This window comes from Henckelia pumila, chromosome 3 (genome assembly GCF_033568475.1).
Source record: "Henckelia pumila isolate YLH828 chromosome 3, ASM3356847v2, whole genome shotgun sequence".
Classification (NCBI taxonomy): Eukaryota; Viridiplantae; Streptophyta; class Magnoliopsida; order Lamiales; family Gesneriaceae; genus Henckelia; species Henckelia pumila.
In genome coordinates, this window is record NC_133122.1 from 147,387,172 (window position 1) to 147,531,350 (window position 144,179).

At 35.3% G+C, this 144,179-nt stretch overlaps 6 protein-coding genes, 1 long non-coding RNA gene and 2 pseudogenes across 10 annotated transcripts; 2 read left to right on the plus strand and 7 right to left on the minus strand.

The window, feature by feature from the left end:
• Window positions 1-42,997: 42,997 nt before the first annotated feature.
• Window positions 42,998-46,319, plus strand: LOC140891916 (protein NCA1). The gene is made up of 8 exons (XM_073300608.1): window positions 42,998-43,169; window positions 44,045-44,307; window positions 44,401-44,632; window positions 44,940-45,085; window positions 45,199-45,286; window positions 45,367-45,513; window positions 45,694-45,843; window positions 45,966-46,319. The coding sequence occupies exons 2-8, from the start codon at window positions 44,057-44,059 to the stop codon at window positions 46,011-46,013; spliced, it is 1,062 nt and encodes a 353-aa protein (XP_073156709.1). The 5' UTR covers window positions 42,998-43,169; window positions 44,045-44,056; the 3' UTR covers window positions 46,014-46,319.
• An 843-nt stretch (window positions 46,320-47,162) lies between these two features.
• LOC140893572 (DNA polymerase delta small subunit) lies at window positions 47,163-52,841 on the plus strand. Its single transcript, XM_073302654.1, has 15 exons — window positions 47,163-47,294; window positions 47,428-47,557; window positions 48,497-48,603; window positions 48,707-48,833; window positions 49,148-49,255; window positions 49,894-50,009; window positions 50,107-50,190; window positions 50,621-50,689; window positions 50,762-50,833; window positions 50,930-51,021; window positions 51,100-51,227; window positions 51,536-51,637; window positions 51,727-51,794; window positions 52,320-52,386; window positions 52,551-52,841. The coding sequence occupies exons 1-14, from the start codon at window positions 47,220-47,222 to the stop codon at window positions 52,377-52,379; spliced, it is 1,338 nt and encodes a 445-aa protein (XP_073158755.1). The 5' UTR covers window positions 47,163-47,219; the 3' UTR covers window positions 52,380-52,386; window positions 52,551-52,841.
• Window positions 52,842-53,107: 266 nt separating this feature from the next.
• On the minus strand, window positions 53,108-53,874 carry LOC140893573 (putative germin-like protein 2-1). Of its 2 annotated transcripts, none has more exons than XM_073302655.1 (2): window positions 53,754-53,874; window positions 53,108-53,643 (listed from the first exon to the last, which is right to left on the minus strand). In XM_073302655.1, exons 1-2 carry the CDS (start codon window positions 53,866-53,868, stop codon window positions 53,108-53,110), a joined length of 651 nt encoding a protein of 216 aa, XP_073158756.1. In that variant the 5' UTR covers window positions 53,869-53,874. The 2 variants fall into 2 exon arrangements, with proteins under 2 accessions (XP_073158756.1, XP_073158757.1); XM_073302656.1 differs by having other exon boundaries at window positions 53,751-53,874.
• Window positions 53,875-55,414: 1,540 nt separating this feature from the next.
• On the minus strand, window positions 55,415-57,418 carry LOC140887363 (actin-11-like). The gene is made up of 6 exons (XM_073294577.1): window positions 57,352-57,418; window positions 57,087-57,187; window positions 56,877-56,936; window positions 56,318-56,714; window positions 55,601-56,220; window positions 55,415-55,518 (listed from the first exon to the last, which is right to left on the minus strand). The coding sequence occupies exons 3-6, from the start codon at window positions 56,922-56,924 to the stop codon at window positions 55,426-55,428; spliced, it is 1,158 nt and encodes a 385-aa protein (XP_073150678.1). The 5' UTR covers window positions 56,925-56,936; window positions 57,087-57,187; window positions 57,352-57,418; the 3' UTR covers window positions 55,415-55,425.
• Window positions 57,419-63,420: 6,002 nt separating this feature from the next.
• Window positions 63,421-66,370, minus strand: LOC140887203 (actin-97-like). 2 transcript variants are annotated; one of them, XM_073294297.1, is made up of 5 exons: window positions 66,237-66,370; window positions 65,315-65,386; window positions 65,017-65,152; window positions 64,058-64,662; window positions 63,421-63,566 (listed from the first exon to the last, which is right to left on the minus strand). In XM_073294297.1, exons 1-5 carry the CDS (start codon window positions 66,249-66,251, stop codon window positions 63,474-63,476), a joined length of 921 nt encoding a protein of 306 aa, XP_073150398.1. In that variant the 5' UTR covers window positions 66,252-66,370; the 3' UTR covers window positions 63,421-63,473. The 2 variants fall into 2 exon arrangements, with proteins under 2 accessions (XP_073150398.1, XP_073150397.1); XM_073294296.1 differs by having other exon boundaries at window positions 64,756-65,152.
• Window positions 66,371-72,233: 5,863 nt separating this feature from the next.
• LOC140890629 (putative germin-like protein 2-1) lies at window positions 72,234-72,997 on the minus strand. Of its 2 annotated transcripts, none has more exons than XM_073298547.1 (2): window positions 72,880-72,997; window positions 72,234-72,769 (listed from the first exon to the last, which is right to left on the minus strand). In XM_073298547.1, exons 1-2 carry the CDS (start codon window positions 72,992-72,994, stop codon window positions 72,234-72,236), a joined length of 651 nt encoding a protein of 216 aa, XP_073154648.1. In that variant the 5' UTR covers window positions 72,995-72,997. The 2 variants fall into 2 exon arrangements, with proteins under 2 accessions (XP_073154648.1, XP_073154647.1); XM_073298546.1 differs by having other exon boundaries at window positions 72,877-72,997.
• Window positions 72,998-85,994: 12,997 nt separating this feature from the next.
• On the minus strand, window positions 85,995-87,611 carry LOC140887193 (uncharacterized). Its single transcript, XR_012151755.1, has 3 exons — window positions 87,490-87,611; window positions 86,910-87,093; window positions 85,995-86,115 (listed from the first exon to the last, which is right to left on the minus strand). It is a non-coding gene; the product is annotated as an uncharacterized lncRNA (long non-coding RNA).
• A 1,091-nt stretch (window positions 87,612-88,702) lies between these two features.
• LOC140886851 (actin-97-like) lies at window positions 88,703-90,778 on the minus strand (annotated as a pseudogene).
• Window positions 90,779-122,417: 31,639 nt separating this feature from the next.
• On the minus strand, window positions 122,418-124,114 carry LOC140887789 (actin-1-like; annotated as a pseudogene).
• Between the last annotated feature and the right edge of the window lie 20,065 nt (window positions 124,115-144,179).

Consider the following 144,179-nt stretch of genomic DNA (forward strand, 5'->3'; position numbering starts at 1 on the left):
ATGCGAAGAATTATTGAAAATACGCATGGTCATCCATTGAAAGACCAGAAGATCTTTCAGAATAATAAGAATCAATGTAAATCATGTTCTCTTGGAAAACTTATTATAAGACCATCGCAAGCTAAAATCCAAACAGAATCACCCATATTTCTTGAACGTATTCAGGGTGATATTTGTGGGCCAATTCATCCACCATGTGGACCATTTCGATATTTTATGGTATTGATCGATGCCTCCAGCAGATGGTCACATGTATGCTTATTGTCAACTCGGAATGTGACATTTGCAAAACTAATGGCTCAAATAATAAAATTGCGGAATCAATTTCCCGATTATACAATCAAGAAAATAAGACTTGATAATGCTAGAGAATTTACTTCCCAAACTTTCAATGACTATTGTATGTCAATGAGAATTACTGTTGAACATCCTGTTGCTCATGTTCATACACAGAATGGATTAGCTGAATCATTGATTAAACGTCTACAACTGATTGCTAGACCAATGATTATGAGAACAAAACTCCCTATTTCTATATGGGGACATGCAATTTTACATGCTGCGGCATTAATTTGCATCAGACCAAGTGCATATTATAAATTCTCCCCATTGCAGCTTGCATTTGGTAAAGAACCAAATATTTCTCATCTGAGAATTTTTGGATGTATGGTGTATGTGCCTGTTACACCACTTCAACGATCAAAAATGGGTCCTCAAATAAAAATCGGTATTTATATCGGTTATGATAGCCCATCAATCATTCGATATCTTGAGCCTCAGACAGGCGATGTGTTTACAGCACGTTTTGCTGATTGTCATTTTAATGAAGAAATCTTCCCAATGTTAGGGGGAGAAAAGAAACACATCGAAAAAGAAATCACATGATATGTACCATCATTGTTACATTTGGATCCAAGGACCAAACAATGTGAGAAAGATGTACAGCAAATTGTGCACTTGCAAAGAATTGCAAATCAAATGCCAGATGCATTTGCAGACACAAAAGGGGTAACAAAATCATATATACATGTTGTAAAGGCCCCTGCTCGAATTGAAATTCCAAAGAAACAAATTGAAGACACTCATGATGTCATAAAACGCTTGAAGCGTGGAAGGCCAGTCGGTTCCAAGGATAAAAATCCTCGGAAAAGAAAAGGCATAGAGAAACACGATGATCATAAAATAGAAAATGATGTTCCAGAAAAAACACCTGATGATGAAAATGTTCTGTCAGAACCACAAACTGACGAGAATCGTGAAATCTCTATCAATTATATTAATACTGAAAAAATATGGAACCGAAGAGATATAGAAGATATTGATGAGATATTTTCTTATAATGTGGCATGTGATATCATAAATGAAAACGAGGATCATGAACCAAAATCCTTTGGTGAATGTAAAACTCGTCATGATTGGGCAAAATTGAAAGATGTCATCTAGGTTGAATTGGATTCGCTAAATAAACGCAATGTTTTTGGACCTATAGTCCTCACACATGAAGGTGTAAAACCTGTTGGATACAAATGAGTTTTTTATTCGAAAGCGAAATGAGAAAAATAAAATATTAAGATATAAAGCTAGACTTGTTGCACAAAGTTTTTCTCAAAGGCCTGGAATTGATTATGAAGAAACGTATTCTCCTGTTATGGATGCAATTACGTTTTGATATTTGATTAGTTTGGCAGTGTCTGAAAATTTGGAAATGTGTCTGATGGATGTTGTTACAGCTTACTTATACGGATAACTTGATATTGATATATACATGAAAATCCCTGAAGTATTTAAGATGCCTGAGGCACAAAGTTCAAAACTCAGAGAATTTTATTCTGTAAAATTGCAAAGATCATTATATGGGTTGAAGCAATCCGGCCGAATGTGGTATAATCGGCTAAGTGAGCACTTGATGAAAAAGGGATATGTAAATGATCCAATATGCCCTTGTGTTTTCATCAAGAAAACAACATCCGGATGTGTAATTATTGCTGTATATGTTGATGATTTAAACATCATTGGAACGAATAAAGAAATTCAAGAGGTTATGATGTACTTGAAGGAAGAATTCGAAATGAAGGATCTTGAAAAAACCAAGTACTATCTGGGTTTGCAAATAGAATAAAAAGAATGTGGAATTTTTGTTCACCAGACAAATTATACAGAAAATATCCTTAAACGTCTTAATATGGATAAATCAAATCCATTAAGTACTCCAATGGTTGTAAGATCATTAAACATAGAAAAGGATCCATTTCGTCCATGTGAAGATGATGAAGTTATTCTTGGTCCAGAAGTACCATATCTAAGTGTCATTGGTGCCCTTATGTATCTTGCAAATTGCACTAGACCAGATATATCTTTTGCTGTAAATTTATTGGCAAGATTCAGTTCATATTCAACAAAGAGGTACTGGAACGAAATTAAACATATATTTCGTTATCTACGAAAAACAACAGATTTGGGACTTTTGTACTCAAAAGACACCAATCAAAGTATCATTGGTTATGCTGATGCTGGATATTTATCTGATCCACATAAGGCACGTTCCCAAATCGAATATGTATTTACTCGTGGAGGCACCGCAATTTCTTGGCGTTCACAGAAGCAAACACTCGTAACAACTTCATCAAATCACGCCGAGATTATTGCATTACATGAAGCAAGTCGTAAATGTGTATGGTTAAAGTCAATGACCAAACATATTCAAATATCGTGTGGATTGACAGTAGACAAGAAGCCTGTGACACTATATGAAGATAATGCTGTATGTATTGCTCTCAAATAAAAGAAGGATATATCAAAAGTGACAGAACCAAACATATCCCCCAAAAATTCTTTGCCTACACTCAAGAGTTTGAGAAGAATAAATATATTGATATATGTTACATTCAATCAAGTGAGAACTCATCAGATCTCTTCACAAAGGCACTTCCCACGACGATATTCAGAAAGCATATATACAACATTGGGATGCGCAATCTACGGAATATGTGAAGAATCACTCATGTTAACATGAGGAGGAGTTTACGTGGCTGCACTCTTTTTCCCTTACTATGGTTTTTATCCCACTGGGTTTTTCCTAGTAAGGTTTTTAACGAGGCAGTATAAAACACGTAATGAAGACAAGCATCATATCACGATCATCATCACAAGGGGGAGTGTTGAAAAATATATTATTATTATTAATATTATGTTGAATATTGAATGTTGAATGTTGAATATTGAGTTGTAAAATGTGGAAAATTAGTGTGTGATGATGTCGATGATGATGTATTTATTTTTGGACTAATCTCAAATGTGGATCTATAAATAGGTCTCCATTTGTGATGAAAAATACAATTGAGTTGAGAGAAAAATATTATAAATGTAGAGTTTGATATATTTTGAGTTTTGGAGTATTTACTTTTTACCGTAAATTTTTACTTTTTCACAACACTTACGTTGATTTGTTTACTTTTCTATTTAATTATATAGAAACGAACCCAGCTCCGTTAACGAATGCTTAACTCATACGTCACGACTCATGCATTCATTAAGGCTACTCATCCATCAGAGGCTTGGCCAGACCTGTAGGACTACCTAAGCCACGATGTTGTAAGAGGTCAAGACGACAAAAATACAGTCCCGGGATACCTCATCACCTAGCAAATAGAGTGGGTTCAGGATTTCCCCATGAGACAAAATCTTAGGAACTTGATCCACTCCTAAGTATTCTATGTTAAGCACTACATTATTTCTCCTAGAACACAAAAAAAAGTCATAGTGACTATAAACAATTCAAAAAAGTCATTGTGACTATAAATAATTCAAAAATTCATAGTGATTATAAATAATTCATCAAGTCATAGCGACTATAAAAAAAATTTCAGAAGAAGTTATAGTGACTATAAATAATTCAAAAAGTCATAGTGACTATAAATAATTCATCAAGTCATAACGACTATAAAAAATTTTCAGAAGAAGTTATAGTGACTATAAATAATTCAAAAAGTCATAGTGACTATAAATAATTCATCAAGTCATAGCGACTATAAATTTTTTTTTTCAAAAGAAGTCATAGCGACTATAAATAATTTATCAAGTCATGATGACTATAAAAATTCATGAAGTCATAGCGACTTTACAAAAATAATTTTTCAAAAAAGTGATAGTTACTATAAAGAAAAACTCAAAAAGTCATAGCGACTATAAAAAATTCATGAAGTCATAGCGACTATAAAAAAATATTTTTTTAAAAAAGTCATAGCGACTATAAAAAAAAACCCAAAAAGTCATAGTGACTATAAATAATTCATGAAGTCATAGCGACTATAAAAAATTTCAGAAGAAGTCACAGAGACTATAAATAATTTATCAAATCATGATGACTATAAAAATTCATAAAGTCATAAAGACTATAATTTTTTTTTCAGAAGAAGTCATAATGACTATAAATTTTTTTTCAGAAAAAGTCATAGAGACTATAAAAAATTTATCAAGTCATAGCGACTATAAATTTTATTTCAGAAGAAGTCATAGTGACTATAAATTTTTTTTCAGAAAAAGTCATAACGACTATAAATATTTTTTCAGAAGAAGTCACATCGACTATAAAAAATTTATCAAGTCATAATGACTATAAAAAAATTCACCAAGTCATAATATTTTTACAATATTAGACAAAAGTTATAGAAGTGAGACAATCAAAATTCTCACCGATTTTATGGTGAAGCAGACCATGCATTTAAACACAAATAAAATAATTATTATCAACAACAAATAACATGTGTATATATGCATATGCGTGTATATACATGCATCTATCCATCCCTCTCACGGCCCAAGGAATTCATCATCGCTTCGTCGCCACGCCATTGTCGTCGCACTATCATCGCCGCCATACCACGGCCCCAGTCGCACCGCAACCACCGCGCCCAAGAAATAGAGCATCCACCGGCGGTGGATGTTCCATGCTGAAAGTCGACTTCGGGCACTGTTTTTTCTCCATCTCCTCGTGCGTCCATGTTCCTCGCACAGAAATAACACGAACGATGGCGCCTCCATCGATCCAGATCAGGAAAGCTTGGAAGCCACTCCATGGCTGGAAATCAACGAGAGCCCATCGCCACATTTTAATCGCGCCTCTAACCACCCTCCTCGAGCAGCATCGATCGAGCCAGATCCGTACGCATCCACCGATAATGGATGCTCCGTGGCTGGAAGTCTATCTCCGAGATTTGCCGCATCTCCTTTCTCCTATCACAGCCATAGCCGGTTGATGCCGCCGCCGCCAATTTAGCCGTCAGTCGATGATCCTTGGTGACTAAAAGAGTGAATAAAAAGACAAAGTTTTACGATTGTGAATTACCGACTTTGCCCTTTTATTCTCCTGTCCATGTATTCCTAATAAATATACAAAGAGATATAAAAGTAATATACAACACACATAGTACATTTTGTGTAAGAACATATAAGTAAATTTTTATAGGGCATTAATTAGTGCCTCAATAATGGTTTCATATATATTTTTATTAAGCCTTTATTATTGACATTTAATTGGTTAAAATGGTGTCTTCTACAACTAAAATATGAATAATGTGTGAATAAAATATTAGATCAATTATATAAAATATTTTTTTTCTCAATTCAAAACTGATACATGATTGTAAATTACATGATATAATATACATTGAAAATATATGATAATAGGATCATCAAGGTGAAGAAAAAATAACGAGTACTTGACTACCTAATCATGGAAAAACATATATTTCTTTTCAAGATGGATAAATAATCTAGTGAAAATTAAAGAAAAATTGTCCCTCTAAATTGTCACGGAAGGCTTGCAAATACCATGGCAAAAAATCTTCGAAACTAGCTAAAATGTCAAAAGAGTAAATGATACCGAAGAAGAAAAAAGAAAGATTCACCAAAATCTATAAATAAGAAATAATATGAGAAAATATCGGAACAACCAACACATGAAATCGTTGATATCGAAGATGATGAGAAACTGTTTGCGTTTACTCAAAGAAGAAGACACATAATAAAACAGATGAATGGATCGGATGTCCAAGTGGTTACGATGAAAAAGACAAAATTTGAATATTTAAGTTGTTTATCGTTCGTAGTATGATGTGAACATTCAAATTAATCTGAGATACACAATTAATAATAAAATTAAAATTAAAGTTAAAATTTTTGAGTAGCTTAAAAAAATGAACATGATTTTTGAATTCCAGAAAAGAACTATTTCTCAATCTTAATCCACATTTACAACCATAAAAATGTGTTTTAAAAAATGTCCGAATAGAAAACATCATCATACATATTATTAGGACTAAATTTATGAAATTTAGATAACATCTATATTTTGTAGGAAATTTTAACTCATTTTTAATCAAACTAAAATATTATCATATATATTAAGGAGATGGATTTTAATTTCAGAAAATAAATTTTAAAAAATGATTATAACTCTGAGTGATATGACCCATAAATTATAAATTGATTATGGTTAAATATTAGATCAATTATATTAGTAATTATATATACATTGATATTTTAAATTATTAAATTTTAAAATAATAAACAATGCTATGTTTAAATAATAATACCAATAACCATAAAACGGGTTTAGAGGAAATGATATTTTAATAGTTAAAAAAGTATATATCAATAAAAAAACAAAATTTAGAATAAGACCATATTTACTTAACATGACGATTTCATTTAATTTGTTTTCATAAAAAATTATTCATGATATGCAATTTATGAAGATGATAGTTTTTTGATTGTGTGAATGAAATATTAGATCAATTATATTAGTAATTATATATACAATGATATTTAAATTATTAAATTCCAAAAATAATAAACAATGTTATGTTTAAATAATAATAACAATAACCATAAAACATGTTTAGAATAAATGATATTTTAATAGTAAAAACAAGTATCAATAAAAAATAAAATTTAGGACAAGACCCCCGTTACTTAACATGATCATTTCATTTAATTTGTTTTCATAGAAATTTATTCATGATATGCAATTTATGAAGATGATATTTTTTTTATTGTGTGAATGAAATGTTAGATCAATTATATTAGTAATTATATATACAATGAAATTTTAAATTATTAAATTCTAAAATAATAAACAATGCTATTAGCCAATAAAAAATGAGTAATATTAGGTTGATATAATTATATATTAATTAAGTTTTTATAATTTTTATTTAAAATTTTGTTCTTTCGTATCTATACAAAAATATCAAGGTTTCAAAAATATATTTTTTAATTCTAATCTTTTTTAAATTGTTATCAGAAGTTTTAAATTTTGTTTTTCTTCTTTCAATTTTTTTTTGTTTGAAAGGTTTCTCTTTTCAAAATTAATAAGTCTTGTATTTTGAATTTATTTATATAAAAATTATGTCCTAGCCAATATTTGACTTTTACATTTATATCGTTGTATGTATTTACTTTTATATAAATTTTTTTGTTTTTCTCATTTCAAAATTGATACATGATTGTAAATTACATGATATAAAATATATTGAAAATATATGATAATAAGATCAACAAGACGAAGAAAACATAACGAGTACTTGACTACCCAATCATGAAAGCATACATTTTTTTTCAAGATGGATAAATAACTTAGTAAAAATTAAAGAAGAAGCGCCTCTATGTATTGTCACGGAAGGATTGCAAATATCATAGCAAAAAATCTTCGAAACTATCTGACTTTACTCATGCGGTTCATGAAGTTCCACACGTGAACCACGATATGTTATCTGTAATAATGCAGCAGAACTTGCGTCCTGGAAGGTTCAAGGAATATATAGCAGAAAAATCCCCGAACACCTTGGAGGAGTTGTTGTCTATAGCCGAAAAATACATCCTTATCGAGAAAACTGATGAGTTGCACTCCTCGGAAAAAAGAAAATGAAATGAAAAATACAATGAAATATAACGCAGGAAAGAGAGTTATGTCAATCTAAAAAAACTCTATACTCATAGAGCAAACACCTGCAATCTAAAATAAATTGCTTGCCGCTAATTTATTTGCTCTGCAGATCAAAACTTTTATTTAATTCTCTTTTATTTTAAGTTTAATAATAAACTTACGTATATTTGTTTACTTTTATATTTAATTATATAGGAAGGAACACAACTCCGTCAACGAATGCTTAACACATACGTCACGATACCTGCAATCATTAAGGCTACTCATCTATCAGAGGCTTGGCCAGCCCTGTAGGACTACCTTAGCCACCATGCTTGACCGGCTAAATCGGTGTGATAAAAATCTACTGGCAAGCGTTCCAGGTCAAGTAATAATAAAGTGGACAGAGAGTCCAAGTATCGATCCCATATGAATTGTTGTCAATTCTCAAGATTTAATTATTTTACTTAATCTAGACAAAATAATAAAGAAAGATGCAAATAATTAAATAAAAATTTGATTACTAAAAATAATAAGAAATAAAATAGAAAAAGAATAAATTAAATTAAATAGAGACAACCAAGATACACGCAGGTACCGAACAAATCATGTAACATGTGGCCGATTCAGGACTCAGATTTAATCTTAGATTACGGGAATTATCCTAACTTGTTCAAAGGTCTATTTCTAGAACAATCAAACCTACTCAAATATTGACGGATTAATCTTTTGTAATTCTAATCAAATTTGAATGCATTAAATATTTGTGAAAATTCAGTTTACACCCAAACCGCACACTGAAACCGAATTCTATTTCTAGTCGGTTTTACCATGTGTTAATTATCAGAGTGATCGAAATCAATACCTCCTCTGTCGACGTGGAATCGATTAACATTCAAGCAAACAGTTGATCAGGCTATTCACAAAACAAATATAAATCTGACAATCAATAAAATAAAATCAAGTCTGAAAAATCCCAAACAAACATCCAAGTTTTCTATATGAATTTGTTTGGCCCAATCACACCGTCTTGGTTGAAAACAAACTACTCAATAATTTAAAACAATAATTTAAAACTAAAAATAAGAAGAAAAGAAAAGAGAAATATTCTCTCCCTAGCCTTGTAGCCGCCTCCTTTGCGTTGTTCACGATCTGAAACTTCTGAACCCCCAAAAATATGATATATCTTCTATTTATATGGTCCAGAACCCATATCAATTAATTTCCTTCCAACACAAGTACTTTTCAGAACAGTCTGACGCCGGAACCCGCGCGCGCGCCTGGAAGAAGTCTCGCTCGCGCGCACAACAAAATAATAGATTTCTGAAACTCTGATTCGCACCGGGCGAGCTCAAATCTCGCTCGCGGGCCTCACATTTTCTGCTGCGAGTGACAATTTTGAAAATTTATATCTCGAGTTCTAACCGTCGGATCGAGCTGAAATTTGGACAGCAGCTTTAAAACATCTTGAATTCATTCTAAATGGTAGAGATCGGATTTAGATCTCTATAAAATTAAATATGATATTTTTGACCAAGGCTTCTCCGTAACTCACTCTTCAAAAATCCATTTTCCTACAAAATCAACCCGGAGAGTGAAATACACACATGCACTAAAACACATAAAAACACATAAAAACAATATGAATGGACACAAAATAAACATAAAAAATAACACAAAATAATGCACACAAAATGCACTTATCAACACCCCCACACTTAAACCTTGCTCGCCCTAGAGCAAGACATGCAAAAACAATATGCAAACAACGACATAAGAATGAGTCATGAACAACATAGCCTCCGATAAGTTCCAACTTCAATCAACTAAAAACCACAACAACTTCTGATTGTCCACAATACACTATCAGTTTAACGTAAACGTGTGTGTGTTCCATGTCATTCCAGTTTCGTGCAAGTTAAAAAGAATCCATCCCAAGAATGTTTAGCGACCTATGACAATTCAGTGCAAGTGTCACAATCCAGAACTCTTTCATCCCAACAATCCCAAACAAAACATGCACTTTATTGAGATTAATTACATACCTCCGGATTTTGCACCCAGTATTTTTAAGCCCCAATAATTACCCGCAAACTTAGCTATTACTAAGATAGGATTCTAATTTCAATCCCCTCGTCTATAGCCCGGATGGATCATCAATCCCATTTAACCCGCAAACTTAGCTATGAAAAATTGAATAGAATTTCAATCAATTTCCAAACCCGGATGGAATTTTTATTTTAAAATTTCAATTTTTTTTTTACCCCATGGAATCCGCATAATTAATCAAAAACAAGGGATTAGGATTTCAATCCCTCGCTCGTAACCCGGAAGGAGTTAACTAATGTTTTCAACAAAAAAAAATTCAAAAATTTTAAAGGTACGCCCAAGATCATACATGCAATGTCTAACAACCATCAAGAATTCAAAGACACTATCATGATCAACAAGCATCTATTGTCGTGCAATGGTCAAACAAACACGAACTTCATCAATTACATCGCTACACTACACCAGTCTAACAGGCGTGCTTAACATGATTCACGATTCAACCAACAGCTTCTCATGTTCAATCAAAAGCAACATTTTCACAAAAACAATTTTAAAAACTCTATCATCATAGGCCAAAAATCATCATTCTACTTATTCACACAAGAAAAACACAAAACATAATGATATGCATGATTACGAACTATATGCAATAAACTAGACCAAATGAATGCAAACAACAACACAAACAAAACTAATCTACCCCCCATACTTATCCAAAGCATTGCCCTCAATGCTTTAGATACAATGAACAGAATGCATAAACAAACTCACAAATGCAAGACGAACAAAAACACAATGAAAACAAAAATAACACTCCCTTGGTTATAGATTCGTCCTCTTCCTCCTCGACAGTATCAGTTGGAGCAATAACAGCAGACTGGGATGAGAAAGAAGCAAAAATAAAAAATAAAACTAAAAACAAAAATAAAATAAAATAAAAAAATCAAGGGAAAGAACACTGGGTTGCCTCCCAGTCAGCGCTAAATTTATAGTATACAGCCCGACTATGCAGAAGCAACCATCAAAGAGCGGCTGCCGCCCATAGTAAGAATCATACGACTCTACGTATGAGTCTTGATTTCCTACGCCCTCAAGCTTGGCGTGATATTGACTTTGTAAGCTCGTCGGTACAACAATACTCTTCAAGAACTGATTATTTTGGAAGGAGACTCCGAATCTAGGCTGAAGCTCATCGAGGATGTAATACTGTGGAGTTGACGTCAATGAAAAGAATGGATCTTCAAGTGGTGTGCATGTAAAGTCTATTGACGAGTTTAAGTCCTCCACCTTGAATGTTTCTTCCTCCTCCACTGTCACTTTTAGCTTATCTTCACATGAATATATCTCAAAAAATATATTCTCTTGATCTGGCTCAAGTTCTTCATTCGCTTGATAGATCTCAGAAACTGGTTCTATAAGAAGCGCAATTTGTTCATCCAAGAAACTCAAAGAGTTGATCCGGCTTTCTAAGAACTTATTTATCTCTGTCTGTTGTCGCACGATGTTTTCCAACTGAGCCACATGATCCTCAGAATTCCCTATACACTCTTCTTGATGCTCAGGTGGTTGGTTCGCAAAATTTTTAGAGTTGATATCTGAAGGATATTGGTGACTTCAACCCTGCAGTGAAGGATCACAATGCCAATGGTAGTCAAAATCCGCCATATCATTTAACAAGTGCATCGCACTGTCGTAATCTCTGTTGAACAAGTGACTGCCAGTGGCCAAAGCTCCATAATCTATCCAATGTCTTGTTAGCTCATCCAAACCACCATAAAAATTTGAACTAGAGTGTAGTTTAAAAAATCATGGCATCGAAATCTGTTCGCCAAATCATTGAATCTCCCCCAAGCATCATAGAAAGGCTCCGAGTATTGTTGGTCAAACCTTGTGAACACCTGTTGATGATCCATATCCAAGTACCTCACAAGTAAGAAACAATAAAATTAAAATTAATAAAAATTAATAAATAAATAACAATAATAAAATGTCTAGTCTCAACCAAATAATCTATCATAATATTAACTAAACAGTCCCCGGCAACGGCGCCAAAAACTTGATCGGCTAAATCGGTGTGATAAAAATCTACTGGCAAGCGTACCAGGTCAAATAATAATAAAGTGGACAGAGAGTCCAAATATCGATCCCACGGGGACTGTTGTCAATTCTCAAGATTTAATTATTTTACTTAATCTAAACAAAATAATAAAGAATGATGCAACGAATTAAATAAAAATTTGATTACTAAAAATAATAAGAATTAAAATAGAAAAAGAATAAATTAAATTAAATAGAGACAACCAAGACACACGCAGGTACCGAACAAATCATGTAACATGTAGCCGATTCAGGACTCAGATTTAATCTTAGATTACGGGAATTATTCTAACATGTTCAAATATCTATTTCTAGAACAATCAAACCTAATCAAATATTGACGGATTAATCTTTCGTAATTCTAATCAAATTTGAATGCATTAAATATTTGTGAAAATTCAGTTTACACCCAAACCGCACACTGAAACCAAATTCTATTTCTAGTCGGTTTTACCATGTGTTAATTATCAGAGTGATCGAAATCAATACCTCATCTGTCGACTTGGAATCGATGAACATGCAAGCAAACAGTTGATCAGGCTATTCACAAGACAAATATAAATCTGACAATCAATAAAACAAAATCAAGTCTGAAAAATCTCAAACAAACATCCAAGTTTTCTACATGAATTTGTTCGGCCCAATCACGCCGTCTTGGTTGAAAACAAACTACTCAATAATTGAAAACAATAATTCAAAACTAAAAATAAGAAGAAAAGAAAAGAAAAATCTTCTCTCCCAAACCTTGTAGCCGCCTCCCTTGCGTTGTTCACGATCTGGAACTTCTGAACCCCCAAAAATATGATATATCTTCTATTTATATGGTCCGGAACCCATATCAATTAATTTCCTTCCAACACAAAGACTTTTCGAAAAATTCTGACGCCGGAACCCGCGTGCGCGCCTGGAAGAAGTCTCGCGCGCGCGCACAACAAATTAAAAAATAGATTTCTGGAAATCTGATTCGCGCGCGGGCGACCTCAAAACTCGCTCGCGCGCCTCACATTTTCTGCTCCGAGCGATGATTTTGAAAAATTAATATCTCAAGTGATAACCGTCGGATCGAGCTGAAATTTGGAAAACAACTTTAAAACATATTGAACCTAATTTGGAACGGTGGAGATATGATTTGGATCTTTATAAAAGTAAATATGATTTTTTGACCAAGGATGCTCCGTAACTCACTCTTCAAAAATCCATTTTCCTACAAAATCAACGCGGAGAGTGAAATACACACACATGCATTAAAACACATAAAAACACATAAAAACAATATGAATGAACACAAAAAAAAAACATAAAATATAACACAAAATAATGCACACAAAATGCACTTATCAATGTTGTAAGAGGTCAAGATGACAAAAATACGGTCCCGGGATACCTCACCACCTAGCGAATTGAGTGGGTTAAGGACTTCCCCATGAGACAAAATCTTAGGAACTTGATCCACTCCTAAGTACTTCATGTTAAGCACTACGTTATTTCTCCTAGAGCGCAACAAAAATTCATAGCGACTATAAAAAATTTAAAAAATTCATAGTGACTATAAATAATTCAGAAAGTCATAGCGACTATAAAAAATTTTCAGAAGAAGTCATAGCGACTATAAAAAATTTTCAGAAAGAGTCATATCGACTATAAACAATTCAAAAAAGTCATAGCGACTATAAACAATTCAAAAAAAATCATATCGACTATAAACAATTCAAAAAATTCATAGCGACTATAAATAATCCAAGAAGTCTTAGAGACTATAAACAATTCAAAAAAGTCATAGCGACTATAAACAATTCAGAAAAAGTCATAGCGACTATAAACAATTCAAAAAAGTCATAGCGACTATAAATAATCCAAGAAGTCATAGCTACTATAAAAAAATTTCAGAAGAAGTCATAGCGACTATAAAAAATTTTCAGAAAAAGTCATAGAGACTATAAAAAATTTTTCAGAAAAAGTCATAGTGACTATAAAAAATGTTTAAGTTATAGAGACTATAAAATTATTTTCAGAAGAAGTCATAGTGACTATAAAAAATGTTTAAGTTATAGAGACTATAAAATTATTTTCAGAAGAAGTCATAGTGACTATAAAAATTTTTTCAGGAAAAGTCATAGAGACTATAAATTTTTTTTCAGAAGAAGTCATAGTGACTATAAAAAAGTTATCAAGTCATAGCGACTATAAATTTTTTTTCAGAAGAAGTCATGGTGACTATAAAATTTTTTTCAGAAAAAGTCATAACGACTAGAAATATTTTTTCAAAATAAGTCATAACGACTATAAAAAATTTATTAAGTCATAATGACTATAAAAAAAATTTATCAAGTCATGATAACCATAAAAAATTCACCAAGTCCTAAAGACTATACAGAATCATAGCCCTAAGGGGTTACATCCAATGCACCAACCTAAGAGGTTATGTGAAATACACTAACTCAAGGGTTTTCATCGAAAATACTACTCCAAAGTATTGCAGAAAACGCATTCCCTCAAGAGATTGCTACGAAGACAAAATTCTCCAAGGCGTTCGGAAAACTCTCCGTCTAAAATATTATATGTGGCGGTCCTAACGCATCCACCAGAATAGCAGTTGCGGTCCAAAGCCCATATGTGAGCAAAAGAAATAACCGCCGTTATACCTAGCGGTCCGATTTTTGAAAATAGTGAAAATTCACTTATTACATTCACTATCATCGTTAGGTTCCGCTAGATCAACAAAACAGTTGGTATTTCGGTTCACCCTCAACAAATACAATACCTTATACCAGAACGGACACCCCACCAAATATATATATTTTTAAAATATATATCTAGTACACATTTTCCACTACCACTCAATGCAAATAAAAAATTCATAATATTTTTAAAATATTAGAAAAAAAGTTGTAAAAGTGAGACAATAAAAATTCTCACGATTTTATGGTGAAGTAGATCATGAATTTAAACACAAATAAAATAATTATTATCAACAACAAATAACATGTGTATATATGCATATGCGTGTATATACATTCATCTATCCCATCCCTCTCACGGCCCGAGGAATTGGTCGCCACTTCATCGCCGCGCCATTGTCGTCGCACTATCATCGCTGTCGTACCACGGCCGCCGTCGTGCCGCAACCACCGCGCCCAGTTCGAGCCAGGAAATAGAGCATCTGCCGACGGTGGACGTTCCATGCTGGAAGTCGACTTCGGGCACTGTTTTTTCTCAATCTTCTCGCGCGGCCATGTTTCTTGCACAAAAATGCCACGAACGATGCCGCCTCCATCAAGCCAGATCAAGAAAGCTTGGAAGGTAATCCATGGCTGGAAATCGACATGAGCCGTTGCCAAATCTCCCAGCCGTCATCGTCTTCGCTGCCTCTCCTTCTCTCCGTCGTGCCGCCGCCTCTCAACTTGTCTGCGATGATCCATGGTGATGGTGGAGGATTGCATAGATGGGGATATACACATATTTGCAAGCATAGATACACATATACATACAATACATATTTTATCTTGGGAGAGGAGAAGAAGAGAGGAGAGAGAAAAATAGATTTGATTTGTACCTATCATGATATTATTTTGACTCTCTTTGATCTGTTTTTTCCACCCGCGGCTGCTGCAATAAAAAAATTCAGAAACAATATTGAGTTATTAAGTTGTGATGAAAACACTACGGTGCTGAATTTATAATAGTAATACAACTAGAGTTCTACTGAGTTTCTACAATTATTATTCTGGCAGGACTTTGATTCATATCATATTACACCACAATCCTACTGCAATTTTATGTTCATTATTCAGACAGGACTGTGAATCCAGCAATTTTCAATTCAACTAGGACTTTGTTTCCTACTATCTGCAATTCAATTGCAACACTTCCTATTACAATTACTCTGTCACAGTATCTCCAAATTTTCTACTCTCGGTCATCTCGCTGAAATGACATGCCCGAGAGTGGGGGGCTTATGATGGGTTATTATCCAGTTTGAATTTCTCTCGGGCCCAAGCCCAATGACTCAATCCATTTGGATCTCATATTATTTATTGGGACACTTTATCAAGGCCCAAAAATTCCAAAAATCCCATATGAGGTTCAAACTCATGAAACTCTCCGACTATCTATAAATAGCTCAAGTACTCTCGTTATTAAGGTACGCACTCTATAGTCACATGCTATAGTTTTCTAGAACTTTTATTGGGCAAATACTGACTTGAACGTCGGAGTGTTTTCACCGAGCAACCCCCGGCGCCACTCACTTTGCTTTGTGATGCAGGTAACAACCCACGAAGTTCAGACTTTGGAACAGTTCGAGTATTAATCCGGATATCCAAATCCCTACCAATTACCCAGATTCTCTCCAATCGGGCAATATCAATTTTTTGCTACATCACTTTCCCTTCCCCCTTTTTGACATCACCCTGCTGTAAATGAAGTACAATTTATGCAAATTGAGCACCAAAATTTGATTTCATCTAATTTATCTTGGCCTCAATTATTTTTTATGATCGATGAATCTGAGAAGATAAATCACCAGTAGTGACAACCGTTTGATGTTCAAGATTTGTAATCTGAGCTTTTTGGTCAATTGCCATTTGTAGTAACTTGGATAACTCTCTTTCAACTATGCATCAAAAGTGGGTCATAGAATAAAAGGCTGCGGAATTTCTGGTTTCTGTATCTTTCACCAAAAGTCAAATAGTCTAGTTGAGTGTAGACAGTATCATTTGAAATTGGAATATCTTCTGGTAGAGAGTCAGATTCTCTAAAAAGAAGATGAGAAAGCAATTGTTTTTCTTTTAATAGAGGTACCTGAACCTGTTGGTCTTCTGAATCAAAATCTTCTGATTGGTGAGAAGAAGATACCAACTCTTTACTCATCATTTTAGGTGTTTGAACATGTTGTTCTGATGTCTTTGAGAACTCTGATTGTGAAGACTTAGGAGGAGATGATATTTTTGGAGAAGGATCCCTAGGTTCTTCAATGTCAGGAGAGGGATCTCTGGCAAATTCAGTTATTGAGGATTGAACAATCATGGAATCATCAATTATCTTGGTTGAACTGGATGGAGATATGAAAAGCTCTTTCTCTGTGTTTGTTTCCATGTTGTCAGCATGTTTCTCAGGAAGTTACAGTTAACACAACAATCGAACAACATCATCAACAGAAGTCATTGAAACTTTTGGAATAGAAACTTCAGCAGTTGAAGTACCAACAGTTGACAATTCAGGATGGCAGATGGTTTGGTGGGAGTCTCTACAACTTTTTCATTTCCTTTTCCCTTAAGTTCTGGAAGGCCTTAAGTCATATGAGTGACGTTGGGTTCAACAATCTTAATTCCTAATAGAGTTGTAGTTGCAAAAATTGGAGAAGGTCGAAGAGGAGCTCCAATGTGCTTGACCAGTTTCAACATCTTAAAGGATGAATTCTTGCGTACTAGTTCAGTAGTTAAATCAACAATAGCAGCCTTTGCAAGAACATCAAGAGTTGAGGCAGTCTTGGTAGGAGATTTTTGCTTGGTAAAAACATGAATAAGAGGAGTTTCATCTGCAATTGGCTCATCCTCAGATTCAACAATAACTAATTTCCTTTTGACTGACCCCTTCTGCTTCTTAAGAACTTTGGATTTACCAGTTGAAGTTTTTGATAAATCAGATTGATTTTCACCTTCTTCATTCTTAAATGTTAGAACCTAATTGGGGGGGGGGGGGGGGGAAATTTAGGTTCTATTGGCAACTTTAGCAATTTAAAGCGATTATGCAAATACGCAAGCGGAATACTTAAAGAAATTAATAATAAGTGCAGTAAATAAATGCGTAATGTAAATAATGCAGTAAAAGGGATAAGAGATGTTTATGGAAGTTCGACGATAAATCATCTACGTCTCCCCTTCTTGGTTAAGATCGATTAACCAAGGATCCACTAGCACTTCGAACGACTTGGCTTTGATGGCTCCAAGGATAGCCTTACAACTTTACACGATCACCGCGCCGATACAACTCAACACTTGGCCTTAAGGGCTCCAAGGATAGCCACAATACTCGTAAATACACTTGGCTTCACACACAAGTGTTTACAATAACTGAGCAACCAACTCACGAATGAACTTATACAAACAACCCTCGATTTTGAATATATATCTCACAAATATTTTTTTTAACTCTTGTAGGAGATGAACTTGCTTGCAAAGAGAATTGAGAGTGAATTGGTGAGTTGAGAAGGCTTGAAATGGCATGTATTTATAGGTGCCAATCCGAATGGGTTCGGGTCGTTCGAACGGGCCTTCGGGTCGTCCGAACCCTCTCTGATTGAAGTTCAAATTCTTACGGCTGGTGAACTGTTCGGGTGGTCCGAAGTCATCTTCGGGTCGTTCGAACGGCGGCATTAAATTCATTCCGGCAAATTTTCTTCCGACAAAATCTTCATGGTTGTAAAGGAGTTCGGGTCGTCCGAACCTGTCTTTGGGTCGTCCGAAGTACTCATTTCGTGGCCTCCGAAAGTGCCTTCGATCTTTATTTAATTTCTGGAAAATCTTCGGGTCGTCCGAACTCACTTCGGATCGTCCGAAGTAGTCTTTTCGTGGCCTCCGAGAGTGCCTCCGATCTTTATTTAATTCCTGGAAAATCTTCGGGTCGTCCGAACTCACTTTGGATCATCTGAAGTAGTCTTCGAAGTCTTCGAACTTGTCCTCCAATCTTTATTTAATTCTGAAATACTTCGGAGCATCCGAAGTTGTCTTCGGGTCGTCCGAACCTGGACAGATTTGAACTTTTGAATTTTTATTCCCAATTTTTTTGTTATCGGTTCTTGCTTCCAATATTATCTATTCTCAAAAATATTATTACCTGCAAATTTCTCACTTTAAACTGTTAGTAACAATTAACTGAGTTTTGTAATCATCAAAACAATTTAATTATGAGAATTGTTAATGCATTAAAAACATTAATCTCATTACACGAGATTTGTATGCGTTTAAGGCGTAACAATCTCCCCCTTTTTGATGATCACAAAACTTGGTTAAATAGGAGAAATAAAATAAGGCAATAATATATTTAAACAAATTTACTCAAATATTGTTTAAGCTTTTAAAACTCCCCCTCAATTTAATAAATAATTATTCAACCAAATTAATTCTCCCCCTTTTTGCGATAATCAAAAAGCAATTAAAAGACAAGAAAATTAAATTACACAATAATTTCATTAAACTAATTTAGAAATTTTTACATTAAAAGCATAAACAAGTACAACTTAAAATGCAAAAATAAAATCTAAGAGTCATCATCGTGCTGCGGCGGAGGATAGCAAGAGAAAAAGTCATCGAAGCGAGTCTCCAGCGAGGCAACTCTCATAGTCAATGCATCCATAGAGGCAGTAGAAGATGCAAAGTGGCTGGCTAGATTCCCTTCAATGCGCTGAAGAGTCTCGAAAAGACGATCAGTCTGAGGAGCGGGGGTCGCAGGAACTTCGGGTAACTCAAATGGAAGCTCGCCAAGATTTGTAAAAGTATGAAAACCAAAAGAAGAAGGTCCTCCTTCTTCGGCAGGCGGCCCATTGGGAAAACCCTTAGCTTGAGAAGTGGGTGAAAGACTCGAATAAGGAAGTGAAAAATGTTTATTTGGAAGATATTTTTTAAAGGCACGAGTTGGGTCATTAACCCAACAAGAAAGGACAGGATTCCAAGATAGTTCCATCTTGGTAATCGAAGAATGGTTGAAAGTGTGGAAATCAAAGATGGGAAGAGCATTTGGGTTATCAAAAGATATGTCAAAATGAGTCAAAATGCGGTTGATGACACGAGCAAAAGGTAAAGAAACTTTCCTCGTGGCTTTAGCCGCATTATGCATAGCCTACATAATGAATCGAGAAAGGTTGAAAGGACGGGAAGAGACAATATGGTAGAGAACATAAAGATCAAGATATTTGCAGGTGGATGAGTCTCCACTGCACGGAATGATGGAAGTAGTGATCAATTTCTGAATGATTTGGTAGTCGGGACGGAGTTGTTTCAAATAAAGACGATCGTCTGCAACAGTGGCTGGACGACCAAAAATGGTAGAAAGAACCTCATCTCGATCAAAAGTAGGATCATCAGTGGGCCATCCCTGACCGAAATAGTTGCTGGGTCCCAGCAAAGGAAGGTCAAACCACTCGGCAAAGTTGGAGACAGAAAAGCGAACATGCCGACCCTGGACAATCGTGGCGATATGAAGCTCCTCGCCAAGTTCGAGTTCCAGGTTGGCGTAGAACTCGTAAAGTAGCTCTGGAAAGATGGCATCCGGAATGGAAGGCTGGAAAAAGGATTCCCAATGTTGGGCAGCAATGAGAGGCAATAAAAGCAGATGTGATGTCGCAAGATAGGTGACATAAAAAATACGATCGGGTAAAATCGGTCGAGTGGGATAATCCTCAGGGATAGGACGAGAAATAGCCGATAAATTTGGATCATGGATAGGGATTGGGCGGCTAGAGCTGGCTTGATCACGACGACGTTTGGTAGGCATTTTTTAGGCTAAAGAAAATTTTTAGGGGTGAAGAAATCGGATGGCCCGAGGGGGTATATATAGCAAATGGTTCGGACAATCCGAACTGAGTTCGGACGGTCCAAACCTGATTACCGAGGGATAAGATTGACAGTCTATAATTCAAGTTCAGAGGACCCGAAGTACATTCAGATGGTCCGAACAGTTCATTTTTAAGTTCGGGTGGTCCGAAGTGTTTCAAAGGGCCCGAAGCTGAGGCGGTCAAAATTCAATGTTTTACCGCCCATAGTTCAGACGATCCGAAGCTTGTTCGGAGGGCCCGAACTGGCTAATTAGGAGGGAATATTGAAAGTCTTGAATTGAATGGGCGCGAGGCCGTTCGGACGATCCGAACTATGGTTCGGGTGGTCCGAACTAGCCGAAGTTTCAAAAAATCAAAAAAAATGACCCTTAAATTAAAATTTGCAATTTTAAGTATTAAATCAAATAATTCACATAAAATGTGAGCTTTTTAATTTTGAATAAATATAATTGATTTATATTATCCAAAATTAATTTGCTCGATTTTAATATTAAGCTCCCCCTTAATATGACATTAAATTTATTTATGTTCGTAAGTATTTACAACTCAATCATGCCAAGTTCACCACGCAAACGAATAAAATTATTTTCATCTAGTGGTTTTGTAAAAATATCGGCAATTTGATTTGATGTGTCAACATATTGAAGTTCAACTTCATTTCGTTCGATGTGGTCACGAATAAAATGATGACGAATGTCAATATGTTTGGTGCGCGAATGTTGAATCGAATTCTTTGTAAGACAAATGGCGCTAGTGTTGTCACAGAAAATAGGGATTTTTGAAAAAGAGACGCCATAGTCGAGCAATTGATGCTTCATCCAAAGAATTTGCGCACAACAACTACCAGCAGCCATATATTCGGCTTCGGTTGTTGATAACGCAACACAATTTTGCTTTTTCGAAAACCAAGAAACTAAACAGTTTCCTAAAAAAAAACAAGTTCCACTAGTGCTTTTTCTGTCCACCTTATATCCACCAAAGTCGGCATCACAATATACTTTTAAATCAAAGAAAAAATTTTTCGAATACCACAAGCCGAGATTTGGAGTATTTGAAAGATATTTGAAAATGTGTTTTAAGGCGAACAAATGTGATTCCTTTGGACATGATTGAAATCGTGCACACAAGAAAACACTAAACATAATGTCAGGTCTACTAGCAGTAGCATAAAGTAAGGAGCCAATCATACTACGAAAGGAAGATTGATCTACAGATTTACCATTTTCATCCTTGTCGAGTCTGATTGTTGTGCTCATCGGTGTGGATGATGATTTTGTGTTCTCCATCCCAAACTTCTTTAGAATCTCCTTGATGTATTTGCTTTGGTTCACAAAGAACCCATCCTTGCACTGCTTGATTTGCAATCCGAGAAAATAATTAAGTTCCCCCATCATGCTCATCTCGAAGTGATCCTGCATAAGCTTGGAGAAATCTTGACAAAGAGTTTTGTTAGTAGAACCAAAAATTATATCATCAACATAAATTTGAACAATCAAAAGATCATTTTTGACATTCTTGGTGAATAAAGTAATGTCGATCTTTCCTCTTGAAAAACCATTTGAAAGCAAGAAAGTGGAAAATTTATCATACCAAGCTCTAGGAGCTTGTTTCAATCCATACAAAGCTTTGTTTAATCTATACACATGATCAGGCAGTAAAGCATCAACAAAGCCATCAGGTTGTTCAATATGAACTTCTTCTTTCAATTTACCATTCAGAAAAGCACTCTTAACATCCATTTGAAATAACTTAAAATTTCTAGAGCAAGCAAAAGCAAGTAGCATGCGAATGGATTCTAGTCTAGCAACAGGCGCATATGTCTCATCATAATCAATGCCTTCTTCTTGACTATATCCTTTAGCTACTAGCCTAGCTTTATTTCTAGTGATAGTGTCATGCTCATCAAGTTTATTCCTAAACACCCATTTAGTTCCAATAATAGATCTATCATGCGGCCTAGGAACAAGATTCCAAACATCATTACGTTTAAACTCATTCAATTCATCTTGCATAGCAATAATCCAAGAATCATCTAATAAAGCATCATTAATGCACTTAGGTTCAACATGTGAAACAAAAGCAAGATGATTGCAAATATTATTAAGAGAAGAACGAGTGGTTACTCCCTTCGAAGGACTTCCAATGATAAGATCTATAGGATGATCTTTGTGAAGCGTCCAATCCTTCGGAAGTGGTGTTTCCTCAACAGAAACATCTAAATCATTTAGACTTGATGAAGCCATCTCTTCTTCGAGCAATTCTACATCATCGTTAGTATTACAAGAAACTATAGTTTCATCAAAGATAACATGCATGGATTCTTCAATAAGTAAAGTGCGTTTATTAAATACTCGAAAAGCCTTACTTGTGGTAGAATATCCGAGAAAAATACCTTTATCGGATTTGGCATCAAATTTGCCAAGGTTGTCTTTACCGTTATTATGAATATAGCATTTGGAACCGAAAGCTCGAAAGTATGAAATGTTAGGCTTTCTCCCTCTCCATAATTCATATGGAGTTTTCTTGAGAATTGACCTTATTGATACAGGATTAATGATGTACAAGCAGTGTTCATTGCTTCAGCCCAAAAATATTTTGGTAAAGAATGCTCACATATCATGGTCCTCGCAATCTCCACAAGTGTCCTATTTTTCCTCTCAACGACCCTGTTTTGTTGAGGAGTCCTAGGACAAGAAAAATTATGACCGATGCCTTTCTCTTCACAAAAGTTTGAAAAACTCTCATTTTGAAATTAAGTTCCGTGGTCACTACGGATCTGTTTTATAGATATATTTTTCTCATTCTCAACTCGTTTGACAAAAGTTTTAAAATAATCAAAGGCATCATTTTTGTATGCTAAAAACAATGTCCACGTGTAACGTGAGAAATCATCCACAATGATAAATGCATAAAGCTTCCCTCCTAGGCTAGCGTTCCTCGAGGGACCACATAGATCTAGGTGAAAATGTTCAAGGGGCATAGAATTAGATATAAAATTTTTGCTTTTAAAAGATTCTCTTGTATGTTTGCCAAGTTGACACGCATCACAAACAGAATCTAATTTTAAATTGAGTTTTGGCATACCAACAACTAAATCAAGTTTAAAAAGTTTTTCTATGGTACTAGGACCAACATGACCTAGTCGTCTATGCCAAAGAATGTTGTCATCAACATTCAAGGATACAAGGCTTTTAATATTTGATAAAGATAAATTGTTTAAAGAAATCTTGTATACATTTTCACTTCTATATCCTTTGAAATTTATGGATTTGTTAGTCATGAGTGATATAGTGCAGTGTTGGGGAGTGAATTTGACTTCATAACCTCTATCGCACAATTGACTTATGCTTAGTAGATTATGTTTAAGCCCTTTCACTAGGAGTACATCATCAATCAAGCAAGATTTAGATATACCTATTGAGCCGATTCCTTCAATTACTCCTTTGCTGTTGTCTCCAAAGGTGACAGTTCCCTTCTCCTTTGGTTTGATGGATTGGAGTAGATCTTTGTTTCCCGTCATATGTCTAGAACATCCACTGTCTAGATACCATATGCTAGGGAGAACAGTTTTTCTATTTCCCTCATCATCGTCGTCGGAGACGATGTCATCACTTTTAGCCATGAGGCAAATGTTAGCTTCCTCCTCGTCATCGTCGCTATCGCTCCAAGTGGCTAGAAGTGCTTTCTTCTTTCCTTTGTCAGATTTCTTCTTGAGAGGGCACTCATTTGCATAATGCCCTTGTTGTTGACAGTTGTAGCAAGTAACTTCCTTGTCCGTCTTCTTTTTGAAGTTGTTTCCTCGCATAAATCTTTTGAATTTTCTTGCGAAGAGTGCCATATCATCATCATCTTCTTCTTCGACTTGGGTAGATAAGACAATCCCCTTTGCCTTGTTCTTTTCATCCTCTCTCTTTGACTCTTTCCTTGTAGATACTTCTAACTCATGGGTTTTTAGGGTCCCATGGAGTTGATCAAGATCATAGGAAGCGGTGTCGCCTTTGTTGGATTCTATGATAGCCGTCCTCTTGGCATCCCACTCCTTGGGTAATGCGCGTAGAGCTCTCCTCCACACTTGTTTGGTTGGATATTGTTCCCCGAGTTGGGCTAGCTCATTGATAATTTGAGTAAGCCTTCGGAACATAGTATCTACATCTTCACTTGATTCCATCTCGAATGTTTCATATTTGAGTTGGAGTAGATCGATCTTCGTTTCTTTGACTTGATTAGTCCCTTCATGGCATATCTCCAACTTGTCCCATATCTCTTTAGCGGATGAGCACATTGAGATCCGATTGTACTCGTTCATATCTAAGGAACAATGAAGAATATTCATGGCTTTAGCATTTTGAGATATAAGTTTCATATCCTCCTTAGAAAAGTCGTCCATTCCCTTAGGAATTTTGACACCCTCAACCTATTTAGTAGGTATGTAGGGACCTTTCACAGTAACCTTCCAAAGGTCATAATCTACGGATTGGATATATAGGGACATTCGGTTTTTCCAATATCCGTAGTTTATGCCATTGAAAAGAGGAGGACGATTTGTTGATTGCCCTTGAGCATAGTCGCTCGCTAGATTTGCCATAAGAACCTTTTTGAAAATATTTTGAAAAAGATAGCTCTGATACCACTTGTTAGAACCTAATTTGGGGGGGGGGGGGATTTAGGTTCTATTGACAACTTTAGCAATTTAAAGCGATTATGCAAATACGCAAGCGGAAGACTTAAAGCAATTAATAATAAGTGCAGTAAATAAATGCGTACTGTAAATAAAGCAGTAAAAGGGATAAGAGATGTTTATGGAAGTTCGACGATAAATCGTCTACGTCTCCCCTTCTCGGTTAAGATCGATTAACCAAGGATCCACTAGCACTTCGAACGACTTGGCTTTGATGGCTTCAAGGATAGCCTTACAACTTGACACGATCACCGCGCCGATACAACTCAACACTTGGCCTTAAGGGCTCCAAGGATAGCCACAACACTCGTAAATACACTTGGCTTTACACACAAGTGTTTACAATAACCGAGCAACCAACTCACGAATGAACTTATACAAACAACCCTCGATTTTGAATATATATCTCACAAATATTTTTTTTAACTCTTGTAGGAGATGAACTTGCTTGCAAAGAGAATTGAGAGTGAATTGGTGAGTTGAGAAGACTTCAAATGGCATGTATTTATAGATGCCAATCCGAATGGGTTCGGGTCATCCGAACGGGCCTTTGGGTCGTCCGAACCCTGTCTGATTGAAATTCAAATTCTTACGGCTGGTGAACTGTTCGGGTGGTCCGAAGTCATCTTCGGGTCGTCCGAACGGCGGCATTAAATTCATTCCGGCAAATTTTCTTCCGACAAAATCTTCATGGCCGTAAAGGAGTTCGGGTCGTCCGAACCTGTCTTTGGGTCGTCCGAAGTAGTCATTTCGTGGCCTCCGAGAGTGCCTTCGATCTTTATTTAATTTCTGGAAAATCTTCGGGTCGTCCGAACTCACTTCGGATCGTCCGAAGTAGTCTTTTCGTGGCCTCCGAGAGTGCCTCCGATCTTTATTTAATTCCTGGAAAATCTTCGGGTCGTCCGAACTCACTTCGGATCATCCGAAGTAGTCTTCAAAGTCTCCGAACTTGTCCTCCGATCTTTATTTAATTCTGAAATACTTCGGAGCATCCGAAGTTGTCTTCGGGTCGTCCGAACCTGGACAGATTTGAACTTTTGAATATTTATTCCCAATTTTTTTGTTATCGGTTCTTGCTTCCAATATTGTCTATTCTCAAAAATATTATTACCTGCAAATTTTTCACTTTAAACTGTTAGTAACAATTAACAGAGTTTTGTAATCATCAAAACAATTTAATTATGAGAATTGTTAATGCATTAAAAACATTAATCTCATTACACGAGATTTGTATGCGTTTAAGGCGTAACATTAAATTTTTGCAATTCATCATCAGTAAAAGTGTTTTTCTTAATGAAACTAGTTATGAATGCATTATCTATAACTTTGGAGTGAGGAAGCGGATCATCCAAAACGACATTTGCACCCAAAATTTTCAACGTATAACAAATTTGAATAGCAAAGCCCTGAGATTGATGCTTACCTCACACCATTTCAGTAAAAATGTAGAAGAAAATATCTGACCAGTTTACCTTTAGCTTTGAGGCAATGAGCACAATGACTTGAAGTTTTTCCAGAGTAATCTTCTCAAAGGTGCCGGCCTTTTCCAGTAATCATTTGGCCACAATATTTTCCAACCACCCATATTCCATAATCAAATCCATTTTGTAGCCTGGATCTTTGAAAGGAGCACCAGTAATGGAGAAATTTTCCATCCAGATAGCCATGTTACCATAAGAACGTCAGAAAACTTTTGAGCACCAACAGTGAACAATTCAAGAGAATCACCAAAAAATTTCTAAGATATGGAATATTTCTCTCCCATAACATTGCTACAAATACATCCATATTGCATAGATGCGTTCTTGAAAAATTCATTGATCACCTTCGTAGAATAGTTTGGTGCACATGACAGAAAATGACGGAGCCCTGAGGCTTCAAACATATCCAAAATAAAGTTAATAGATTCATTGTTGACATTGTAATATCAACTGGTGTCCCCCTTTCATCTTTGTCTAGTTTAATTGATGCACTCATTGGTGTACTAATAGATGAGAATTTTTTCATTAAAAATGTTTGATACGCTCTTTAGAGTATTTGGACTGGTTAATGAATATTCCTTTGTCTAGTTGCTTTACTTACAGTCATAAGAAGAATGTTAATTCTCTCATCATTCTCATTTCAAACTTATCATGCATGAGGTTGGATAACTTTTGACATAGTTTGGGGTTAGTTGATCCAAAAATGATATCATTAACATATATTTGAACTAGTAGAATATAATCTCCTTTAGCATATTTGAAAAGAGTCTTATCTACAGTACCAATAACAAAATCGTGATCAAGAAGAAATTTAAGAAGAGTATCATACCAAGCTCTAGGAGCTTGCTTTAGTCCGTATAAATCTTTATCTAATTGATAAACAAATGAGGATGAGTTGGATTGACAAAACCTAGTGGTTGTTCGACATAAAATTCTTCTTGAAGAAGATCATTTAGAAATGCTAACTTGACATCCATTTGATAAAAGAAATCCTTGAATGAAGCATAAGCAAGGAATATTCTTATAGCTTCCAGTCGTGCGACTGGTGCAAATGATTCATCAAAGTCAATTCCTTCCTCTTGTTTATAACCTTGAGCAACAAGTCAAACCTTGTTTCTCACCACTGTTCCATTCTCATCCAGTTTGTTTCTGAATACCCATCTAGTACCTATGACATTTTGATTTTCAGGTCGAGGTACTAAATTTCATACTTTACTTCTTTCGAACTGGTTGAGTTCTTCTTGCATTGCATCAATCCAACTTCCATCAGCTAATGCTTCATCAACCTTCTTAAGTTCATTATGAGAGATAAAAGTTGCATGCAAAAATTCATCTATATTTAGTCTTCTTGTTCTAATGGGAGTAGTTGGATCACCTTTGATTAAATCAGGTAGATGATCGTTTCATAGAAGATTTGGTTCAATAGGGTTAGTTAGAACTGGTTCTTCTTGTTGAACTGCTTTTTCTTCAATAATAATAATTGGTTCATTATTTTGTTGTGGTAAATTCTCAACTGTTCTATTTCAAATTCAGCAGTTGGAATATAAGCATTGTTGTACAACTATTCTGAGCAGTTGACTTTGTCATCCTCCTCTATCATAGTATTCTCAAGTCTATGACTTAAATCATTCAAATTTATATCATTGGATGTAGTACAAACAGATGATTAATCAAATACAACATAAATAGTTTCTTCAACAGTTAGAGATTTCTTGTTAAAACTCTATAAGCTCTACTAACTGCTGAATAACCGATAAATATCCCCTCGTCTGATTTAGTATCAAAAGTAGTCAGGTGAGTTTTTTCCATTATTATGAATGTAACAAGTACAACCAAACACCTTAAAATATGAAACATCAGGTTTCTTATCATTCCAGATCTCATAAGGAGTTTTATTGTGTTTCTTGTTAATCATTGACCTATTTTGAGTATAACAAGGAGTATTAACTGCTTCAGCCAAATTTTTTTGAGATATATTAGAGTCTGCAATCATGGTTCGAGCTGCTTCTTTAAGAGTTCAATTTCTTCTTTCTGCTATACCATTTTGTTGTGGAGTTTGAGCTGCTGAAAATTCATGTCTAATTCCATGATTATCTAGATAGGAAGTTAGATTTTTATTTGTAACTTCTGTACCCCTATCACTTCGAATTATATTGATCATATAAGCTTTTTCATTTTGCGGTCGTTTAAAAGTTTGATCAATTGAATACATGTTTGATAATTTGATGGTAGAAAAATCAACCAAATGAATTTTGAATAATCATCTACTACTACTACAAGAATGTACCTCATTTCCCCTAAACTCTTTATAGGAATAGGACCAAAAAGATCCATATGCAACAATCCTAAACATTGTGTGAAACCTCGGTTCTAAACAAATAATCTCGGACTAAACAACAGACCGTGCGCCTCCAGTCCATGCATCCCACTGTTCTTCTCAACAGGGGATGCGCTCGGTCTGCTAAAAACAGCAGACCGAGCGAGTCTGTTAAAAACAGCAGGCCGTGCGCCCCTTGCTGCATAGCCAAAACAGATCAGAAACTCAGAAAACTTGATTCCGACACATTCAAATCATAATCATGCAATACAAAAGCAGTTCTTCCAACTGATACATGAAGTTCTAGAGCTTAACAACAGCTCAAAGTATAGAACATGCAACAACACATTCAATCAAAAAGCTCGCATAAACAATACAACATAATAACGAAGTTCGATATCTAAACATGTTCCAACATCACTAGGTAGACATGCTGACACGACTTCTAAACCGAGTCTCACTTCTATTCCTTGATCCCGAAGCTAACCATGCCTCTTCTGACTTGGTCCTGCCCCACCTGTTTTGCCAAGTGCACATACAAAACAAAGCAACAGCCGGATAAACCTGTGAGAATGGTATTCCCAATAAAAGCAACATAACAAGTAATACATGTAATATCTCAACAACATGCTTACAAGACAACATAATCATTCAAGATAATGATATGCATGTCTTTAAAATAGGGATATCAATTCTGATAAACAAGAGATTGCTGCTGTACTTTTGGGATCCCAAGGATAAGATCACGTAACGACTCACCGACTCTCTCAATCGATGTGGTGCCACACATATTACTCCCCTAGACTTTGGTGCAACTATAAGGAGTATACTGACACTAGGTGAACCTCTACACCCAGGCCACTCAGAGTATAGATCCCAAAACGTCTAAACAAAAAGGGTTGTTCTGCCCGCTGAAATCAAAGTTGGCTCAAGATGAATGCATAACAAAACATAAAACATAAGCCACATAATAAGAGTTCATTCAATCAAAAAAATACAAGTTCCACATGCTAGAACAAGTATTGATGCAATATGTGATTTTAAGGGAAACTCGAGAACCAGCTGTCCCGAATATGCTATCCCGCTAACGATGACTTCTTTTACCTTTCAATGCAGTAGATCCAACTCGGGATAAGCTACAACAAAAGATTGTATCAAAAACTATACAACCTAAACAACAACAACGGCTCAAGGAAATCTCTTTACCGTTCTTCGTCCAACTCTCGACGATCAAATGTTGTTAACACAGGGCTCGACAAACTCCAACGAATCTGTACGAAGACAAGAGATGATCAACAACAACGATCACTCACAAGCCAAAGTTCAAAAATTCAAAAACGGTTCGAAATCCCAAAAACTCAAACCGGCGGCATAACGACTATAAATGAACAAACCGGAAATGCAGACAGCAGTTCAACAACGATACTAACTCATAACAATGCTAAGACAACAACAATAAGGCAAACCCATCAAATCTCAAAACTAGATTTTCGAAAATGGGCTTCCAAAAATCATAACAAATCCGAATGTCGCTCTATTTCAAAACCGACAGATAATAAACGATCAGAACTCTGCCAAGAACAACATACTCGAATCTCGAACGATTCTAACAACATCCGAAAATTAGAATGTATCTGATCGTAGAAAAACTTACGATATAACAAAGCTCTCGCTGCAGTGATCGCTAATCTGCCTTCATAAATAATTTTCAACGGACGGATCGACCGGAAACCTAAATCTGAAAGCTTGAAAAGGCTAAGGGGTGTTTCAATGGAGGAGGAGCGGCCAAGGGAGAGGGATGAATACTATTCCCAAGTCAAACAAGACAAGATAATATACAAAACTCCATTTTTGCACTTTACTCCCTGAAATTTCCAAAATTTGCAAAATAGACCCTGATCAAAATCAAGTCGGCTCTTGAACTCTGTAATCTCCGATTAACTCCAATAAACTCATTTAAGATAAAAATGGGTCGTTACAATTCTCCCCCACTAAAAAGAGATTCCGTCCTCAAAATCAATAAGAATCACAACTCATAAGATAGAATAAAGAACTAAAGACAGTAAGAAGAACTCACGTCAACCGAATAACTCAGGAAAACGTTGTCTTATGTCGGATTCTGTCTCCCAAGTTGCTTCTTCGACGCCGTGATGGCTCCACTGCACTTTCACCAACGGAATTAACTTGGTTCTGAGTTGCTTCTCCTTCCGATCAAGGATCTGAATCGGTCGCTCAAAATAGCTCAGAGTCTCGTCTAACTCGGCTTCGTCAGACTAAAGAATATGAGAAGAATCTGGATGATACTTCCGCAGCATAGAGACGTGAAAAACATCGTGAATACCAGATAAAGACGGAGGAAGTGCAAGTCTGTAGGCAAGATCGCCTATCTTCTCGAGAATCTCGTACGGACCGATGAATCTCGGAGATAACTTCCCTCTCTTACCAAATCTGACAGTACCTCTGAAAGGAGCAATCTTAAGGAATACACGGTCTCCCTGCTCAAAACTCAGAGGTCTACGTCTGACATTCGCATATTTTGCCTGTCTATCCTGAGCTGACTTCATTCTCAACTAAATGATCTTAACTTGCTCTGCCATATCTCTAAGAATATCCGGTCCCAAATCCGGTGACTCGGACAAATCATCCCAAAACAACGGAGATCAGCATTTCTTACCGTACAAAGCCTCAAAAGGTGCCATACCAATAATTTCTTGGAAGCTGTTGTTGTATAAAAACTCGACAAGAGGCAAAGAATCTTGCCAGCTAGTGCCTAAGTCCAGCACTACCGCTTGCAGCATATCCTCTAACGTCTGAATAGTTCACTCTGACTATCCGTCGGTCTGAGGATGATAAGCTGTACTCAGATGAAATCGAGTACCAAGTGCCTCCTGCAGACTATGCCAAAAGTGCGAATTGAATCTAGGGTCTCGATCTGAAACGATCGACTTCGGCACCCCATGCAATTTCACAACATTGCTAACATACAACTTAGCCATCTGATCGTGACGATACGTCATCCTGTATGGAATAAAACAAGCAGACTTCGTCAATCAGTCGATCACTACCCAAATAGCATCACACCCTCGAACGAACCGTGGTAGCTTCGTGACGAAATCCAAAGAAATGTGATCTCATTTCCATTCAGGAACAGATAGACTGTGCAACAGACCACCCGGTCGCTTCCTTTCTGCTTTCACTTGCTGACAGTTCAAACATCAAGATACAAACCTCGCAACATCGCTCTTCATTCTCTTCCACCAAAACTGGTTCTTCAGATCGTTGTGCATCTTATGGCCTCCAGGGTGAACACTGAACCGACTGCAATGAGCCTCTCGGAGAATACGCTGTCTCAACTTCGAAATATCAGGCACAAAAATACAGTTATTCACAAACAAAACGTCATCTCCAACCTGGAATTCAGACTGATGCCCAGATCTGACTTTCTCTACTGAAACCTGAATGCTTGAATCAGACTTCTGTGCTTCTTTGATCACAATAAACAACTCCGGCTCGGCTTGAATAGAAAAAACTTTGATAGTCTTCCTATCTGTTTCAAACTCTAAACCAGAAGTGCAACAATCATCGATCAACTCAGAAACACCAATAGTAGAAAAAGATAAAGAACAAAGCTTTCGGCTCAAGGTATCTGCAACTGCATCCGACTTTTCCGGATAATACTTGATTTCACAGTCGAAATCCTTCAACATATCTAACCATCTTTTTTATCTCATATTCAGATCTGCCTGAGAAAACAAGTACTTAAGACTCTTATGATCAGAAAAGATCTCGAAAGACTCACCATAAAGATAGTGACGCCAGATCTTCAGAGCAAAAACAATCGCAGCTAGTTCAAGATCATGAACTGGATAACGAGTCTCATGCGGTTTCAGCTGCCTCGATGCATATGCTATTACATGCTAATGCTGCATAAGAACACATCCCAAGCCTCGGTTAGAAGCATCACAATAGACTGTGAAACCTCCAGTACCTTTCGGAATAGAAAGAATCGGAGCACTGGTCAGCCTCCTCTTCAGATCAACAAAGCTAGCCTCACAATCTACAGTCCAGACAAAAGGCGCGTTCTTCTGAGTCAGCTGGGTAATCGGCTTGTCAATAGAAGAAAAACCCTCGATGAATCGGTGATAATAACCAGCTAAACCCATAAAGCTTCTGATCTCAGGTACTGATATTGGTCTAGGTCAATTCATAACCGCTTCAATCTTGCTGGGATCGACAGAAATCCCATCTCCAGAAATAATGTGACCGAGAAAGACAACTCGATCCAAACAGAATTCACACTTAGACAACTTGGCAAACAACTGCTCAACTCGCAAAATCTGCAAGACGATCCTCAAGTGCTCTGCATGGTCAGTACGGTTCTTCGAGTAGATAAGAATATCATCGATGAAGATAATGACAAACTCATATAAATAACGCTGAAAGATACGGTTCATTAAACCCATAAAAACCGCTGGAGAATTAGTCAAACCAAACGGCATGACTATAAACTCAAAATGACCATACCTCGTTCTGAATGCGGTCTTAGGAACATCTTCCTCTCGCACTCTCAGCTGATGATAACCTGACCTCAGATCAATCTTAGAATAGACAGAAAAACCCTGCAGCTGATCAAAAAGGTCATCTATTTGGGGTAAAGGATACCTGTTCTTGACTGTAGCCTGATTCAATTGACGGTAATCAATACAGAGTCGCATAGAACCATCCTTCTTTCGAACAAACAGAACAGGAGCACCCCTAGGCGATACACTAGGTCTGATGTATCCCTTGGCAATCAAATCCTCAAGCTGCTCCTTCAACTCTTTCAATTCAATCGGTGCCATATGATAAAAAGATTTGGAAATAGGTTGAGTACCTGACAACAAATCGATGTTGAATTCGATCTCTCGAATAGGTGGCAATCCAGGAACATCTTCCGGAAACACATCAGCAAATTCTCTAACCACTGGTATATCAACCAATTCAGGGCTAGATTTAAGTACATCCACTGCATAAACCAAAAATCCCTCTGCACCTCTCTGTAACAAACGAGTCATAAATAACACTAAAATCAAAGGAATTCTAGATCGAGAACCCTTACCAAAGAATTTCTACTCGTCTGCCATTTCAAATTTTTATAATTAACTACACATCAAAATGAGAGAAACATATTAACTGTGCAATCGAAATCCAAAATATTCCAGCTAAAAATACACAACAAGTGTTTGTACTCATCCTATCAAACTTAGTAGTATCAAACCATAAATACATGTCATCTAGAAATTCTGTTCAAAAACTCACTCCTTGCATCAAAAGAACCAAATCCTCATGAATATTTCCCTTGAGTTACGTACCTACAAGAGAACACATCAAAAAGATCGAATAAATCTTATCGGTAATAAATTCTATGTTTACAATAATTAATCATACAAGAAGATCTGCATGACCAACAATCTCCCAGTTCCCCAGTGCAAACAAATGATATTTGATGTGCAACCAGTGAACTCTAAATACATTAACATACACACCAGCATAATATAGATTTCAGCAGTGAAGGGATAATGCAATTGCTTATCAATGAGCAACATGAACGTTAAACTTGGCAAGAGTTGTTTCAACCCACTCTTCAAACACTAAACCAAAGAAATATCTGATAGTAAAAAATAAAATCAGATACTCTGAGCTAAGAAGCACTAAGTACTCAATCAGAGACCAATTTGTTTATCAAGTTCATCCAATTTCTGAATGCGTGACAAAGCATTAAACTAACAAATATATATCACTTTCACGAAAATAACACCTCACCAAACAACTTTCAAGGTATAACTACATGTTTTCATCAATTGGTCCTCTTTTCTATGAATTAATTAGGCAATTTCAATTGGGTTCAAAAGTTACAAAAATTACACCATTTGGCAGCATTATCAGCAGATGATTACGATTTACAGGTCCATTTGCAAGCAAATAAGATGGTTGTCACCAAGTGAATTTCCAAATCAGCAGTTTAGGGAACAACACGCTGACAAATCAAAGCCGAAGAAATCACAATCAAGCAAAGAGAACAATGGGATGGCCGATAGCAGTGATTATCTTCAGCAGTCCAAAGCCCCCTCTCTATTCCTGTAAAGAAAATCGGGAGTTAGGGAAAAAAGCATAAACACAATGGACTAAATTGCAAAGAGAACAATCGGGAGTTAGGAAAATCGAGGACTAAACACCAATACACAAAGAGACTTATGGCTGAAATCAGGATTTAGGAAAATTGGGTCTTTCACTTGGATACACGCTTGGATTTTGGGGAGTAATTAATAGCGACATCCTCGTGAACCAACCCTTCAACCAATAATGCACGTACCTGTCGCTACAACCATCTGAGCTCAAAGCCAGAGTCTTAACAGGGGAATGCTTTGCGGGAAGGGTTACGATAACTGAAGATCGATCGATCGATCGATCTAGATAAGAAGTAAGAACTAGGGAACATCGACAAAAGATGAGAGATGAGAGGAGAGAGAGAGAAGTCGTTGTGGGTCTTTTTTTAGCTTGTATAATAGAGAAAACACAACGTATTTATAATCCATCGTGTTTATGTGTTTTTTTATTTTATTTTATTTTATAAATAAATACACAACGATTTAAAAATCTTTTGTCGAATATGTCAATAATCCGTTGTCTATTTGATTCCAAAAACGCACAACGACAACGGTTTAAAATTACCGTTGTCTTTAATTTTAAAAAAAGCGCTCATAAACAACGGTTAATAAAAACCGTTGTCGTAGAACACCAATTACAACAATTTTCTTAAATTCGCTGTCTTAAAATTAAAAAAAACGCACATCCACAACGGTTTTAGTATAAACCGTTGTCAAAAGCCAAAAATCAACAATTTTTCTACAAATCCGTTGTATTTTTAGTGTGGTTAATTAGCATGCTTGTTGTAGTGAACCAACTCATTTTGACTCAAACTAGAGTTGACTTGAAGTTTAGATGATTTAATCGTTTATGTAATAGCCATTGTTTCACATTTCGTGAAATAAAACATGTAGGAGAAGAAGGTTGACTGTGTTGCTAGTTTATCTTATAAGTATTCTGTTCTCTTAAACCAGTTAATATGACTTCTCCATTCTTATACTTTATCTTAAAAGTTTGTTGAAGAAATTCTACAACATAACCATTATCATATAATTGGCTAATGCTAATCAGATTATAACATAGATTTTCAACAAGTAAAACATCATTGATAACAATATTTTCATGGATAATCTTACCATTACCCACGGATTTACCAATCGAGTTATCTCCAAATGTAATCTTTGGACCTTTGATATCAATTATTTTAGATAGTAATTCTTTATTTCTGATCATGTGTCTTGAGCATCCACTGTCTAAGTACCAATTAGTCTTTTCATCATGTTATTCAATAATGAACTTTGGTATCCTTATATTGTTTGGGTCCTTGATAGATTAGTCTTTTCAAAACCCATATTTGGATTATCTTAACATATCTACATGTTTGCTCATAAAAAATTCTCATTGATTTTTCATTTCTTCGAGGATCATAAGCAATGATAGATTTGACCATTTGTTTCATAGACCTTGGATTTTTATTATCTAGTCTGTACATTCTCTGAACTGGTCTACAATTAAAATTTTGTCTATAATATCTCTTTTGATCATTTGATCTATACGGGACTGGTTTCTTCCAGGTATAACTGGACTAATTTATTCTAAGCAGTCCTGAATTCAATCGTGTTGTTCTAGATAAACTGTTCTTTGGTTCTTCATATCCTAATCCTTTATACTTAGATTTGACTTCATAATAGATTGCATTTTTTTAGACATAACATGATCATATACAATATTATCTTAAAGTTCATCATGATCATAGATTGTACTAGATCTTACAAAATTGATCTTTCCTGAATTCAATTGCAATTTTGTGTTATTCTCAACAACATTGCATGTTTCAAACCCTAGTCTAGTCTTATCATTAGACTGTTTTTTATTATCATGAATCTCATTCAAAGATACAGAAGACTTGTTCCAAGAATTAAGAGTTGCAAGCAACTTTTGATTTTCTTTCAGAGTCTCTTGGAGCATTCTTCTCATATCTTCATTCTCAGTACTCAGCAGATTTAGCTTTTCTCGTAGACTGTCAAGTTCCTTTAGTTGCACACAACTAGATTCATTTGGATTATATTTGAGTTTATAATTTTTTGTTGTTACTTCCTTGAATGATTGAGTGAGTTTCATGTAATCTTTAGTCATTTCATGTAAAGCAGTTACTAAATTTTCTCGTGTAAATTCTAAAGATCCAAAATCAAATACCTCATTTTTTTCTTCTTCTAGTTGGGACTTGGCCATAAGACATTGTACATTCTCATCATCACTCTCATCTGATGAACTGTCAGAACTGGATAATTTTGAATCTGATTCCGCCCATTTGCTTTTGTTATCACCGGCCACTAGAACTTTTTCTTTTTTTTTCTTCTTGAATGTCCTTATCTCATCTTTTCCCTTCTTTTTCTCGAATGATTGTTTCTTTTAATTTGTTCCGGGCTTGGTACATTCTGCAATAAAATGACCTTTCTTGCCACAATTATAACACGCAGTACCATTGTCTGTATGATCATTTTTATAATAAGTCTTAATAAATTTGACTGATTTTTACGCATAAATTTACCAAACTTCTTGACAAAAAAAGACATGGCTTCATTGCTTATTTGTTCTGCTGTCATCTTTGTTGAAACCTCCTCAACTGGTGAGCATGCAACAATCGTGGTTAGTGCTTTTGTAGGTTGAGAAGGTGAAGAATCCTCTCTCTTTCTTATTCCAAGTTCAAACTCATAGGCCTTAAGATCTGCAAACAAATCATGTAGCTCGAGTTTTCTTAGATCCTTGGATTCCATCATGGCGATTGTTTTGACATCCCATTCTCTAGGCAAATCTCTCATTACCTTCAAGGAAGTTTCATGATTAGAGTAAGTTTTACCAAGAGAAATAATTTCACAAATAATATTGCTAAATCGTTCATCAAACTCAACCATAGTTTCCCCTGGCTTCATCTTGACGTTGTCAAACTCTGAGTGGCAATGGTGAGCTTATTTTCTTTGGTTTGGTAGTTTCCATCACACAATTGGGTAAGCTTCTCCCAGATTTCTTTTGCGATAGTGTAATTTTTGATCTTGCTAAACATATTCTTGTCCATCGTTTTGTGGAGAATATCCTTGGCAACATTATCAATGTTTGCTTTTTTTTTAATCTTATGTAGTCCATTTAGATCTATGTTTTTCAACAATTTGAGGTTCTCCGCTTGACATAGCTACGACAGTATTGATCTTAGTGATTTTCATAGGACCATCTGTGATAACATATCACATATCACCATCTTGTGCTGATAAATGAGCCTGCATACGAATTTTTCAATCATCATAATCTTCCTTAGAAAACATATGAATCTTGTTAAATGCAGATGTCATAACGAGTATGATAATATCAACGAGTAAGGAAAACTTGCTCTGATATCACTTGTTAGGATCGAATATGTATATAGAGGGGGGGTGAATACACACTTAAAATATTTCAAAATATTATCCAAAACTTTTCGCGAGCAGTCTTGATAGTGTTAATTATCAATACTATTTCCGTTATTCTCAAAAGCATTTTGGACTACTAAAATATTGCTGATAAACAGTCCAAGTTCCTTTGTGATATCTATATATGTAAGAGTAATAACTTGTGCATATAGAATAAATGAGACAAGATATTATGAAAGTATCGAAAAAACACTTTTTTTACGTCTCTCCTTCTTTCACTTAGTAAGGAATTACTAGAATACTTTGGTTTATACACTCCTTTGCATATAAATCACTTCAATCGTATGACTTATCCTTTTTCTAGATCTTAACTCCTAGTTCTACACACAAAATAAGACACTAAGTCTTAACAACAACGAGTGAAACAAATTGGGGATTGAATGAATCCATAGATTCAATCTATTGAGCAACTATTCTTCAACACTTTGTGAATGAGCAGTTGAGAGTTGTCTTGATGTCCTTGGTGATCCTTTAGATGATCTGATGAATGACTTGTATATATGGGATTTTTGAGCAAATAAGATCTGTAGATTCAAAGTGCTCGGAGATATAGCTATTGTATGTTTTTCTTTGTATGTATCTTTACTAAATTTTTTATGAAGTTTTCTCTCTAGTATTTATAGTCATCTTTTGCAACGTTCTTTAAGATGACTTAAATTCTCTTTGAACTGTCTTGTTATATTTTTGAGAGTCTTCATAAATATCTTCATAAATGCTAGCCGAGATCCAATATGAGTGTAGCGACCCTACCCGAATCCACTACCTAATCAGAGTAATTAGCGCATGCAGTACATAATTAAAGCGTAAAGAGCGGATAATTTAAATACAATGAATCTAATCGGCAGAATACAACCGACGACAGTAAAAAGTGTATAATACTCTTATACAAAAATATCAAAAGTTTAGGGTATCAAATTCCCTAACAACTACCTCCTCTCAGGTACCAGCCTCAACCCTGCTGCGAACCGTCGGGACCGTCCAAACTCAAACCTGTTCTGCCACAAGGTATCCCACGAACACCAAACAGAGGGACGTGAGCGACTACGCTCAATATGAAATCAATGATATATAAAAAAAAATGAAGCATACAAATGAATTTAAAATCTTGGGTAAAAAAGTCTGCTTAGGGGCACCATGAATACACAATATCGTGCTAAGAGAGCGACTCCGCGGGGTACTCGTATATTCTCCTATCAACTATAGCGTCTACTCCACCATCATGGTCATTCCTAGTGATAGCAAAACCGGGGGCTGAGCCTCCCCAGACATGAATCCATAAGGAGTAACTCATCACCGATGAAAACTGTCTCGACTTGCATCATACTTGATGCAATCTCATGTAAATCATGCATGTGCTAAAGCGGTAAAAAATGGAATACAAAGCACATAAAAATGCAACATATAAGCATATATATCATGCCAACTATCTCGTCAGTACTTATTTACCTCTAACACTGCAGGCCAAATCCTAGCACACCGGTCTAGATCCCACACCTACAAGTCCACACTATTGCGGCTACAATGCAAACACCCATGCATCACTAAATAAGCTCTAAAAGCCTTGACTAAGCTATTTCATACTCCTAAATATTTTTAGAAAGTCAAGGCTATACCTGCGTCCCTCGTCAGCCCGTTGTTGACAATTGCCTCAAAACTTAGGCGCAACTCTGCTACTATCCCCGTAGCGCCTAGCCACTTTCGGATTTTCAATGGGACGCCTAGAAGACTAGAAATATCCTAAATATACTAAGAAGCAAGAGAGAAGAAAATAACTCGTTTCAACCAAATGAGCTCTCGGACCTCCCTTTTATAGACGGAGATTGAACTCGTTGCATGCACGCCACGTGCCCTGCCAGCTCATCGGATCGTCCGTTCATCCCTACCGGAGCATTTGATGTCCGATCATGATATAAGCAATGACATCATCTTGCTGACGTCGATGATGACGTAGGCCCTAGCCATATCGGAGCGTCTGTTCCCTGATCGGACCGTCCGATCGCACCGTCCGATCGCACCGGAGTCTTCGATCCTCCAACGTAGCCTCCGAACTATCATTACCCCATTTGTTTAATTAATTGAGATTAATTCCTTAATCACCGTATTTTGGGTACGGATTACTACAATTAGTGATATTTAATCCTTGTGGCTTATTAATATGTTCAATAAATTCTCTCTCGAAAATCTTCAAATATAACGAAGAGTCTTCTTGAGCTGACGAAAAGCCTTTAATTCTTTGAGCATTTCAAATAATCATCTGAGCAGTTCAGGCCGTTTGAGGATTTGAGCAATTCAAGCCTTGAGCACTCCGAATAGTCTCTGAGCAGTTCAAGCAGTTCGAAGATCCCTTTGAGAGTTTAAGCTTTTTCCCTGTTTTAAAAGACTTGGCAGTTCAATTTTGTGATCACCAAAATTAAGGATCCAACACCTAATGTGCGCGTGGGCTAGTGAGGAGTTATTGCTCGAATTAATTTGAAGGAACAAATTGATATGCAGATCCTACAGCTCTCGGGTCACTCATCTCATACTTAACTTTGGAGTTCTTATGTGATGAGATCCCGAAAAGAACATACAACTTGTTGATATGAGTAGTACATATCATATTTTAAGCCCTCTTCAGCCGTCTAGTCACATACCTATACACTTCCGATGTGGGATCGGAACATTTTGTTCCTTTTCGCTTAAAAACCTACCAAGATTCGTTCCTTGTCTGTGCACTTTTTTAGAACCGGCGATCACTCTCGTTTATAATCGAGTCAAGCTCGAGCTTTATTTAACAAATATATTTGTGGCTCACGAGTTTATTCTAGCTTTTATCGAGCCTAAATAATCTTAATAAATATAAATTATAAATTTAAATATTCATTAAATTTATTAAAAAACTACATTTACATTTAGAGAAAAATATAATATTCTTATTAAAATTTGTAATTTTATTATAATAATAGATTTTTATATATTTTCTATAAGTGAAATTGAAATCTATAAATTAAATATCAAAATGATTATTTTTTTCATCTAAAAGTTGACTCACTAGCCTACTAACGAACATGTTCACGAGCTAACGAGCCGAATATCGTAAAGCTCGAGCTTTGTTTGTTTATCTTAACGAGCCTCATTAAACGAGCTTTTATCGAATCGAGCTTCGAATATCTCACGAGCGGCTTGGTTCATTTACATCCCTACCCTCAAATATGTAAAATTATCTCTATCACATCAAGAACTTTTTTGTCAATATTCAGCAGATGGAATAAACTTGAGGGACTGAATTTAGCACATAAGTAAACCGAGGGACTGAACTGGGAAGATGACTAAAATACAAGGATGTTATGGATTATCCTTTTTCTAATTTGGGCTATCTGAAAACATGTCTCTCATGATGAGTCATTCTTTTGATCCATTAAAGTGGTGTTTGAGAGAGTTTTTAGGAAGCACTTTTCAACTTTTCTTTCACAAAATTTTGAAATTTTGTTAAGAAAAAGCTGAGAAGTACTTTCTAGAATCTTTCCTAAACACTACCTAAGTATAGACGGGAAGCTTAAACGGGACATGAAGGAGACAACTTAACATTCTTGAGCGCTGTTTGGTGTGCGCGAATGATACGATAGTAAATGATTATATATGATAGTTACCGACGCACACACATTGCGTGTGTATAATTAATGAATAAATCGATATTAATTTATTTATTTAATACGTGTAAAGATGAGAATACATAGTTCTATAACGGTTTTTTTTCAAAAATTTTCAAATATAGAAGTTTTCCAAACCGTACACAATAAATTCTCAATTGAAAAAATTTGCAGAAGAGAAGGGCAAATTGGGGAAAAAAAATTTGGTGTGTCCAAAACATATCAAAAACAGTTTTTTTTTTTTAATATCCTTAACTATTATAAAATAGTAAAAATAGTGAATATATATATATATATTCCATCAAACGATATGCTCAAATTCTACAAATAATTATCCCCACATCCCATGAATCAAACAATGATAGACCAAATTAGCATACAAGTAAATTGAGTGACTAAACTAGAAAAACATAGCTAAACTGGATGGATAATTTTTTTGTTTTTATTTTTGAAATATTAGATGGATGATTATTATTATTTTTGAATCAAGATGGATGATTTTTAAGTATTAATAACATGGGTTTTGGCCCACGGTCGATATAGTATGTGCCCAGTTAAGATATTTAGGCCTATAAACAGAAAGCCCAAATTGGTGGTGGATGAGATTTTATTTATACATATATTATTATCCATAGAGAAATAAAATTATTATTTTACCATATCAGAATTTATTTATTTAGTTTCTATAATGGAAAAATAAAGATAGAACTAAAATCGAGGTCCTCTCCCGATTTCTTCTGTTCATTCCACCGTGCTTTCTCGTTCTCCGTGGCTGTGTTTGTGGTTCACGCAATTCATCTTTGCATTTTGGTTAGATTAGAAATTGCAGGGCACTCGGGAATTGCAAGAGGTAGATTTACAAAGACCATTTCTTGTTTGATTTAGGTTCATCATCGTATCTTCCCCTTGGATTTCGGGTCTTTATGATTTTTTTGATCGAGTATTTGTGCTGTTCATGTATCTGTGTTCCCTTTTGTTATTTTCAGTATTTTGTTATCTAGAAATGCTTAAATTTATGATATTATGACGTTTCTTTTATTCAATAAAGAAACTTGTTTTGCTAGTGTGTTGAAATTTTGCAGCAAATGTACGTTGACAGAATCTGTTGGTTGTTTTTGGTTCAAAAGTGGTTGTAATTATAGTGGAGAAGTTGTGTGCAAGGTAGATTCTGCCTTGTTTTATTTAGATGATGTATGTCAGATGTTTGGTTTTTCACTTTTAGAAATTAGTGAGTTGTATTTGCGTTTCTCGTCTAGTTTTTGTAACTGGGTGTTATTACGTTGTATCACATGATCAATTCAATCAACTGTACTACTCTATCTAGTAAATGTAACAAGGATTACATTTTTAAGAATGTTGGACACAAACAGTGAGTAAGGTTCCTTGTAAGTGCCGGGCACTGCTAAGTCTTCTTTCATTTCACCGTTAGTTTATCTGTTTTGCTGTTATGTTACGTTTTGCTTTTTTTTGTTTTGTTTTTTTAAACTGTATAAATATGCTAACTAGTGTTGTGAACTCAAGTGGGTAGATTATCAAAATACCGATTTCTGATTACTTCTAAAAATTGCCGTAATTTGATTCTCTATGCTAAAATATTTAAACTACGGTGTGGTGTTTTTTCTGTGGATTCCTTTGTTTGCGGGGAGGGGGAGGCTCTCTCATTTTCAAGGTTTGTCATTTGTAAATTTTACATGAATTTCGGAACCGGTCATCTTCCTATTGCAGGTGTGAACCAAGATGAAACCTGTCTGCCCTTTTATTAAAGCTTCTCGACCTGATGATGCATCTATTAAAAAACCTGGTGAAAACCAACATAAACAGCAGTCAACCAATGATGCCACACCTCAGAAAGATTCAGCAATTACTCCCAAGTGCCCCTATGGATACGATTCTCAGACATTTAAGTTAGGCCCTCTCAGCTGCATGATATGCCAAGCACTTCTTTTTGAATGTAGCAAGTGTGTGCCTTGTTCCCATGTATATTGCAAGTAAGAGAAATGCACTGAAATTTTGTTCATCAATTAGTTTCCTCGTGTGCTTTCTATATGAATGTTCTTGATGAATTCTTTTCATGAAATTAGAGCTTGTGTATCACGCTTCAAGGATTGTCTTTTATGTGGTGCTGACATTGTGAAGATTGAAGATGATCCTAATCTTCAAGCTGTAGTCGATCGCTTTATTGATGGTCATGCAAGGATCAAAAGGTCTCAAGTTGAGACTGACAAGGAAGAAAAGGAAGGCGAAAAGAAAAATGTGATATATGAGGATGTGTCCCTTGAGAGAGGTGCTTTCTTGGTGCAGCAGGCCATGAGGGTAAATTTTTTAAATTTCTGTCATTTGCCTATTGTTGATGCCACAAGTGATCTTAGAATTGCAGGTAACTGTTCTGTTATGAAACCACACCAGATTAGCTGATGTAATTTGATTACTTTATCTGTTCACGTTTCTTTTATTGATCTGTACAACATTAAGGACATGGAGTACATTTGCTGTATAAAAAATAGGGAATGCATGTTGACTACATTTAATTTTGTTGTTCTCGCCCTATTCTTTTATAACATCACACCAAATTAGCTAATATGTTCTGATTTCTATATTTATTGATATTTTTTTCTTGTAGGCACTTCGTGCTAATAACATAGGAAGTGCAAAATCAAGGCTTAGCATATGTGTGGAAGATGTTAGAGAACAATTGGAAAGGATTGGAAACACTCCTGAGTTATGCTCTCAGTTGGGTGCGGTTTTAGGTATGCTCGGTGATTGCTGGTATGCCCATCATCTTTGTCTGAATTTAGAAATTTTGTGTTTTTAGTAGTTAAAATTTAGGATATATGATAGGGCATTGCTTTTTGAACCAAAAATAACACTGGTTGTTGCAGTCGAGCAACTGGAGATGCTAGTGCTGCAATATCATACTTTGAGGAGAGTGTCAGCTTCCTTGCAAAAGTATCGAAGGATGATTTGGAGGTATGAATTTCTATTACGCCTCTGAACTACCATTTTTCTGCAAATCCAGCTTGATACAACTTGTGTTTGGACCTGTGCAGATAACACATACACATTCTGTTTCTCTCAATAAAATTGGGGACCTAAAGTACTATGAAGGGGACTTGCAGGCTGCAAGATCCTATTATTTTAAGGCTTTGGAAGTTCGCCGTAATGCAATCGAGTACCATTCAAACGTTTCATCGCTGGTGAGCAATTGATAAAACATAAGTGCTGCTTGTTTCCAAATCCTCTAAACGTGACTCTGATCAACAATATTTTTCTTTGGTGATGGGTTTATTATAAGCTTAGAACATGATCATAGTATTTGTCCCTTCTACACTGATGTTTTTCTTCTAATTGTGTTTTATTTTTAATCATAAACTCAGGTTATAGATGTAGCTACATCGCTGGCAAAAGTGGCTGATGTTGATAGAAACCTGGCTAACGAAGACACAGCTATCGCTGGCTTTCAGGAGGGCATTAAATTGTTGGAATCTCTAACAATAAGAGCTGAGGAAGTTGGTCTTGAACAACGGGTATGAATTTTCCATAATTTTCCTTCTAAATCTACGTTAAATGGATCAGCTTATCATCACTTTTTTGTTTGTTTGTTTGTTTTTTAAATCTTGTATTTGATCTAGACCTTTCTTGCACGCAGCGTCTTTCAGTGCTGGAGTTCCTCAACAGCCAACTTGCAAAAAGATGACCACCCTATGCAAGAATGAATTGTTCTGTAATAAAATGTAGTGTCTAGTTGTTACATAAATAAGTCATAGGAACCACTCGTATATAGCTTCTATATAGTAACTTTTACTTCCTCGAACAAGAATCAGATTAAAAATTCCCCAATCCATTGCTATTTTGATTCTTGTCAGAGCCCGTTTCTGTTGGTTCTAACATTATTTTTTTTGGTTTTTGGTTTCATGTTACAAGAAACAAAAAAGGGAAAAATTGTTTCAATAAACGCAGTGACTTCCTCAATCCTAAACAGTGATATTTTAATCTCTTTTCATATTTTGATATTATTTTACACTTTAGCTCTGTTTTTCCATACTTTTTGATCGCAATGTCTTTTTGCTTCCACTGTTTCAATAAAATGCAGTGACACTGACGACTTCAATCATATACAAATCTTTTTCATATATTGATGCATAGAATTATACGACAGAGGACGTCCCAAAATTTATACAATCCAACAACCATGAATTCTTTTGCCAAATTGGGATGGCCAAAGTCGTCGGTAGGAAAGTTCAATTTGAGAAAACAACCCAAAAAAATACCATTATTTATTCTGAGTTGTGAAAGATTTCCGACGCCCACACACCAATTTTCAGGCAATGTTTCTTGACAACTAGTTCGATTTGTGGAGGAATTTTGGAATAAAATCGAATGATGAAATGAAAATAAAGTTCCTAGGGTTTTAATTTTACCGACATGTTCAAATCTGAGAACTATTTCGGATCAATTTTAAAAACTTTAGGAATTAAATAAACTTATGGATATATCAAGAAAATCGGAAATAACGCACTCAACATGATTTAAGTTGATCGAGTAGACATAATAATAGTATAATTTACAGGTTATTAAATCAGTTTTACACAGGAAGGGGAATAACTCAAAACTATTGGACATATTATATCTTTCGTATTAGATGGGTTAGTTTGTGCTATATCGGAAGTGTTTTTTCCCCAATTTCAATATCATTAGATCACGTTAAATATTTTTATAAAAATTGTGATATGTTTTGATAATCCAATGATTGATCATCCGGGTAGAGTACTTTATGTCAGGCATAAAATAATAGGCGTTAGAGAGAGAAAAAATGTATTGTACCTTATACAAGAGAAGTCGGGGGTTGCTTACTTATGTAGAGTCCTGGAACCCGCGAGGATTAGAAGACCCTTTTCCCGCCATGGAAGCTGCGCCCATGGAGGTCGATTCAGACAACGGCGTCCTCCTCAGAAAGCAATCTCTTTATAAATCCTTGGTAACGACCCCGATTTTCAAACTGTTTCTTCCTTGCATTTACAAATTTCCTGTTTTTTTTTTCCTTCAAAAAGTCTATGTTTGTTTCGTAGTGCTTGCTCAATTCAACGTGTTTTTTCTTTACTTGATCGTAGGATGAGACCTTTAAGATACAGAAGGAAATGTACAAAGGGCAGCAGTACAGTCAAATATATTTTGCAAGATTACATCTCATGAGAACCCTTCTTTACTCACTTCTCCCCACCTGGAAGCCCCATCTGCCTGGTATTGTCGCTTTTCTTTTCAATTCAATGTAGATCCCTTGCAGATTTTTGTGCAAAGCTTCCGACTTTACTTCCAGCTCTTGTCTTCAATCACCTTAACTCGTGCTAGTTTCTTTCTTTTTGATTTTGTTATTTTTACTACTGTTATAGCTTATGAAACTGGAGAAATTGTTTTAAAGGAGCATTTCTTGAGTTTAGTGGTCTTATGCATAATTACTTGTGTAATAACCACACGAGTAACTCACAGAGAAATTGAACAAAAAAGGGAGCAGATGGAAAACTCGATCAACAGTCTCTGCTATTCACTTTGTGTTTGAAATGTTCTATTTCAACCATATTCCATGACTTGAACTAGTTGACAAAGCAGAAAATATTTGCTCCTTGATTTTGCCACCTTATTTGAAAATCCTATTGAACCTGGAGATTTCGGCTATTTACCCAAAAAGTAACACGGACAGAAAGAAAATGAACCTTAGTTGAGCCCTGGTGGCCTTTCGCCCTATTTGTAGAATATGAATGTCTGGTTAAACTGACCATATTTTTTTGGTTGTATGGTGATAATGTCTCTGGTTTATGGTCATTAAAACTATGATCACAGTTGTATAGGCACTGAGGCCCGCAGTAAAATGTTTTCAAAATGGTATAACTTATTAAAGGACTTGATGAATGGAACTATTGACACAGATTAGTGTAACAAATAGAACAGAGAGTGTGGGAGTGAGGAATGAGATGAGCATTCTTAAGTTTTAACTTGGACATCTTTCTGTGTCTATTTGCTCTCGCTCCCATGTCTTCGTGTGTAGATATTTTGTCATAGAATTTTATGGAAATCTTATATGGTTTTGTAACTTGTATGGTCTAATAAGTTTACGGTAGGTGGTTTCCTGCATAAACCAATCTTCATGGTTAGCTTCACATTGTCCTTCCATGTTTGCTGCAGTTTGTACCGTGCTAGGATTGGAAGAAGGAAAGGAATGTATTATTGTTGGAACACTTTACAAGGATATGAAACTTAAACCTTCAATTCTTGATGAGTACTCTAAGGAGGTGCTGAGGCTGTGGTTGCTTCACTGTTTAATGTTTTTACACTTGGACAAATTTAAAAACTTCTTTATCCTGAATCTTTTCATTCCTAATATATGGTACACAGAGGTCTGTAACCCCGCTTGTAAAACCCCATAATTTTATGCACTCCGACGATTTTCTAGTTTTGGAAGATGAGAGCGGAAGAGTCAAACTTCGTGGCACTCTTCTTGTGCCTTCTATATATGTTACAGGTATGTGTGGAGCTTGGCACTAGTTTTTGGAATTGGCCACCTGATAATAGGTCGCAAGTTTGCACACTTCACATTATTTCATTCTGTTTGAGTCAATTATGATCTACTGAAATTGGCTCCAAAAAAATCTTTATCTGGGGGTTTTCTCAATTTCCGCAATTGGTGCCTCCTCAAATGAATTCAAATGTTTGACTTGTTATAAAAATTATTCATGAAGAATTTATGACAAGTTTCACAGTTCTAGATCTTTACATAATAATTCATTGCCTTTGTGCTTGCAATCTGTAATTCTGCTTGACTTATTTAATCTGTAGGTATAGTTGTTGCCTTACATGGAAAAGAAACCGGTGCTGGTGATTTTTTGGTTGAAGATGTCTTAGAAGCCGGGCTTCCTCACCAGATAGCACCCACACTTGGTTCTGGTAGAAGCACAGTTAACTTCCTATGTTTTTCCAGTCTGGTCTAAGCCATGCTTTTATTGCATTTGAATGAATATCATTGATGGATAGTAGACTAGATGAAGGAATCAAGTGCTTACAAATGCAAGGATTGGGGTTGAAAATTTTTGGAAGAAGGCCTTACTTTAGTGATGCTTATGAACGATATTATGTTAGTAGAGGAAATCACTATATGGATTTTAACATATGAGCGCAAAATGAGCGGTTGTTTGAATTCAACTCATAGTTTCAATAAAACATGTGTTTATGACATCAGATGCCACAGACTCCCAAATAATCTCTACAACTTCATACTGATTTTTATGTTTGCCATCTTTATACATTAATGTAAAAACATGATGTCTATTAGCCTGCATCATCAGGGTGACCATCTTGGAATGTCATTGCCCCATTCAAGAACTTATATCTTTGTACCTTGATAAGAGATACCGATCTACATGAATGAGAACTAACTAAAACAACATCTAAACTTCAAGAGATTTTTCTCAGTCATCATTATGGTTTAACATGGTTAGAATCACCGGAATTCGTTTAAATACATGAGTAGCTCGATGATCTCTGGACTGTGTGCTATTTATTTGTTTGGATTCCATCTGAAACAGGTGACGATAAATATGTTGTTTTTGTATCGGGGTTGAGTGTCGGGAGCACCGTTTCTAATCCTCTCCATTCTCAGCTATTGGTGGACCATATAACTGGACATCTAGGAGATGACAAGGTTCAGACAATCTTCATATGCTATTTTGCTTGATTGTCATGCTATTACTTTGCGAAGGATGGTCCATCTGATCTTGCATAAATGTACAATGTGTCAGGAACAAGGCATTGCGGCTAAAATTGTTCAGGTAGTCATAGCGGGGAATTCCGTTGAATATCCACGCGGACTTCTTAATGGTCAGGTAATACCATTGTTCCCATAATAATTATTATTATACCATGACTTCTTACTTCTTCTTCGACCTTGTCGTATTCTGTTTTGATATATATAATCTTTCTAAATCTTGAAAATGGTGAAATTGATTAGCCATCATAAACTTTTTATGAGAAAATGGATCGTTATCGAAGCACAATATCTGCAGATGTAGATATTTAAAGCCAACTGTTTCCAAAAACTCCAGCCAATTCTGAGTATGGCAAAAAGAATGGCAACTGCCGGATACCAAACAATTCTGACTCCCTGATATGTCATGCCATGCCGTGTGATTACCAAAGACACTTTACTGATAGATTATAGATAGCAATAAAATTGAATGAAATCTGGTTTGTATTGAGCATCTAATCATGTTTGTGTATGTTAGTTTTTGTGATGTCTTCACTTGAGCATTGCAGAATTTGGGTTCAAAGGAGCAATCTAGACTAGCTGAGCCAATAAAAGAGCTTGATATCTTTTTAACTCAGGTAATTTATCGCGATTATGCTGCCACACAAATTGGATGACGAACTATGATGCATGTTTGAAACAACGTGCAGATCACTGCCAGTGTACCATTAGATATAATGCCTGGAACCAATGACCCTGCAAATTTTTCTTTGCCGCAACAGGTTTTTGTTACTCTGATCCCATCCAGGATTATATGCTGCATTTATGTTGACTATATTGTTTTTAACTTCAATCTTTCTCCCTGTTGTATATGTAAGCCTTTGCATAGATGCCTTTTTCCTGGATCATCAGCTTTTAACACTTTCAGATCGTGCACTAACCCTCATTCCTTTGAGATAGACAATGTGAGGTAAGGTGTATTATCTAAAGTTTAAACCAATATATGTTGGATTTGGGTTAACATCTTTTATTTTCATATTTTCTTCAGGTGTCTTGGAACATCAGGTCAGAATATTGATGATCTAGAGAAGTATTCAGATGCAAAAGATAGACTTGAATTTGTGGAAAGAACATTGAGATGGAGGCACCTAGCACCAACAGCCCCGAACACTCTTGGTTAGACCTGCTTCTTTTTTTTTTTTTTTCTTTTGTGATCTTGATTCCTGGTGATCTTTTTGCTGCTTTGTGAATTTGGATGTGTGGTTAAAAGTTGACAATTTTTTTCGTTATATGGTGTTTGCAACTCTTGTTTGTGGTCGTTAAAACTCAAGTATGAGCTATATATTAGGTACTGATGCAGCAAAATTGCACATCTTCTCACAGCACTTAAAATCAAACAAAGTTCAAACGATTGATTATTTGTGTCAGAAGTTCTTATTTTAAAATCGTTTGATAAAAATCATTCATCCTCTCAAACTTTGCAGGTTGCTATCCCTTTACTGATAGAGATCCATTTTTCATTGAGACATGCCCTCATGTTTACTTTGTGGGCAATCAGGATAAATATCAAACAAGCTTGATCAAGGGTATGGATGCATATTATATACTCTGGCATTTAGAATGTAGCTAGGTTTTACCTATCACACAGAAATTAACTGGTAGCATTAAATTGCAGGATCAGAGGGGCAAGTGGTTAGACTCATTTGCATTCCTAGATTTGCTGAAACAGGAGTTGCTGTGGTGGTAAGATTTCTTTTATGCACTTTTATGCTGTGGTGGTTTAAAGTTAAAATTTAAAAATTGAATATCATCCCAAGATCTTCATGATAAAATTCAGTTTTCCAACTCTTTGGGAACTAGCACAATTCTTTCCGAATTATTTTTTGATGGGTCCTGCAACCGACCGAGTGACCTATTTATTCACATCCGAGGACCAAGAAATTTGGTTGCCGAGATATACAATCTCCACTTTTACAATATTGATATCTTCTTGTCATGGCATTCAATTTATACAGAAGACCGCATAAAATCATCAAATAACAGCAGTGTAAGAAAAACCATGAGGGAATTAGCAATCATACTCAGCATAACCAGGGAAAAAAGGACCACTTAGCATCAAATTTATTTCAAGTTTGGTGGTTAGAATCTTGTGAAGCTTATAAATTATGATGATTTTTTGCCTGCAGCCTTGTCTACTCATACTTCAGCCTAACTTTTGATTTGACACGGTCTCTCTTGATGCACAAGTTTATTTCCCCCTTTTCGCAGTTGAATTTGAGGAATCTTGAATGCCATGCTCTCAGTTTTGGCACTCAACTTGGTGCATAAATAGAAGGTATTATTCAAACTTGTTTAAGTATCATCAGTAGTTACCTTATTCGAGACAACTTGTTTAGTTGTCCATTGATATTGACTGAATCTCCTCTAGAATACTCAGTCCTCGGCTGTTACCTAAAATATATGGGTTTTTTTCTTTCTTGTTTTTTTGTTTTTTGAAAGGCCAAATGATGGGATTAGGGTTGCAGTTTGCATTGCAAAAATTCTTCATTCCTCAGGTTAAAAGCAGTTTAGCAGCTCAATTTGATCCAATCAGGAGGTTGCGGTGTATACTAATATCAGATCAGCTTGATTGATCCACATTGCTAATCTTTCTGTAGTTGACATGAGATTTTTGTCCTGTCTCATGTATTTTTTTTTTCCTTTTTCTTCCAAAAACTATTTTGATCATACTAAATATGTCAAATCATGTACCGTTATTTCTCTTTGCATGGATATGTGTTTGTTGCAACATTTTCCAGTTGGTTAATTTTACTGTTTAGCTAGTTAATGTAGCAATCACTGGGACAGTAATCTCAAGTTTGCAAGTAAAAGTCGATGACAATGGAATTTAATTTACTATTATATGATGAAATGCAGAAAACATACAATGAAAACAATATAAATAAAGACACCCCCGCAATCAAGAGGATACATAGGAAGCAACACAAACACAGATTACAAAGCATGCAATGAATGATTTTAAAGGTCACTGGTATCTCATCATATATGTTGCAGTTCTAGAACTTAGCTTGGAGCTGATCCACAACACTCTTATCCACTTGGAATGCCTTGGCAAGAATGTCACTGCTAAAATCAGGATTCGATCCGAAAACCGCATTCGCGATTGTAATGACTCCTGGATTCTGGCTACTCAATCCAGCAATTGCAACAGCATTTCCAGTTCCAACGTTGCGCTGGAAGTGGACGAGTCCCACCGGGAACACGAAAACATCGCCTTTCTGAAGGGTTTTTGTGATCAGACTATTACCAGGGTTCGAGGTTACGAACCCGACTTGGAGGGAACCCTCGATGACTGTCAAGATTTCAGTGGCTCTAGGGTGAGTATGTGGAGGGTTGATGCCCCATGGTGCGTAATCGATGCGAACCAGCGAGATTCCAAGAGTGTTGAGGCCTGGTACTTGAGCTACATTCACTGGGGTAACCTTGGAGCCATTGGGATTTGATGTGTTGCCTGCCAAGTGCAGTCCACTGAAGGAGAAGTCACTGGCTTGAACCAATGCAGGACTCTTGCAGGCCAATCCATTCACTTTAGCTGCAATCACACAACCAGTGAAAGTTATAATTATAACTAGTTAACCATGAAATTTATGCTAATCAATAAATAACCACAAGATGGTATATATGTGAAGGAGTGTTAACCACCTGAGCTACTGGGATCAGCAACACAGAAATCTTGCAACGGACTCGGCTCAAATGCGAACGCAAGGAGGCCAAAAGACAGGCTCACGAGGCTCAACAAGATAATGAGCTTTGCCATGTTAATCTTGATACAATAAAGTTGATAGCAGAAGTAGAATGTAATCTGAGATTTTGAGTGATATTTCTGCTAAGCAAATAAAGCTCGTTATTTATAGAGTCATGCAACACTCGTAGAGATGTGTTTCTAGTGAAGGCCGTCCTAATTGCATGCCGTCTTAATTAATAATTTGCTAAGACGGTCAAATTTGGACATCATATGTCCAACGGGTCCAAATCAATTTTTTTTTTAATCAGAGGTTTGAATCAGTTTTGATTGGGGAACACCTCATCTTTTATCATGTGTCTTCCAAGTGTACATCAAGAATTAAATATGTGCAGAACATCAAAAGTTATTCTTTTTAGAGTAAAGGTTGGAGAAAACATTATAATTTTTATTTATTTATTATTATTTTTTTCCAATGGGATGAATCTATATATGCTTATACTATAAGACGATGTTCGCACGAACATTTCGCTTCAAAACAAAAAAGTGAGTTTCATCAGTACTTTTTGTTTTGCAGCACGATATAACATAGACTCGCTCTTTAATCTGAGGAGATTTGGGAAAATTGTCCAACCCAACATTTAGTAGAGTCCAGAAAATGTGATAGAATAATGTGCTCGAAACTGGACAATGATAAATGATGATCACTTTTCCTTCTGTAATAAAATGTAGCTATATTCGACAAAAATGCTCTAATACAGATTGGTTACTCAACATATATGTTTTAATATCCAGTCACTGATAGGCAACATAAATATATTCGAAAATTTAACGTAAGATTTTAAATAAGCATGGTATTTTACATTTACGATAAATCTTTTTGTGAGCTTGTGGAGTTGTGGAATGAAATTATTATTAAGTTTTTAGAATAATTCAAGGCATCCTCACATCTGCCTTCTTGTGGTGGCAGCATAGATTCGATCCAACCAGCATAAACCAAAAAAATTGTGAAAGTACGATAAGATATTTTAGATATAGATAATTATTACATTTATTTAAATAGATATTTACGATTTTTTTATTAAATAAAAACTTGATATTTTCGGTACTTAAAAATGTTATACGAAAACAGCTAATCTAACATCCTCATACTTCATAATATCACGACGTTGATGATGAAGAATGATATAGATAATATAGATAAGAAAAAAAAACAATACACAATAATAAATAGATCACATAAATAAAATCTATGAAAGGCTTAAAAAAATGAGAAAATTGGTACTCATATTGGATCATTTCCAAACACATCCATATCCAAATGCTAGGACGGCAAGGTTACATTATATAGGGTCAGATGATCTAAAACAATGAAACATGAAGCAAATTTGTTGTCGGATAAGAGGTGACATATGCCCCTTCATTCAAAAACTCGAAATCATAAGAATATTTGAAACACACGTCTATTCTACAAAATGATATCAATCATAGGGAGGGAGAAGATGAAAATTTTGGATCAGATGATATTTTTTCAATTCCAAATCTTTCATATGTTCAAAACAAAAGACTGGGAGGAAAGAACAAGGAAAAGGCAAATGAGAAGCAGCATGTGATTCGAATAAATAGCTTCTATCATTGATTTTCCTGCAAGTTCTTTGAAATTGAGCATTTTTTATGAACAATCGAAGGCCCGGACTCATCATACTCTGCCTTGGTTATCCACATCTGAAATCAGGAAAACAAGAAGAATCAAGCATTTGAAACATTTCAAATTAATCAGTATGCACTATAAAATTGTTAAATTTACCTGCTGAAATGTGCTGAGAGAGGCCAGAATGGAACCTCCAATCCATGCACCATACTTCCTCTCAGGTGGAGCCACAACCTTAACATTCATGCTGCTGGGAGCTAGTGCCGTAATCTCCTTGCTCATCCTCTCCGCGATACCTGGGAACATGGTGGAACCACCACTGAGGACAATGTTACCATACAGATCCTTCCTGATGTCAGCGTCGCACTTCATGATAGAACCATAGGTGATTTCATGAATTCCAGCACCAGCAGCTTCCATCTCAGTCATTAATGGCTGAAAAAGAATCTCAGGGCCGCGGAATCTTTCATCACCAATAGTAATCACCTGTCCGCCAGGCAGCTCATAGTTCTTCTTCACAGAAGAACTGGTCTCGGCCCTTTCTAGTTCTTGTTCATAATCGAGAGCAATATATGTTAGCTTCTCTTTTATGTCCTTCATAGTCTCATAATCCATAACAACGTTGAAATGGTAGCCTCTTTGACAATGTATCTTTGCGAGGTAGTGAGTGAAATCACGTCCAGCGAGATTAAGACACAAAATTGCATGGGGGAGTGCATAACCTTCGTAGATAGGGACTGTGTAGCTGAAACTATCCCCAGACTCGAGAACAATACCTGTGAATAAAGTGAAGACGTTTCGGTATATATATGTAAATAATAGAATAGGTCCTATTAATTTGTCCCTTAAAAAATGGATGAACGTTTTTCCTACCGGTGGTACAACCACTGGTATAAAGGGAGAGAACACCCTGAATGGCGGCATACATAGCAGGGGTGTTGAAGGTCTCAAACATGATTTGAGTCATTTTTTCACGATTGTTCTCCGGATTAAAAGGAGCTTCTGTCAAGAGAATTGGGTGCTCCTCAGGAGCCACATGAAGTTCATCATAGAATGTATGGTGCCATATCTTTTCCATATCATCCCAATTGTTGACAATTCCATTCTCAATTGGATACTTATGACTTAAGATACCTCTCCGTGCTTGAGCCTCATAACCTACATACACATCTTTGCGGTACATGTGAGTGATCATCACTCCAGTGTGACGAGGGTGTCCCACTATGCTAGGGAAAACTGCTCTTGGAGCATCATCACTAGCAAATCCAGCCTGAAAGTCAGGAGCGCCAAGTAAACGATAAGTTTGTAAAATGGTTATAGATCTGCCTACCACCGTTTTTTAGCTTCAGAATGGAACCACATACCAATTTATGCAAATTTTAGCATTGCCACCAACAGATAATAGGTTTAAGGTATTGGATGCTAAACGTACCTTGACCATTCCAGATCCATTGTCACAAATAAGAGGCCTCCCTGCCATCTAAAACGTGACCTGAAAAAATAGTGAATTTCATAATTCCCCCAAGTCTCAAGATTGATTCTCTGAATTTAAAGCCTTTGGAATCAAGAAAATTCAACTAGGACTGATGCATATATATACGGATAATTTAAAGAACCGAACATCACAACTATGACAAATGACCTTCAATGAAATACGCAACATGGCAAGAAATTGGTCCATCGCTTCCTCGCAAATACAATTTCAAATCTTTGGTACCCAGCACATCCTTTGAGACCGATTCACTAGCAAACATTGAACACCCAAACACTCAAAATCTAAGACCATGTAATCTTTTTCCCATATTGAATTAATCATCCATCATATACATATATATATTTCAACAAGTAAATTGTAGAGATTTCAAGGAAAGGTATAATTTCACAAGGGCCCTTTAGATCCCATATACCTGCAAATACATGAAAGATAAAAATTCGACCAATATGCATGGCCCGAGTCACGTCTGACCTTCAGTGATTAATTAGCACCGAACCACTCATCATCGCAAAAATTCAAAAAAAAAAAAAAAAAAAAAAAAAGGCCACATGATTTGAACTTTGAAGGCAAAAAATTGAACCTGTGATTGTAACTCTGAAGTTTTGCTAAATGCTTGTCAGTATTCAAAAAAAAGGCGGGCAGCCATCCACCGCTCAGGGATTTTTTTATTTTATTTTCTTTTTAATTTAGTCTAAATATAATATTTGACCAGTAATTCTTTTATATCGAATCATGCGAAGATTTAATCCAGAGATTTATGGGAGTGCATTCAGTAGGGGAGATTGGGTGATTTTTTTTTTTTTTTTGAAAAAATTGTATATATCACCCTTAAATTGGGTTCGCTGATAATTTTTTGTGCAATTTTTTTGAGTTAAAAACCCTCTATGTTTTTGGATAGGTAGCACACGCACCCCAACACAATTTTTAGTCAAATAAAAAATCAAAATGCCAAAATTGCCCCTACATAAATAATAAGATATCTGTCACCGATATCATTCATTTTTCTTCCCTTTCTCTCAGCCATCACTGATATCTTTCATTTTTTCGTCCCTTTCTCTCAGCCAAACCCTAAACATATGAACTTATTGTTGCTGAAATTTCAATCGGACACCTCCCATGGTCAATTGATTGCTCATCTTCAAGATTTGTATTTCGTAACTTCATATGGTAAGTTTTCCTTGGAATTTTTTTCACCAACTTTTATGTTTTGGATATGATCGGTTGGTTCGTTGATTCTGTTATTCTTTTTTCTCAAAATTTATGTTTTTATTTTTTAAAATTACAGCGTACATTGAGGTATCTTTATTTCAATGATAGATTCGACAGTTAGGATCGAAATGTGGCTTGGTGGGAAATTTGATGAGAAGTGTTATAGAGGTGGATTGAAATATATCATCGGTTAGGTCCTGTCCCCAGCAGAGACAGTATTACCCGTTAAGATCTGGTGTCCATCTTTTACGGCTTATCTAGCCAACCAGATCAAGCATCGCAACATCATCTGATGTCCCTCTTTTACGGTCCATTTAACCAACCAGATCAAGTAGTGCATGACTTCACCAGGCAGTAGCTTGACACACTAAAACTTCTAAGGAGGTCACCCATACTAGCTATTTCTATTCTCACTCATGCACGTTTAACCCAAAAATTCCTCCTCCCAAAGAAGTATACTTATATGCTTCTTGGAAGACACAAACCCATGACCTCTCTTTAATACCAGTTGTTGGGTCAAGCGCTTGCCGATTTACCAAAAACTATAAACCTATAAGTGTTAGCCAAGGTGCAACTTTATTCCTTATACTTGTGGCATCGCAGATGAGTCGAGCTGTTAAGTCCATGAGTCCAAGGAGAGCATGTTTTATTGCTGGTGTTGTTTCATATCCCTTCGAGATCAATTTTATCCTTTTCTCTACCAACGGCCCTGTCCTCAACAGAGACAGTATTACCTATTAAGATCTGGTGTCCTTTTTTAATGTACCATCTAACCAACGAGATCAAGTAGCGCACCGTCAACAGCTTGACGAAATAGAGCTTCGCAAGAGGTCATCAATCTTAGTACTACTCTCACTTTTGCACCTTAACGCAATTTTTTTTTAAATAAACACTTAAAAAAATATTTTTTCAGAAGATAGAATTTATAGATTCTGGTTTTTTGATTCTAATTATATTTTAAAATAAAAACAAAGCACTTTTCAATATTTATTGAACGTCAAAACCGTTTCTTCTTTTGTTAATAAAAACACTTTAAAAACAGGACTTATTTATTTATTTATTTTTAAAGTTACAGTTTCTGTATCTAAACATGATCTTAATTAATGGATGAAATTTAAACATAGAATACAAGAAAAAGTCGAAACGAAAGCACCTGAGGAAAACCTACGCCTTAAGAGTAATTTTTTGGAAATTCAGGTAGCATGGGCAACACTAGGGCACCCAAAAGGCAAAGTTGGCCTAACGAGCGTTCGTGTTGTTTCATGAATGTAACAAAGAATTTATGTTTAAGAGAACTAATTTTAGAGGGTGTCTGATTGAGCTTATAACCTTATAAAGCTGTTTTTGGAGTTTATAAACTTGTAAAAATTAATTGACAAAAAGTCGATTGATTAAGATATCCCCAATATTATGCTACTCTCGTGTAATTTAATTATAATATTTTAGAGTATACTTTTAAAATTTTAATATATCTATCGTCATTTTATATATTATAATTGGTTCATTGTTCAAATCATTCATATGAATCTCCATCAATCAAAAACTTTTGATATAATATTATGTGAGTTTAAAAAAAAAAAAAAAAGTTAGTATGAGTAAAAGTAATTGATTTATTTGATATTTATGTATGCATCATGTGCATAGAAGCATTGATATTGTACATCTGTACATGTATTACACACGTGCATGAACTAGTATTTTTAAAAAATATAAACTTATAAATAATTTCTTTTAATTTTTTCAGAAAAAATAATTTCTAGCATATATAATCCGACAATTATTTATACTATTGTGAGATTCATAGGTTAATTTTGTGAGACAATTATCTATTATTCGATCAATTCTATCAAAAATATTATTTTTTATGGCAAAATATTAGTTTTCATTTTATTTATGGACCCATCTCAGAAACAACCTACCCATTTAGTAACTATCTCACCTCAAAAAAAATATTATTTATTATAGAAAAAATATTATTTTTCACTCTATTTATGGACTCATCTCACAAATAAATATCCGTAAGACCGTCTACTACAGATTACTGACGTAAATATATTCAAAATGTAAATAGTAATATTAAATTTAGCTCAAGCTTTGAAGTCTGCAAGGTATTTTAACACAATCATAAAATGACACAAAAGTATGAGACTATCTCATATATCAATTTTATCAGACGAATCTCCGACTCAACTCAATTCATAAAAAATGTTACTTCTTATATAAAATGATTATTTTGAATCAAACACCTCTGCAAAATATTAAAAATATGACGCTTCTCCTATGTGAAAATTTAATAGGCATATCCACTTTTAACTTTTTATAAAAATGCATGTTTTACCTTTCTGATAATTGTGATTTGGTTGACATGCGTCTTTCCTGCATTGGGTATGCATTTTCTTGATAATATAAAATATTTGGCACAAAAATCCCCCTATATGATTATAATAATTTTTGGATTTGTTAAAATACAACACTTATATCATAATACAACAATTTTTCTTCACAAAAATCCAATGATAAAATATTTATTAAAAATTATCACTTTATTATGGGCAATTTGCTCAACAATCCCCAAATGCAAACATGTTTTGTTTTGGGGTCCCTAGTCATAAAATGTGGTACAAAACAATACAAGATATGGTACAAAACCATACAAGATGTGGTACAAATTAACAAAAAATGTGGTACAAAAAAATGGCTAGGGAGTGCAGAGCAAAACATGTTTGCATTGGAGATTTTTGAGCAATTTGCACCTTTATTATTGTTTTCAATTTTTTAATATTATTAAATTTTATATTTTCAATACTATTTTTCTTAATTAATTTTTTATTACTAATAATATTATTAATTTGTTTTGATATCATTTTTTATTTCAAGAAGGAAAAGATATCTAAAATAACTTATTTATCAAGTGGATGAAGTAAATATTCAAATAAATATTTAAAAAATGATATTATTTGTCAAATGATGATAATCCTCTTGTTCTACATTTTTATGATAAATTAATTTATAAAAAAATATTACATAAAACCCAATATTAAATTTAGGAGAAAAAAAAAGAAAGATATTCATAAAAAACAATAATATTTTTTTAAAATAATTCTTAAGGGTGAATTGGTGTTCAGTCACTAAATCAAAAGTCAAATTAAGAATCAGTCCCTTGTCAGGAAAAAGTTGTTTGCACTCCCTGAGCCCAATAATTTTTCTCGAATAAAATTGAGTACAAAACATTGAAAATATGGCACACGTACATGATATTTGACCACTAATTGTTCAAGATCGAGTACAAAAAATAAGATTTTGAGTATAAAATCTAAACATCTTTATTAATGTGAACTTGCAACATATATTTGAGTACTCAAAAATCATATATTTGTACCAGATCTAACACATTGGGTACTCAAATATCATATATGTGTAACATATTTTCAATTTTTTGTACCGATTTTCATCTAAATAAGATAAATATGTTATTAATATCAATATTTTTTGTAGTACTCGAAAATCATATATTTGTACCAGATCTAACACATTTGATGCTCAAAATCTCATATATTAGTACCGTATTTCTAATATTTTGTACCGATTGTCATCTAAAGAAAACAAATGTGTCATTATATCAATATTTGCTTACATATTTGAGTACTCAAAAATCATAAATTAGTACCAGATTTGAAACAATTGATACTCAAATATCATGTACTTGTACCATATTTTTCATGTTTTATACCGAATTTCATCCGAAACAAAACATATAGGCTCAGGGAGTTTAAACAAAGTTTTTTTTGACAGGGACTGATAACTGATTTAGGTTTAGGTTTGGGGACTGAATTATAAATTACCGAATTTTTAATCTAGACAAGGTTAATTTAGTAAAATGACAACTAATTTGACCATTGTTTGTTTTGTTGGCAAGTGTGCAAATTTTATAAAAGGTTAAGGGTGGGTATGCCTATTAAATTTTTATAGGAGAGAAGTGTATTTTAAATATTGCATAGGGGTATTTGGTGCAAAAAATTCAATATAAAATAAAGTATTTTTTGCACTAAACACTCATGTGAAATATTGAAAATACATACTTCTCCACTATGAAAATTTAATAGACATACAAATTCTTAAATTTTTATAAAATTTTCATGTTTTATCCTTCTCATGGATATTTGCATATGGTGTAAAAATACCCCTAAATTATCATTATAATCTTTAGATTTATTCAAATACATCACCCATATATATCATATAATCATAATACAACATTTTTCTTCACAAAAATCTAATTATAAAATATTTATTAAACATTTCATTTTATTACTATTAATTTTTTCATGTTATTAATTTTTTTATTTTCAATATTATTATTTTTTAATTAATTTGTTATGACAAAAACTCCTATGAGACGGTCTCAAGAGTCATTTTTTTTTGAGACGAGTCTCTTAAATAGGTTATCCATTAAAAAGTATTACATTTTATGCCAAAAATATTACTTGTTATTATAAATATGGGTAGAATTAACCCGTCTCACGGATGAGACCGTCTCACAGGAGTGTTACTCGTTATGTTATTACTAATAATAATATTAATTGAATTTGATATATATATTTTTTATTTCAAAAGGAAAAAAATAACTTTTAAAAAATTAATTATCAAGTGGATGAATAAAATGTTTCAAATAAATATGTAAAAACGATTAATTATCAAGTCGATGGTAATCCTCTCGTTTTTCATTTTTACGATACTTTAAATTTTAAAAAAATAATCTTACATAAAACCTATTATTAAATTTAAGAGAAAAAAATAAAGATATTCATCAAACATAACGATGTTTTTTATAATTATTTTTAATCTAAACAAGACATATATACAGTTTTAATCTTACATAAGCATCTATATTTTAGTTTTAATGTTTTGAAGTTTTATAATAAGAATTGAGAGTAATTTAGTAGAATGACAACTATAATTTGACCATGTGTTTGTCTTTGGACTAAGTGTGCAAATTTTATAAAAACAAATCAAGGGTACTGGTATGTCTATTGAATTTTCATAGGAGATAAATAATTCACATAAATTTTAGTATAAAAAACTCATATAATATATGTTACTTTTCGCTTTAATTATGGGTTAACTTGTCTTACGAATACACACAAAATACTTGCTCATAATTGAAATACACAACTATTCAACAAAATCAGAGGGAGCCGAATAGTTAAGCTAAGATAATATTTTTGCCATTCCCAATATTCAAATGTATAAAATTGAAGACCGGGAAGAACGAACAAGGAAAAGCGAACAAGAAGCAGCATGTGATTCGAATAAATGTTGTCTTCATTAATCATGTTTGTCCTGTGAGTTTTTTGGAAAACATTTTTTATGAACAATCGAAGGCCCATACTCGTTATACTCTGCCTTGGTTATCCACATCTGCAATCATCAAAACAAGAAAAATCAAGCATTTCAAAGCACCAAGCATAAATAAAAACAAAAGAATCGATACAAGTTAATTAATTAAACAGGAGTGCAAGAATGGCCCCTATAGAAACGCGACATGTACACAGTTTTTTAGTTTTAAAGATTTAAGTTGCATTGTTACCATTCGCTAATAAGTAGCTATAGTTTTTGTTCCAAGACCATGTATTTGATACCCATGAATTGCAAGAAGTGCAATTATTGCAAAAGGAATTGCTGTGGTGCAACGAATGTAAGTGCTAGAAAAACGATCGAACCGTGATACTTAAGGTTATTGTTCGACTTAAAAATCTAAGTTGCAGCTACGTCGCTAGTTAGAGTTTTCGGTCGCACAGCCTCCCATACATTTGTTCCTGTTACCAATCTTTTTGTCCTTGGAAACAAAGTAATCACAGAAAGCGAAAAATAAACCGTAGAAACCTTTCCTATATAAGTGTTAAATTTACCTGCTGGAATGTGCTGAGAGAGGCCAGAATGGAACCTCCAATCCATACACTATACTTCCTCTCAGGTGGAGCCACAACATTAACATTCATGCTGCTCGGAGCAAGTGCCGTAATCTCCTTGCTCATCCTTTCCGCGATACCTGGGAACATGGTCGAGCCACCACTGAGGACAATGTTACCATACAAATCTTTCCTAATATCTTCATCACACTTCATGATAGAACTATAGGTGCTTTCATGAATTCTAGCATCTTTCATCCCAATCATTGACGGCTGAAAAAGAATCTCAGGGCTGCGGAATCTTTCAGAACCAACAGTAATCATTCGTCCATCAGGCGTTTCATAGTTCGTCTCCACAAAAGAACTGGTCTTTGACATTTCTAGCTCTTGTTCATAATCGAGAGCAATATATGCTAACTTCTCTTTCACGTGGGCCATAATATCAGTTTGCATAGTAAAGGAGGTAGGAGGGTTGAATATCCTCATGAGGTTTACAGTGATATCACGCCCACCGAGATCAAGACACGAGATCGCATCGTGGAGAGGATAACCATCACAGATGGGGACTATGTGGCTGAGACTATGCCCAGAGTCAAGAACAATACCTGTGAACAAAGGGAAGGCGTTTCAATATTGTATATGTAAATAATAGAATAGATACCATTTATCCTTTAAAAATGGATTAACATTTTTCCCACCAGTCTTACGACCACTGGCATAAAGGGAGAGAACACCCGGAATGGCGACACACATAGCAGGGGTGTTGAAGGTCTCAAACATGATTTGAGTCATTTTTTCACGATTATTCTTGGGATTAAAAGGAGCTTCTGTCAAGAGAATTGGGTGCTCCTCAGGAGCCACATGAAGTTCATCATAGAATGTATGGTGCCATATCTTTTCCATGGCATCCCAATTGTTGACAATTCCATGCTCCAATGGATACTTCAGTGATATGATACCTCTCAATGATGCAGCCTCATCACCTACATATGCATCTTGTCGGCGGAAATTGGCAAACTTCTCTGCAATGTTAAGAGGATGTCCCACTATGCTAGGGAAAATTGCCCTTGGAGAATCATCCCCAGCAAATCCGGCCTGAAAGTTGGGAACACAAATTAAACAACAACTTTCTATGATGGTTATAGATCTGTCTCCCACCTTTTTTAACTTCATATTGGTACTGCACGTACCAATTTATGCAAATTTCAGCATTGCCGCCATCAAACAATAAGTTTAAGGCGTCAATGCTAAACATACCTTGATCATTCCAGTTCCATTGTCACAAACAATAGCCCCCGTATCCTCAAAATCTGCCATCTCAAAAGTGACCTGGAAACAATAGTGAAACGAACTTCTTTTGTGAAAAACGGTTTCACTGAACATGCATATATGTCGCGCACAGGTCAAGTCATGGCAAATGGAATAGAAATACAAAACTAGAATTTGATCGCGGGATTGCAGCTGAATAATTGATGTGCTAGCACATGCATGACGTGCCATTCCAGTTAAGCCTTTGTAAAGTTACAAATTTAAAAGATGCTATGCCACATCGAATGATATTGCAAACAAGACGTTATATAAATGTGAAAACTTCGAGACCTAATTGTAACAATCTTCTCCTCCAACTAAAAAAAAAGAAGAAAAAAGTGGAGACTTGAAAAGGCAATATCAAACTATAAAGGCCACTTGTTGCAAAATATTGCAAAAAATATTTTCAATAATGCGAGTTTTTCCGGAGTATCATGATTCCCCCGAACCTCAAATTCTTCACAACTACAATTTCAAATCTTTGGTACGTAGCACATCCTTCCGCTCAAAATGGTCCACAAACCGGTATTTTTGAACCTTTAAGACAAATCGAAACATGTCACGACATTGGTTCTTATGCATTCTCAGTGTACATAATTATAGACAAAAAAGATTAATTATATTTCTAGTGGCATTTGAGATCGATTCACTAGCAAACATTGAACTCCCAAATCTAAGACTTGGACCACCCAAGCGGCAGAAACCACAAACAGATGTAATATTTTTCCAATATTGAATGAATCATCATATATATATATATTTCAATAGCAAACCTTGAACACCCAAGAGGCCGAAAACACCAAATTCCTAACACGCAGAGAAAAATCGAATTTGGATTGAGAAAGTTTGATTTAAAGACAAAAAATTGAACCTGTGACCGTATCATTGAAGCTTTCTGAAAAAATGGACGATACGCAAGAATAACCTACACCTTGACGTTATGTAATATTGCATCATTTGCAAAGGTGAAATGTGATTTATTTATTTTTTAAAAAAATAAAATTTGTACAGATCTATTCTTACAAAGACTAGGATGCTAGTAATCCATGCACCAGAAAATTCGCTTACATAAATAGTTTATGCTACATCAAAAAATAATAAGCATTTTTTATATTTTAAATTGAAAAAGTAAGTTGAAAGTGAGTAGTTATAAGTAGTAATAAGGGGCATTTTTGTCCATACATTAATTTGACCGAGATGGTTATTCTAATGAGTTCATGCATTACTATATTGTATAGATATATAAACTCGGGATTATTTGCAAGAATAGAACTGAAAAAAGAGAAAAAACATTTTAGGAAAAATAGATCTTGTGATCGAAAAACATGTAATAATGCAATGTGTTGCATAACATGTAAAAAGATAAATATATATAACATTCTGTACAAAGATAGTGTTTGAGATTAATTCTAGGAAGTACTTTTGAACTTTTAATATCTTTATAATTACGCCACATCCATACCAACACCACATCCATACCAACAAGATTTAGAAGAACCAATGTTGAAGATGACTATCACATCAATAACCAATGTTCCCGCGACGCATGGGGAAAAACCAGAAAAGTTCAATGACACATATTTCAAACTTTGACAATAGAAAATGTCAAAACATTGAGTTTGGCAAGGTTCCTCAAGGAAAATCCCCCCAGCATTCCGGAGAATGAAGTCGATCCTCGCAGGAGGGCCGTGGTTGATGCATGAAATCAAAGTGATTTACTATGCAAAAACTACGTATTGAATGACTAGACAATGCACTGTACACCATGTATATCAAGTAAGAAGGCCAAAGAACTTTGGGAAGCACTTGAGAAGAAATACAGGGTGGAGGATGTCATATTGAAAAAGTTCATTGTTGGACGTTTTCTGGACTTCAAAATGATAGACTCCAAATCTTTGGTAAGCCAAGCGCAAAAAATACAAGTATTATTAATGCATGATATTTATGCAGAGGGTACATGTTTAAGTGAGTCTTTCCAAGTTGCTACACTGATAGAGAAACTACCTCATTTGTGGAAGCATTTCAAGAATTATTTGTAGCACAAGAGAAAAGAGATGGGCCTAAAGGATCTGATCAGGAGACTGAGGATAGTTGAGGACAGTCGAAAGTGTGAGAACAACAACAAGATGGCGGCAAAGGTGAAAATGGCCGAGTCAAATGATAACAAAGGAAAAAAAGAAGCAGTTTTTGTCTGGAAAAGAACCACAAAGCAATATCCCAATCAAAAGAGATTCAAATGAAATTGCTCCAACTGCGGAAAACCGAATGATCGCTAAAATCGGTGTCTACTAGCAAGTGCACTAGGTCAAGTAATAGTAAAGTAGACAAAGAGTCCAAGTATCGATCTCACAGGGACTGCTGTAAATTCTCAAGAATTAATTATTTTACTTAATCTTGACAAAAATAATAAAGAATGATGCAACGAATTAAATAAAAATTTAATTACTAAAAATAATAAGAATTAAAATAACTGAAAGATAAATATAATTAAATTGAGACAACCAAGACACACGCAGGTACCGAACAAATCATGTAACATGTAGTCGATTCAGGACTCAGATTTAATCTTAGATTATGAGAATTCTCCTAATTTGTTGAAAAGTCTATTTTTAGAACAATCAAACCTACTCAAATATTGACGGATTAATCTTTCATAATTCTAATCAAATTTGAATGCATTAAATATTTGTAAAAATTCACTTTTTACCTAAAACCGCACACTGAAACCGAATTCTATTTCTAGTCGGTTTTACCATGTGTTGATTGTTAAAGTGATCAAAATCAATCCCTCCTCTGTCGACTTAGGACCGATTAACATGCAAGCAAACAGTTGATCAAGCTATTCGCAAGATAAATATGAATCTAACAATTAATAAAATAAAATAAGTCTGAAAAATCCCAAATAAACATCCAATTTTTCTATATAAATTTGTCCGGCCCAATCACGCCGTCTTGGTTGAAAACAAACTACTCAATAATTGAAATTATAATTCAAAAATAGAAAGAAGAAGAAAAGAAAAGAGAAATCTTCTATCCCAAGCCTTGTAGCTGCCTCCCTTGTGTTGTCTGCGTGCTGGAACCCTTCATCTGATGATAAAAATCTTATTTATACGCCCCAAATCTTCAAAAAATTGCATCCTTCGCGAATAAGAGTTTTCAAAAATAAAAAGTTTGCACGCCGTCTCGCTCGATCAGGCTCAAGGTGCGCTCGAGCGAGAGATCTTCTGTATATTTTTTTTCTGTCCGTAATTCTCGCTCGAGCGGGCTCAAGGCTCACTCGAGCGAGCAGTTTTCTGCCTCAAAACTCAAAAATTTCACGACATGCACGGACCCTGTTTAAGGTCTGTTCCTGGGTCCGTGCCTATGTTTTTTCCAGCGCGTAGTTTTCTTGAAAAAATCATATCTCAAGTTCTAGCCGTCGGATCGAGCTGGAATGTGGACAGCGGCTTCAAAATATATTGAAATTCATTTTGAATGGTGGAGATCGGATTTGGATCTCTATGAAATTAAAATTGAATTTTTGACCAAGGCTGCTCAGTAAATCATTCTTCAAAAATCCATTTTCCTACAAAATTAACTCGGAGAGTGAAATACACACACATGCACTAAAACACATAAAAACAATATGAATGCATACAAAATAGACATAAAAATAGCACGAAATAATTCATACAAAATGCACTCATCACCAAACCATAAAGCAAAACACTACAGGCATCCAAAGAAAGGGAAGAAACAAGCCAACATGGTTCAACAAATGTAAGTACCTGTTGATTTCTCTGATCTAGATCTGACAGTTGTTGTTTTTGAAGCAAATATGTTGGATGACTCAAACGAGTGGTCAACCGATTCGGGTGTTACAAGCCACATATGTTGCAACAAAGAGATGTTTTTCACATACACTCCAACTTCTGGGAGAAAACTATATATGGGAAACTCTGCTATGTCAGACATCTTTGGACTTGGAAAGATCGTCTTGAAGATGGCATCTGTAATGGAGATGACCCTCATTGATGCGTTGCATATTCGTGAAATAAGAAAAAATATTGTATCGGGGTCATCGTTGGTCAAAAAAGCGTTTCGACTTGTATTTGAGTCAAACAAACTTGTATTGACCAAGAATGATAATTTTGTAGGGAAGGGGTATCATGATAAGAGTCTCTTCAAAATGAATGTAATAGTAGTTCATCGCGAGTTGGGTGGCAATAAAATCACGAATTCTGTTTACTTAGTTGTATGTTCTGATTTATGGCATGTTCGTTTAGGACACGTAAATTATAACACGTTGTGATGTTTAATGAATATGGAATTATTGCCTAAATATGATGTTAATCCAAACCTGATCATAAGATGGTGTTCTATATTCACCACCTCTATCACTTCGCACATTCTTTATGTGCTTACCATATTCACCTCAATCAAATGGAGTTGCCGAAAGAAAAAATCGTACTTTGAAGGAAATGATGAACGCATTGTTAATAAGTTTGGGTTTATCCCAAAACTTGTGGGGGGAAAGCGATATTATTGGCTAATCACATTCCGAATAAGATACCTCACAAGAAAATCAATAAGACACCGTATGAATTATGAAAAGGTCACAAACCTTCCTACAAATATATCAAAGTGTGGCGGTGTCTGGTAAAAGTTGAAATATCAAAGCCAAAACAAATTAGGATTGGTCCAAGGATGGTTGATTGAATATTCATTAGATATGCGCTTAAAAGTAGTTCCCATAGATTCATAGTGCACAAATCAGCAATCTCTGGAATGAATGAGGAAATGACTATTGAGTCTAGAAATGTTGTTTTCTTTGAAAGTATTTTTTTTTGCAAAGAACAAAAACATGAAAATGGTATTCTAAGAACAATAGAAATGCTGAACGAAATCTGTCTTCAAAGGAATGAACAAAATACTAGTAGAAGCTTAATTGAGTTCGATGGTCAAGACATTTCTCATGCAAAAGTGCCTAGCCAAGAGGAAGCCAATTCTAAAAAGGAGGATTTTATTTCTAATAAAAGAACTAAAGATATGATGAACGAAGGTTCTGCACAATGTGAAGAAACTAGAAGGAACAAAAGAGCTAGAACTAAAGTTTTTTGGTCCAGATTTTCTCACTTAAAACATGTTAGAAAATGAACCAAAAACCTTACAAGATGTATTTTCTAACCCTGAAGCTCCATACTGGAAATAAACCATTAATACTGAAATGGATTCCATTATGTAAAATCACACTTGGAAATTGACGGATCTTCCACCAGATACCAAGACATTAAGATGCAAATAGGTCCTAAAAGGAAAATATAAGGTTGATGGAATAGTAAAAAATATAACGATAAATTGGTGGCTAAAGGGTATAGAAAAAATGAAGGCCTTGATTTTTTCGACACATACTTACAAGTGTCAAGAATCACTTCCATTTGTGTTCCCATTGCTATCGCGACACTACATGATCTTGAGATACACCAAATGGATGTCAAAACTGCATTCTTGAATGGTGAGTTTGAAGAAGAGATCTATATAGATCAACCTAAAGGTTTTGTTCTTTGGGGTCAAGAAAAGAAAGTATGTCAACTTGTTAAGTACTCCTTATATGGGCTGAAGCAAACGTCTAAACAATGATATGAAAAATTTGACGACACAATGCTGTCAAATGAGTTTAAAATAAACGAGTGTGAAAAATGTGTCTACATTAAAGGCACAAGAGATTCTTATGTTATAGTATGTCTATATGTTGATGACATGATTAATTATAATGGGGAGCGATCAAGATGTGATAAAATAAACAAATTAAGTAAATGTTGACATAACATTTTGATATGAAGAATTTGGGCATTGCCAATGTGAAACTAGGGATTAAAATCTCTAAGACTTCATAAGCAATAGTCATTTTTCAGTTTCATTATTTTGAGACTTTTTGAAAAACTTTAATGCATATGATTGTTCCATCGTAAAAATGTCTCTTGATATGAGCGTCCACTTGAGAAAGAATCATGGGGAACCAGTTTTCCAATTGGAATACTCCAGAATTATTGGAAGCCTTATGTAAATCACGAATTGTACACGGTCAGATATCGCTTGCGCAGTAAATAAATTGACCAGATTCACTAGTAACCCAAATGATGTTCATTTGATGGCTTTGACAAATGGTGCTTAGACATCTAAGGAACACTATGGAGTATTGTTTGCATTATACTAAATATCTTATGGTGCTAGAGGGATATAGTGATGTAAATTTGATTTCTGACTCAAAATCCACTAGTGATTATATTTTTAGCATTGGTGGTGACGTAGTCTCATAGATGTCATCAAAACAAACTTGCATCGCTAGATCTAAAATAAAATATGAGTTCATCGCACTTGATAAAGTCGCAAAAGATGCGGAATGACTTAGAATTTTTATGGAAGACATTCTATGCTGGTTAAAATCAATGCCTGCAATAACAATATATTGTGATAGTTAATCTGCAATTGCAAGGACACGAAATAGTATGTATGTTGGGATTGGGTGTCTGTATAGCATACTAAATATGTCAAATCATGCATGTGCCGTTATTTCTCTTTGCATGGATATATATGTGTTTTTTGCAACATTTTCCAGCTGGTTAATTTTACTGTTTATAAGCTAGCTAGCTAGTTAATGTAGCAATCACTGGGACAGTAATCTCAAGTTTGCAAGTAAAAAGTCGATGACAATTGAATTTAATTTACTATCATACGATGAAATGCAGAAAACATACAATGAAAACAATATAAATAAAGACGCCCCCGCAATCAAGAGGATACATAGGAAGCAACACAAACACAGATTACAAAGCATGCAATGAATGACTTTAAAGGTCACTGGTATCTCATCATATATGTTGCAGTTCTAGAACTTAGCTTGGAGCTGATCCACAACACTCTTATCCACTTGGAATGCCTTGGCAAGAATGTCAATGCTCAAATCAGGATTCGATCCAAAAACCGCATTGGCGATTGTAATGACTCCGGGATTCTGGCTACTCAATCCAGCAATTGCAACAGCATTTCCAGTTCCAACGTTGCGCTGGAAGTGGACGAGTCCCACCGGGAACACGAAAACATCGCCTTTCTGAAGGGTTTTTGTGATCAGACTGTTACCAGGGTTCGAGGTTACGAACCCGACTTGGAGGGAACCCTCGATGACTGTCAAGATTTCAGTGGCTCTAGGGTGAGTGTGTGGAGGGTTTATGCCCCATGGTGCGTAATCGATGCGAACCAGCGAGATTCCAAGAGTGTTGAGGCCTGGTACTTGAGCTACATTCACTGGGGTAACCTTGGAGCCATTGGGATTTGATGTATTGCCTGCCAAGTGCAGTCCACTGAAGGAGAAATCACTGGCTTGAACCAATGCAGGACTCTTGCAGGCCAATCCATTCACTTTAGCTGCAATCGCACAACCAGTGAAAGTTATAATTATAACTAGTTAACCATGAAATTTATGCCAATCAATAAATAACCACAAGATGGTATATATGTGAAGGAGTGTTAACCACCTGAGCTACTGGGATCAGCAACACAGAAATCTTGCAACGGACTCGGCTCGAACGCGAACGCAATGAGGCCAAAAGACAGGCTCACGAGGCTCAACAAGATAATGAGCTTTGCCATGTTAATCTTGCTACAATTAAGTTGATAGCAGAATTAAGTAGAATGTAATCTGAGATTTTAAGTGATATTTCTGCTAAGTAAAGCTCGTTATTTATACAGTCATGCAACACTCGTAGAGATGTGTTTATAGTGAAGGCCGTCCTTGCACCAATATTAGTTGGTTTTTTTTATTATTGCATTGCATGCCGTCTTAATTAATAATTTGCTAAGACATGGTCAAATTTGGACATCATATGTCCAACGGGTCCAAATCAATTTTTTTTAATCAGAGGTTTGAATCAGTTTTGATTGGGTAACACCTCATCTGTTATCATGTGTCTTCCAAGTGTACATCAAGAATTAATATGTGCAGAACATCTAAAGTTTTTCTTTTTAGCAGCAAAGGTTGGAGAAAACATTATAATTTTTATTTATTATTATTATTTTCCCATGGGATGAATCTATATATGCTTACACTATAAGACGATGTTCGCACGAACATTTCACTTCAAAACAAAAAATGTGAGTTTCAAACTGAATCAAATATATATATATATATATATATATATATATATATATATATATATAGACGTATATCCTTACTAAATTTAATACAATGACATTTTTTAAAAAAAATTTAATGAGATATATACAAATAAGTCAACATATATACATATAATGACTAATGATTAAAACGATTTAAATTTTAAATAAGTAAAATCTATTTATATTAATAAATAAGAAAATTTATTTCAACTGAAATGTTATTTATGTTAAACAATTATTAGTTCCAATAAATCAATAAAAATAATAAAATATAATTAAAGATCCAAAATCTATATCATTGCATGAAAATTTTTACAAAGGTGAAACAATTATTGGAAGTACAGCAAGTATTCAGGAACAGCAGGACAGAACCAAGCTATGACATCTAAGGCTTGGACATGTAAGTGAGAAGGGATTACATGAGCTGTCTAAACAAGGTCTGTTAGGTGGAGATAAGATCGAATCACTGAAGTTGTGTGATAGCTGTGCTCTTGGGAAATAAAAAAGAGTATCGTTTGGTCAAGGAAGTCACACAACTGAGCAACCATTGGCCTACATTCATTCAGATCTATGGGGTCCTTCTTGGACAGAAACTCATGGTGGAGGCAGATTCTTCATGTCTTTGATAGATGATTACTCAAGGAGAGTATGAATATTCATCTTAAAGACTAAGGATGAAGCTTACGACAAGTTCAGAGAATGGCTGCTGGCAGTTGAGAACAAAAGTGATTGAAGAGTTAAACACATGAGTACAGATAATGGGTTGGAATACTTATCAGATAAGTTTATGAAACTATGTAAGAAGAAAAGGTATTACCAGACACAGAACAGTGGCAGGAACACCACAGCAGAATGGCCTAGCAGAGAGAATGAATAAAACTCTTCTGGAAATGGTCAGATGTATGTTGATCAATGCATCTCTTTCTAAGTCTTTCTGGGGAGAAGCATTATCTACCGCGTGCTATTTGGTCAATAGGTGTTCATCCAGTGCAATTGGTTTCAAGACACCAATGGAAAAGTGGAGTGGAACACCTGCAGACTATTCAAACTTGAGGGTATTTGGATGTCTTGCATATCCTCATCTGAAATAGGACAGTTGGAAGCAAGGGCAGTTAGATGTATATTCATTAGTTATCCGGATGGTGTGAAGGGTTATAAAGTTTGGAACCTGGAGTCAAGAGGTCCAAAGTACTTCAACACCAGAGATGTAAAGTTTGATGAATCCAAAATGGGATATAAAATGAATACATATGGAAAGGATAGTCAGATCAGTGTGAATGATAAATTACCGTTTGAGGTGGAGTCTTATGTGCCAGATAAAGAGTCAGAAGAGATGCAAGATAACAATGTGACAGCGAGTGATCCAAAAGAGGACTTGAGTACCTATAATCTTGCAAGTGACAGAACCAGAAGAGAGATCAGAGCTCCTAAAAGGTTTGGTGAAGCTGATCTGGCTTGGTATGCACTTACATTAGCTGAGGAGGTGAAGTATTCAGAGCCGAATACATATGATGAAGCTATGACAAGTAAACACAAAGAAAAGTGGATTGAAGCTATGAATGAAGAGTTGAACTCTCTTGAGAAGAATCAAACCTGGACGTTAGTAGACAGACCGAAGCATCAGAAGACTTTGGGATGCAAGTGGATTTATAAACAGAAGGAAGGAACTCCTAGTACAGATCAGATCAAGTATAAAGCCAGATTGGTTGCAAAGGGTTTTGGTCAGGTAGAAGGAATATATTTTAATGAAGTCTATTCTCCAGTGGTGATGAGTGCATTTTGTATGTATTATTTCGTGATATTTTTATGTCTATTTTGTATGCATTCATATTATTTTTATGTGTTTTAGTGCATGTGTGTGTATTTCACTCTCCGGGTTAATTTTGTAAGAAAATGGATTTTTGAAAGAATAAATTACGGAGCAGCAATGGTCAAAAATTCATTTTTAATGATATTGAGATCCAAATCCGATCTCACCGTTCAAAATAAAGTTCAAGATGTTTTGAAGCTGCTGTCCAAATTTCAGCCCGATCCGACGGCTAGAATTCAATATATGATTTTTTCAAGAAAACTATGCGCTAAAAAGTGGGTATGCACGGACCCAAGCACGGACCTGGCACGGGGTCTGTTCATATCGCAGAATTTTAAGAATTGGGACATAAAGTTACTCGCTCGAGCGCATGTTTCGCCTGCTCGAGCGAGCGATCGCGGATCAGAAAAAATTAGATTTTCGGGAATTAAAAACCTTATATTTTCGGGCTTTATTTTATGGGCTTTCAAATACATATAAATAGGAGATTGTCAGACGTGAAAATGGGTTCCAAACGCAAAGATCTGGAGGCGGCTAGGAAGCTTGGAGATTGAAGATCCGCTCCATCTTCTTTAGAGTTTTTCCTTCTTTCCTTCTTCTTCTTTTTATTTTTGAATTATTATTTCCAATTATTGAGTAGATTTTCTTCAACCAAGATGGCGTGATTGGGCCGGAAAAATTTATGTAGAAAACTTGGATGTTTGTTTGGGATTTTTCAGACTTGATTTTATTTTATTGATTGTCAGATTTATATTTGTCTTGTGAATAACCTGATCAACTATTTGATTGCATGTTAATCGGTTCCTAGTCGAAAAAGTAGGAATTGATTTTGATCATTCTGATAGTTAACACATGGTAAAACCGACTAGAAATAGAATTCGGTTTCAGTGTGCGGTTTAGTTGAAAACTGAATTTTCATAAATATTTAATGCAATTGAATTTGATTAGAATTACGAAAAATTAATTCTTCAATATTTGAATAGGTTTGATTGATCTAGAAATATATCTTTAAACAATTGAGGAAAATTCCCGTAATCTAAGATTAAATCTGAGTCCTGAATCGGCTATTTGTTTGCATGATTTGTTTGGTACCTGCGTGTGTCTTGGTTGTATCTATTTAATTGAATTTATTCTTCTTCTATTTTAATTCTTATTTTATTTTAGTAATTAAATTTTTATTTAATTCTTAGCACTCGTTTTATTATTTTGTCTAGATTAAGTAAAATAATTAATTCTTGAGAATTGACTACAGTCCATGTGAGATCGATACTTGGACTCTCTGTCCATTGTCCAGGGTCCGTGCATATTGCAGAAAAGTAAGATTTGGGACAAAAGGTTGCTCGCTCGAGCGGGATTTTTTACCGCTCGAGCGAGGCGTCGCGCAGATCAGAAAAGAATTTTCGGCAATTAAAAGTCTTATTTTGCGGGTTTTATTTTATGGGCTTTCAAAGCCATATAAAAGGGAGATTATATATCAGATGAGAGGGGAGAATTCACGCAGGGATCGCACAAAACAGAGAGGCGGCTACAGGCTCCAAGCTTGGGAGAAGATTTCTACACTTTTCCCTCTCCTATTCTTTTTTATTTTTATTTATTGAATTATAATTTCAATTATTGAGTAGTTTGTTTTCAACCAAGACGGCGTGATTGGGCCGAACAAATTTATGTAGAAAACTTGGATGTTTATTTGGGATTTTTTCAGACGTGATTTTATTTTATTGATTATGAGGTTCATATTTGTCTTGTGGATAGCCTGATCAACTGTTTGCTTTCATGTTAATCGGTTCCAAGTCGACAAAGGAGGGATTGATTTTGATCACTTTAACAATCAACACATGGTAAAATCGACTAGAAATAGAATTCGGTTTCAGTGTGCGGTTTTAGGTGAAAACTAAATTTTCACAAATATTTAATTCACTCAAATTTGATTAGAATTAAGAAAAATTAATCCGTTAATATTTGAATAGGTTTGATTGTTCTAGAAATAGACCTTTAAACAATTAAGGAAAATTCCCGTAATCTAAGATTCAATCTGAGTCCTGAATCGGCTACTTATTTGCATGATTTGTTTGGTACCTGCGTGTATCTTAGTTGTCTCTATTTAATTGAATTTATTCTTTTTATATTTTAATTCTTATTTTATTTTAGTGATTAAATTTTTATTTAATTCTTAGCACTCGTTTTATTATTTTGTCTAGATTAAGTAAAATAATTAATTCTTGAGAATTGACTACAGTCCCTGTGGGATCGATACTTGGACTCTCTGTCCACTTTACTATTACTTGACCTAGTGCACTTGATAGTAAATACCGAATTAAGCGGTCAAGTTTTTTGGCGCCGTTGCCGGGGACTGTTTGGTTAATATTAGGATAGATTATTTGCTTGACACTAGACTTTTTTTTTTGTTCCTTTGCTTAATTTTTAATTTTAATTTTTCTTACTTGTGAGGTGCTTGGAGATGGATCATCGACATGTGTTCACAAGGTTTGGCCAACAATACTCAGAACCATTCTTTGTTGTTTGGAGGAGATTCAATTATTTGACAGACAGATTTTGATACCATGATTTTTCGAACTACACTCTAGTTCAGATTTTTTATGGTGGTTTGGATGCGAAAATAATAAGTTGGGTAGATTATGGAGCTTTGGCCACTGAAAGTCACTTGTTCAGCAGAGATTACGACAGTGTGATGCACTTGTTAAATGATATGGCAGATTTCGACTACCATTGACATTGTGATCCTTCATTGCAGGGTTGGAGTCATCAATATCCTCCACAATTCAACTCCAAAAAATTTGCAAACCAACAATTTGAGCTTCAAGAAGAGTGTATAGGGCGTTCTGAAGATTATGTGACTCAGTTGGAGAACATTGTGCGACAACAGACAGAGATAAATAAGTTCTTAAAAAGCCGCATCAACTCTTTGAGTTTCTTGGATGAGCAGATTGAGCGTTTTATAGAACCATTTTCCGAGATCTGTCAAGAGAATGAAGTAATTGCGCCAGATCACGAGGAACTAATTTTTGAAGAATTTTTAATTGAAGAGGAGCCAAAAGTGATAGTGGAGGAGGAATAAATATACAAGGTGAAAGATTTCACCTCGTCAATGGTCTTTACATGTACACCATTAGAAGATCCTTTTTTGTCAATGACGCCAACTCCACAGTATTCCATCCTCTATGAGATTCTGCCTAGATTCGAAGTCTCCTTCCAAAATAATCAGTTCATGCCGAGTATTGATGGACCGACAAGCTTACAAAGTCAATATCACGCCAAACTTGAGGGCATGGGAAATCAAGACACATACGTAGAGTCGTATGATTCTTACTATGGGCGGCAACCGCTCTTTGATGGTTGCTTCTGCATATTCGGGCTATATACTATAACTTTAGCGTTTACTGGGAGGCAACTCAGTATTTTCTTTCCTTTATCTATTTATGTTATTTTATTTTCTATTATTATTTTTTTCTGCTAATCCACGGCCTTACCCATCGCCTTTTTATGTGCAGTATATTGCCCCGCCACCAAAAGTTGTTGTTCGAATTTTACAAAGGAGAAAGATGACGAAGCATAAACCAGTGGAGTGTTATTTTGTTTTCATTGTGTTTTGTTCATCTTGCATTTGTTTGTTCGTTTTTGCATTCTGTTAATTGTTTCTAGAGCATTGAGGGCAATGCTTTGGATAAGTATGGGGGGGAGGGAGGTAGACTAGCGTTTATTTCATTGTGTTTTGTGTTTGTACTGCATATAGTTCGTTTGCATATCATGTCGTTGTGTTAGTATTTGGTTTTTGTTCATAAGTAGGATGATGACTGTTAGCCTATGAAGATAAAGTTAAAATTGTTTTGTGAAAATTGTTGTTTTTGATTGGACATAAGAAACTGTTGGTTGAACCGTGAATAATTTCTAAGCACACATGGTAGACTAGTGAAGTGCACCGATGTATTTGATGACGTTTGTGTTTGCTTGACCATTTCATAACAATAGGTGTTTGTTGATCGTGATAGTGTCTTTTGAGTCCTAAATGATTTTCTGACATTGCATGTATGATCTTGAGCGCACTTGTTAATTTTTTTTTTTACGACAATATTTGTGAAAATAAAATTAAATCCATCCGGGTTACGAGCAAGGGATTGAAATCCTAATTACTTGTTTTTTTACTAAGTATGCGGATTACATGAGGTTAAAATTTTGAAACTTTTAAAATAAAATAACAAATTCCATCCGGGCTTGGAAAGTGATTGAAATTCTAATAATTTTTTCATGGCTAAGTTGCGGGTTTAATGGGATTGTAGCTCCATCCGGGCTATAGACGATGGGATTGAAATTCTAATCATATCAAAGTTATAGCTAAGTTTTCTCGCTCGAGCGCATGTTTCGCCCGCTCGAGCGAACGATCGCGGATCAGAAAAAATTATATTTTTGGGAATTAAAATCCTTATCTTTCCGGGCTTTATTTTATGGGCTTTCAAAGACATATAAATAGGAGATTGTCAGACGTGAAAAGGGGTTCCAAACGCAGAGATCTGGAGGCGGCTAGGAAGCTTGGAGATTGAAGATATGCTCCATCTTCTTCAGAGTTTTTCCTTCTTTTCTTCTTCTTCTTCTTTTTATTTTTGAATTATTGAGTAGATTTTCTTCAACCAAGACGGCGTGATTGGGCCGGACAAATTTATGTAGAAAACTTGAATGTTTGTTTGGATTTTTCAGACTTGATTTTATTGTATTGATTGTCAGATTTATATTTGTCTTGTGAATAACCTGATCAACTATTTTCTTGCATGCTAATCGATTCCTAGTCGACAAAGGAGGAATTGATTTTGATCATTCTGATAGTTAACACATGGTAAACTGACTAGAAATAGAATTTGGTTTTAGTGTACGGTTTAGGTGAAAACTGAATTTTCATAAATATTTAATGCATTTAAATTTTATTAGAATTACGAAAAATTAATCCGTCAATATTTGAATAGGTTTGATTGTTCTAAAAATAAACCTTTAAAAAATTGAGGAAAATTCCCGTAATCTAAGATTAAATCTGAGTCTTGAATCGTCTACTTGTTTGCATGATTTGTTTAGTACTTGCGTGTGTTTTGGTTGTCTTCATTTAATTGAATTTATTCTTCTTCTATTTTAATTCTTATTTTATTTTAGTAATTAAATTTTTATTTAATTCTTAGCACTCGTTTTATTATTTTATCTAGATTAAGTAAAATAATTAATTCTTGAGAATTGACTACAGTCCCTATAGGATCGATACTTGGACTATCTGTCCATTTTACTATTACTTGACCTAGTGCACTTGCTAGTAAATACCGAATTAAGCGGTCAAGTGGTCAAACATTGTTCCATCCGAATTATGTTAGCACTGGTGAACCAGCACGATTTGGAGCTTGAGTAGATGTATGTGAAAACTGTTTTCCTACACGGTGACCTGGAAGAAACTATTTATATGGAACAACCTAAAGGTTTCATACATCAGAAAACATAGAATAATGTCTGCTTACTAAGAAAATCATTGTATGGGCTAAAGTAGAGTTCGAGGCATTGGAACAGGAGGTTTGATGAGTTCATGATTGGTATTGATTTTGTGAGAAGCCAATATGGCAGGTGTGTCTATCATAAATGGTAATTATCTATATATATATATGTATATATACATATATAGGTAATTTTAGGGATAAACCTAACAGTTAACATGTAGGTATGATGAAAAAAACAAACAACCAGTTGACAAAACAATGAATGAAGAGATCAAACAACCAATGGGCAAAACAATTAATATGTGTTCCCTTTTTTGCATCCGGTCGGCTAGTATAATTAGTATATGTATAACTTATCATATACAATCACTCGTTCTTTTTGTCATACTATTTATCTATGTATTAATTATTTATTTTACATCAATCAAATCATTGAATTTAAATTACTATATTACCCTTATAAATAATATTATTCATATTTTATTTTATTCTTAAAATGACAAAATGGTAATTTCTCATTTTTATATAAAATTTAATCAATCAGATCAAATAAACTAGAATCTATCAATCAAATCAAAAACTATATTAGCTATCATTTTTTATTTATATTATATTACTTATCCATGTATTATTTATCTCATCCTCGAACCAAATGGTACCTAAAAAGAATCAGAGACATATATAATCAAAACCCATAAGATATTTTCTTTAGAAAAACTGAAACAACTTTTATATACACATTTTCTCTTGGTACCTATGATGGAATTATGAAATAAAATGGATAAATAATTGGATACTGGTCTCTTGTTGCACACATTGAGGTACTGAACAGTCTATTTTTTATAATAAAATTATATTTCAATTAAAACTGTCAAATAATTAAAAAAAGAAAAAAGAAATCATAATTGAGGAAAAAATTGAGATAGTGGAGGGAAGCGGTTTGTGTGTGTGCGTGTGTGTGTGTTTTTTCAATTTTTTTTTTTTTTTGTGTGTGGGCATACCAAGAGACCAAACTAAATTTTTTTTACATGATCTATTTTATTTAATAAAGTTGAGGGGTTGGTACGTCCCCTTTCTTTTGCATTTTTAGTATATATTTAATTACCAAAATATCATTTAATTTTGTTATTTAATAGCTACTTATTTACAAAAATGTCATTTTTATAAAATTTATTTATTTATTTACAAAAAAAAAACTTTTCAAAATTCTTCTCTAATATTTTTGTATTTTTAATTTTAAAAAAAGGGATTGCATAAGCATAAAATGCATGCTCCGAGTAATAGATAATAATAGATGTAAGGATATGTAATAGATGAGTTAACTTTGGTTTTTGTTTAACTCGTTTTCTCATTCCAGGATTAAATAAATGGGAAATGTTATATTTACATGAGAATTACACGTTGAGTTACACATTGCACTTGAAATTTCATAACTATCTTTGATGTATTTTTGAAAGAGTTTTTTCAAATAAAATGGAGGGATAATTTGGTGATTTCAAGTGTAATGTGTAACCTAACGTGTAATCCTTCGCGTACATGTGGTGAGGCCTGATCCATTATTAGAAAAACAACATTTACCTACACAAACTGATTTTGTCCACGCGTTAGAAATTAAGGAGAAGGAGTCGCGCCATCCACCTAAAATTTGCCTCAAGCCTAAAAATGTGTTGGGATTAATGAACTAATATGATATAATTCAGCTACTACACAATCACAACCACTTCACAGCAATCTCAAGAACACACTTCTAAATCATTCGAAATAGCTCAAGAACCCACAACAATCAATATTAAATATCACTCAAGTAATAGACAATCACCAGATAAAAACCAAGAAAACATTCAAGCCAATCGACACAAATATTTACGTGGTTAGGCTGGTATTCCGAGCCTACTCCACGGGAGAGCAACACACCACTTTTATTGATCACAATTGACAAGAATTTGAGTAGTACATATCTTATTCAAGCTATAACACAAATACAAGATCACAAATTCAAGTTTATAAACTCTCGAATTCTCTTGTAGAACCTTGCGCATCAGCTTCTTGATAACTCAATTCACTCTCTTTTGAATCGATATTAATTGTTTGAGTTATTTGCACCAAACACCCCTGTGAAATATTGAAAATGCACACGTCTCCCATGTGAAATTTTAATAGGCATCTTAAACCCTAACCTTTTAAAAAATTAGCACACTCGCCCCCTCGGATGAGTGATTGTTGCGCACGCGCCCCTCATGCGACTGAGCAAAGATTTTGATATTTTTTTTGCACCAAATACCCCTGTGAAGTATTTAAAATGCATATTTGACCCCTGTGAAAATAATTTTTAAATCTATTCAACCCATAATACATAATTTTTATTAAAATCTAATTATAAAATATTTAGCAAACACTTTTCGTTTTATTAATTTTATTTTTAATTTTTAATTTATTATGATTATATAATTATTTTCTAAAAAATATTATTATTTTATCTTGTTATCATTATTTTATTAAACTTTCTTCTTGTTTCCAACTTCTCAATTAAAAATGCATTCATAAACGAGATTTAAATACCTAAAAGTACCAAAATATTAAATCAAAATGATAATTTCATGCATATTACTTTTCAATTTAGGATTATAGATTTTTGAACCAAAATCTAAAATTTTTAAATGCATTGCAGAATTTGCATTAAATAATAATACATAATATTTATTAAGATCTAATTATAAAATATTTTTCAAACATTTTTATTTTTATTTTTATTTATTTTTAGTTTTCATTTTAAATTTATAATTTATAATTAATTTATTTCAAAAAAAATTATTACTTTATCTCGTTATCATTATTTTATCAAATCATTTCGTGTTTTCAACTTTTCCATTAAACATGATTCATAAATAAGGATTTAAATATCTAAAAATACCAAAATATTGAACCAAATGATAAGTTCATGAATGATACTTTTCGATTTAGAATTATATAAGCATGTTATTTTTTTTTATTACAAATTGTGCAATGCATATTCTCGAAAAATTTAAATTTTGGTTCAATAATATATAGTTCTAAATCGAAAAAGCAATATGTTTGAACTTATCGGTTTAGTTCAATATTTTGGTATTTGAAATTATTTAAATAGTACTTGTTTATGAATGCATGTTTAATAAAAAGTTGGAAATAAGAAGAAAGTTTAATAAAATAATGATAACAAGATAAAATAATAATATTTTTTAAAAAATAATTATATAATCAAAATAAATTTAAAATTAAAAATAAAATTAATAAAACAAAAAATGTTTGCTAAATATTTTATAATTAGATTTTAATAAAAATTGTGTATTATGGGTTGAATAGATTTAAAAATTATTTTCACATGGGTCAAATATGCATTTTTAATATTTCACAGTGGTATTTGGTGCAAAAAAATATCAAAATCTTTGCTCAGTCGCATGAGGGGCGCGTGCGCAACAATCACTCATCTGAAGGGGCGCGTGTGCTAATTTTTCAAAAGGTTAGGGTTTAAGATGCCTATTAAATTTCATAGGAAAGAAGTGTGCATTTTCAATATTTCACAGGGATGTTGGATGCAAATAACTCTTAATTGTTTCAGTTATGTTTCCGTTGTAACAATTCTTGGCATTTTAAAGACGAAGATGATCACTCTACCGGGCTTCAAGTTAGCATCCCATCACAAAGACACAACCCGTTCCTTGGCCCAATGTTTGTATCTCAGCCCATCACTTAAACTTGTGGCCCAATGGGTTAGGCCCTATACAAGTAGTGATCGGATTGAACTTTTATAACCAAGCTGATAGAAACATATTCAACATACATATATAAAATATGTGAGTTTATTTGTGAATTTACATTGCTACCCTCCATTACTACATAATTAATGTGTTTTTTTAATTATTTATTTATGTGATAACTAATTTATTTAAAAAAGTATCATGCATTCTTTCAAATAACTACCCTCCATTACTACATAATTAATTTTTTTAGTTATTTTATTTATATGATTATTCAATTAACTAATTTATTTAAAAAAAATTATCATGAATTATATCTAATAAAAAAAATAAAAATATTGTGAATCTACTATTTATTATTGGCTATTTTTTCTTATTATCTATTTTATTATATCCATTACATATCTATTACATCTATTACATTTATAAATATGTGAGTTTATTTATGAATTTACATTGCTACCCTCCATTACTATATAATTAATGTGTTTTTTTAATTATTTATTTATATGATTATTTTTTAAATTATTTATTTATGTGATTATTCAATTAGCTAATTTATTTAAAAACGTGTTGGGAACTTTAATTTTGGTGTTTACAAACTAAACGCTCAAAGCCCAAATTGCTAAACTGATCACTCATCAACTGCTAAACTGATCGCATAAATGAGTTAGACGCCAAAAGAAAATCGATCGCTCATTCAGTTGATATCCCGCCGATACAATCTCAGTTCATCAAACCAGCTAAACTGGTCGATATCTCGCCTAGAACAGTTTCTATAGTATATCTGTGGGGACCTCGGGTTGCTAATCTTGTTTTAGGGCAAAGTATACATTACACATCATTAATGTTGCGATTACCTCGGGTTGCTAATCTTGTTTTAGGGCAAAGTATACATTACACATCATTAATGTAGCGATTAATAACTAGAAATATTCAATCTGAAATCAGAACATTTGGCGACGCAAAACCTTACATTTGTCGACGCAAAAACACGTCGCTAAAAAAATAATTTGTTTTTTTATAGAACTACCCCACACACGGACCTTGGTCCGAACCATGAACGGACCATGGAACGGGGTCCGTGCATCTTCTGGACCCGGGTCCGTGCCCAAGGCTGAAATCAACAATAAAGAGGTTGCCAAAACAGTAGACTACACGGACCTTGGCACGGGGCATGCACGGGGTCTGTGTCTTTATTATTCTAAACACATTCTGGAACAGTAGGGCACACAGACCCTTACCCAAAATATGCACGGGGTCCATGCCCTGCACTCAAATTCAAAAATTAAGCTTTTCAAATCTGAAAAAATGATACAATCTACATATAAGCTTCTCAACATGATTCTATATACTTGACATGCATTTAAACATCAATCTACATATCTGTAATACATGAATTCTCAACTATAAATCAATACTCGACAACAACATATACAAAGGTGCTTGTTGTTCTACCATGTTTACCAAATTTATAAACTACATGTCATCTGCTTAAACCCAAGTCACCACTTCTAATCTTTCAATCTCGTGTTATCCAAGCCACATCTGACTTGCTTATGCCCCAACCTGATGCAATGCACACATACAAACAAAGCAACAGCCGGATAACTCCGGTGAGAATAAATCTCAGTATAAACGACATGCATATACATCATATAAGCATAATAAATCAATATGCTATAATAATCTTAAATCTCAAACATGTAAGAACATATCAATCATAGAAGCATAATCGAATCTTCATTCATATAACATAACTATTCAGTTACAACAATATCAACTCAATCATATAAATACATTCATATCTTGAATGGCATATAATCACATGCTAGCATTTATAAACGCATATTCTAAACCATAAAAATCTCTAGGTTAATGAATAAATGCGATGCATGTTTCAAGGAATAGGCTATCAAATCTGATACCAATAAATCTTAGTTCTTGGGATCCGGGGAAATAAAATCTTTAACCGACCACCAACTTACCCAATCGAGGTTGCGTTAAATATCTCAATTCCCCTAACTTTGGTGCAACTATAGTGAGTCTTCTAGCTCTGGAAGTAAATCTACATTCCGTGTCACTCACCCATAGCCCTCCAAACGTCATTTCGCAATCTAGGCCAATCAGCCCTCTATGCTTTTCGAGGTAGGGTTCAAGATGAATGCAACATAATCTTGATGCATTAAATCATACAAATACTGTAAAACATCTTGAACACATAAATCAATAATCAGTCAAGGAAACAATGATAAGTAAATCACATAAGAGCACTTAAACAGATAAGTATGTGATTTTAGGAAACTCGATAATCAAAACGATCTCGAGTTGTTCTTCCCATCTTATTTAATGTCTATTCATACTTGTGATCTTGATTCAAACATCTTGAATCTTTGCAAACTCTTGCAAATGCTGATCAACACAAGGCTAGTCAAATCTGTCATCCAATTCTGTTTAATCCATGGTTGCTCGTTGAAGGTTTTCTTGATTCAATATTCAAGCGGCTCGAACTTGACGACTCGACTTCGATAATCTTTCACTTCAATTCTGAAATGAATTTATAACATAGCTTAACATCAGCTTTCATTCCCATTTCAATCTCATCACATCTGAAACAACTACAAGACTTGATTGTTCAATCGAAATCAAAATCGGCGGCGTAACAGTTCGAAACCGGAAATTCCAAAAGCATAAACATCAATAATACCATCATCTCAACACTATAACATCAACAATTCAGCAGCATATTCACGTGAATATCAACCCCAAATTTCAGAATTCTGAAAATCTTTTCAAAAATCGAAAACATGTTCAAACGACGATCTTTTTCCGATCCGTCTTAGATATGTTATCGTCCTATATACTACAATACGTTTAAACAATGAAATCTTAACTCTAACAACATCTTAAAATTCAAATATGGTAAAACTTCTTAAAACTTACGTCAAAACGTAGCACTCGAATTTGTGATCGCAAATATACGATCGATCGAAAATTCTATCGAGCGGATCAATTTTTATCGGAGCTTTAAAGGGGCTGAAAATGACGTGGGTTTTCAATCTGATTTCATCCCTTCTTTTCTAATGTGTCGTGAGAATGAAGGTAGTGCAAGTGGAGATTAGATATATATTAGCCTATTTGCAATTTAGTCCTTGAACTCTTCAGTAATTGCAAATCGGTCCTCGGCCAATCTTTTAATTCAATTTCAATCCTAAATAATTTAATAGTATTAGAATTTATTTCTAAACTCTAAAAATTTTCAAATTAAATATTCTCGGATTAAAATGAAATAATCTCGGCCTTACCCCGACACTTCGATAATTGCATATCAATTACTGCGCTAGTTTCACCTTCAAATTCATTCCCGAAACTCAAATTGAAATATTAAATCCCATAAATATTTAATTCAAATATTATAATATTTTAATTTAAGAATTCCGGATACTAAAATCTTAAAATCCGTAAATCCTCAAATTAAATAGTTTCGACCCGAAATTTAAATCTCTAATTCCATAAATTCTCAAATTCATATTTTCTCATATTCGGAATTTAAATCTCAATTCCGTAATTCATAACTTAATATTTTTGGGCCTTACAATATCAGTATACCATCTACTGCTACTTGCCACAAAGACTGACAAAACTATCAGTTCACCTGAGCGGATAAAGTCTTTCGTACACTACCAAAGTCTCCTTCATAATGCCGCGATTTCAGAATGTACTTTTTGCAGAGAATGTTGAAACATCAGAAGCAAACACAATAACGGGAATAATTCAAAGATCTCTGATGATAATCAAATATTACTACCGTTGGAATCCAATCCTAAAAATAGACATCTTGATCAGTTGAGGAAGCTCTCTCTCTTGCCAATAAAACAGTATCACATTATCTCTGAGCTTTAAAATCCTCACAAGCAAAACTGATCAAGAAACTCGAAGCACACTTTCATAAGTTATTTGTTCTGATCATTTAAGGATCAATCTTGTGCTATTGAAATCGAGTTGTATCACACTTATATTTCACTCAGTCGAGGACTGATTTTGTGTTGTAACTAGGAGTTCTAAGATAGACAATTGTGTATAAGTCCTAGTATTTTGAAATACAAGACTATTCCACAAAATCAGTATTTTAGCTCAGATGATGTTTTTTTCCATTTCCAATATCTTCAAATGTATATAACTAAAAGACTGGTAAGAAAGAACAAAGAAAGCCAATGAAGCAGCGTCATGTGATTCCAATAAATATCATCAATAATGTTTTTCTTGAGAGTTCTCTGGAAAGCATTTTTTATGAACAATCGAAGGCCCGAACTCGTTGTACTCTGCCTTGGTTATCCATAACTGCAATCACAAAAACAAGAAAAATCAAACACGTCAAATCACCAAGCATACATAAAAACAATGAGTCGATATAAGAGTCATTTATTAGATTAAACAGGCTGTTGTTGGAATGCGATAATTATCCCATATGAATCGTGATATTTGAATTGTTATGTTGTTATCACTTGCTAATGAGTAGATATTGTTTTTGCTTCAAGCGATCGATCCAAAAGCTCATCATATCTAATGTCAAGCGATGAATTGCAAGAAGTGTAATCATTGCAAAAAAAAAATTGTTAGGGTGTAATAATTTTAACTGTTAGGAAAGCGATTGACCGTGGCCCTTTGGTTGTTATACGGCTTAAAAAATTTGAGACGTTGCTGCATTACCTCCAGTTATAGATTTTGGTAAAACTGCAAATGTTTGGCCTACAGCCGCCCGTATATAAAATTATCACTATTACTGATTCTTGTTGTCATAGGAAACAAAACAATCACAGAAAACCCGAAAAACAGTAGAAATCTTTCCTATGAAGGTGTTAAATTTACCTGCTGGAATGTGCTGAGAGAGGCCAAAATGGAACCTCCGATCCATGCACCATACTTCCTCTCAGGTGGAGCCACAACCTTAACTTTCATGCTGCTTGGAGCTAGCGCCGTAATCTCCTTCCTCATTCTCTCGGCGATGCCGAGGAACATGGTGAAGCCACCACTGAGGACAATGTTACCATACAGATCCTTCCTGATATCAGCGTCACACTTCATGATAGAATTATAGGTGATTTCATGAATTCCAGCAGTTTCCAGTTCCATCCCAGTCATTGATGGTCGAAAAAGAATCTCAGGGCCGCAGAATCTTTCGGCATGAATAGTAACCACCCGTCCATCAGGCATTTCATAGTTCTTCTCCACAGCAGAAATGGTCTTTGCCCTTTCTAGCTCTTGTTCATGTAATCTAGAGCAATATATGCTAGCTTCTCTTTTATGCACTCCATACTCTCAAGGTCAATAAAACCATTGCGACCGTAGCCTTGTTCACAACGTAATTTTCTAAAGTAATGAGTGATATCTGATCCAGCGAGATCAAGACGCAAGATTGCATGGGGTAGTGCATAACCTTCATAGATGGGGACTGTGTGGCTGCAACTGTCCCCAGATTCAAGAACAATACCTGTGAATAAAGGGATGACGTTTCAGTTTGTATGTAAATAACATAATAGGTTCGATTTGTCCCTTAAAAAATGAATGAACAATTTTCTCACCAGTCGTACAACCACTGGTATAAAGGGAGAGAACAGCCTGAATGGCGACATACATTGATAGCAGGGGTGTTGAAGGTCGCAAACATGATTTGAGTCATTTTTTCACGATTATTCTTGGGATTAAAAGGAGCTTCTGTCAAGAGAATTGGGTGCTCCTCAGGAGCCACATGAAGTTCATCATAGAAAGTATGGTGCCATATCTTTTCCAGCGTCCCAGTTGTCGACAATTCCGTCCTTAATTGGATACTTCATCGTCAAGACAGCTCTTAATCCAGTCTTTTTGGCGGTGGTGAGGTATCAATCCAGGGTGACGAGGGCGTACCACTATGCTAGGGAAAATAGCCCTTGGAGCATCATCTCCAGCAAATCCAGTCTGAAAGTTGGGAACACAAATTAAACAACAAGTTTCTAAAATGGTTTAAGATCTTCCTATCACCTTTTTTAACTTCATATTGAAACCACAAATTTATGTAGCTTTCAGCATTGCCACCATCAGATATTAGGTTTAAGGTATTGGATGCTATGCGTACCTTGACCATTCCAGATCCATTGTCACAAACAAGAGGCCTATCTGCCATCTCAAAATTGACCTGAAAAAATGGCGAAGGGACCTTTTTAAAATATAGATGTTGCTCTCAAGTCAAGTCATGGAAAATGAAATCAAGACACAATACTAAAATTTGATCATAAGATCACCACTAAGTATTTGATGGCGATAGCACATAGAGTCACATTCCATGTAAACCTCTGTAAGGTTTCAAATTTAAAAGATGCTATGCCCGCATCCTATCATATTGCAAACAAGACATTATATAAATGTCGTCTATACTTGACAATGCACGCAGTATCAAACTATAAAGACATATACCTCAACCAGGTAATCAAATTTCAAATAATGCCGAGTTTTTGCCAAGTAACCGAATTTCATGATGCCCCACAATCTCAATATTGATTTCCAGAATGAAAAACATTTGGAATAAAGAAATTCAACTAGGACTTATACATATGGGACGAATCAAAGAAGTTCTCCTCGTGCTTTTTCAACCAGGATCATAATTATAACAAACAAACTTCAATGAAATAAGCAACATGGCAAGAAATAGTCGATCCCTTCCTCACAAATACAATTTCAAATCTCTGGTAGCACACTCATTAACTCAAAATGATCTACACGAACCTTTTAGATGTCTATGGATACAGGTTTCCTAATAGTATGCCACGACATTGGTTCTCGTAATCATAGACAAAAAATGTTTAATTGTTCAAAATATAAGCAGCAGAAAACACAAACAGTAGATGTTAAAATAAGTTAATCATCGGACACATTTTAACCAGTAAATAGTAAAGATTTCATGGAAAAAAAAAAAACAGAGTTCACAAACTATCTTGAGAATCCATACGCATGCAAATTCATAAAAGATACATCTTCGACCATAATGCATGGGCAGGAATACCTCTAACCTTCTGTAAGTAGTTAGCATCGAATCACACGTACATTATCACTAAAAATTTTCAAATTTATTAGTCTTAATTTTAAATACCCGTTCAGATCTATAAATTAACTAGCTATAAGATTCATTGAAAGCGAAAAACACAGATTTACAACGAATTCCCAACATGAAAGGAAATTTTTCTCCTCGATGCAGATAAAAATCGAAACTTGGATTGAGAGTGTGTGATTTGAAGGCGAAAATTTGAACCTGATTTAAAGGGAAAAATTGAAACTTTTAGGCTTTGCTGATCCTGAAAATGGGTGACGTCTCGCTTTCATTTTTTAATCAACCAGTTTGCTCAAACGATAGTAGTGTTCGGCAGTGACAATACCTAGTTTATGGTTTACTGGAAAATAGTCGAATTAGTGGAATTAATGAGATTTGTTGGGATTTAGAATTAAAAATACAGTTTTAGTGTTTGGTAATTTGGGATTTCAAAAGGAGATTGATATTTGAAATTTGAAATTCAAAATGAGATTGGTATTTGATTGAATTTCATAGGATTTCAATTAGTTAAGTGAAATCTTGACAAAATTGGTCGGATTTTACGTGATTTCACGGGATTTGAGTTTGTAAAACAATAAAATTATTTTTAATAATAAATTTATATACTTTATATTAGGATTGAAAACGTGTGTAGAGGGAATACCCACTTTTAAAAAGTTTTGAGCTACAATAGCTCGTTCTTGAAATGTTCAAAAATGAACCAAGCACCAAAAGATTATCTTGAGTTTGATTAAAAAAACCAAGGAAAGACACTCAACATAATCCTCTAAAAACCGATTAAGAATTTTAAAAATCGTTTGAAAAGATTTCAAGTTGAGATAATAAAAATATTTTGGTTGAAGCATTTTATCAAACACTTTGTATGATATATTTTTGTATTTTAAAGAGCATATAAAATGCTAAAACACATCATCCAAATATAGTAGCAAGTAGTAAATGAGATAAAGTAAAGAGACACTAATTCCACGAATTTGTTTATGGATGTTCGAAAACTCAACCGCTCCAACGTCACCCCTTCTCCGTTTCCAGAAGGATCCACTAGAAAACTTTGGTTTTACAACTCTTTGTACAAACCCACTCAAAGACTAGGTGTAAGGACCCGATATTAATATATTAATTAATTTGTGTGTTAAAAATATGTATTTATAAATATCGGTTTATAGACGATATATGTTATTTATAGAGCACACATGAGTTGAAATAACTCGAACCGGGTCAAGTTTGAACCCCGAATGAATAAAATAAGACACACATTAAACTAATACATATCCATATATACATATATAATATATATATCATAATTTATTTTTCTTTCCACCGTCTCTCTCTCGCGTATCCTTCTGTTTCTTTTGTTTTAATTTTCTTCATCGCTTCAAATCGCCGTAACTTTTCCGTCGGTTATCGATTTTCAAAAGTAAATATAGTTTCGGAATCCTCGCGACATAAGCTTTCTTTTGATATCAATTTCTTAAGGTTTCGTCGCCGTCCCGAAAACCCGTCGTCGACAGCCGCCGCCGTTTTCCCTCCCTCGCCGCCGCCGATCGTCACCGGAGTGTAGGGGAGTGTGGTCCTAGTTGTTTGGAATTTTATTTCGACTCATTGAGGTAAATTCGAGGCTAGGTTTTGAACTTTTGGGAATTTCGATTCGATTGACTTCCGATAATTGATAGTTGATTTATTATTGGTTGTAGGTATTATATCGGAGTCGATTATAGGTATTGACTATTTTTCAGAAATTATTGGGGCAATATTTCGAATTTTTAGATTATTATAATTGGGGATTTTTGAATTTTAGTGTTGATTATTCATTAATGGAGTGTTTAGATGCTCTAGAAAATATAAATACGAATTTTTGAAATTTGTAGGAATTTTCGGAAAAATTCAGATTGTTTTAATTTCAGTATTTCGACGTTTTAGAGTCGTATATTAAATATTTGGTCATTAATAGGATGTTTTAATATTAAATATGAATTTTAGGATTTATGAGCAATTTTTCTGGAATTACAGGTTCTGAAAATTTGGGATTGGAATATCCGAGAAATATTTGGGATAATTTCTATGGTAAATTAAGAATTGGTTGAGGTACGTATGAGCTGTTTATATTACGACGCCTATAATGGCATGTAATGATATTAAGTATTTTGTAATGAGTGATAATGTGTTTTATGTGCTTACGTGGATTATATGATTGCATTCACTCATTTACAATTTTACATAGCACGTTGAGCCTTGACTCCTTTGATTACTATTGATATTGATCTCTTGAGATGTATTGAGTCATCATGGAGCGAGTGAAATTGTTTTAGTGCACTCCTGAGATAGCATGAGGCACGGACAGGTAGCTCCTGTTGCCCTCCAATGCTACGTACGACACTCCTGATGACAGCATGAGGCTGGACGGGTCGCTCCTGTCACCCTCCGATGCTACGTGTATGGATTAGCAGTGATGATTCGAGGTCTGCTGCGTTCCTGGCATGGGTGGCCACTGAGTTTATTGTGATACGATTATTTGGACTCCTTTTGGTATCCCTTATTTCATTGATACCTGTCACGCATTACATTGCATTTCATTGCATTGTACTTGATTTTATTCATGTCAGTTATATTTGTCGTAATTTTTATACTTCGTCGTACTGGGGTCCGACCCCTGTTTTCTTTTTATGTTGTGGTTGTTTGTGATTCCATAGCAGGTTATCCAGGGGGATTTGACGCATCTGGTGGAGCGTCATCTAGTGGTACCCAGTGAGTCGAGCGTGGAGTCGAGTTCCCAGATATATGTATATATATATATCAGTTTAGCGAGTTTTATATTTGCCGGGGTGATGCCCTGTGTATCTGTATAAATAGTTTTGGACCTTGTTTTGAATTGTTATTTGTGTGATCGAGCCTTGCCGGCTCTGCATGTGTTTAGTCCTGGCCAGTGAGGCTATAGGTTTGTAAATTGGAGTTGTGACTCTATTTTCGAGTATATATTGCTGGTTGTGTTGTACAGGTTTTTGGGATGTCCTATTTACGAATAGGTCATGCCGAAATTTCTGTAGGCCCAAACGCAAATTTTTAACTCGTTTTCGCTGTTTACATTAATTAATCCTGGTTGTTTGATCATTAAATATTAAATCAGGACACGGGCCCTTTCATTTGGTATCAGAGCATAAACTGGGATATGCTCGAATTAGAGTTTAGTACACTCGAATTTAGACACTACCAAAATGGTTGTGTATGTGTGTGACTACTTGTTCTTACGTGACTTACTTGTGGTGTTTATTTTTGAACGTATTTGTTAGAACCAGTAGTTCTTGAATTTAGAACTTAGTTTATGAATTCTATTAGAACTCTGAGTTCCTATCATAGTTTTCTATTTGTTAAGATATTTCTGCCTATGTTTAAATCCTTGTGTCTTGTAGAATGGCACCAGGAGGAAGAGGTAGAAAAGGGAAGGAAGTTGTAGAAGAGTCTGCAGCGGAAAATGTTAGAAATCTTGATGATATTGTCAGGGGAAGACGTGGTCGACCAGCTGTTCAGCCTCCAAAAGATGTGGAATTAGGGGTGGAACAACAACCACGGGTGAATCCTTACAAGGGAAAAGCTGTTCAGGCTGAGTCTGATCCAGTAGCCCAATTGACAGAGAAAATGGGAGGAATTCGATTAATAATTTCTCAATTTCAGGAGTTGCGTCCGCAAAAGTTCTTTGGAAATGAAGGAAGTAAGAAAGCTGCTAGTTGGTTGAAAAGTCTCAACAATATGTTTAATGGACTAGAATATCCTGATGAAATTCGACTGAAGTTAGTTCCTTTTCAACTTAAAGACCGAGCGCAACTTTGGTGGGAAACGACAGCAGAAACATTTTCTGATTCTGGTGAAAAAATCACATGGGAAGTATTTTGTAAGCAGTTTGCACAAGAATATGCACCACCATCTTATTATTCTGCTAAAGAAGACGAATTTAATCTGTTGGTGCAAGGCAATAAATCTGTTGCTGAATATGCTTCTCAATTTTCTGCTCTTTTGCCTTATGTCCCACATGTTGCAAAGAATGATCGATCAAAGCTTTCACATTTTCTGAAAGGGCTTACACGAACAATCCATACTTTGGTGACTACTGGAACTCCATCTACTTATATGAAAGCAGTAGAAAAGGCCAAGAAAATTGAAGCAAGTCTACTCAGGGGTGAACCACAATCAATCCCAGCATCTGTTCCTCAAGGAGCTGGAAGCAGTTCACAGACACCAATGGGTTTACCTTCATATCAGCCTACGCAATCTTCTCAGCAAGCGAAAAGGCCTTGGTTTAAAGCTAAGGGGAAACCATTTAAAAAGAAACAGTAGTCTAGTTCATCGAGTTCCAGTGGTAGTCGTGCAAAAAGTTCAGTTGGATCGTCTGGTAGGGTATACTGTGACAGATGTGGTGGTAAGCATTTGAGTGCACATTGTACAGGATTTCCAGGAACTTGTTATACTTGTGGGCAGGCTGGACATTCGTCTCGAGTATGTCCAAATGCTGGAAGACAGCAATTTCAGCCACAACAGTTTGGCCAGTTTCCTGGACGACCATCATTCAGACCATATGCTCCTGTACCACAGTTTGCTCCTACACAGCCTTATATTCCAGTACAGTCCACTCAGCAGCCTAGGTATCCATCTTCTCAGAGTCAGCAGCGTTTTCCAGGTCCACAGCAAGCTCAAGTCCATGCTATGACTCAGGATCAGGCACAAGATGCACCTGGGGGAGTTATTGCAGGTATTTGTTATATTTTTGAGTATCCTGCACGTATCTTGATAGACACAGGAGCATCTCATTCATTTTTATCTGTTACATTTGCTGATGAGCATGAGATTGCTTTTACTCCGTTATTGGATACTGTGTCTGTTTCTACTCCTGCTGGTGTTTTCTTGATGTCTAATGAGATAGTTTTGAATTGTGTGATTAGATTTGAGGATAAGATCATGATAACCAATCTAATCAAACTAGCTATGTCTGATTTTGACTGTATCTTGGGTATGGATACACTGATGAATTATAGAGCTACGGTTGATTGTTTCCATGGCATTGTGAGATTTAGACCGTATTATGGCAATAAGTGGAATTTTTATGGTAGTGATTCACAATCTCGCATTCCATTAGTATCGGCAATGGAAATGTTTAGATTATTGTCGATAGGAAATGAAGTATTTATGATTTATGCTCTTGATGTGACGAAGGAGGAGAAATTGAAAGTTTCAAATATTCCTGTCGTCAAGAATTTTCCTGATGTATTTCCTGATGAGATTCCGGGTTTTCCGCCTCAGAGGGAAATAGATATTAGCATTGAGTTGATGTCAGGGACAAGTCCTATTTTTCGAGCTCCATATCGATTAGCTCCAACAGAATTGAAAGAACTCAAGGCACAATTGCAAGATTTGCTGGAAAAAGGTTATATTAGACCAAGTGTATCACCTTGGGGTGCTCCAGTCTTGTTTGTGAAGAAGAAAGACAGAACGATGAGAATGTGCATCGATTATCGGCAATTGAACCAGGCTACTGTGAAGAATAAGTATCCTTTGCCACGAATTGATGACTTGTTTGATCAGTTGCAGGGTACATCTGTATATTCTAAAATTGATCTTCGTTCCGGATATCATCAACTTCGAGTTCGAGAGGAAGATGTTTCCAAGACAGCATTTCGAACGCGTTACGGACATTATGAATTCTTAGTTGTGCCTTTCGGGTTGACTAATGCTCCAGCGGTTTTTATGGATTTAATGAATCGTGTGTTTCGGGAATTCATAGATCGATTTGTTATCGTTTTCATTGATGACATTTTGATTTATTCTAAGTCCAAGAAGGAGCATAAAGAACATTTGACATTAGTACTTCAGAAACTCAGAACAGCACAATTATATGCCAAATTTTCTAAGTGAGAATTTTGGCTGGACAGAGTATTATTTCTAGGACATGTGATATCAGCACAAGGGGTATCTGTCGATCCTAGTAAAATTGAAGCTGTTCTTAATTGGTCCAGACCAACCAATGTCTCTGAGATTCGTAGCTTTTTGGGTTTGGCTGGATATTATAGGCGTCTCATCAAGGGATTTTCTGAAATAGCTAGGCCTCTGACTATATTGACGCAAAAAGATCGACGTTTTGTGTGGACTGAGGAATGTGAAGCTATTTTTCAGACTTTGAAAGAAAAATTGACTACGGCTCCAGTACTAGCATTACCTTCAGGCTCAGGTGGATTTGTTGTATGTACACATGCTTCTTTGAATGGACTGGGTTGTGTTTTGATGCAAAATGGACGCGTGATTGCGTATGCATCTCATCAATTGAAACCACATGAGACTCGTTATCCAGTTCATGATTTAGAATTGGCTGCCATTGTGCATGCATTGAAAATATGGCGTCATTATCTGTACGGTGAACAGTTTGTGATTTATTCCGATCATAAGAGTCTGAAATATTTATTCACACAGTCTGATTTGAATATGAGACAACGTCGATGGTTGGAATTACTTAAGGATTTTGACTGTGATATTCAATACCAGCCAGGAAATGTGAATCAAGTTGCAGATTCTTTGAGCAGAAAAGTTCATACTAAGATGTTGGCATCTTTAACTATTTCTAAAGTTCATGAGCATTTGAGAACTTCAGGATGGACTTATCGAGCTAAAGGTAATCATTTCATAGTTTCATCTATACAAGTTGAACCACGAATAATTTCGAAAATCAAAGCAGCACAAAAGACTGATCCATATATTCATCATTTGAAAGAATTAACTCCAGCTGGTCAGTCAGGGAAATTTCTTGTTGCTTCTGATGGATGTTTGCGTTATAATGGTAGACTTGCGGTTCCGAATTTGATAGATTTGAAAGACGATATACTACGAGAAGCTCATTGTAGTCGACATAGTGTACATCCTGGAATTAGAAAGATGTATCATATCTTGAAAGCCCATTACTGGTGGGAAGGTATGAAGAAAGATATTTCTGACTTTGTGGCTAAGTGTTTGACGTGTCAACAAGTTAAGGCTGAAAGAATGAGACCAGGTGGTATGTTACTTAGTCTTGAAGTACCACAGTGGAATTGGGAACACATTACTATGGATTTCGTGACACACCTACCTCGATCTAATCGTGGTTGTGATGCCATTTGGGTTATTGTGGATAGATTGTCTAAATCTGCCCATTTTATTCCATATGATCGTACTTGGACATATAAGAAAATGGCAAAAATGTACATTGATCAAATAGTACGATTACATGGTGTGCCAGTTACTATAGTATCAGACCGTGATCCCAGATTTACTTCTAAGTTTTGGTCTAATTTGCAATCAGCTTTGGGTTCTAAATTGGCCATGAGTACTGCCTATCATCCACAGACAGATGGTCAATCTGAAAGGACTATTCAGACACTTGAAGATTTATTACGAGCTGTTGTGATGGATTTTAGTGGTGGTTGGCAAGAATCTTTAGCTTTGGTGGAATTCTCTTACAATAACAGTTACCAAGTATCTATCGGGATGACACCATTTGAAGCCTTGTATGGCAGAAAATGTAGATCTCCGATCTGTTGGGAAGAAGTAGGAGAACGACAGTTGTCAGGACCAGAGTTTATTCAAGAGATGAAAGAAAAATTTGACCTGATCAGGAAAAGAATGAAAGCAGCCCAGGATCGTCAAGCCAGCTATGCTAATAACAGACGTAGACCTTTAGAATTTCAGGTTGGCGATTTTGTTTTCTTGAAAGTATCACCATTTCGTGGTACTATGAGATTTGGGCGTAAATGGAAATTAGCTCCTCGTTATATCGGTCCATACGAGATTGTTGAGAAGATTGATATTTTAGCGTATCGTTTGAACTTGCCGCAGAGTTTGTCTGCGATACATGATGTATTTCACGTATCTATGCTGCGGAAGTATGAACCAGATCCTTCTCATATCTTGAGGGCTGTTGATGTGGAGTTGGATAGTTCCCTTAGCTATGTTGAATATCCAGTGCAGATTCTTGATCGTAAAGAAAAGCAACTGAGGAACAAGACGATTCCTTTGGTTATGGTGGAATGGAGTAGACATGGGAGAGAAGAAGCTACATGGGAATTGGAGTCTAGAATGCGTCAAGAATGACCTCATTTGTTTGACAATGTGGTGACTTATTCCATGTACTCTGATTTCCCTATGTACTATCAGTAGTAGATCTTTGACCACTTGTATATAAGTTTGATGTGTGTTAATTTCGAGGACGAAATCTTCTTTTTAGAGAGGGAGAAATGTAAGGACCCGATATTAATATATTAATTAATTTGTGTGTTAAAAATATGTATTTATAAATATCGGTTTATAGACGATATATGTTATTTATAGAGCACACATGAGTTGAAATAACTCGAACCGGGTCAAGTTTGAACCCCGAATGAATAAAATAAGACACACATTAAACTAATACATATCCATATATACATATATAATATATATATCATAATTTATTTTTCTTTCCACCGTCTCTCTCTCGCGTATCCTTCTGTTTCTTTTGTTTTAATTTTCTTCATCGCTTCAAATCGCCGTAACTTTTCCGTCGGTTATCGATTTTCAAAAGTAAATATAGTTTCGGAATCCTCGCGACATAAGATTTCTTTTGATATCAATTTCTTAAGGTTTCGTCGCCGTCCCGAAAACCCGTCGCCGACAGTCGCCGCCATTTTCCCTCCCTCGCCGCCGCCGATCGTCACCGGAGTGTAGGGGAGTGTGGTCCTAGTTGTTTGGAATTTTATTTCGACTCATTGAGGTAAATTCGAGGCTAGGTTTTGAACTTTTGGGAATTTCGATTCGATTGACTTCCGATAATTGATAGTTGATTTATTATTGGTTGTAGGTATTATATCGGAGTCGATTGAAGGTATTGACTATTTTTCAAAAATTATTGGGGCAATATTTCGAATTTTTAGATTATTATAATTGGGGATTTTTGAATTTTAGTGTTGATTATTCATTAATGGAGTGTTTAGATGCTCTAGAAAATATAAATACAAATTTTTGAAATTTGTAGGAATTTTCGGAAAAATTCAGATTGTTTTAATTTCAGTATTTCGACGTTTTAGAGTCGTATATTCAATATTTGGTCATTAATAGGATGTTTTAATATTAAATATGAATTTTAGGATTTATGAGCAATTTTTCTGGAATTACAGATTCTGAAAATTTGGGATTGGAATATCCGAGAAATATTTGGGATAATTTCTATGGTAAATTAAGAATTGGTTGAGGTACGTATGAGCTGTTTATATTACGATGCCTATAATGGCATGTAATGATATTAAGTATTTTGTAATGAGTGATAATGTGTTTTATGTGCTTACGTGGATTATATGATTGCATTCACTCATTTACAATTTTACATAGCACGTTGAGCTTTGACTCCTTTGATTACTATTGATATTGATCTCTTGAGATGTATTGAGTCATCATGGAGCGAGTGACATTGTTTTAGTGCACTCCTGAGATAGCATGAGGCACGGACAGGTAGCTCCTGTTGCCCTCCAATGCTACGTACGACACTCCTGATGACAGCATGAGGCTGGACGGGTCGCTCCTGTCACCTTCCGATGCTACGTGTATGGATTAGCAGTGATGATTCGAGGTCTGCTGCGTCCTGGCACGGTTGGCCACTGAGTTTATTGTGATACGATTATTTGGACTCCTTTTGGTATCCCTTATTTCATTGATACCTGTCACGCATTACATTGCATTTCATTGCATTGTACTTGATTTTATTCATGTCAGTTATATTTGTCGTAATTTTTATAGTTCGTCGTACTGGGGTCCGACCCCTGTTTTCTTTTTATGTTGTGGTTGTTTGTGATTCCATAGCAGGTTATCCAGGGGGATTTGACGCATCTGGTGGAGCGTCATCTAGTGGTACCCAGTGAGTCGAGCGTGGAGTCGAGTTCCCAGATATATCTATATATATATATCAGTTTAGCGAGTTTTATATTTGACGGGGTGATGCCCTGTGTATCTGTATAAATAGTTTTGGACCTTGTTTTGAATTGTTATTTGTGTGATCGAGCCTTGCCGGCTCTGCATGTGTTTAGTCCTGGCCAGTGCGGCTATAGGTTTGTAAATTGGAGTTGTGACTCTATTTTCGAGTATATATTGCTGGTTGTGTTGTACAGGTTTTTGGGATGCCCTATTTACGAATAGGTCATGCCGAAATTTTTGTAGGCCCAAACGCAAATTTTTAACTCGTTTTCGCTGTTTACATTAATTAATCCTGGTTGTTTGATCATTAAATATTAAATCAGGACACGGGCCCTTTCACTAGGACTTACCCACTGCCTATCTTAGAAATTTTAGCATACTCGATTGTAGGCCGCAACCTCATAATCTGCATAATGTTTAACGTATCTTATGACAAGACTACAAACACAATCTTTAACGTCTTTGTGTTAAGACTCTCACTCAACTAATTTTTCAAAGTACATCTCTCGAATGTGTGTGAGTGAGTTGGGGTATATAAAGAACTTGACTGTGAAAGCTCAAAAAATCTGTTGTGTTCTTCTTACCAAGGGCAAACTCTCAACTAGCTGATGAATCTGTTCAGACGCCCTTCTTCTCTCTTTGCTTTTCTGAGTGATGTTGTATTTAAAGCCTCCAAGAGAGATATATACGCTAGATACAAGAATATGGTTGTTAGTAAAGGTTTGTACTGTTTCTGTCATTTAAACGGTCATATTCATGCTTCTAACCACTATTCTAAACTTCTGCTGATTTTGGGCTCTACTGGTACAGTAGCTGTAGGTTTTCTACTGGCTTCAACATCTACTGATTGCATCGGCTACTGGTTTTCATCGGCTACTGGTTTTCATCGGCTACTTGAAAGAGTAGGTGCCCGGTGAGCCAACTTGTGGCTAAGGGCTTTGATGACTCTTTGTATAAACAATCTTTTGTTTAATATAATTTACACTTTTATTAATGGCAATGACTTTATCTTTCTTCATATTGTTATATTGTGATATACTATTGTTGTTTTGATAAAGACCTTGAATATACTATAGTGTATGTAAAATGTGGTAGAACATGGGGATGTCTATCATGAAACACATCTTATAGTCACTGTATATTCTAAACTGTTCCTAGTCGATTGAGCCGTCCGATAATAAGGATAAGGATCGCTCGAGTTTGAGACTAGCATTTGCGATGCAGAGTACCACGTTTCATTGGTAAGGAACATAGAGATGTTCGAAGCATGCAAATGGATATTCATACGATGAATGATCGAACTACCCTATCCGAACTTTCCAAGTGGTTATCACTTATCGAGTGGATAAAGTCCGCGGTTTTGGTTGTACACCATTAGTCCTTACTACTTGAAACATCATTGAGACTCTATATGCTAGTACTGTGCTTTGACTCGTTTACCGACTCTATTGGGGTCATCAGGTGTCGGGATTGGGTACAGTTACAACACATATAGGAGTCGATGCTTTGTTGTCAAGGATTCACCACATACTTACGAGTGTGGATATCCTATGCGATCTGAGGAGATATTAGTGTGACGAATCTCTGGCCAGAGTACATGATGTGTTTTAAGAAATGGTTTCTTAGTAACACATGCGATGTCACTATTTGATCTTCAAGATGTATTTCATAGTTATCGAATCTCGAACGACTCTCGATTTACCAATGGTTGTTGATTCGATCGGGATATATGGATGAAGGGATCGTACTGTACGCTAACCAAAATCTATTGGTTCTTGCAGGCACTATCAGTGATACCTAGGGAATCATGGGGCGATGTTGCTAGGCGCTCTTACCATGATTCAATGGGCAAGTCGGAAATTTTTGTTCCGAGTCACAAGGAGTTGTGAGCCCACGGATAGCTGTATCCCTGAACCATTGAGGGTCACACAGAGTAATGGATTTTTAATCCCCGTTGAGATAGTTAAATTTAAAGAGTTAAATTCAATGAACAAAGAAGTTGGACTTCTTAATTAAGAGTAGAGGAGTAAGATTTCCTAAAATGACATAGGGATGGGCATTTTTGGAAATCACTGAATTCGGATTCAGAAAAATTTATCTTGACTTTAAAAGGTGCAAAAATGGTTTCTGTGCACATTGGTGAAATCGGTTTATCAATCGGAGTCATGATGAATTTTATATTAATTTCTGAACATGCGGGCTTTGCTTGTCGGGCTTGAACTTATGACTAATGGGCCCTAAGCTGTTAGCGGCCTGCATTATAAATAAGTTATTGTAGTACAGAAATTACATACAACAGGTCACAATTTTCGAAAACCTAGTTATTTTCTCTCTAAAGTGGCCGCCCCCCTCCCTCTTTACTCGGGAAAATCCAGTCTGTGAATTTTGAATTACAGTCTGGTTTAACGGATCAAATTCGTTAATTCTCTTCGTAGAAACTTCTGATAGATTTTCTAGTGCAATCTATCAGAGGGATTAATTATCCGTTCGTGGACCTGATTGAAGAACAGTTCGTCCATCAGTTCCAGGGATATACAACAAGAGCAGAGAAATCTGTTGGTGTCCAAAATCTCGATTCGAGATTGGAAGTAAAAATTTATAATTGTTATTTAATTTTTACACACACAATTTAATCGTAAGGTTTTGATACCCATTATGGAATCGTTCCATATAAAAATTTTAAACTTCCGCTGCACCGGGTATCAATTCTAATTGATCTGATCGCCGCGTTTTCCAACAGTGGTATCAGAGCCAGGTTGCTCAGATCAAGCGATTAAATTAATCGATTGTACAAAAATTTTTAAGCCTCGGTTTTTGAAACAAAATAAATATTTTAAAAATATTTTTTTTTTCGGGCAAAACCCGGGCAGCGATTGGATCGCTACCCGGGGGGGGGGGGGGGCAGCCGGGCTGCCCGGCCCGAGCCCCTTTGGGGCGCGGGCAGCCCGGGAGTGTCCCAGGCGGCCCGCGAAAAATTATTTTTAATTTTTAAATTAAAATTTTAATATGTTAAAATTCTATTTTTGGTCCGATCGAAAATTGTTTTTGATTGGTCCACGAGGCGTCGGATCGAATTGTTCGAGTCCGAAAATTTTAAAATTGATTTTTGGATAAATTTGAATTTTTTGAAAATTTAAATATTTTATCCGTTAAATTGAATTTTGAAATTAATTATTTTTGGTACAATTGATGATAAGATATGATCTTATGGATATATTGAGTAAAATATGATTTTATGTATAAAATTGGATTTTATAGATAAAATATGATTTTATTTGATAAAAAGATAAAATATGATTTTGTATGTAAAATAAGATTTTATATATGAAATATGATTTTATCCTTTTAAATTTAAATTGCCATTGCATGTTATCCAATAAATTAATTATGAATTAAATGTTATTGGATAAGGATGATCGATTGCCATGACCAATTTTGTAGGTGTATGTTAGGAATTTACATTTGTTTTTATTGTTATTGGATTTATTAATGGGCCTGGTTTATGGCCCAATATGAATTGTCATATGTAATAAAAGTGGACCTGGTTTATGGCCCGTTCCCACCACTTGAAATGTATCCCCTACTTGTCATGGTTATTTATTGTAAATACATTAGACTTAGTGGGAGATGAAGATTTGAAGATGGAGGTGGGCCCAGCAGACAATAAAGACAGAAGAAATGTAAATTGAAAGCATAATGTAATAGGATTGCATTGCATACTGCATATTACCTAGGATTGGACTAAGACTCGTGATTGGCAACCACGGGTCGATTAGAAATGGAATCGATCATCCTATATAATATGTGATATTATTGTTGTATGCATGTTTTAGACAAAATTGTGTGAATCCGGCAAGCATACAAAATTTTAAAAATGATGAGACAGTTTCAAAATTAAAATCCCTCATTTTAAATATGATTTAAAATTGATATCAAGATAAATAAAGGAAATTTAAATTTGTTTAAATGTTCCTACCTTCCATCAACGATCAATGTATGAGATGCTACCCGCGGATACGGTCCGGCTCATATTATTGGGGGGGCCCGTCCGTCGGAAAGCTGTACATTGGATCGACACATGTTGTAAGTTGGGTGGAACTCCCATGGGATCGGCTCATATTATTGGGGGATCCACATGGCGACCGTCCATCACAACTTAATATTGATGGGTCATCTTGACATGTCACAATAAACGGCGTCATATTATTGGGCCCTTATTGGACATGAGGTAAAAACGTGGAGGTTGCTTTGGAAGCAATTGGGCTCTACCTTTTGAAAATTATGGTTGGCTGATATTATTCGGGACCATAGTTTGTCAATTGGACTCCATGTTCTCACTAAGGAAAACAGTTTTCCGTTTTCACTAGAGGGTAGTGAAATCGTTAAAATAGTGGGAGTGAGATTCATAAAATAAATTTCGCCTATTTTATGTCTTAGTAAATTACTTAAACAATCACTGATATTTGTCTGTTTCTTTTCAGTATTTCATAAAGATGAATTCGCGTAATCCACTTTTCTCGATCCTCGAACAAAATAAATTGACTGGCGCAAACTATACGGAATGGTTCCGTAAGTTGAAGATTGTCTTGACTTCGGAGAAGATGCTCTACGTGTTAGAAAAATCTCCTCCGAAGGAAGCACCAGCTGACATAAGTCCGGAAGAGTTAGCCAAACTTGATACATGGTGGGACCATGATATCAAGGCCAAATGCTATATGCAAGCCTCGATGTCAGATGAACTCCAGAGGCAATTTGAGGACACCGTGAATGCTGCTGACATTCACGTACAACTCAAGGAACTTTTTGGGGCTCAATCGAGGGCTGAAAGGTTTGCTACTGTAAAGGAGCTAATGACGTGTCGCATGCGTGAAGGGACTTCGGTCCGTGATCATGGGGTACGAGTGATTTGGCTCATACAGAAGTTAGTAACCCTTGATTTAGTGTTGGAGCATGAACTCAACGTGGACTTACTACTTCTATCTCTTCCTTTTTCGTTTGACGGATTTGTGGTGAATTTCAATATGGACAAGATAGAGGCCTCCCTTGAAGAGATGGTCAATATGCTTGTAACATATGAATCCACTTTAAAGAAGGATAAACCGGCTTTCTTGGTGGGCTCCTCTTCTTCTGCTAAGAAGGGGCCAAGTACAAAGGGTAAGAAACGTTCTGCCCCACCCAAGAAAATCGAACCCGAGAAGAAGTACAAGACAAAGGCTTCAAACATGGAAAAATCCAAGGATGTTTGCCATTACTGCAAGAAGCCCGGTCATTGGAAGCGTAACTGCAAGGAATATCTAGAGCAGTTGCGAACTGCGAAGGGTATGTTCTATATTGAAATAAATGTTTCACTTAATACTACTTCTTGGGTATTGGATACCGGATGTGGATCTCACATTTGCAATGATTTGTAGGTGATGACAAGAAGTCGCAGGCTTAGAATGGGTGAGACCCAGCTGAGGCTCGAAAATGGTTCCAGAGTTGAAGCTAAAGCTGTGGGAGATATTTATTTAATTTTGCAGAACGGTTTTAAGTTACTTTTGAGAGATGTTTTATTTGTTCCGGATTTGATTAAAAACATTATTTATGTTTCTATGCTTGATAGAGATGGTTATTCTTGCAATTTTGTGAATGGGATTTGCAATATTTACAAGAATGAATGTTTGATTGGAAATGGACAACTTGAAAATGATCTATATAACTTAAAACTAAAAGACGTTCCAATAAATTATGTTGATAAACCGGCAACAACAAACAAAAGGAAAATCGATAGCCAAAACCCGGCAAACCTTTGGCATGCTAGGTTAGGTCATATTTCCTCAAGGAGGATGAACAAGCTAGTGGGAGAGGGCATGTTTGATATGTCTGATATTAACTCTCTACCTACTTGTGAATCCTGCCTGAAAGAAAAAATGACTAAATCTCCTTTTAAGGGGAAACCTGAGCGTAGTCAAAATCTGTTGGATTTGATCCATACAGATGTTTGTGGTCCATTTAGAATTGGTACTCAATATGGCCACACCTACTTCATTACCTTTACTGATGATTATTCTAGGTATGGGTATTTATATTTAATTAAATATAAGTCTGAAGCATTTGAAAAGTTCAAAGAATTCAAGGCTGAAGTAGAAAACAAGCTAGGTAAAAGTATTAAAGCACTTCGATCAGATCGAGGTGGAGAATACTTGAGTACCGAGTTTTTGGACTATCTGAAAGAGAATGGGATTCTCTCTCAGTGGACTCCTCCTATGACACCTCAGCTGAATGGTGTATCGGAGCATCGTAATCGAACTTTGTTAGACATGGTTCGATCCATGATGAGCTTCACTGAGCTTCCACCTTCGTTTTGGGGCTATGCGCTTGAAACGGCGGTATTGTTGTTGAACAACGTCCACACTAAAGCAGTGGACAAAACACCATACGAGTTATGGAATGGCAAAGCTCCTAAGTATTCGTACTTGAGGATTTGGGGATGTCCTTCTTACGTAAAGCAGACAGTGGGAGATAAGTTGGATAGTCGATCCACCTTATGTTATTTTGTAGGGTATCCGAAGAATTCAATCGGATATTATTTCTATCATCCTGCTGAAACAAAGGTGTTTGCTTCAAGGAATGCCACCTTCTTGGAGAAGGAGTTCTTATTGGATAAGAAAGGCGAGATGATGGAACTCGAAGAAATTCGAGAAGAACCCGAAATACAAAATAACGATCCTACACCTCAGGAACCATTGATAGACACGCCTATACTTAGAAGATCCGAGAGGACTTCTAGACCTCCTATTCGATATGGTCTTCTTCTTGAAGGGGATCAAGATGAACCCGATGTTGGATGTGATCCAAGAAACTTCAAGGAAGCAATTTCTGATGCGGATTCAAATTTATGGCTTGAAGCTATGCAGTCGGAAATAGATTCGATGCATACAAACCAAGTTTGGTCTTTAGTAGATCCTCCCGATGGAATTGTTCCAATAGGGTGTAAATGGATCTACAAGAGAAAGTTTGGGCCTGATGGTAAGGTATTGACCTACAAGGCGCGATTGGTGGCGAAAGGTTATACTCAAAGACAAGAAGTTGACTATGATGAAACCTTTTCACCAGTTGCAATGTTCAAGTCCATAAGAATCCTTATTGCCATAGCTGCTTGGTATGACTATGAGATATGGCAAATGGATGTGAAGACTGCTTTTCTTAATGGAGACATTAAGGAAGAAATCTATATGAAGCAGCCTGAGGGGTACACATCCATGGGAAGCGAGCATAAGGTATGCAAGCTTCAGAGATCAATTTATGGTCTAAAACAAGCATCAAGAAGTTGGAACCAGAAATTTGATGAAACAATAAAGGATTTTGGTTTCATCAAGAACCCGAAGGAACCATGCGTGTACAAGAAAGTAGTTAAGGATGCTGTGACATTCTTAGTACTTTATGTTGATGACATCCTACTCATTGGGAATGACGTAGGGATGTTGCAGTCAACAAAGATATGGTTATCAGGTAGATTCTTGATGAAGGATTTGGGTGAGGCATCCTATATTCTAGGGATACAGATCTATAGAGATAGATCTAAGAGAATGATAGGACTCACTCAATCAACCTACATCGACACCATATTGAAACGGTTTTCAATGGATGGGTCCAAGAGAGGACATCTACCCATGTGTCATGGAGTTTCTCTATCCAAGTCTATGTGTCCCAAGACTGATGAAGATATAGAGAAAATGACACATGTACCATATGCGTCAGCCATAGGTAGTATCATGTATGGGATGATATCTACCAGACCGGATGTAGCATTTGCTCTGAGTGTCACGAGCAGATATCAAGCTAATCCCAGTCAAATGCATTGGAAAGCCGTGAAGGACATTCTTAAGTACTTACGAAGGACTAAGAATATGTTCATGGTATATGTAGGAAGAGAACTAAAATTGGAAGGCTATACCGACTCTAGCTTCCAAAGTGACGTGGATGACTCGAAGTCAACCTCTGGATTTGTGTTCATGCTCAATGGCGGTGCTGTCTCTTGAAAGAGTTCCAAGCAGGACACCACAGCGGATTCCACCACTGAGGCAGAATACATTGCAGCATCAGCTGCTGCTAAAGAGGCCGTTTGGATGAGGAATTTCGTCCAAGAGTTGGGCGTCATTCCTGAAGTTGTTGGTCCAGTCCCGGTGTACTGTGACAACACGGGTGCCGTTGCTCAGGCAAAGGAACCAAGGTCTCATCAAAGATCCAAACATGTACCGAGGAAATACCACATCATCCGGGAGATTGTGGAAAGAGGAGACATCACTGTCGAAATAGTGGCCTCTGCAGATAATATCGCTGATCCACTTACTAAGCCCTTGCCAGGACCATTATTTGACAAACATCGCGAAGCAATGGGTCTACGTAGTATGACTAGTTGGCTTTAGGGCAAGTGGGAGATTGAAAGAGTAGGTGCCCGGTGAGCCAACTTGTGGCTAAGGGCTTTGATGACTCTTTGTATAAACAATCTTTTGTTTAATATAATTTACACTTTTATTAATGGCAATGACTTTATCTTTCTTCATATTGTTATATTGTGATATACTATTGTTGTTTTGATAAAGACCTTGAATATACTATAGTGTATGTAAGATGTGGTAGAACATGGGGATGTCTATCATGAAACACATCTTATAGTCACTGTATATTCTAAATTGTTCCTAGTCGATTGAGCCGTCCGATAATAAGGATAAGGATCGCTCGAGTTTGAGACTAGCATTTGCGATGCAGAGTACCACGTTTCATTGGTAAGGAACATAGAGATGTTCGAAGCATGCAAATGGATATTCATACGATGAATGATCGAACTACCCTATCCGGACTTTCCAAGTGGTTATCACTTATCGAGTGGATAAAGTCCGCGGTTTTGGTTGTACACCATTAGTCCTTACTACTTGAAACATCATTGAGACTCTATATGCTAGTACTGTGATTTGACTCGTTTACCGACTCTATTGGGGTCATCAGGTGTCGGGATTGGGTACAGTTACAACACATATAGGAGTCGATGCTTTGTTGTCAAGGATTCACCACATACTTGCGAGTGTGGATATCCTATGCGATCTGAGGAGATATTAGTGTGAAGAATCTCTGGCCAGAGTACATGATGTGTTTTAAGAAATGGTTTCTTAGTAACACATGCGATGTCACTATTTGATCTTCAAGATGTATTGCATAGTTATCGAATCTCGAACGACTCTCGATTTACCAATGGTTGTTGATTCGATCGGGATATATGGATGAAGGGACCGTACTGTACGCTAACCAAAATCTATTGGTTCTTGCAGGCACTATCAGTGATACCTAGGGAATCATGAGGCGATGTTGCTAGGCGCTCTTACCATGATTCGATGGGCAAGTCGGAAATTGTTGTTCCGAGTCACAAGGAGTTGTGAGCCCACGGCTAGCTGTATCCCTGAACCATTGAGGGTCACACAGAGTAATGGATTTTTAATCCCCGTTGAGATAGTTAAATTTAAAGAGTTAAATTCAATGAACAAAGAAGTTGGACTTCTTAATTAAGAGTAGAGGAGTAAGATTTCCTAAAATGACATAGGGATGGGCATTTTTGGAAATCACTGAATTCGGATTCAGAAAAATTTATCTTGACTTTAAAAGGTGCAGAAATGGTTTCTTTGCACATTGGTGAAATCGGTTTATCAATCGGAGTCATGATGAATTTTATATTAATTTCTGAACATGCGGGCTTTGTTTGTCGGGCTTGAACTTATGACTAATGGGCCCTAAGCTGTTAGCGGCCTGCATTATAAATAAGTTATTGCAGTACAAAAATTACATACAACAGGTCACAATTTTCGAAAACCTAGTTATTTTCTCTCTAAAGTGGCCGCCCCCCTCCCTCTCTACTCGGGAAAATCCAGTCTGTGAATTTTGAATTACAGTCTGGTTTAACGGATCAAATTCGTTAATTCTCTTCGTAGAAACTTCTGATAGATTTTCTAGTGCAATCTATCAGAGGGATTAATTATCCGTTCGTGGACCTGATTGAAGAACAGTTCGTCCATCAGTTCCAGGGATATACAACAAGAGCAGAGAAATTTGTTGGTGTCCAAAATCTCGATTCGAGATTGGAGGTAAAAATTTATAATTGTTATTTAATTTTTACACACACAATTTAATCGTAAGGTTTTGATACCCATTATGAAATCGTTCCATATAAAAATTTTAAACTTCCTCTTCACCGAGTATCAATTCTAATTGATCTGATCACCGCGTTTTCCAACACTACTGGTTTTGACTCTACTTCATTTTGGATTCTACTGCTTTTTTCACTTTTGATTTTCGCACCGCTTTTTTCAGTAGTCACGTTTTCTTGCTTATTTTCTTGATTCTTTAACTTTTGGGCAAAGTCATGAACATGAATCTTGGAGCCTTTGTCTTTAATTTCCAACGCATAAAAAATTACTCAATTTCAAGTTCGTACGATAGAGATATACCCCAAATACTCAGCTGTGTCCGAAATTATGCTCTGCAGAATTTTAGTTTAAAACCAAAAATTTGAATGTAGTTTATCAGCTTCTTATGCTCCAATTCAGACCTTGACTTCTGAATATGATTTGTAGATATTTGTCTTATCTTTATAACACATATTGAATTGTTACATTTGGATACCCGAGCTGCAAGATATAGCCCAAATACCAGAACTGCTCAAGCTCTACTGATGCCTGTTTTAAGCTCATCCGGTTCAGTTTCTGTAGCATTTTTAGACAGCAGTTTGATCTAGATAACATCCGATTTTTGTACAACTGGATTGAGATATAACTTGAAGTTTTTTGAGTTGTTTGTTCATTGGTTTTGGCTTCTGGTTATTTGGATAATCGAGCTATGAGATATTATAAAACAATTCAACTCGTCAAAAACTAAAGTGTGCTGAAATTTTGTTTCAGCAGCCTATCACTTCCAAAATGAGATGTATGATCTACACACTTAAAAAAATATGTTATAAACACAATAATAAGTTTTGTTATTATCAAAATCAAGATTTCTTGTATTTTCGGATTCAACACTTTACTTATAAATTTTAAGTTTTCTTTATAATTTTTTACAAAATATTATTTATCCAAAATTTATACTATCAAATTCCAAAATATATTTTAAATTTTTTTCAAACATCAAAATGAAATTCCAATTCCATAGATAAAAATCAAATCTCAATTCCAAATCTAAATCCAATTTCAAATTCTATTTTTAGACGTCCAAACACTAAGTTTTCATGTTTGTTTTTTATTTTTCCGTCAAAATTGTGTTTTATTCTTGCAACGTAGTTTTCCATTAATCGGTTGTAAAAATTAATTTTAATTATTTTATCACTTAATTACAATGAATGATAGTTTTTGCAAATTCTCATGTCATAAAAAAATAATTAAAAATTCTAAAAAAAACATATAACAATGATCGATCTTTTACATGATTTGCTTAAGTAATTTTTAATTAATGTAAACCACAAATCGATGTTGGTTGTAAATGGACAAAATAATTAATGATGAGAAAATGAAAATAAAAAAAGCAATTGACAAAATAATTAGTGAGTATATATCTTTTTTTTTCAAAGTTATTTAGTATATGCATATAAATTATAAAAGTCATGATTCTAGATTCAAATACAAATTATTACTTCATAGAAAAGTTACTTGATTAAACAAAATTCAATGTATTAATAAATAATCATGAATGGATTTATGCTGGGCTATCGTGCACTCCAACTCTTTTTTTTTTTTTTTTTAATATATACATAAGCACATACATATACATAGATTTGATCACATGCACTTTAGGGTGCAGAAATTCTGTATGCGACCAATAAAACCCGTTACTGGGTTTTAGTGGTTTTTGTTTTTACACCACTAAAACCCGGTATGGTCACACACAAATTTTCTGCAATCTAGGGGTGTACATGATCAAATCTATACATATATATATATATAGTTTTACCCCGTACCCTGCATCCGTACTTAAAACAACTTTGATCGCCTTGTAAAGTTTTTACATTTATTATATACACATTGTTTTTTTTATGTAAAATTTAGTCTCACGACTTCGGCCTCTCAAGTTTCAAGTACACACACTAAATCTCTTTTGTTTTAGATTAATTTTAAATATTGTAAGTGTTGTGTGTAAAATTCTAAAAAGCTTGAAGCATGACGATGCGTCATGGTCAAGTTTCAAGCTTTATAAGTTTAAGCGGGTTTAGAACAAGCTTTAAGCATAAAAAAACGTTTTTTATTTTTAGTATAATTTTAATTATATTAAGTTAATTAATAGAATAAATAACATATAAACTTAAAGATTTCAAGAATAAATACATAAATTTTCAAATTATAAAAAAAACATAAGTATGAAAAAACAAATTATCTGGAGAAAATTTTTTGTGTTCGGTATAGTTTTATCTCTTAGTCACAAAAAAAAAATGTATGAAGCAAATTTGATTTTGATGCATTTATGTTTTTTTTTAAAAAAAAATTTAAAATAAAATTTAAAAGTTAAAAAATATTTAAAATAAAACATATTTTAAATATTATTTTAAAAAAGTATATTTTTCGCGTTTATTCACGTTTTTTTTTTGCGTTTCATATGATGAACTATTTTTCGCACTTTTTAAAATACTGGTTGTGTAATGTAAATGCATACAAAAAATGAAACTTTTCATTGGGAGTAAAAAATCATAATTCTTGAACAATGAAAATTTAATTTGTTCGTTTTGATCAATTATTCGATGTTAGATCAAAATAAATTATGAGCATTGGAAAAAAAAAATTAAGTCGTATCTATTATTATATCATTGTACGATATATTGAGCCCGTTTGGAAACAAAAGTTATTGGCTTAAAAAAGCACTTAAATAAGTTCAGCTTTTTAAAGTGCTTTTATTAAAAAAAAAAAGCAGAAGTAGTTTTAGTGTTTGGATAAATGTTTAAAAAGTGCTTTTTAAATTTAAAACATAAGCAGAAGCCAAAAAGCCAAAATTTCTGTCTTTTAAAAAAGCACTTATTTAGGCTTAAATAAGTGTTTTTTTTAAAACGTCTATTGTAACCAAACACATAACTTTTTAAGAAAAGCACGTTTTTAAAAAAATAAGTACTTTTTCCAAAATATGTACTGTTCCCAAACGGGCTCATTGTTTGTAACTTTTACATTATTCTAAATATTATATTGTTTTTCTTTTTGGACAAAACTACCCCTTCCATCCTCAAAATTTGGCCAACCCTAATCAGTCTCTTGGGGACGTACCCAAAAACCTATTTCTGCTCATCCTCTCTTCCTCCCAATCTTCTCCATATCCGAATTCGGAAACAAGCTGATCTACAGATGACGATTCACCACGAGAATGTGTAATTAATTTCAATTCATTCCAGATTCTTTAAATTTCCTGTAGAAAAATTTTATTTTTGTGTAAAAATTAGCATAGTTATAGTTCGTATTTTCAATTTCGTTACTATCGATTATTTAACAAACTATAAATTTTGGTAAACGAGAAGTGTTCGGTCATATAATTAATATCAAAGTCAAGCTCGTAGTTTTGGTTCATATTGATTGAAAGCACATGATAAGGTGATTGTTTGGGTGCAATAATTGTCTCCTTGGGTTGAACAATTGAAACATGTGTTTGTTTAAACTGCGATACGATCTAAAAAATTTGCATTACACAATTACCACTAACTATAGCTTTTAGTAAAATAAAAATCTCTTGATCATACAGTTTGTAACAAATATATATATTTTACGTTTTTCAATAAATATATATCATATATTATTGTTTTAAAATTGTTAGCTAAAAATAAATCAAACTCAATGCATAAACATATAATATCACTACAAAAAACCGTCGATCAGAAACCGACAAATATAACAAAAAAGAAAGTTAAATAGGTCATATGACCACTTTAGTAGCTAATTAGATATTGAATCATGGTGACTGAAGTTTGAATTTACCCGTAAAAAGTATAACACTTGATTTTAATAAAATTAAACATTCGAAATTTGATAACTTCGATCTCAATCAAATAAAATTGTTGTTGCGTACGTGTATATCCTCTTGGTACCTATTATGGAATTATGAAATAGAATGAATAAATAATTGGATACTAGTCTCTTGTTGTACACGTTGCGTGCTGAATAGTTTATTTTTATAATAAAATTATATTTAAATTAAAACTGTCAAATAAAAGAAGAAAAAAGAAATCATGATTTAGGAAAAATTGAGATAGTGTATGGAAAAGCGGTTTGTGTGTGTGCGTGTGTGTGTGTTTTTTTCGATTTATGTTTTTATTTTTGTAGGCATACCAAAAAACCAATTTAAATGTTTTTTACATAATCTATTTTATTTAATAAAGTTGAAGGGTTGGTACGTCCCCTTTCTTTTGCATTTTTAGTATATATTTAATTACGAAAATATCATTTAATTTTGTCATTTAATAGTTACTTATTTACGAAATTGTCATTTTTATAAAATTTATTTATTTATTTACAAAAAAATATACTTTTCAAAATTCTTCTCTAATTTTTTGTGCTTTTATTTTAAAAAAAACGAATTGCATAAGTATAAAACGCGTGCTCCGAGTAATAGATAATAATAGATGCAAGGATATGTAGTATATGAGTTAACTTTGGGTTTTGTTTAACTCGTTTTCTAATTCCCGGATTAAATAAATGGAAAATGCTATATGTACACGAAAATTACAAGTTGGGTTATACATTACATTTTAAATTTCATAACTATTTTTGATGTATTTTTGAAAGAGTTTTTTCAAATAAAGTGGAGGGATAATTTGGTGATTTCAAGTGTAACTCAACGTGTAATCTTCCATGCACATGTGTGAGGCCAGATCCATTATTATAAAAACAACATTTACCTGCACAAACTGATTTTGTCCACACGCTAGAAATTAAGGAGTACTAGGAGTCGCACCATCCACCTAAAATTTGCCTCAAACCTAAAAATGTGTTGGGATTAATGAACTAATATGATATAATTCAGCTACTAAACAATCTCAACCACTTCACAGCAATCTCAAGAACACACTTCAAATTTCTAAATCATTCCAAACAGCTCAAGAACCCACAACAATCAATATTGAAATATCACGTAAGTAATAGACAATCACCAGAAATTTTATTAAAAAAAAAACAAAAAAAAAAAAAACCAAGAAAACATTCAAGCCAATCAACACAAGTATTTACAAATCTTATTCAAGCTATAACACAAATACAAGATCACCAATTCAAGTTTATAAACTCTCGAATTCTCTTGTAGAACCTTGCGCATCAGCTTCCTGATCACTGAATCCACTCTCTCTTGAATCGATATTGTTTCTGTTATCGAGATGTACTCCGAATTCTGATGATGTTTTTTTTCCATTTCCAATCTTCAAATGTATAAAACTAAAAGACTGGTAAGAAAGAACAAGGAAAGCCAATGAAGCAGCGTCATCTGATTCCAATAAATATCATCAATCATGTTTTTCCAGCGAGTTCTCTGGAAAGCATTTTCGATGAACAATCGAAGGCCCGGACTCGTTGTACTCTGCCTTGGTTATCCATATCTGCAATCACAAAAACAAGAAAAATCAAACTCGTCAAATCACCAAGCATACATAAAAACAATGAGTCGATATAAGAGTCATTTATTAGATTAAACATGCAGTTGTTGGAATGTGATAATTGACCCATATGAATCGTGATATTTGAATTGTTATGCTGTTATCACTTGCTAATGAGCAGCTATTGTTTTTGCTTCAAGCGATCGATCCAAAAGCTCATATCATATCTGTTGGTTTGAAAAGTCAAATGGGGCAAGTGACAAATGAAAATGAATTGGTTGTGTCATATGGACAAATGCTCATTTATGAGCCACAGACTTTGACAGCACAACAGCAAATTCATATTTGAATTTGCATGTTCCACCAAGGGTTCAGGCAGTGATTGACATCTATAAATAGATGCATTCCTCAATTCATTCAGAGCATCCCTCAGCCTCGAGCAATATCTCATTCTCAAGTTCTCTTATCTGATTCTTGAGTGTTCTTCATCTCCTTGTTTATTTTATATATATTTGTGAGATAGGTTTTTCTTCTGTATAAAAGAGTGTGTCTTTTTGGAAACACAAAGAGAGGTTGTAATTCTCCAAATATTATAGTGGAATCTTTTGGTCTTGCCCGTGGTTTTTACCCTAATAATTTTTAGGGGTTTTCCACGTAAATCTTGGTGTCTATTTAGTCTTCAATTTCCATAGTTTCTATCTCGTAATGCCGCACCTGGAACCAACAAGTGGTATCAGAGCCTTGGCATAAACTTTCTTAAAATTCTGAGTATGCTCTGTGGTTGCAGCTTTGACTGATCTTCCACATCAGAAAAGATTTTTTGAAAATTTTATAAGGCAGGATTCTTGTAGTCAAGATGACGGCAAAATACGAGATAGAAAAATTCAACGGGAGCAATTTTTTGCTGTGGAAATTGAAGGTGCAAGCAATTCTAACAAAGGAGCGTTGCTTGACAGCTATTGGAGATAGACCGGCGGATGTCACGGACGATCAAAAGTGGAACGAGATGAATCACAATGCTGTTTCCAATTTGCACTTGGCTATAGCGGATGAAGTTTTGTCAAGTATCTCTGAAATAAAAAGCGCAAAAGTTATTTGGGATACTCTGACAAAATTGTACGAGGTCAAGTCACTACACAACAAAATTTTCCTAAAGAAAAAGCTTTATACTCTTCGGATGGCGGAATCCTCATCGATGACCGACCATATTAATACACTGAATACTCTATTTTCCCGGCTCACGTCTATGGGGCATAAAATAGAGAAAAAAGAACGTGCGGAGCTTCTACTTCAAAGTTTACCAGATTCATACGATCAGCTCATCATCAATGTTACCAACAATGTTCTTTCGGATAATTTAAATTTTGACGATGTCTTAACTGCGGTTCTTGGAGAAGAGAGTCGTCGAAGGAACAAGGAAGATAGGTTGGCAACGTCGAAGTAAGCAGAGGTTTTACCAATGACGAGAGGAAGATTGACGGAGCGTGACTCCAGTGGGAGCCACAGATATGGTAGATCCAAGTCAAGAAGTAAGAAGAAGAATATTTACTGCTTTAAATGTGGCGGTAAAGGGCACTTCAAGAGAGAGTGTACGAAGAGCATCGATAAGGGATCTCAAGGAAATGTGGCCAGTACTTCAGGCGGTGGTGAAATATTATTCAGCGAAGCAGCAACGGTTGCGGAAGGCAGACACAAATTTTGTGATGCATGGATTATGGATTCAGGAGCGACGTGGCACATGACGTCAAGGAGAGAATGGTTCGACCAGTATGAACCAGTCTCGGGAGGATCTGTATTCATGGGAAATGATCATGCCTTGGAAATCGCTGGGGTCGGTACCATTAAAATCAAAATGTTTGATGGTACTATTCGCACCATACAGGAGGTACGACATGTGAAGGGCTTGACAAAAAATCTTTTGTCTTTGGGGCAACTGGATGATATTGGGTGCAAAACCCGTGTCGAGAAAGGGATCATGAAGATTGTGAAAGGCGCGCTTGTGGTTATGAAGGCTGAAAAGGTTGCTGCAAATCTGTATGTATTGTTGGGGGAAACACACAAAGAGGCGGAACTATCTGTTGCATCAATTGGTTCAGGAGAAGAATCAACAGTGTTGTGGCATAGAAAGCTCGGGCATATGTCAGAACGAGGAATGAAAATTCTCTCAGAACGGAAGCTGTTGCCGGGGCTTACAAAAGTGACTCTACCCTTTTGTGAGCATTGTGTTACCAGTAAACAACACAGATTGAAGTTTGGCACATCTACTGCCAAAAGCAAAGGCATATTGGAGTTGATTCATTCTGATGTTTGGCAAGCACCGGTGGTATCCCTAGGAGAAGCGAGATACTTTGTCTCGTTCATTGATGATTTCTCTAGAAGATGTTGGGTGTATCCAATCAAGAAGAAGTCAGATGTTTTCGAAGTCTTCAAAGTTTTCAAAGCGCGGGTTGAACTTGATTCTGATAAGAAAATCAAGTGTTTGAGGACTGACAATGGAGGAGAATATACCAGTGATGAATTTGATGCATTCTGTCAGCATGAGGGCATCAAAAGACAGTTCACGACGGCTTACACGCCTCAACAGAATGGAGTGGCGGAGCGGATGAACAGAACTTTGTTGGACAGAACAAGAGCCATGTTGAGTACTGCGGGTCTACCAAAGTCATTTTGGGCAGAAGCAGTCAAAACTGCTTCTTACATCATCAATCGTTCTCCTTCAGTGGCGATTGATTTGAAGACTCCGATGGAGGTGTGGACTGGCAAGCCAGCTGATTATTCTCGATTACATACATTTGGAAGTCCGGTGTACGTGTTGTACAATGAACAAGAAAGATCAAAGTTGGATTCCAAATCCAGAAAGTGCATCTTCTTGGGCTATGATGATGGAGTAAAGGGGTTTCGCTTGTGGGATCCTACTGTCCACAAGCTTATCATCAGCAGAGATGTTATCTTTGAAGAAGATAAAGTGAAGGAAGACAAAGGCACACTGAATTCAGAAACTACTATCATTCAGGTGGAAAATAAGACAGACAAAGATCAAGGTTCTTGTGAAGCAGTACCAGAGCACGAGGAACAAGAACCAGTTGAGTCAGAGGTTTCCAAAGTAAGGCAGTCAACTCGAGAGAGAAGACCACCAGGTTGGCTTTCAGATTATGTCACTGAAAGCAACATTGCATATTGTCTATTAACAGAGGATGGTGAGCCGTCGAGTTTTCATAAGGCTACTCAAAGCTCGGATGTATCCCTGTGGATGACAGCGATGCAGGAAGAATTGGAAGCATTGGACAGAAACAAAACTTGGGATCTTGTTACACTACCACGAGGGAGGAAAGCTATAGGTAACAGATGGGTCTATAAGATCAAGCGTGATGGCAATAACCAAGTGGAGCGATATCGTGCGAGATTGGTTGTCAAAGGGTATGCTCAGAAAGAAGGCATTGACTTCAATGAGATATTTTCTCCTGTGGTTCGACTTTCAACAGTCAGAGTAGTATTGGCATTGTGTGCGGTGTTTGACCTACATCTGGAACAGCTAGATGTGAAAACAGCATTTCTTCATGACGATCTTGAAGAAGAAATCTATATGCTCCAGCCAGAAGGTTTTGCAGAAAAAGGCAAAGAGAACTTGGTTTGCAGGTTGAATAAATCTCTGTACGGTCTCAAACAGGCGCTGAGGTGTTGGTACAAGAGATTTGATTCCTATATCATGAGCCTTGGGTACAACAGAATCAGTGCAGACCCTTGTACGTATTTCAAGAGGTTTGGTGATGATGATTATATCATTTTGTTGTTGTACGTGGACGACATGTTGGTAGCAGGCCCAAACAAAGATCGGGTCCAAGAATTGAAGGCACAGTTGGCTAGGGAATTTGATATGAAGGACTTGGGACCAGCAAACAAGATTCTAGGGATGCAAGTTCACCGAGACAGAAGCAATAGGAAGATTTGGCTTTCCCAGAAAAATTATTTGAAGAAAGTCTTGCAGCGCTTCAACATGCAAGATAGTAAGCCAATTTCAACCCCTCTTCCTATTAACTTCAAGTTATCTTTTGAGATGTGTCCTAGCAGTAAAGCAGAGAAGATGGAGATGTCTCGAGTACCGTATGCATCAGCAGTGGGAAGTTTAATGTTCGCCATGATTTGTACAAGACCAGACATTGCACAAGCAGTGGGAGCAGTCAGTCGATATATGGCAAATCCTGGACAAGAGCATTGGAGCACGGTTAAGAGGATCCTTAGATACATTAAGGGTACCTCAGAAGCTGCATTATGTTTTGGAGGATCAGATTTTACACTCAGGGGCTATGTTGATTCTGATTACGCAGGTGATCCAGATAAAAGAAAATCTACTACTGGTTATGTGTTTACAGTTGCAGGAGGTTCAGTCAGCTGGGTTTCAAAACTGCAAACAGTTGTGGCATTATCTACAACGGAGGCAGAATACATGGCAGCTACTCAAGCTTGCAAGGAAGCAATATGGATTAAAAGGTTATTGGAGGAGCTTGGACACAAACAAGAAAAGATTCCTCTGTTTTGTGACAGTCAGAGTGCCTTGCACATTGCAAGAAATCCAGCCTTTCATTCCAGGACTAAACACATTGGAGTTCAATTTCACTTTGTACGAGAAGTAGTAGAGGAAGGAAGTGTGGATATGCAGAAGATCCATACAAAGGATAACATTTCTGATTTTCTGACCAAGCCAGTGAGTACAAACAAGTTCGAATGGTGTAGATCCTCAAGTGGCCTCGCGGGAACGTAAGCAACGGGAATGGCAAGATTGAAAGAATGTGTGGAGATGTGTTTGATTCTCAATCAAATCTCCAAGTGGGAGAAATGTTGGTTTGAAAAGTCAAATGGGGCAAGTGGCAAATGAAAATGAATTGGTTGTGTCATATGGACAAATGCTCATTTATGAGCCACAGACTTTGACAGCACAACAGCAAATTCATATTTGAATTTGCATGTTCCACCAAGGGTTCAGGCAGTGATTGGCATCTATAAATAGATGCATTCCTCAATTCATTCAGAGCATCCCTCAGCCTCGAGCAATATCTCATTCTCAAGTTCTCTTATCTGATTCTTGAGTGTTCTTCATCTCCTTGTTTATTTTATATATATTTGTGAGATAGGTTTTTCTTCTGTATAAAAGAGTGTGTCTTTTTGGAAACACAAAGAGAGGTTGTAATTCTCCAAATATTATAGTGGAATCTTTTGGTCTTGCCCATGGTTTTTACCCTAATAATTTTTAGGGGTTTTCCACGTAAATCTTGGTGTCTATTTAGTCTTCAATTTCCATAGTTTCTATCTCGTAATGCCGCACCTGAAACCAACAATATCTAATGTCAAACGATGAATTGCAAGAAGTGTAATCATTGCGAAAAAAAAAAACTGTTAGGGTGTAATAATTTTAACTGTTAGGAAAGCGGCTGACCATGACCCTTTGGTTGTTATACGGCTTAAAAAATTTGAGTTGCTACGTTACCTCTAGTTATAGATTTTGGTAAAACTGCAAACGTTTTGGCCTACAGCCGCATGTATATACATAATACATTTATCACTAAAACTGATTCTTGTTGTCATAGGAAACAACAATCACAGAAAGCCCGAAAAACAGTAGAAATCTTTCTTATGAAGGTGTTAAAATACCTGCTGGAATGTGCTGAGAGAGGCCAGAATGGAACCTCCGATCCATGCACCATATTTCCTCTCAGGTGGAGCCACAACCTTAACAATCGTGCTGCTGAGAGCTAGTGCCGTAATCTCCTTGCTCATCCTCTGGGCGAAGCCGGGGAACATGGTGGAGCCACCACTGAGGACAATGTTACCATACAGATCCTTCCTGATATCAGCGTCACACTTCATGATAGAATTATAGGTGATTTCATGAATTCCAGCAGTTTCCAGTTCCATCCCAGTCATTGATGGTCGAAAAAGAATCTCAGGGCCGCAGAATCTTTCAGCACGAAAAGTAACCACCTGTCCATCAGGCAGTTCATAGTTCTCCACAGCTGAAATGGTCTTTGCCCTTTCTAGCTCTTGTTCATAATCTAGAGCAATATATGTTAGCTTCTCCTTTAGGCACTCCATAGTCTCACGATGAACAGAAACATTGGGATGGTAGCCATGTTCAACATATATCTTCCAGAGGTAATGAGTGATATCACACCCAGCGAGATCAAGACGCAAGATTGCATGGGGTAGTGCATAACCTTCATAGATGGGGACTGTGTGGCTGCAACTGTCCCCAGATTCAAGAACAATACCTGTGAATAAAGGGAATCCGTTTCAGTTTGTATGTAAATAACATAATAGGTTCGATTTGTCCCTTAAAAAATGGATGAACAATTTTCTCACCGGTCGTACAACCACTGGTATAAAGGGAGAGAACGGCCTGAATGGCGACATACATAGCAGGGGTGTTGAAGGTCTCAAACATGATTTGAGTCATTTTTTCACGATTGTTCTCCGGATTAAAAGGAGCTTCTGTCAAGAGAATTGGGTGCTCCTCAGGAACCACATGAAGTTGATCTTAGAATGTATGGTGCCATATCTTTTCCATGTCGTCCCAGTTGTCGACAATTCCATACTTAATTGGATGCTTCATGAACAAGACACCTCTGAATGATTGAGCCTCATTATCTACATACACATATCTTTTTGGCGGTGGTGAGGTATTAATCCAGGGTGACGAGGGCGTCCCACTATGCTAGGGAAAACTGCCCTTGGAGCATCATCTCCAGCAAATCCAGCCTGAAAGTTGGGAACACAAATTAAACAACAAGTTAATTTCTAAAATGGTTTAAAATCTGCCTAGCACCTTTTTTAACTTCATATTGGAACCACGAATTTACGTAGCTTTCAGCATTGCCACCATCAGATAATAGGTTTGAGGTATCGGATGCTACGCGTACCTTGACCATTCCAGATCCATTGTCACAAATAAGAGGCCTATCTGCCATTTCAAAGGTGACCTGCAAAAATAGCGAATTATATATGAGAGATGGTTTCATTAAACATAAATATAAATGTCGCAATCAAGTCAAGTCATGGCAAATGAAATCAAAATGCAAATTTGATTTTGATAGCACAGAGGGTGACATAATAAATTCCAAATTTATAAGATGCTATGCGGAATCGTATTGCAAACAAGACGTTACATAAATGTCGTCTATACTTGACAATGCGCGCAGTATCAAACTATAAAGGCATATATCTTAACCAGTTGTAGCAAAATATTGCAAAAAGTAGTTCCAATAATGCCGAGTTTTTGCCAAAGTGACCGAATTTCATGACGCCCCAGAATCTCAAAATTGATTTCCAGAATGAAAAACCTTTGGAATAAAGAAATTCAACTATTTTAACCAATAAATTGTAAAGATTTCAACAAAAAATCTGACTTTAATTATCTTGAGAATCCATACGCATGCAAATTCATAAAAGATACATCTTCGACCAATATGCATGGGCAGGATTACCTATAACCTTCAGTAAGTGGTTAGCATCGAATCAAACATTGTCGCTAAATTCTACAAATTTATACTTAATTTTAAATACCTGTTGAGATCATAAATTAACTATAAGATTCATTGAAAGCCAAAAACACAGATTTACAAGGAATTCCCAACATGAAAGGAATTTTTTCTCCTCGATGCAGATAAAAATCGAATCTTGGATTGAGAGAGTATGATTTGAAGGCCAAAATTTGAACCTGATTTTAAGAGAAAAATTGAAACTTTTAGGCTTTGCTGATTCTGAAAATATTGGGTGGCGTCTCGCTTTCATTTTTGAATCAAGAAGTTTATTGTTACTGGAAAATAGTCATACTGTGGGTTTTTTAGTTAAATATTATTAAAAAAAAAATACCAAACTATAACAAAATGACTAACTTTTAAAATTTATCCGAGGAACCATTCTTGGGATTCACAGGAGATTCTATCTTACACATTATGTTTTTTTTAATGAGATAATCATCTAGTCCAAACACACCGGGAGAAGCATAGAATTTCCCTGGATTCACTAATTCACATGAATTCGATAAATTATAAATATTCCTCGCATTTTATTTTCTTAAAATAAAAAATAAAAAAATTGGATACGTAGTTTTTTCAACTCTAAACAATTTTTTATACTATTTCAAAAATTATATTAACTTCTTGTAAAATGGATTAATAATGGAGTCAAGTTAGTAATAATAACTAGTAGGATAGGCATATGCGTTGCGTGTGAAATTATGAATACGACGATGTAAAAGCTATACATCTGCGATTGAAATTTTCGAACGTGTTGGTGGTTCAGTTATTTCTATTCTTGGGGAAGGTGGGGTGTTGATAGTTCAGTTATTTCAACTTTTTGGTGAAGGTGGGGTGAAGTGGTTGGGTAAGTGAGATCTTATCTGTATAGACACGGCTTCAATGCAGATTCGAGGGTTGAGATCTATCGATATGTGTGGGTCTCACTATATTTTCAGTGGAACTCATAAATATTGATAAATCATCACCCTTAAATACATCATTGGAGTATTGCCGTAAAGGTAAAGGTATGATGAAATTATTCAAGTGGTTGATGCTTTTTTAAGAGACATGTTTTTTAAACTCAGAACAAATTCCCACGAAAGAAAGTAAAATGAAGGGTAAAATGAGCAAAAATCTTGGTGTCCGCATGATGAGATGCAGCGATTTTTGTAGGTATCTCAATTTTTATAAAATAATAGAGACAAGCAGGATAAGCACACACGTTGCATGTGAAATTATGAACATGACGACGCAAAAGTTATTCATCTGCGATTGAGGTTTTCAATGTGTTGGTTCAGTTATTTCCACTTTTGGGGGGAAGGTGGAGTGTTGGTGGTTCAATTATTTCCACTTTTTTTGGGAAGGTGAGGTGAAGCGGTTAATACTTTTTTAAAAGACGTGTTTTTTTAATCTAAGAACAAATTCTCAGTAAAATGAGGGGTAAAATGTGCAAAAAACTTGGTGTTTGCATATTAATGAGAAGAAAGGATTTTTGTAGATATCTCAAGTTTTATAAAAGAATAATAATAATAATAATAACCGGACAAAAAACCTTCCTATATTTTTTTTCCGAGATGATCAGCTCATTTAAAAATAAACATGTGGGGTTCATTCGCATTTTTTTAAAAAATATATTGATCATCATCTCATGCAAACACATCGAGATAATGAGAGAATTTCGCCGTATTCTCTCATTCACACGAATCCGATAAATATTCCTCTGATTTTATTTTTTAAAATTAAAATTAAAAAGTTTTGGATTCGGTAGTTTTTTAAACTCTAGACAATTTTTTATACTATTTCGAAAACTTGTGTGTGCATATATTTATATGTCGATATTATCAGTATTCTATTTTATGTTATTTTAACTTAGTTGTAAAAAGAATTTTGCAATACCTTATTTTTAAAATGGATTCATAATGGAGTCAAGTTAATAATAAGAACAAAAAAATCATGACAATTTAGGTTTTTAAATAATATAATATAAAAATTAAAAAGTTACTAAACTATATCAAAACTACAAAAATTTAAAAAAAATATAACATCCATTTTTCGAATTTATATAAATCCGATGAATGGTTCCTCGAATCTTAAGACAACATTAGTAACCTGGTACACGCGTTGCGTGTATGACGAAAAAAATAATATTTATTATGTTTGTTTATTTTTGCAAATTTAATATTAGTTCAATACTTAATTTCAGTACTTTGTAGATTGCATAAACAATATTTGAGATTGAAAAACATAAAAATTGAGTCTCCATTTACAAATTACTTCGACAAAAAACTTTTAAAATTTATACTAGAAATTAGATATATGGGGCATAAACTCCAATAAAAAATGAAGACTCAATATTTAACCCAAATTACAATGAAACTTTTACAAATTCACTGCCTCGTATTTCATGAATTTTGGGAGAAAAATGAGTTTCTCTCTTGAATTCAATAGCTCTACGTCACTAAATTAGGTTGTAACCAATCTTAAGGGTTTAGCGCTTGCATATTCTCAGTCCATTGAATGTGCTCACTACAAAAAAAACATTGATTTAGCTACGGTTTTAAAAAAATCGTGGCTAAATTAGCCACGCTTTTTTAAAAAAGCGTGGCTAAATAACCACGCTTTCTAAAAGCGTGGCTATGTTAGCCACGCTTTTAAATAAACCGTGGTTAACTAACCACGCTTTTAAAAAGCGTGGCTAAATTTAACCACGCTTTTTTAAACCGTGGTTAAAAATAGCCACGCTTTCAAAAATCGTGGTTATTTAACCACGATTTTTTAAAAACCGTGGCTATGTTAGCCACGCTTTTTATAAGCATGGTTAAATATAACCACGGTTTTAAAAAGCGTGGCTATTTTAGCCACGCTTTTTACAAGCGTGGTTAAATATAAATACGGTTTTAAAAAGCGTGGCTATATTTAACCACGGTTTAAAAAAAGCGTGGTTAAATTTAGCCACGCTTTTAAAAAGCGTGGTTAGTTAACCACGGTTTATTTAAAAGCGTGGCTAACATAACCACGCTTTCTAAAAAACCGTGGTTATTTAGCCACGCTTTTTTAAAACCGTGGCTAAATAACCATTATATGCTTTCACTTCATCTCTTCGATCGCTATTGTCCATTTAATTTTCAGAATATTCTGTAAACAAAAATCACCTTTGACCGTCACTAAAAAATTCGTCGGTGATCGAAATTTAGATCGGAGAGTTGTTTCGGAATCCTCTTGTTTGGGGCTTTCTTTCAGTACCAATTTCTCTTATTTTAGAAAAAATTCCGTGGAACCCAATTTCGACAGCCATCGTTCGTCGCCGCCTTTGATTTTCTTCGACGACATGTGCCAGTTAATGTCAGAGTTATGTCCAGCTGATAACCACATGCCTGACAGTTTTTATTCGACGAAGAAACTCATCAAAGATCTAGGTCTTCCCGTCGAGAAAATCGATGCTTGTAACAACAATTGCATGATTTACTGGGGTACAGATTCAGACTTATCCGAATGCAAGATTTGTGAACATCCTCGTTACAAACCGTCTCGTCGGCATGGAATCCAGAATAATAAGAAACAAACGCCGTATAAGAGGATGTATTATTTTCCTATCACTCCTCGTCTCCAACGGTTATATGCATCTACCGCGACTGCTTCCCATATGCGATGGCATCACGACCACCATTTTGACATGGAGACAATGACACACCCATCTGATTCTCCGGCATGGCGTCATTTTGACGAAACACACCCGGGGTTCGCTGCAGAAATCCGGAATGTCAGGTTAGGACTTTCAACAGATGGGTTCCAACCATTTGGCCAAACGGGACAACAATACTCATCATGGCCCGTCATTTTAACCCCGTACAATCTGCCACCCTGGATGTGTATGAAAGATGAGGTCATGTTCCTCTCTGTGATCGCACCTGGACCGAGTAACCCGAAGGATAAGCTTGATGTTTTCTTGCAACCATTGGTTGCCGAGCTTCAAGAACTTTGGTACGATGGTGCTGCCACATACGACATACACTCGCACACTAACTTCACGATGAGAGCAGCGTTGATGTGGACCATAAGTGATTTCCCAGCGTATGCGATGCTTTCCGGTTGGAGCACCGCTGGAAAACAAGCATGCCCTTATTGCATGTCTGATTCTGAAGCGTTCACACTAGTGCACAGTGGTAAGACGTCATGGTTCGACAACCACAGGAAGTTTCTGCCCGATGATCACCGACTACGGCGCAAGAAAAACATGTTTGTACGAGGGAGAACTGTTTTGCATCCTGCTCCTGCCATCAGAACAGGAACCGAGCTGCTAAATGATATAGATGGTTATGGTTTTATACCTTCATACGATGTCGACTCAGAGATCCGAAACAGAGAGATATGTAATGTGGCAAGATGTGGTTGGAGAAGACGCAGTATTTTATGGGAGTTACCGTATTGGCGTACGAATCTGATCAGACACAATTTGGATGTGATGCACATCGAGAAGAATGTTTTTGACAATGTTTTCAACACAATCATGAATGTCCCCGGACGTACGAAAGACAATGCAAAATCAAGGGCTGATCTGGTTGAAATGCGTATCAGACCTGAGTTACATCCAGACGTGTCTACAGGTAGACATCCCAAGGCTAGTTATACTTTGGAGCGTAGTGCGAGGGAGGTTCTTTGCAGATGGCTTAAGGATGTCCGTTTCTCAGACGGTTATGCCTCGAACATGTCCAGGTGTGTTAACATGAACAAATTGCGGATGTTCGGTATGAAGAGTCATGATTGTCACGTATTCATGCAACGACTAATACCCGTTGCATTCAAGGAGTTGTTACCCAGAGAGGTTTGGGAGGCATTGACCGAGTTAAGTCTATTTTTCGCAGACCTAACTGCTCGTAATATTAAACAGAGTGACATGATACGCTTGCATGAGCAGATACCGGTAATTCTTTGTAAGTTGGAGAAGATATTTCCACCAAGTTTCTTCGATTGTATGGAACACCTTTGCGTCCATCTGCCCCACGAAGCTCGCATTGCTGGTCCAGTGCAGTTTAGGTGGATGTATCCTTTCGAAAGATTTTTACGAAGATTGAAGAGCACGGTTCGTAATAAAGCACACGTGGAGGGATCCATATGCAATGCTTATTTGGTCAGTGAGGCTTCCATTTTTTGCGAGCATTACTTTGGTGACTCGATACAAACAAGACAGCGGAAGACTAGACGCCAACAACAAAACATTGTGAACGAGATTGGGTCAGAGCTTTTTGCAATATTTATGGTACGTGGTAGACATATCGGTAGTAAAAGACCTAGATTTCTGTCAAACGAGGAATATCATGTCGTAGCGACATATGTTTTGTTGAACTGTGTTGAACTGAAGTCCTATTTGAGGTATGCAATGTTATGTTCACGATTTCAATCTTCTTGATATGTATATATTTCCGTAGTATTTCATTTTGACAACCATTTCATATATGCACAGCATTTACGAGGACCAAATGCGTGCAGAGATTCCTGGGATAAGTCATCAAGATTTAGACTCCAATATACAGGCAAACTTCTTCGATTGGTTCAAATATTACATCAGAGTAAGATTAAATGTAATTTAAGATTTGATATTTAATACTCTTAGCACATTCGAGGTGGTAATGATAATATTGTATGCTCGTCATAGGCTATCGAAGAACAAGGGGAGTTCGTCTCAGAACTGATTAAACAAGTAGCACTGGGTCCGTTGCGAAAAGTTAATACTTACAGAGGTTATTGTGTCAACGGGTTTAAATTCTACACTGTTCATGACACAACGTTTAAAGCCACAGACAATTCAGGCATTCAAGTTCGTGGTCATTCGAGTGACGGTGTTGAAACCGAATATTACGGCTTCATCGAAGAGATCATCGAGGTGGAATACCCTGGTCTTCCGTTGAAGCAAACAATAATATTTAAATGTTGTTGGTACAATCCACATCCTAGGCTAGGTACGCGCGTTCATGGTAAGTACAAAATTGTTGAGGTGAACCGGACACGACATCTTTCCACAAACGAACCCTTCGTCTTCGCTACACAAGCTTCACAGGTCGTGTTCTTGCAGTACCCAACTTCGAACAGGACCCCTTCTGCTTGGCTTTACGTAAGCGGTTTGAGACAGAGAGCTTATGTTGCAGACATCGTAACTGACGATAACGTATTGAACGACGCGACAAGTGCATTTCAGAATAATGAAAGTCAAGTTCATGAAGTCGAAACACAATTTCTGTTGAATTCAGAAAACCTTGTCGATGTCACCGTTAACTTTGACGATGAAATTGACGCGGTAAGCTCAAACAGTGGAACCGAAGATGTACTGGAAAGCAGCGACGAAGACTTCGATGTTGAAAGTGACTGAGTAATGTTGTATAACTCCTTGCATGTTTCTCTGTATATTAATGTTGCAATTTTAACTTTTTTATTAAATTGTTGTATTTTTTTATGATTTAAGTAGTATTATATTACCATTGTCGGTATTATAAAATTTATTGTTTTTATTTTATATTATTAGTGTATATTAGTAAATATATGTTTCAATACTCTTATAATATCTAACCATTATTATTTTAACATTTCATCTCTCCAAAATATCCTTAAATATTTTCATAAATTCGCATCATACCCTCTACCCATTAAATATTAAATATTATTTTAAAAAATTCCAAATAACATAAATTTTTCTAAATTAAAATATTAAAATAATTTTATTTTTTTTAAGATATGTTTATTCCAAAAATATTTTCGTATATGTATAAATGGAAACACTATCTTATATGCATTATACATTTTACAATAATTGTACAGATTTAATATAGTTCATCTTATCTAAGGATTTTTTAGAATAAATATTGAGATGTTTAATTAAAATATTTATTTAAACAAAATAAATAAAAATAATAAAAATAAAAATAAATTATAAAAATAAATATATGTTATATGTATATATTTTTAACACACATATATACGAAAGTTGAAGCTTCATTTACCTGCGCGGCACTTTCCTTTTCTTATTCTCCATTCCCTCCTTCCCTTACGGAACTTGAAGCTTCGATTTACGCCTCCTGTTCTTGAAAAAATGATTTGCGCATATATTTAGTATCCTATCGACGAGGCTATCTTCCACTACCCATTTTCATAAGTTTTGAGATCGTTCCGCTCGATTTACGTTTCACACATCCATCGTTTCCCCGCCTCTTTTGCCGTCGCCGACCGCCGCCTAGCCTAGGAGAAAGGTTGTTTTGTTGTTTGGAGCTCTATTTCGAATCCTAGAGGTATATTTCGAAAATTAGGGTTTTGAATTTGGGGGTTTTTTAATTAATTCAAGTCGTATAATTGATATATGATTTATTGTTAATTCTAGTTGTTATATTTGAAGGTACCGATGGATTTAAAGAATTTGTTATCCAGACATTCAGATTTTTTTGTAAAAAATTTTGTCATTAGGAAAATGAAAGTACGTAAGATATAGGTGGACATAATCAATTGAATTAAGACGTAATTTATTTATTAATTGTATACGTATATTGACTGAAATTTAATCATGTATTTGATTATTTTACTAATTATGATTATGATTATAAGTAACCGTATAAAAAAAAGATAAATGCATTGTTAACATTCGTTTGTTTACCTTGTTGATCATATTGTTGATGTGAGCTCGTACTTTGATGATTGAGAGTCGATGTGAGCGCATATTTGTCTCTCCGAAACTGCATGAACACCTACCAGTAGTTGTAATTTTGAGAATCTGCTATTGAACTGGGAAAAGTTTTGGTAATATTCGTAGTTTCTTGGCTTTCTTCCCTATTGAACAAAGTTGGCTTCTTTATCATTATTATTATTGTTCTTGTTATTTTCTTTCAATTTTTATGCAACCGAAATTTTACAAGAAATTGAAAGCGTACCTTAAAATCGAGATAGCTAACTTCCTATTTTATATCCTGAAAATATGAAGTTATAAATTCAACTTTTATATTAAATCATGTTTCAATAGATATATTAGGGCAAATCGCAACCTGACCACACTGTGATTATCAAAAGAGATATCAATTAACACCATTGTCAAGCAAAAATGAAAAAAAAAAAAAGAAAGAAAAAGAAAAGGGCATGTGCTTCCAGAAATGAAATTAGAACCCAGACCTCAGAAGTATTAGAGTGACGATGTACCTTTCATAGACAACAATAAATCTCTCTGGTACCTCAATGCATAGCAATTAAGTATTCAATGTTTTTCTTTGTTAAAAAGAGATGGCAACTTGTTTTGTGATTGTGGTTCCTGGCTTTGGGATCTAACATCGGTGCATGCTAATAAGTAAAAAAATAACTCCAGGAAGCTTGATGCACATATTTTTCTGCAGAACCAAATGAGAATTGACTTTTTTTTATATTTACATGAGAAGTGTCTTGTTATGATCTTCACATGAGAATTGCATGGGATTCTGAATTTGAATCTGTGAGAAGGATTGGATGGAAACTTTTCTGCTTGATTATTCATTAAGTTTGATGTAATGGGAAGAGATGTAATATAATTAACTTCGTTTTATTATGTAATAGTCAATAGACATTGCAATTTTATTTGATCTAGAATTGTAATGACATATGATATAATGTATTGTTACAGCGTAAGAAGAACAAGCACGAGCCGAATGCGTGGGAGTTATTTTTGCACACGCATAGGATGTCTGACGGGAAATTCGTGGATGAGCGTTCTAGAAAACTACATGTATGCGTCATAACTTTATAATTGAATAAATATTTTGTATTTAAATATATAATTTCAAATAACTAAACATATTTTGTTTATTTTGTAAAGGAACAAATGGAAGCGTACATGTTGGAGGCCATGACTCCATTGGAGGATGGGACTATACATCCCGAGCCTACAAACAATGACATTAATGAACATTTTAAGCTCATCAGCGGTGGGCGAAGAAATGGTAGGATGTATGGCTTGTCGACGTTGGCCAATACGATGTATCCAGCGGTGATGGCTCCACGACAGAGAGGCTTTGCAGGCGGAGGACAAAGTTTGGAAGCTTTTCGTGACGAGACACGAGCTGCTACACAAAGGGCCAATGAGGCAGATCAGAAGGCCCTCGAAGCAACCAGGGAGTGCGAGGCATTGAGGGCACGTGTGGCCTCTTTGGAGGAATCGTTCCGTCAATTTATTGAACGTGCATCTTCATCGAGCGGCAATACCCCTCAGGGTCGAGGAGCATCACATGGTGGTCGTGGCACCCCAGCACATACACGCAGGTCGTCGCAAGGGAGCAGAGATGGGATCAGTGGAGGTTCACCCGCATTTAGAGGCTCACCAGCAAGCAGAGGGACACCAACAGGGAGGGGTTCCATTCATCGATTGTCATCACAAAGACGTACTTCATCTTTCCAATTGGACGCGAACCTTGCTACAAACAATGATGAGTACGATGACGATGAGACTCAACCATGAGTAGGTAAGTAATTTCGTGTGACATATTTTCACATAAATTGTCAAAAATTAAATCTTTTTCTTGGGTACCTTGTCTCAGGTTGACTGTTGGGTTGGTTCGCTTGAATTGTTGAAGCTCGAACACCGTATTTTTTGTTGTAGTATATTCGTGAGCCGTCGACGAATTTGTGAAATTATCAGTGTACATCGTATTTTGCGTCGTAGTATATTTGTGAGTCGTCCACGAATTTATGATATTTTCAGTGTTTTGTTTGATATTTGAATGTAAATGCCTCGGAATAGTTATCACGAAATTGGTTTCTCACATTTCTATGTAAATTATCCTTCAGTTAATTTTGTGGTTGTATTTATTGTGTATGCGATTCATCTTATTTTGTGATGTTGCAAACTCCAGTTTAAATCATGACAAAAAAAAAAAAAAACACTTAGCCACGGTTTTTTAAAAAATCGTGGTTAACCATAACCACGGTTTTTTAAAAACCGTGGTCATATTTAACCACGGTTTTAAAAAAAACCGTGGTTAAGGTTAACCACGATTTTTTTTAAAACCGTGGTTAAAGTTAACCACGATTTTTTAAAAAACCGTGGTTAAGGTTAACCACGATTTTTTAAAAAACCGTGGTTACGGTTAACCACGATTTTTTAAAAAATCGTGGTTAACTTAGCCACGGTTTTTTTAAAACCGTGGTTAACTTAGCCACGGTTATTTTAAAAAACGTGGTTAATGTTAACCACGGTTTTCATAAAAACCGTGGTTATTTTAACCACGGTTTTTATAAAAACCGTGGTTAAACTTAGCCACGGTTTACAACCGTGGATGATCTTAACCACGGTGCATTTAGTCACGGTTTAAAAAACCGTGGTTAAAACCGTGGCTAAAAAATTTAGCCACGGTTTTAACCACGGTTTTTGCCGTGGCTGAATCCAAAAAATTTTTGTAGTGGCTTGAGATTAGAACAATGAAATATATAAATCTTTTAGTGCAAATTTATGGTAGTCATTCACCAATATTTCAGAAGTTTAACCAACAATCCCACCTCGCTAAAAAAAATAAAAATAAAAAGCAAGTTCAGCCTATTAACATAACTACAAATGAAGCCAACCGGAAGAAAGTGGAAGGGTAATGAAATAGGTATTTGGAACCGTCGTTTAAAGTCACGATAAAAGGAAGTTTGAGGTTGAATTGGGATATTTTTGGTGTCCATGACACACAAAAAACAGTTTTTATAAGGCTCTTAACTTTTATAAAATAATAAAAATAGTATAGGTTTATACAAAACTATATTGAATTATTAATTGCATTGTAGACCTCAAGCACACAAAAGTTTGAATGCAAGCATATCAAACATAAATGGAATTACAACCATGTCAAAACACAAACTAAATTATTGGAGAATTATAAGTTTTATCAGAACCCAAATCCTAACGTAAAACAATAAAATTAAAAACAATAACATATATCATGCATTCAATTACAAAGAGATTGAATGGAATTTTAAAAAGTAAAACTAGACAATAAAGGACTAAATTAATGAAAGCTATAAAGTAACTATAAGAAATGTAAATTTCAATGATTTGTTGGTAGATTTCAACCTAGCATATGGGTAATACTTCAATTATAGATCTAATGTCTCATTATTTGCCACGTCAATAATATATAATTAATTACACCTATATGTAAAAATACGAACCGTTAGATACATGATTTGGGTATTACCATATGCTAGGATCTCATCTACCGTTAAACAATTATCCGATGAAAACCATAATATTTTTCCTAGTGCAACAAAAAATAAATGGTCGTGCCAAACTACAATATTATTTCACTTCAGCTTTCTTTAACATGGATAAATACCTGAGACAGAAGATTCAATTAAATTCAAACAGGAACTATTAGCATTTGTACTACCAGAAATCGTCAATCTCGATATCAGAAATTTTCAAACATACCATTACCGGAGTTGATCAGATTTTGGTGTTTTTGGTACTTCTTGGTGGCTGAAAGATCATGTTGTGCACATGTCTTTTAAATTATTTCCTTATTACATTCGATTTCTATCTTTGGAGTTTTGTCTTTCTTAGACAAGTGTTAAAGTTGGTAATATTGATTAAATCTGATACGAAATATTCAATATCTAATGATATTTTGTTTCCCTGATATATAGGTTCTTATTTATGGAAACAATTTGAAGTTATATTTAAAGGAGTGCATAGGATCGATCAAAGAAGACAATTAAGAGAGTGAAATATAGAGAGCAAAATATATAGAGAAAGTACTGCAGAAATTCTAAAGTATTGAAGATCAATCGTTGAAGAATTTCTGAAGTGTTCATCGCTACTACATTGTGTTGGCGAGTAGTGTTGGAAACACTGAAGAACACACGAGTGAAGTGTTGTTCAGAAAGTGTTTCTTTGGTTTTCGTTTTTCGGCTTAGTACTTCCTATTGATGTTTTATTCTAGTTTTTATTAGTTTTTAGGAAGTCTTTTATTTTCTCAATTTGTTGAGAAAAATAGTTTTTCATAAAACAATCACTAGTCGGTTTTTGTAAACTGGTTTTATTTTTCTAGTGATTATTTCGCCATGAGGCATTGCGCAAGTACTTGATACTTGTGCATAATTATTTGTGTTATTGTTTACTTTTACTATTAGTTAAATAATCTGCTGCATAGTGTTATCGTGAAGTGTTGACAACGCTAACAGATAACACTCACTCAAAAAGTTTTCTGATATTTCTGTGATTTTAGACTGTCCAAACCTAACAAGTGGCGTCAGAGACATTCACTTGACGATACTAAGTGTGATTCTGTTTTTGTGTTTGACAGGACATCACAATGGAAATACCTTATTCAGGAACTTCTCAACGTCCTCCAACCTTGTATGGATCCAACTATGCTATCTGGAAAGTCAGGATGCGTGTTTACGTCAAATCGATTGATGAAAGGGCATGGCAACGTGTGCTACAAGGCTGAAATCCACCAAGAAGAACTGATGGAGAAGGTGACTTTCCACTCAAACCAGAAACGAAATGGAATGCCAAAGAAACTGCTGCTTCGAATATGAACAACAAAGCCCTTAATGCTATTTTCACTGCTCTTGATTCTAATATGTTTTCTCTGGTCACTAATTGTGTTTGTGCTAAACAGGCCTGGGAAAAACTTCAAATGCACTGTGAAGGATCCGATAGTGTGCGTCAAACCAAAAGAAGGATTCTCACTACTCAGTTTGAAAATCTGAGAATGGAAGAAAGTGAGACGATTGATAATTATGAACGCTGCTTGAGGAAGATTGAAAATGAGGCAATTGATCTTGGTGATGCTATTTCGAATGAATGACTTGTGAGCAAAGTGTTGAGATCACTGCCTGAAAGATTTCAAATGAAGATTTGTGCAATTGATGAATCAAAAGACACATCAATTCTGGGATTGGATGAATTGATGAGTTCACTACGAACATATGAGTTGGAGATGAATGTAGGGAAAAAGGACAAAGGTAAGTCTATTGCACTTCAAGTTTCTAACGACTCATATAATGATTTTGTTGATTTGACACAGGGAGTAAACGAGTCTGATCTAGGAGATGATTCCATTGCCTTTCTTACCAAACAATTTGGTACCTATTTGAAAAGGATGAGAGATTCGAAGAAACCTGGTCAGAAGCCCAAAGTTTTAAATACTCCTGCTGTTGGAAAACCCTTAAGAATCGGTGGACTAGAACAGAATACCATCCCATCAAAGAGTCAAAATCGATTTCAGAATGAAGGAAAAACCTTGAATAACTCAAAGAGGTTTGAGTCTGTGAAGTGTCATGAGTGCACTGGCTTCGGTCACTTTGCTAATGAGTATCCAACCAGACTTCGCAAAGGAATGAGTTCTTCCCTAAGTGATTATGAAGATGAGGAGGGTACAGAACAAGGAGATGATGAGACTCACAATGCACTATTAGTTCTGGTACAGCAGAAAAATAGTGTTGTCACAGGTGTCCCAACACTTGGTCACAACACTGAACAAAAGTTATTCTGTCTGAATGCATCTGTTTCTGGAGACTCAAATCAGGAAGCTGGTGAAGTAGAACTTTCTTGGGATAATACTCAGAAGATGTATGAAGAATTGTATAATGATTGGATAGTACGGAACAAGTCAAATTCTGCTTTAACAAAGGAGAACAGTGAACTAAAAGCTTCAGTGGCTAGACTTGAAGTTGTTCTGAGCAAGAAGGATTTAGAACTTGACAAGGTTAAAGAAGAGCTTGAAAGAGCCAATGCAACTCTTGCAAAGTTTAATTCGAGCAAGACCAAGCTGGATTCAATTCTGATGATGGGAAAAGATGATAGAGCTGGTCTAGGCTTTCATAATAGCAAGTTTGAAGAAGGGGAGTCATCAAAAACTATTTTTGTCAAGGAGAACAATAACTCTGTTAAGAATCCAACTGTAATTCCAAAAGAAAAACCAATTCCTTTGAAGACACAAGCTCCTGTTCAGAGGAAAAATCAAAGGAAGCGTAGGTTTGTTTGTCATTACTGTCACAAGCAAGGTCACATCAAGCCTTACTGTTTCAAACTCAGGTATGACTATATGTACTGGAATTCCAGGCAAGAGCTGTCATCAGTGTTGCCAACACTGAACCAGAACACTGCCAGGAGGAAAAATACTGAGAAAAAAGTTTGGGTACCAAAAGCTAAATCCAGTTGTAATGTTGTTTATACTTCCTTGAAAACTAATGTTGCAGGTCATTGGTACTTCGACAGTGGCAGTTCACGCCACATGACAGGATTGAAGAAGTATCTTTCTGACTATGTTGAATAGGATAAAGGAAAAGTGACTTATGGAGGAGGAGCTAATGGAAAGATTGTTGGAAAAAGCACATTGAATGTAGAAGGACTGCCTAAGCTTCACAATGTTCTACATGTTGAAGGATTAAATGCTAATCTTATTAGCATTAGTCAACTTTGTGATGATGATCTTTATGTTAAATTTGATAAGAATCTATGTCAAGTATTTGATAAAAGTAACTCTTGTGTTAACTGTTATCAACTTGGAGAAGAAATTGCTTGTAAATTCACCAAGGTTGATGATTTGAATTTGTGGCATCAAAATTTAGGACATGCTAACTTCAAAGCTCTGAAGAAACTGAGCAAGTATGAAGCTGTTCGTGGGATGCCAAATTTGACTTCTGGAGTTCCATACGTGTGTGGAGACTGTCAAAAAGATCTGAAAGGGAAAACAATTGAAGACCATATTGATGATCTGCTAGATACTGTTGCTCCACAGACTAATTCCAGTGTTGTCAATAGTGTTGTCCCACTTGAAAAATCACCCAGCACAACATTGAGTCCAACACTGACTATGGATGAACAAAATATAGAAGATCAGGATGATTTTGAAGATGAAATACAAGATGTTGGACATGATGTACCTAGCAAAATTCAGAAAAACCATCCTACTTCACAAATCATAAGAATGCACAAGGAAGGATGCAGACCCGAAGAAAGGAAAAAGTTGATTATCGAAAGATGAGCGGGTTAGTGTGCATGACTTCCGCATACTCTCAGGTAAGACATTCTTGCTTTGTGTCTAGTATTGAACCAAAAAATATTGGTGAAGCTTTAAAAGACGAGTTTTGGGTCAATGCTATGCATGATGAACTTGAACAATTTGTTAGGAATGATGTGTGGATCTTAGTTCCTCCACCTGATCATAGTAATATCATTGAAACAAAGTGGATTTTTAAGAACAAAACTGATGAATCAGGAAATATTGTAAGGAACAAAGCTAGATTAGTAGCTCAAGGGTATACACAAGTTGATGAGGGGGTGGACTTTGATTAAACCTTCGCACCTGTAGCCCGAATAGAGTCTGTTAGATTACTGTTAGCTATTGCTTGTCACATGAAGATGAAACTTTTTCAAATGGATGTCAAAAACGCATTTTTGAATGGAATTTTGAATGAAGAAGTTTATGTAAGACAACCAAAGGAATTTGAAGATCCAAATCATTTTGATCATGTTTATAAGTTGAAGAAGGCCTTATATGGATTGAAACAAGCACCTCGTGCTTGGTATAGAAGGCTCACGGAATATTTGCTTGACATTGGATTCAAAAGAGGTGAGGTAGACAAAACACTTTTTGTTCAAAAAGTACAAGGTAACATTCTTATTTGTCAAATCTATGTTGATGACATAATTTTCTGTGCTTCATCTCAAAAACTTGTGAATGATTTTATTGAAAGCATGACTGCTACCTTTGAAATGAGCATGGTAGGAGAATTGAATTACTTTCTAGGTTTACAAGTGAAACAAATGAGTGATGGAATTTTTTTGTGTCAAAGCAAATATGCTAAGAATTTGATAAAGATATTTTGTACTGATCATGTTAGACATATGAAAACACCAATGGAAACTAATGAAAAAATGTGCAAAGACAGTGTTGCTGACAGTGTTGACAATACTCTGTACAGAAGCATAATTGGAAGTATGTTGTATTTAAGTGCAAGTCAACCTGATATTATGTTCAATGTGTGTTTGTGTGCCCGATATCAATCTGCTCCTAAAGTCACACATATGAAGGCTGTAAAATGAATTTTGAAGTATGTTGCAGGAACTTTAGACTTAGGGCTATGGTACTCTAACGAAACCAATACTAATTTGGTATGCTATAGTGATGCTGATTGGGCAGAAGATGTTGATGAAAGAAAAAGCACCACGGGTGGTTGTTTTTATTTGGGTAACAACTTGGTGTCATGGTATAGTAGGAAACAGAACTGTGTGTCACTTTCCACTGCTGAATCCGAATATGTAGCAGCGGGAAGTTGCTGTTCTCAATTAATTTGGATGAATCAAATGCTGCAAGACTATGGTCTTAAAAGTGAAACACCAATTGTGTACTGTGATAACTCAAGTGCTATAGATATATCAAAAAACCCAGTACAACACTCTCGAACTAAACACATTGACATAAGACATCACTTCATTCGAGATTTAGTTGAGAAGGACATGATCCAAATGGAGTTTGTCGGGACCAATAATCAACTGGCCGATATTTTTACAAAAGCATTAAACTTTGAGAGATTCTCCAGTTTAAAGAAATCTCTCAACATGTGTTCTTTATAAGCACTCACAGTTGCTGTCCTGAAGTGTTGCCAACACTAAAGGACAACACCAATCATGCATGTGCATTTTTAGGACTTTAGGCATACTGCATATTCATAATGTTCTATGTTTTGCACTATTTGATAATACTGACTAACACTTTGTAGTTCTTCTGCCAAAGTTATTTTCAGATCACACTTGCCATAAAAAAGTGCTTTAAACCACGAAGTAGTTGAGGGATGTTCGTGTATTTCATGATCTTGTCCCATGTGAAAAGTGGTTTTAAAAATTAAAAAGCATGGTTTGATAAAATTTCAGTGACCAATGTCTTGAAAATCAAACAAAAATCGGAAGAAAATTGAAAAAAGCTACCTAAAAGAGTCCAATAAAGACCGTTCTTTTAGTGTGCAGGCTACCACTTCTGAATCAAAATAAAAAGAAGAAAAACATGGCTCTGGAAGTGTGAAAAAGTTCAAAATATTTTGAAAACTACAGTGTTGTTGGAAGGTGTTGCCAACACTAGTGCTTAACACGTACTGCACACACTTTGCATACATTTTTGATCTAATCTTATTACATTCTGTTTAGACATAAATTAGGTCATGCATTTTGCATTTATGTTATCATATCGAGCTCAGGGTTAAAAGTTCAAAGACGAACAAAAATTGGAAAAATTGCCCAACTTGCTGAAAATTAAAATTGTTTGTGATTGAACATGTTTCAGTGGTGTTAAAACTCGATGTGGAGTTATTTATTTTGGGAAATTATTGATATTTTCTTAAGTGAGAGTTTTCAGAGTTTCCTTAATTAATCAAATTGAATTTCCTTAATTAAGAGATTTTTACCCGTTGAGGATTATTACTGTTAGGGGGAGAATCCTAGTCTGATTTGAGGGATAGGGGCGTTTTTTTTTTTACCGTTTGAACCTCGTATCCCATTATATTTCTATTACTGTAGAAATTGCTTTTATCGTTTTCAACCTTCTCTAATTTTCTCTCTGCTAAAATTTTCTGAAACTCTTACTCTCTAAATTGTGTATAATGGCAGGCAAAACTTTTGATTCGCATGATATACGATCGGAGATGGGATACCAAGAGGAAGACAAATCTTCGGAGGTTCATTCTGAAAACCCCACTCTCGCGATTGTTCCTGCTGCCATTCAACCTACACCTTTGGCAGAAATTTCTTCAAGAGAACCAGGGAACGAAATCCACCTTGAGAATCCTCCTGATTTCTCAGTGTTGAATCGTGTGTTCCCAACACTGAGTCAGTTCCACCTATGACCGTTAATAACACTGCTCAGATTATGTTGAATGCTAATGCTATTCGCTCTCAAATGGCTCATGCTGAACAGAAAATTGCTCAAGTCAAAGCTGATCTCGAGTATTATGAAGCCTTAATGGCTGAGTACAGGCTTAAACTTGGACTACCAGGGCCCTCTGGACAAAAAGGGGGAGTAGGATCAAGTGCTGATCAAGCTGAAGAGGAAGCTGTTTAGATATTTGGTTTTAAGATTTTTCTTATCCTTATCTATTAGTTTGTTATTTTGCTTTAAGTTCGAAAATATTTATTAATCTCTGATATGCTAATGCACTATCTGATACTCTGATCTTGTGTGTTGAGAGTCGGTGTTGACAATACAACCACACAACACTGTTTCTGAGATGCTTAAATTCAGAGGGAGCATTAGTTGCATAAAGATAGGGGGAGCTATTTGCACTTGTTTGTGTGTTTTGTCCAGAAAGGCAAAAAGGGGGAGTTTGAAAGATCATGTTGTGCACATGTCTTTTAAATTATTTCTTTATTACATTCGATTTCTATCTTTGGAGTTTTGCCTTTCTTAGACAAGTGTTAAAGTTGGTAATATTGATTAAATCTGATACGAAATATTCAATATCTAATGATATTTTGTTTCCCTGATATGTAGGTTCTTATTTATGGAAACAATTTGAAGTTTTATTTAAAGGAGTGCATAGGATCGATCAAAGAAGACAATTAAGAGAGTGAAATATAGAGAGCAAAATATATAGAGAAAGTACTGCAGAAATTCTAAAGTATTGAAGATCAATCGTTGAAGAATTTCTGAAGTGTTCATCGCTACTACACTGTGTTGTCGAGTAGTGTTGGAAACACTGAAGAACACACGAGTGAAGTGTTGTTCAGAAAGTGTTTCTTTGGTTTTCATTTTTCGGCTTAGTACTTCATATTGATGTTTTATTCTAGTTCTTACTAGTTTTTAGGAAGTCTTTTATTTTTTCAATTTGTTGAGAAAAATAGTTTTTTATAAAACAATCACTAGTCGGTTTTTGTAAATTGATTTTATTTTTCTAGTGATTATTTCGCCATGAGGCATCGCGCAAGTACTTGATACTTGTGCATAATTATCTGTGTTATTGTTTACTTTTGCTATTAGTTAAATAATCTGTTGCACAGTGTTATCATGAAGTGACAACACTAACAGATAACACTCACTCAAAAAGTTTTATGGTATTTCTGTGATTTTAGACTGTCCAAACCTAACAGTGGCAATACAAAATATGGTCTTCACCCTTCATTGGAGGGCAAGCCCATCTATAGCAGCTTGTGAAACCACGGTTTTTGCAATATTAATCTAGGTATTCAGATATGAGATATAGACTCGACGATGATTTGGTTGCTAACATTATGATCCAAATTCGTGAACATACATGTCGAAGCTTTTCTTTTTGTTCGAAAAACCTTGGACGTTTTGTGTTAGGATATCAAATATCTGAGTTTTAGTGTTTGAAAAAAGTACTTCAGACACCAACTTGATATATAAACAATTGGAAGCAAATTAAGAAGAGCGGAAGCAAAAGCAGAAGAGCAGATCAGCAGATGCTCTCTATGAACCAGCTAAAGCTATTAACCAAAGGTCTCTAGTACACTGATTAGACTCAGATCTATGCAGCCAAAGTGTACCTTCTTACAATGAAATAAAAGACAAGAAAA

Bases quoted from the DNA above. Each gene is read 5' to 3' on its own strand.
- LOC140893572 (XM_073302654.1), top strand. From the start codon at position 47,220: ATGGAAGCTGCGCCCATGGAGGTCGATTCAGACAACGGCGTCCTCCTC. The intron at 49,256-49,893 runs GTAGAAGCACAG...CATCTGAAACAG, and splicing joins AGCACCCACACTTGGTTCTG to GTGACGATAAATATGTTGTT. The intron at 50,010-50,106 runs GTTCAGACAATC...ACAATGTGTCAG, and splicing joins GACATCTAGGAGATGACAAG to GAACAAGGCATTGCGGCTAA.
- LOC140887363 (XM_073294577.1), bottom strand. From the start codon at position 56,924: ATGGCAGGGAGGCCTCTTATTTGTGACAATGGATCTGGAATGGTCAAG. The intron at 56,715-56,876 runs GTACGTTTAGCA...CCTGACTTTCAG, and splicing joins ATGGATCTGGAATGGTCAAG to GCTGGATTTGCTAGTGATGA. The intron at 56,221-56,317 runs GTAGGAAAAACG...CTTTATTCACAG, and splicing joins TACCAGTGGTTGTACCACCG to GTATTGTTCTCGAGTCTGGG.
- LOC140893573 (XM_073302656.1), bottom strand. From the start codon at position 53,868: ATGGCAAAGCTCATTATCTTGTTGAGCCTCGTGAGCCTGTCTTTTGGC. The intron at 53,644-53,750 runs GTTAACACTCCT...GTGTGATTGCAG, and splicing joins TGATCCCAGTAGCTCAGGTG to CTAAAGTGAATGGATTGGCC.
- LOC140891916 (XM_073300608.1), top strand. From the start codon at position 44,057: ATGAAACCTGTCTGCCCTTTTATTAAAGCTTCTCGACCTGATGATGCA. The intron at 44,308-44,400 runs GTAAGAGAAATG...TCATGAAATTAG, and splicing joins TGTTCCCATGTATATTGCAA to AGCTTGTGTATCACGCTTCA. The intron at 45,086-45,198 runs GTATGCCCATCA...TGGTTGTTGCAG, and splicing joins GGTATGCTCGGTGATTGCTG to TCGAGCAACTGGAGATGCTA.
- LOC140890629 (XM_073298546.1), bottom strand. From the start codon at position 72,994: ATGGCAAAGCTCATTATCTTGTTGAGCCTCGTGAGCCTGTCTTTTGGC. The intron at 72,770-72,876 runs GTTAACACTCCT...GTGCGATTGCAG, and splicing joins TGATCCCAGTAGCTCAGGTG to CTAAAGTGAATGGATTGGCC.
- LOC140887203 (XM_073294296.1), bottom strand. The intron at 64,663-64,755 runs GTGGGAAAAATG...CTTTGTTCACAG, and splicing joins TGCCAGTGGTCGTAAGACTG to GTATTGTTCTTGACTCTGGG. The intron at 63,567-64,057 runs GTAAATTTAACA...TGATGATTGCAG, and splicing joins CTCTCAGCACATTCCAGCAG to ATGTGGATAACCAAGGCAGA.